The 127,358-nt window shown below is 41.0% G+C and overlaps 4 protein-coding genes across 6 annotated transcripts; 3 read left to right on the top strand and 1 right to left on the bottom strand.

Moving 5' to 3' along the window:
* The first annotated feature begins 6,604 nt into the window (after nt 1–6,604).
* LOC133534896 (NUAK family SNF1-like kinase 2) lies at nt 6,605–12,931 on the top strand. The gene is made up of 3 exons (XM_061874211.1): nt 6,605–6,694; nt 8,546–8,798; nt 10,037–12,931. Exons 1-3 carry the CDS (start codon nt 6,611–6,613, stop codon nt 11,041–11,043), a joined length of 1,344 nt encoding a protein of 447 aa, XP_061730195.1. The 5' UTR covers nt 6,605–6,610; the 3' UTR covers nt 11,044–12,931.
* A 25,194-nt stretch (nt 12,932–38,125) lies between these two features.
* bysl (bystin-like) lies at nt 38,126–64,232 on the bottom strand. The gene is made up of 7 exons (XM_061874210.1): nt 63,851–64,232; nt 58,310–58,463; nt 58,105–58,243; nt 55,512–55,645; nt 55,272–55,432; nt 45,939–46,041; nt 38,126–38,668 (listed from the first exon to the last, which is right to left on the bottom strand). The coding sequence occupies exons 1-7, from the start codon at nt 64,110–64,112 to the stop codon at nt 38,314–38,316; spliced, it is 1,308 nt and encodes a 435-aa protein (XP_061730194.1). The 5' UTR covers nt 64,113–64,232; the 3' UTR covers nt 38,126–38,313.
* A 10,226-nt stretch (nt 64,233–74,458) lies between these two features.
* On the top strand, nt 74,459–85,803 carry med20 (mediator complex subunit 20). 2 transcript variants are annotated; one of them, XM_061874209.1, is made up of 5 exons: nt 74,459–74,607; nt 74,866–75,011; nt 79,422–79,497; nt 85,120–85,373; nt 85,438–85,803. In XM_061874209.1, exons 2-5 carry the CDS (start codon nt 74,991–74,993, stop codon nt 85,657–85,659), a joined length of 573 nt encoding a protein of 190 aa, XP_061730193.1. In that variant the 5' UTR covers nt 74,459–74,607; nt 74,866–74,990; the 3' UTR covers nt 85,660–85,803. The 2 variants fall into 2 exon arrangements, with proteins under 2 accessions (XP_061730193.1, XP_061730192.1); XM_061874208.1 differs by lacking the exon at nt 79,422–79,497 and having other exon boundaries at nt 85,438–85,771.
* A 10,359-nt stretch (nt 85,804–96,162) lies between these two features.
* Nucleotides 96,163–122,179, top strand: usp49 (ubiquitin specific peptidase 49). Of its 2 annotated transcripts, XM_061874206.1 has the most exons (7): nt 96,163–96,383; nt 103,774–103,888; nt 111,837–113,287; nt 114,824–115,025; nt 116,477–116,585; nt 119,485–119,690; nt 119,751–122,179. In XM_061874206.1, exons 3-7 carry the CDS (start codon nt 111,902–111,904, stop codon nt 119,852–119,854), a joined length of 2,007 nt encoding a protein of 668 aa, XP_061730190.1. In that variant the 5' UTR covers nt 96,163–96,383; nt 103,774–103,888; nt 111,837–111,901; the 3' UTR covers nt 119,855–122,179. The 2 variants fall into 2 exon arrangements, with proteins under 2 accessions (XP_061730190.1, XP_061730191.1); XM_061874207.1 differs by lacking the exon at nt 103,774–103,888.
* The last annotated feature ends 5,179 nt before the right edge of the window (nt 122,180–127,358 follow it).

The raw sequence follows: 127,358 nt of genomic DNA, 5'->3' as shown, positions 1-127,358 counted from the left end.
AATTTCCCAACTGATATGGAAACGGGGTTTGTACAAACAAACACCTTTTATGTAATCGTATTAACATAATGAGTACGTTTACAGCAAGAAATGAGTACATTAGAAGCAGAAGAGAAACATTTTAGTTCACGTTAAGTTGGGCTTTGGATGAATAAAAACCTAAGATATACTGCTTGGTTTTTGTATACACCAATTTTCAATTAACCTTTTTTCAACAATTTTGTCCCGGTTTTCGCACAGCATCTCAGTTATCACACTGCGTGTAACACACTTATTATTCTGTGAGTAATTGAGTACCCTAACAAAGAATTATATGTGTTGGTGACTCGGTCTCTGTTTTTTTTAATCATCGAGTGTCACGGCAAAGTTGCAAGTGCTTACATAAAGAAGGTGGAAAAACACGACTGAATTCAAGAAAAAACTTGTTGCAAAGTAAAAAGGTTGCCTTATTTACCAACAAGCCTTCAATAAAGGTAAAAGTAATGCTAAATGTTCATTTAGTCCAGACCTGGGCATGCTGCGGCCCACGGGCCACATCCGGCATTTTGTGCGCCCGCATGAGGCCAATCATACATTAAAAAATAAATTTACAAAAGTATCTATGTCGAGTGTGCAATACAACGGTGCTGCTTTTGTTTTGAAAAGCATTATTTGTATTACTTCCATGTGGACGTATGCTCGTGAACGATTGTGAGTGAATGTAAACAGTGGCAATCACAAATTACAAAATAAAATAAAAAAAACATCTGTGTCATGCGTGCAATACATCTGTGCTGCTTTTATTTTTGAAAAGTGTTATTTACGGGCGTATGTCTGTGTGTAACCTATGAGTGAAGGTGCACAGCGACAAGTGATGCCCGGTTACCACCGAGATGCCAGCTCACGCTAATAAAAGAAAAGTTGATGACTAATGCCGTGTTTTCAACAACACATGGACTGCCAAGCATTTCTTTACAGAGATGAAAGGTAAAACCGTGTGCTTAAGTTGTGGTATACATGTTTCTGTGTTTAAAGAATATAATCTGAATCGCCACTAAACGACGAAGCAGGAGGAAAAATACCGGAATCTGTGTGATGAAGCGTGCGTAAGGGAGGCTGATGCGTTGAGGGTCAAACTGCAAACCCAACAAAGACTTTTTGCCACATTTCACACCCCCAGATATGCAGCCGTCGGGACAAGTTTCGTCGTTTCTCACAAAATCGCTGGAAAAAGTAAGGCATTTTCTGACGGAGAGTTTATTAAGGAGCGCTTATTGGACTCTGCCCAGAGAAGAGGGGCGCATTTGAGAACGTGTCACTCTCTCGACGCACTGTAACGAGGCGGGTTGAGACCATCGCTGGAAACTTGGAGCTTCAGCTGAAGAACAGAAAGGCCAACTTTGACTGTTTTTCGCTGGCTTTGGATGAGAGCTGCGATGTACGTGACAGAGCCCAGCTGCTTATCTTCTTACATGGGATAACTGCAGACTTTAAAAATACGGAGGAGCTGGCAGCCATGCAGTCAATTAAAGAGACAACCACATGTTGATCTTGTTCACATAGGTAAATGCGTGATTGGACATGATAGGACTGAAATGGGACAAGCTGGTAGGTGTGACAACAGATGGTTGTTCAAATCTGACGGGGGAAAATGTTGGACTTTTAAAGAGGATGCAGGATAAAGTGACAGAACTTGACATTTTAGCATCAGGAAGTGTTGTGTAAGACCGTGTTAAAAATAAAACCATCAAAAGCAGTCTGTTTTGCTGTATTCCCTCTACACCCCTGACTGTAGTCCAGCCCACTCGGAGAACACCATAATCAAGTTTGCCGATGACACAATGGTGGTGCATGGTTCCCATTACAGGGGGGGATGAGTCTGCATACAGAGATGAGGTCCTGAAACTATCAGCGTGGTGTTCAGTGAATAATCTGGCACTGAACACCACAAAAACCAAGGAACTCATCTTTGACTTCAGGAAAAACACTGCAGACCCCGCCCCCTCTATATCAACAGCGAGGAGGTGGAGAGAGTCAGCTCCTTCAAGTTCTTCGGCACCCTCATATCTGCTGACCTGTCCTGGACCCAAAATACAACTGTGGTCATCCGGAAGGCCAGCGGAGACTCCACTTCCTGAGGGTGCTGAGGAAGAACAGACTGGAGAGGCAGCTGATGGTGACCTTCTATCGCTCGGCTGTCGAGAGCCTGCTGACGTACTGCATAACAGTGTGGTACGCCAGCTGCACTGAAGCAGACAAACAGGCGATTCAGAGAGTCATAAAGTCTGCACAAAAAATCATCGGCTGCCCCCTGCCCTCCCTGAAGGATTTACACAACTCCAGTTGCCTCAAGATAGCAAAAACCATCACCAAAGACAGCACACACCCTGGCTTCCACCTGTTCCACCTGCTACCATCGGGCAGGCGCTACAGGTGCATCAGAGCCAGAACAAACAGGCTCAGAGACAGCTTTTTTACCAGAGCTGTCACTATGTTGAACTTTAACGTATAGTTTTTTCTTGAATTTTAATTTTCCTGAAGGAACTCTCCTGAAGGAATCAATAAAGTACTATCTATCTATCTATCTAATAATAATTCACCCCTGTACAATATCCTGCCCTAATACCCTACTGTGCAATACTAACCTTTGAGTGCAATACTTTCCGACACTGATTGTTATTTATTACTTCGGTACTCTTGCCTTGTTCTGTATATTGTACAGTATTTTGTACTTCTATAGTGTTTTGTATATTGTACAGGATTGCTTGTTATTTTTATTGGATAGTAGTCTGTTTATTTCAATTGTTAGTTTTTCCTTTATTACCTCTTGTGTTATTTATTTCACCCCATATTTTTTCCCACAACCGCACCTTAAGTGAGAGTCTTTAATCTTGTTATATGCAAATATAATGACAATAAAGTCTATTCTATTGTATTTTATTCTATTCTATTCTATTTTTGTATAAAGTTAAGTTAGGTTAAATTAAATTATTATTATTATTATTATTATTATTATTATTGTTATTATTTATCTTACGGTATATCAAAAATAATTTGAGCAAAATTGAATTGCAATATTGTCGGTGTGGCCCTCCAGCAGTGCTCGGGTTGCTCATGCAGCCCCCAAAAAAAATTAATTGTCCACCCCTGATTTAGTCATTTATTTTGTATTTTATGTCTTTTGTATACTTTTCTGCAGGTAAAATGTTCTATAAAAATATTTTTTATGTTAATATTGTGTGTCTGGAACAAAATAATTAGTTTAATTTCGTATGAAGAACATTTTTCATAAGATTACATTTTTGTTCGACCTTTTAGAACGGATCACCAACGAAAACCAAGGAACTACTGCATGACCTTTACAGGTGAACCTATTTTGAGCTTGTTTAAATATTTGAGAGCCAACTGTTCAATGTTTTAGGACTTGCTGTCGTCTAACGAGAAGCGGAACGGCAACATTTGTGTGTGTAATCCACTTATCATCCTATACATTTTCACATTAAGGCAGTGTTTTTCATGCTTTTTTGAGCCGAGGTGCATTTTTTTTTTTTTATTGAAAAAATCCCGAAGCACACCACCAGCAGAAATCATTAAAAAATCAAACTCAGTAGACAATAAAAAGTCGTTGTCGCAATTGTTGGATATGAATTCAAACCATAACCAAGTGTGCATCACGATAGCGCTTGTCTCAAAGTAGGTGTACTGTCACCACTTGTCACATCACACCTTGACTTAATTGGGGTCTTTTGGTGTTTTCCCGTGTGTAGTGTTTTAGTTCTTGTCTTGCGCTCCTATTTTGGTGCAGTTTCATGTCTTCCTATTCCCCACACCTGCTTTGTTTTCGAAATCACGAATATTTAAGTTGATGCTATATTTTTTGTGTGGACATTGTTGTCATGTCATGTATGGATGTACTTTGTGGACGCCGTCTCTGCTCCAAACGCTGTAAGTTTTTGCTGTCGTCCAGCATTCTGTTTTTGTTTACTTTGTAGCCAGTTCAGTTTTAGTTTTGTTCTGCATACCCATCCCTAAGCATTAATGCCTTTTCTTAGGGGCATTCACCTTTTGTTTATTTTTGGTTTAAGCATTACATACCTTGTTACCTGCATGCTGCCTCCCGCTGTCGTCTGCATAGTGTGATCACGACAAATAATCGTTGTCGTTCCTGACATCTACAAAGCAATTAACTACCTGCTGCCACCTGCTGATATGGTATGGTATAAGATGGCTACTCTGCCGAGCTCTAGACAGCACCGACACTCCAAACAACGGCACATAATTACCGAATTGCAAAAAATATGTTTAACCCAAATAAGTGAAACTGCATTATCTCCCACGGCACACCAGACTGTATCTCCAAGTGCCGCGGCACAGTGGTTGCAAAAACACTGCATTTAGGCATGCCTTTCTGGGACTCTTCCAGTCTCTACGAGGGGCGGCATGGCGTAGTGGGTAGAGCAGCCGTGCCAGAAACCTGAGGGTTGCAGGTTCGCTTCCCACCTATGGACATCAAAGTCGCTGCTGCTGTGTCCTTGGGCAGAACACTTCACCCTTGCCCCCGGTGCCGCTCACACTGAATGAATGATGAATGAATGATTGGCGGTGGTCGGAGGGGCCGTAGGCGCAAACTGGCAGCCACGCTTCCGTCAGTCTACCCCAGGGCAGCTGTGGCTACATATGTAGCTTACCACCACTAGGTGTGAATGAATGATGGGTTCCCTTCTCTGTGAGCGCTTTGAGTATCTAACAATAGAAAAGCGCGATATAAATCTAATCCATTATTATTATTATTATTATTCTACATACAGTACAGGACAAACATTTGGACACACCTTCTCACTCAATATGTTTTCTTTATTTTCATGACTATTTACATCAGACCTCGGCAAGTTAAGGCCGGGGGCCACATGCGGCCCGTTGAGCTTTTCAATCTGGCCCACCGGACATTCCCAAATAATTGTTTTACATGTTTAAAATGGAAAGTGTAGCTGCCATTGTGATGTTTTCTAATGACCGCAAGTCTTCAACTATACTAAGTCTTTCAATGGTTGGAATCTGCATCATATACTAGTTAACTATGGTCATCTAATTAATTACTATGGTCATCTAATTACTTACATGGTCATTATGATGTATCTCAGATAGTAGGTGGGGGTTTTTTCACTAAGTTTGTTGCATTTTGGTTGTGTTTCGGTTGATTGTACAATATGTTGTCAATATTCAGTGTTTTATCATTCATAGTTAATATTGTATAGTCCCTCATTCTTTACTTTCATGTACATTCTGGGTGTCCCATTCAGAAAAAAAATGTCAAATTTCATTCCGTTTTTTAAGGCGGTCTGTCATAACGTTTTTAGCTTCCAATCGTTATTGTGAGGTTTTGTATTAGTATTCCTAAAAATAGATATACTGGGCCCCAGACACACTTTTTTATCTAAATCTGGCCCCCCGAGTAAAATAATTGCCCAGGCCTGATTTACATTGTAGATTTTCACATTAAAACTATGAATGAACAAATGAGGAGTTATGAACTTTGACAAAAAAAAGGTGAAATAACTTAAAACATGTTTTGTATTCTAGTTTCTTCAAAATAGCTTTGCTCTGATTACTGCTTTGCGTACTCTTGGCATTCTCTCGATGAGCTTCGAGCACACCTTTGAAGTGAAAACCATTTCAGGTGACTACCTGAAACTACCTGAGCTCATCCAGAGAATGCCAAGAGTGTGCAAAAAAAGTAATCAGAGCAAAGGGTGGCTATTTTGAAGAAACTAGAATATAAAACATGTTTTCAGTTGTTTCACCTTTTTTTTGGTTAAGTACATAACTCCACGTGTGTTCATTCATAGTTTTGATGCCTTCAGTGATAATCTACAATGTAAATAGTCATGAAAATAAAGAAAGAGCATTGAATGAGAAGGTGTGTCCAAACTTTTGGCCTGCACTTAAGTATTTTGCAACCTGCTGATGACCACCGCGACACAATTTTGTGGCCACTTCCCTCTGAGAACATGGTGTTGGAGTCCTTACAATGCGGGGTAATGTCGGTCAATTTTTAGGCGTTGTTTTGGTTTCATGATGTGCGTGACAACAGCATGATTAGATGACTGTTTCAATCGCAATTCTAATTGACTGGGGATAATTATTGCGGTTGATCATTCACCTGTTGGGTATTCTTTTAGGTTACTATAGGGCATTTCAGGCAGTGTAGGTAAATAACAATTAAATGTACCAAAATATCTTAAAGGGGAACATTATTACCAGACCTATGTAAGCGTCAATATATACCTTGATGTTGCAGAAAAAAGACCATATATTTTTTTAACCGATTTCCGAACTCTAAAAGGCTGAATTTGGCGATTTAAACGCCTTTCAATTGTTCGCTGTCGGAGCGACGACCTTTCACCCGTGACGTTACAATGGGAAGCAATCCACCATTTTCTCAAACACATTACACACACCAAGTCAAATCAGCTCTGTTATTTTCCGTTTTTTGAAACTGTTTTCCGTACTTTGGAGACATTATGCCTCATCTGTGTGTTGTCGGAGGGTGTAACAACACGATCAGGGACGGATTCAAGTTGTTTTACGTGGAGTGTGCATCGATTAGCACGGCATGCTAATCGATGCTAACATGGCAGAAATGGCAAGAATGTGTGGATATCCTCCAACACTCAAAGCAGATGCATTTCCAACGATAGTCAACAAAATCACAAAGGTGAGTTTTGTTGATGTTATTGACTTATGTGCTAATCAGACATATTTGGTCACGACATGACTGCCAGCCAATCGATGTTAACATGCTATTTAGGCTAGCTGTATGTACATTTGTAGCTATATTTGCATCCAGCCTTTCCCTCCAAACACTTACCAATCGACGGATTTAAGTTGATCCAGTGGTCATAAGATGCAATCGTTGGTTAGAAGGCGATCGCGGAATAGCTTCAATAGCTAATCGCTCAATAACTTCAGTTTCTTCTTCAATTTCGTTTTCGCTATCTGCCTCCACACTCCAACCATCCGTTTCAATACATGCGTAATCTGTTGAATCGCTTAAGCCGCTGAAATACGAGTCTGAATCCGAGCTAATGTCGCTATATCTTGCTGTTCTATCCGCCATGTTCGTTTGTATTGGCGTCACTATGTGACGTTACAGGAAAATCGACGGTGGATTTACAGATAGCGAAAATCAGGCACTTTAAAGACTTTTTTTCGGGATATTCCATGATGGGTAAAATTTTGAAAAAATCTTCGAAAAACAAAATAAGCCACTGGGAACTCATTTTTATTGCTTTTAACTCTTCTGAAATTGTAATGATGTTCCCCTTTAAAAACAGAAACAGGATATAAAGAACAAAGATCTACACACTATAAATCCATTTTGCCGTGTGAGCAAAGAGACATTTAGCTCTGCTACGTCTTGTTCTCACTTGTTGATGCAACTTTTTTGTGGCTGGAATCCATCAATGAAACATGGTCAGGGGGCGTGACTAACCTCTGATCTGCAAACAGCAGTCTGGAAAGGAGGAGGAGGCCGGGTGAGATCTAGTGCTCTCGGAGCTGGTTGTAGCAGAGGAGGATGGAGTCCTGAGTCCTGACCCAGGTGGAATGTTCAACAGCGAGTCACACACATACACCACACTGATCAGTCATCAATATACAATATACAATACATTGGCCTGTGAGGATCCATTGCCCGGATCATGTTTTGGTTTTAGTTTAAGACTCTTATTTATGTTTCATCGCCCCTGGGGTTGTGTTTCTTGGTTGCCATGGGTGATGATTATTTTCACCTGCCTCTAATTAGTGTTTGGGACGCTCCCCAATTAGTGCCCGGGAGCAGGTGAGCGTCCCCAGCACTAATCAGAAGCAGGTGAAAATAATCATCACCCATGGCAACAAAGAAACACAAACCCAGGGGTGATGAAACAGAACTAAGAGAGTCTTAAACTAAAACAATCAATCAATCAAAGTTTATTGAAATAACCCTTAATCACAAGTGTTTCAAAAGGATGCACAGGCAACAACGACATTCTTGGCTCAGATCCCACATCAGGGCAAGAAAACAAAACATGATCCAGGCAACGGCTCATCAAAAGTTGAAGATACTAGCTTTTGTCAGGAAAAATCTACAGACACACTTTGTCAAATCCACCTTTGTTTGAATCTGTCTTACATCCAGGTGTGCACAAACTCTAGTCAATCTCAATGTAAAACGGTCTTCAGAAGCAGAAAGTTGGCAGTTTTGGATTGAAAAAAAGTGTGCATCTGTACCTCCAGTTTTATAATCATGAGAGAAATGATCAATGACTTATAGAAAATTAGTTGCTAAGTCCCACTAGTGGCCATGCTAAAGAACTGGTGCTTATCAGTCCCCTAAAGGTGTGAACCAAAACGTGTAATAATTCAGGTAAACACACTAATGTGATGGTGGGTATTTTGGAACTCAAAGGGAACTTTGTGAGGAATTTAGAGTTAATGTGACACCAAATATTTTTGTCCCAGAAATTGGGTCATATCCACAAACATTTACATTTCTCAATGAAATCCTAACACTTTTTTCTGACAGATTGCAGACTTTGGCCTGTCCAACCTTTACTACGGGGACGAGTATCTGCAGACGTTTTGTGGCAGCCCACTGTACGCGTCACCAGAGATTGTAAATGGACGCCCGTACCGTGGCCCGGAGGTGGACACGTGGTCCCTTGGAGTGCTGTTGTACACCATGGTCCACGGCACTATGCCCTTTGATGGAAACAGCCACAAGGCACTGGTCCAGCAGATCAGCACCGGAAACTACCGCAAACCAATCAAACCTTCTGGTGAGTGTTTAATTTATTTCGTGTGTTTTTATTTTGATGTTTTAGGAAATCGCAAAAAGCCGCTGCCTGACCAGGGCTCAGAAAATCGGCAGAGAATCCTCCCACACCAACCAAGCACTGTTTTCACTGCTGGATTTTAGAAATAGGTTCCGCAGCCTATGTAGCAGAACCTTCAGGTTCTGTAACAGCTTTGTCCCTCAGGCCATAAGATTCTTAAACGCATCATAATAATCCCCTCAATTCCCCCCCCAAAAAACGGATTAACTCGCTGGAATATAAAGACAATATAACATACATCCATAAACGTGGATGCATATGAAAAAGTGCGATTTACCGGTATTTATCTGGTGGAAGAGGGATTAGTGCGTCTGCCTCGCGATACGAAGGTCCTGAGTTCAATCCCGGGCTCTGGATTTTTCTGTGCGGAGTTTGCATGTTCTCCCTGTGACTGCGTGAGTTGCCTCCGGGTACTCCGGCCTCCTCCCACCTCCAAAGACATGCACCTGGGGATAAGTTGATTGGCAAAACTAAATTGGCCCTAGTGTGTGAATGTGAGTGTGAATGTTGTCTGTCTATCTGTGTTGGCCCTGTGATGAGGTGGCGACTTGACCAGGGTGTACCTCCCTTTCCGACCGAATGCAGCTGAGATGGGCTCCAGCGACCCTGAAAGGGACAAGCGGTAGTAAATGAATGAATGTATGAAAAGTAATCTATTTATATCCGTACCTTACTGCTTTTTTATCCTGCACGACAACGAGCTAATGCAACAAAATCTCATTCTAATCTGTACTGTAAAGTTCAAATTTGAATGACAATAAAAGGAAGTCTAAGTCCATCCATCCATCCATTTTCTACCGCTTGTCCCGTTCGGGGTAGCTGGAGCTTATCTTGGCTACAATCAGGCGGAAGGCGGTGTACACCCTGGACAAGTCATCACCTCATGGCAGGGCCAACACAGATAGACAGACAACATTCACACACTAGGGCCAATTTAGTGTTGCCAATCAACCTATCCCCAGGTGCATGTCTTTGGAAGTGGGAGGAAGCCGGAGTACCCGGAAAGAAACCACGCAGTCACGGGGAGAACATGCAAACTCCACACAGAAAGATCCCGAGCCTGGGATTGAACTCAGGACCTTCGTATTGTGAGGCAGATGCACTAACCACTGTTGCAACGTGCTGCCCAAGTCTCTAAGTCTTAGCATTTAAATGTGTTTACACCTCTTTCCCCCGACCAGATGCTTGTGGCCTCATTCGCTGGATGCTGATGGTAAACCCAGACCGCAGAGCTACCATGGAGGAGATAGCGGGACACTGGTGGCTGAACTGGGGCTACCAGAAGTCCCTCTTGGGTGAGACGAAAGTGGAGGAGACGACGTCCACAAAGTCGATGTCCCACCCGGCCGGGCTGGCCAGCGTTGCCAGTTGGCTGCGGCGTACGTCCAGACCTTTGCTGGAGAACGGCTCCAAGATGCGTTGCCTGCTCCTCCGCCCACACGGCAGCGGCGGCGACGTGGTGCGCCAACGCTCTCTGCGGAGGTCGCAGAAGGAGAACAACGTCTCCCAGCCTGCGCAAGAAGCATGCGCGGACACTCGGCCTTCCAAGGGTATTTTGAAAAGAAGAAATAGTATCAAACAAAAAGTCACGAGCGAGGCTCCCACGGTCGCGACACTGGAACATCAGAGTATTTTGGGTTTGTCCCCCACAGCCAGCGCAGCCTGTACTGCGACGCAACCTCGGAAAGGTATCCTAAAGAAGCCCACAGAGCAGGAGTCAGGATACTACTCCTCCTCTCCTGAGAATAGTGACTCCGGCTTTAAAGCGTGCCCCTCAGCGCCAACCCATCGGAAAGGCATCCTTAAACGGAACGGGAAGTACTCCTCAGGGGGTCTGCAGGAGTTTGGCTCCTTGGATCAGCTGGCGGTTTCTTTACCGCACCGGGGCTCCAGGATGAGGCCAGGTGAGGCCATCAGCAAGGACAGCATTCTGTCCTCCGAGTCTTTCGACCAGCTGGATCTTCCAGACCGCGTCGGACCTCCGGCACGCACGGAGAAAGCAGGCAGGCCCTTAATGAGAGCATGCGTGTCTGCCGACGACCTGCTGGGAATCCAAGAAGACCGTGTACTGGGAGAGCAGAGGCCGTGGAGCTGCTACGAGTCCGGAATAGCCGACAGCGCCTTCTCCATTACAGACTGCGATAATGTGACTGAAGCTTACAAGCAGGCTTTGAATATTAACAGCTGAGCTCCGCGGAACTAACTTCAAGTGTACTGTTGCAAAAAAGCAGCGCACTGGAGCCAACATCACAAATTGCACGACACCAAAAAAGGGGAAGCACAAAGGGATATTTGGTTTTAAAGTGAAATGCCTTTTCTCCATATACAGTACAGTCAAACCTGTTTGTGTTGACAACTAACTCTCGCCCCACCTGAAGTCAACATGACATGTGACAGCCAAAGGGGTCTTTTCTATGAGTCTGTTTATTTACACGTGTTGTAGTATCATTATCACTAAGCAGTGTTATATGATAAAAGCGACATGACTACTTTGCTAGACTCCATTAAAATATGCACAGGGTTCAGTGCAAAGTATGTGATTCAAAATAAAAGTGTGTCATTGATAATCTGGATGGTAAGGAAGAAGAAGCCAAACCAAAATATGCAAAAATGAAGAACGTTTATAACAACCACAAAAAAACTGCAGTAGGTTAAAAAAATCTTAGAGTATCGTCCTCCTGTCAACATCCAAAGTCACAAGTAAATGTGTAAGCAAAGACTATTGACTGTTTCGGTTAGGTCGACAACCGCTTATGACGACATGAGTCAGGGGTTATACTGTGTAGGCCAAAAAGTCACACCAAAACACATTCAATGTAAGTTGTGTCCTTTTACGTAGTGAGAGAAGAGAAGATAATTATATTTATATAGCGCTTTTTCTCTAGTGTCTCAAGGCGCTTTACATAGTGAAACCCAACATCTAAGTTCCATTTAAACCAGTGTGGGTGTCACTGGGAGCAGGTGGGTAAAGTGTCTTGCCCAAGGACACATCGGCAGTAACTAGGATGGCGGAAGCGGGGATCGAACCTGGAACCCTCAAGTTGCTGGCACGGCCGCTTCTATCAATTGAGCTATACCGCCCCACGTAACTAACCTGGGTCAGTTATTTCTCCCCCAGACAGTTTGATAAGCATTTATGGCTTTATGGCGTCTTTATCATTTGATGCCAACGTGAGGGTTGCTTGGCTCTCAGATTTTACTGCATTTTACGACACCCAGCTTCTCAGGATGCCAAAGAGCACTTTCTTTTATGGTATTAGGAATTCACAGGGCGTTTTGATCGTTTTTTATAATTCATGTTTTCCATTGAACTGGAATAGTTACGGTGACACACTGACTCATGACAAGAAGAACCTGCTGGACCTGTGGTAGCGCCCGAATTGTCACTGTTTGTTTTTGCCCTTTCTCCTGTCTTGAGCGTGGAAAAACGGCGGCATCCGTTTACCCTGAACGATGAGCTTTATTAACTGAATGTTAATGTGTAACCGTGGAAGTAAATATTGAAGATGGCGCAAAGGTGTTTTTGGGTTATTGGCTTTGGGCTTCAGTTTTATTTGAAAACACCTGACTGGATTGTATGTTATCCCATCAAAAATAGCTGAAGTGCATAACAGGTGTGCACCCATACTGACAGCATTATGCTATTAAACTGCTTGTTATATGATTATCCCTACAGGTTTTTTCAAATATATTTTTTTAATTTTTTGTTGTGTCTTACTTTACATGGAAATTCTTAACACAAGTATAGAGTAATGATAAAACCGATAAATATATTTGTCTGATTTAAGCCACTCCCTCCTGAATTTGAAATGTAGATTTTGTTTGTGTTTTTCCTAATTAACTGAAGCTCATCAGAAATGAAAATGCTGCAGAAAAATCTCACAATTTCAACAAGTTCTTGTCATTTAAGGAATGGAATAGGTTGTTTTTGCATTTCGATTTGAATCACCTTTTTGTACCAAATGTGGCAAACTTTTTTTTTCCAAATGTGCCAAATGCACTCTCTTGTATAATTATGTGATGGGTCATTCATGTAACTGGGATGAGGAAATCAATAAAAAACTAAATTAAAAATACTTACCCGCTGGTTCGCATTGTCAATTATTTACAAACCCTGTTTCCATATGAGTTGGGAAATTGTGTTAGATGTAAATATAAACGATTTGCAAATAATTTTCAACCCATATTTAGTTGAATATGCTACAAAGACAACATATTTGATGTTCAAATTGATAAACATTTTTTTTTGCAAATAATCATTAACTTTAGAATTTGATGCCAGCAACACGTAACAAAGAAGTTGGGAAATGTGGCAATAAATACTGATAAAGTTGAGATATACTCATCAAACACTTATTTGGAACATCCCACAGGTGTGCAGGCTAATTGGGAACAGGTGGGTGCCATGATAGGGTATAAAAACAGCTTCCATGAAATGCTAAGTAATTTACAACCAAGGATGGGGCGAGGGTCATCAATTTGTAAGCAAATTGTCGAACAGTTTTACAATATTTCTCAACGAGCTATTGCAAGGAATTTAGGGATTTTACCATCTACGGTTCGTAAAATCATGAAAAGGGTCAGAGAATCTGGAGAAATCACTGCACGTAAGCCATGATATTACGGACTTCTGACCCCTCAGGCGGTACTGCATCAAAAACCGACATCAGTGTGTAAAGGATAATACCAAATGGGCTCAGGAACACTTCATAAAACCAATGTCAGTAACTACAGTTGGTCGCTACATCTGTAAGTGCAAGTTTAAAACTGCTATGCAAAGCAAAACCCATTTATCAACAACACCAAGGAACGCTGCTGGCTTCACTGGGCCCGAGCTCATCTAAGATGGACTGATGCAAAGTGGAAAAGTGTTCTGTGGTCTGACGAGTCCACATTTCTAATTATACTTGGAAACTGTGGATGTAGTGTCCTCCGAAACAAAGAGGAAAATAACCATTCGGATTGTTATAGGCGCAAAGTTCAAAAGCCAGCATCTGTGATGGTATGGGGGTGTATTAGTGCCCAAGGCATGGGTAACTTACACATCTGTGAAGGCACCATTAATGCTGAAAGGTCCATACAGGTTTCGGAGCAACAAATGTTGTCATCCAAGCAACGTTATCATGGACGCCCCTGCTTATTTCAGCAAGACAATGCCAAGCCACGTGTTACAACAGCCTGCAATCCACACCTGTCTCCCATCGAAAATGTGTGGCTCATTATGAAGCGTAAAATCTGACAGCAAAGACCCCGGACTGTTGAACGACTAAAGCTCTACATAAAACAAGATTAAAAAAGAATTCCACTTTCAAAGCTTCAACAATTAGTTTCCTCAGTTCCCAAAACGTTTATTGAGTGTTTTCAAAAGAAAAGGTGATGTAACACAGTGGTGAACATGCCCTTTCCCAACTACTTTGGCACGTGTTGCAGCCAAGAAATTCTAAGTTGAATAATATTTGCAAAAAAAAAATTAAGTTTATGAGTTAGAACATCAAATATATTGTCTTTGTAGTGCATTCAATTGAATAAGGGTTGAAAATTATTTGCAAATCATTGTATTCCGTTTTTATTTACATCTAACACAATTTCCCAACTGATATGGAAACGGGGTTTGTACAAACAAACACCTTTTATGTAATCGTATTAACATAATGAGTACGTTTACAGCAAGAAATGAGTACATTAGAAGCAGAAGAGAAACATTTTAGTTCACGTTAAGTTGGGCTTTGGATGAATAAAAACCTAAGATATACTGCTTGGTTTTTGTATACACCAATTTTCAATTAACCTTTTTTCAACAATTTTGTCCCGGTTTTCGCACAGCATCTCAGTTATCACACTGCGTGTAACACACTTATTATTCTGTGAGTAATTGAGTACCCTAACAAAGAATTATATGTGTTGGTGACTCGGTCTCTGTTTTTTTTAATCATCGAGTGTCACGGCAAAGTTGCAAGTGCTTACATAAAGAAGGTGGAAAAACACGACTGAATTCAAGAAAAAACTTGTTGCAAAGTAAAAAGGTTGCCTTATTTACCAACAAGCCTTCAATAAAGGTAAAAGTAATGCTAAATGTTCATTTAGTCCAGACCTGGGCATGCTGCGGCCCACGGGCCACATCCGGCATTTTGTGCGCCCGCATGAGGCCAATCATACATTAAAAAATAAATTTACAAAAGTATCTATGTCGAGTGTGCAATACAACGGTGCTGCTTTTGTTTTGAAAAGCATTATTTGTATTACTTCCATGTGGACGTATGCTCGTGAACGATTGTGAGTGAATGTAAACAGTGGCAATCACAAATTACAAAATAAAATAAAAAAAACATCTGTGTCATGCGTGCAATACATCTGTGCTGCTTTTATTTTTGAAAAGTGTTATTTACGGGCGTATGTCTGTGTGTAACCTATGAGTGAAGGTGCACAGCGACAAGTGATGCCCGGTTACCACCGAGATGCCAGCTCACGCTAATAAAAGAAAAGTTGATGACTAATGCCGTGTTTTCAACAACACATGGACTGCCAAGCATTTCTTTACAGAGATGAAAGGTAAAACCGTGTGCTTAAGTTGTGGTATACATGTTTCTGTGTTTAAAGAATATAATCTGAATCGCCACTAAACGACGAAGCAGGAGGAAAAATACCGGAATCTGTGTGATGAAGCGTGCGTAAGGGAGGCTGATGCGTTGAGGGTCAAACTGCAAACCCAACAAAGACTTTTTGCCACATTTCACACCCCCAGATATGCAGCCGTCGGGACAAGTTTCGTCGTTTCTCACAAAATCGCTGGAAAAAGTAAGGCATTTTCTGACGGAGAGTTTATTAAGGAGCGCTTATTGGACTCTGCCCAGAGAAGAGGGGCGCATTTGAGAACGTGTCACTCTCTCGACGCACTGTAACGAGGCGGGTTGAGACCATCGCTGGAAACTTGGAGCTTCAGCTGAAGAACAGAAAGGCCAACTTTGACTGTTTTTCGCTGGCTTTGGATGAGAGCTGCGATGTACGTGACAGAGCCCAGCTGCTTATCTTCTTACATGGGATAACTGCAGACTTTAAAAATACGGAGGAGCTGGCAGCCATGCAGTCAATTAAAGAGACAACCACATGTTGATCTTGTTCACATAGGTAAATGCGTGATTGGACATGATAGGACTGAAATGGGACAAGCTGGTAGGTGTGACAACAGATGGTTGTTCAAATCTGACGGGGGAAAATGTTGGACTTTTAAAGAGGATGCAGGATAAAGTGACAGAACTTGACATTTTAGCATCAGGAAGTGTTGTGTAAGACCGTGTTAAAAATAAAACCATCAAAAGCAGTCTGTTTTGCTGTATTCCCTCTACACCCCTGACTGTAGTCCAGCCCACTCGGAGAACACCATAATCAAGTTTGCCGATGACACAATGGTGGTGCATGGTTCCCATTACAGGGGGGGATGAGTCTGCATACAGAGATGAGGTCCTGAAACTATCAGCGTGGTGTTCAGTGAATAATCTGGCACTGAACACCACAAAAACCAAGGAACTCATCTTTGACTTCAGGAAAAACACTGCAGACCCCGCCCCCTCTATATCAACAGCGAGGAGGTGGAGAGAGTCAGCTCCTTCAAGTTCTTCGGCACCCTCATATCTGCTGACCTGTCCTGGACCCAAAATACAACTGTGGTCATCCGGAAGGCCAGCGGAGACTCCACTTCCTGAGGGTGCTGAGGAAGAACAGACTGGAGAGGCAGCTGATGGTGACCTTCTATCGCTCGGCTGTCGAGAGCCTGCTGACGTACTGCATAACAGTGTGGTACGCCAGCTGCACTGAAGCAGACAAACAGGCGATTCAGAGAGTCATAAAGTCTGCACAAAAAATCATCGGCTGCCCCCTGCCCTCCCTGAAGGATTTACACAACTCCAGTTGCCTCAAGATAGCAAAAACCATCACCAAAGACAGCACACACCCTGGCTTCCACCTGTTCCACCTGCTACCATCGGGCAGGCGCTACAGGTGCATCAGAGCCAGAACAAACAGGCTCAGAGACAGCTTTTTTACCAGAGCTGTCACTATGTTGAACTTTAACGTATAGTTTTTTCTTGAATTTTAATTTTCCTGAAGGAACTCTCCTGAAGGAATCAATAAAGTACTATCTATCTATCTATCTAATAATAATTCACCCCTGTACAATATCCTGCCCTAATACCCTACTGTGCAATACTAACCTTTGAGTGCAATACTTTCCGACACTGATTGTTATTTATTACTTCGGTACTCTTGCCTTGTTCTGTATATTGTACAGTATTTTGTACTTCTATAGTGTTTTGTATATTGTACAGGATTGCTTGTTATTTTTATTGGATAGTAGTCTGTTTATTTCAATTGTTAGTTTTTCCTTTATTACCTCTTGTGTTATTTATTTCACCCCATATTTTTTCCCACAACCGCACCTTAAGTGAGAGTCTTTAATCTTGTTATATGCAAATATAATGACAATAAAGTCTATTCTATTGTATTTTATTCTATTCTATTCTATTTTTGTATAAAGTTAAGTTAGGTTAAATTAAATTATTATTATTATTATTATTATTATTATTATTGTTATTATTTATCTTACGGTATATCAAAAATAATTTGAGCAAAATTGAATTGCAATATTGTCGGTGTGGCCCTCCAGCAGTGCTCGGGTTGCTCATGCAGCCCCCAAAAAAAATTAATTGTCCACCCCTGATTTAGTCATTTATTTTGTATTTTATGTCTTTTGTATACTTTTCTGCAGGTAAAATGTTCTATAAAAATATTTTTTATGTTAATATTGTGTGTCTGGAACAAAATAATTAGTTTAATTTCGTATGAAGAACATTTTTCATAAGATTACATTTTTGTTCGACCTTTTAGAACGGATCACCAACGAAAACCAAGGAACTACTGCATGACCTTTACAGGTGAACCTATTTTGAGCTTGTTTAAATATTTGAGAGCCAACTGTTCAATGTTTTAGGACTTGCTGTCGTCTAACGAGAAGCGGAACGGCAACATTTGTGTGTGTAATCCACTTATCATCCTATACATTTTCACATTAAGGCAGTGTTTTTCATGCTTTTTTGAGCCGAGGTGCATTTTTTTTTTTTTATTGAAAAAATCCCGAAGCACACCACCAGCAGAAATCATTAAAAAATCAAACTCAGTAGACAATAAAAAGTCGTTGTCGCAATTGTTGGATATGAATTCAAACCATAACCAAGTGTGCATCACGATAGCGCTTGTCTCAAAGTAGGTGTACTGTCACCACTTGTCACATCACACCTTGACTTAATTGGGGTCTTTTGGTGTTTTCCCGTGTGTAGTGTTTTAGTTCTTGTCTTGCGCTCCTATTTTGGTGCAGTTTCATGTCTTCCTATTCCCCACACCTGCTTTGTTTTCGAAATCACGAATATTTAAGTTGATGCTATATTTTTTGTGTGGACATTGTTGTCATGTCATGTATGGATGTACTTTGTGGACGCCGTCTCTGCTCCAAACGCTGTAAGTTTTTGCTGTCGTCCAGCATTCTGTTTTTGTTTACTTTGTAGCCAGTTCAGTTTTAGTTTTGTTCTGCATACCCATCCCTAAGCATTAATGCCTTTTCTTAGGGGCATTCACCTTTTGTTTATTTTTGGTTTAAGCATTACATACCTTGTTACCTGCATGCTGCCTCCCGCTGTCGTCTGCATAGTGTGATCACGACAAATAATCGTTGTCGTTCCTGACATCTACAAAGCAATTAACTACCTGCTGCCACCTGCTGATATGGTATGGTATAAGATGGCTACTCTGCCGAGCTCTAGACAGCACCGACACTCCAAACAACGGCACATAATTACCGAATTGCAAAAAATATGTTTAACCCAAATAAGTGAAACTGCATTATCTCCCACGGCACACCAGACTGTATCTCCAAGTGCCGCGGCACAGTGGTTGCAAAAACACTGCATTTAGGCATGCCTTTCTGGGACTCTTCCAGTCTCTACGAGGGGCGGCATGGCGTAGTGGGTAGAGCAGCCGTGCCAGAAACCTGAGGGTTGCAGGTTCGCTTCCCACCTATGGACATCAAAGTCGCTGCTGCTGTGTCCTTGGGCAGAACACTTCACCCTTGCCCCCGGTGCCGCTCACACTGAATGAATGATGAATGAATGATTGGCGGTGGTCGGAGGGGCCGTAGGCGCAAACTGGCAGCCACGCTTCCGTCAGTCTACCCCAGGGCAGCTGTGGCTACATATGTAGCTTACCACCACTAGGTGTGAATGAATGATGGGTTCCCTTCTCTGTGAGCGCTTTGAGTATCTAACAATAGAAAAGCGCGATATAAATCTAATCCATTATTATTATTATTATTATTCTACATACAGTACAGGACAAACATTTGGACACACCTTCTCACTCAATATGTTTTCTTTATTTTCATGACTATTTACATCAGACCTCGGCAAGTTAAGGCCGGGGGCCACATGCGGCCCGTTGAGCTTTTCAATCTGGCCCACCGGACATTCCCAAATAATTGTTTTACATGTTTAAAATGGAAAGTGTAGCTGCCATTGTGATGTTTTCTAATGACCGCAAGTCTTCAACTATACTAAGTCTTTCAATGGTTGGAATCTGCATCATATACTAGTTAACTATGGTCATCTAATTAATTACTATGGTCATCTAATTACTTACATGGTCATTATGATGTATCTCAGATAGTAGGTGGGGGTTTTTTCACTAAGTTTGTTGCATTTTGGTTGTGTTTCGGTTGATTGTACAATATGTTGTCAATATTCAGTGTTTTATCATTCATAGTTAATATTGTATAGTCCCTCATTCTTTACTTTCATGTACATTCTGGGTGTCCCATTCAGAAAAAAAATGTCAAATTTCATTCCGTTTTTTAAGGCGGTCTGTCATAACGTTTTTAGCTTCCAATCGTTATTGTGAGGTTTTGTATTAGTATTCCTAAAAATAGATATACTGGGCCCCAGACACACTTTTTTATCTAAATCTGGCCCCCCGAGTAAAATAATTGCCCAGGCCTGATTTACATTGTAGATTTTCACATTAAAACTATGAATGAACAAATGAGGAGTTATGAACTTTGACAAAAAAAAGGTGAAATAACTTAAAACATGTTTTGTATTCTAGTTTCTTCAAAATAGCTTTGCTCTGATTACTGCTTTGCGTACTCTTGGCATTCTCTCGATGAGCTTCGAGCACACCTTTGAAGTGAAAACCATTTCAGGTGACTACCTGAAACTACCTGAGCTCATCCAGAGAATGCCAAGAGTGTGCAAAAAAAGTAATCAGAGCAAAGGGTGGCTATTTTGAAGAAACTAGAATATAAAACATGTTTTCAGTTGTTTCACCTTTTTTTTGGTTAAGTACATAACTCCACGTGTGTTCATTCATAGTTTTGATGCCTTCAGTGATAATCTACAATGTAAATAGTCATGAAAATAAAGAAAGAGCATTGAATGAGAAGGTGTGTCCAAACTTTTGGCCTGCACTTAAGTATTTTGCAACCTGCTGATGACCACCGCGACACAATTTTGTGGCCACTTCCCTCTGAGAACATGGTGTTGGAGTCCTTACAATGCGGGGTAATGTCGGTCAATTTTTAGGCGTTGTTTTGGTTTCATGATGTGCGTGACAACAGCATGATTAGATGACTGTTTCAATCGCAATTCTAATTGACTGGGGATAATTATTGCGGTTGATCATTCACCTGTTGGGTATTCTTTTAGGTTACTATAGGGCATTTCAGGCAGTGTAGGTAAATAACAATTAAATGTACCAAAATATCTTAAAGGGGAACATTATTACCAGACCTATGTAAGCGTCAATATATACCTTGATGTTGCAGAAAAAAGACCATATATTTTTTTAACCGATTTCCGAACTCTAAAAGGCTGAATTTGGCGATTTAAACGCCTTTCAATTGTTCGCTGTCGGAGCGACGACCTTTCACCCGTGACGTTACAATGGGAAGCAATCCACCATTTTCTCAAACACATTACACACACCAAGTCAAATCAGCTCTGTTATTTTCCGTTTTTTGAAACTGTTTTCCGTACTTTGGAGACATTATGCCTCATCTGTGTGTTGTCGGAGGGTGTAACAACACGATCAGGGACGGATTCAAGTTGTTTTACGTGGAGTGTGCATCGATTAGCACGGCATGCTAATCGATGCTAACATGGCAGAAATGGCAAGAATGTGTGGATATCCTCCAACACTCAAAGCAGATGCATTTCCAACGATAGTCAACAAAATCACAAAGGTGAGTTTTGTTGATGTTATTGACTTATGTGCTAATCAGACATATTTGGTCACGACATGACTGCCAGCCAATCGATGTTAACATGCTATTTAGGCTAGCTGTATGTACATTTGTAGCTATATTTGCATCCAGCCTTTCCCTCCAAACACTTACCAATCGACGGATTTAAGTTGATCCAGTGGTCATAAGATGCAATCGTTGGTTAGAAGGCGATCGCGGAATAGCTTCAATAGCTAATCGCTCAATAACTTCAGTTTCTTCTTCAATTTCGTTTTCGCTATCTGCCTCCACACTCCAACCATCCGTTTCAATACATGCGTAATCTGTTGAATCGCTTAAGCCGCTGAAATACGAGTCTGAATCCGAGCTAATGTCGCTATATCTTGCTGTTCTATCCGCCATGTTCGTTTGTATTGGCGTCACTATGTGACGTTACAGGAAAATCGACGGTGGATTTACAGATAGCGAAAATCAGGCACTTTAAAGACTTTTTTTCGGGATATTCCATGATGGGTAAAATTTTGAAAAAATCTTCGAAAAACAAAATAAGCCACTGGGAACTCATTTTTATTGCTTTTAACTCTTCTGAAATTGTAATGATGTTCCCCTTTAAAAACAGAAACAGGATATAAAGAACAAAGATCTACACACTATAAATCCATTTTGCCGTGTGAGCAAAGAGACATTTAGCTCTGCTACGTCTTGTTCTCACTTGTTGATGCAACTTTTTTGTGGCTGGAATCCATCAATGAAACATGGTCAGGGGGCGTGACTAACCTCTGATCTGCAAACAGCAGTCTGGAAAGGAGGAGGAGGCCGGGTGAGATCTAGTGCTCTCGGAGCTGGTTGTAGCAGAGGAGGATGGAGTCCTGAGTCCTGACCCAGGTGGAATGTTCAACAGCGAGTCACACACATACACCACACTGATCAGTCATCAATATACAATACATTGGCCTGTGAGAGATGAACATTCCAATAAAAAGGAGTGCATGTAGACAAGAGCCTCATCAGATCAAACTTGAAAAAGGATTCAGGCGAGTCCACCAAGTTGAGCGCTAACACAAGCACATGCATGAGTTGAAGGCAGGAACTGGCCTGGGAAACATCAAGTCTGGGAGGAAATAATGAGAAAACACAGGTAAGTACTGGTACTGACAGATATCCATCATATAAAGTACTGTACTGTCGTTGGCTACCATGCTTCAACTCAACTTTAATGATCATCTATTTTCTTGTGTTACGGCACCAAAACCTCTTAACAACGCTGTCTACAACTCGATCCAAAAAACACTTCACCACTGCACAAGTCTTGCAGTCTATTTGTACAAAACCCAAAACCAGTGAAGTTGGCACGTTGTGTAATTCGTAAATAAAAACAGAATACAATGATCCTTTTCAATTTATATTCAATTGAACAGACTGCAAAGACAAGATATTTAATGTTGAAACTGAGAAACATATTTTTTTTGCAAATAATCATTAACTTAAAATTTAATGGCAGCAACACATTGCAAAAAAGTTGGCACAGGGGAATTTTTTACCACTGTGTTACATGGCCTTTCCTTTTAACAACACTCAGTAAACGTTTGGGAACTGAGGAAACCAATTTTTGAAGCTTTTCAGGTGGAATTATTTCCCATTCTTGCTTGATGTACAGCTTAAGTTGTTCCACAATCCGGGGTCTCTGTTGTGGTATTTTAGGCTTCATATTGTGCCACACATTTTCAATGGGAGACAGGTCTGGAGTACAGGCAGGCCAGTCTAGTACCTGCACTCTTTTACTATGAAGCCAGGCTGTTGTAACATGTGGCTTGGCATTGTCTAGCTAAAATAAGCAGGGGCGTCCATGATAACGTTGCTTGGATGATAACATACGGTATGTTGTTCAAAACCCTGTATGTATCTTTCAGCATTAATGGTGCCTTCACAGATTGTGTAAGTTACCCATGCCTTGGGCATAATACACCCTCACACCATCACAGATGCTGGTTTTTTAACTTTGCACTTATAACAATCCGGATGGTTCATTTCCTCTTTGGTCCAGAGGACACAACGTCCACAGTTTCCAAAAACAATTTGAAATGTGGACTTGTCAGCCCACAGAACACTTTTACACTTTGCATCAGTCCATCTTAGATGAACTCGGGCCCAGCAAGCCGGCAGCGTTTCTGGGTGTTGTTGATAAATGGCTTGCGCTTTGCGTAGTAGAGTTTCAACTTATACTCACATATGTAATGACGAACTATAGCTACTGGCAGTGGTTTTCTGAAGTGTTTCTGAAGCCATGTGGTGATATCCTTTACACACTGATGTCGCTTTTTGATGCAGTACCACCTGAGGGATCCAAGGTCCGGAATATCATCTCTTACATACACTGATTTCTCCGGATTCCCTGAACCTTTTGATGATATTTCAGACCTTAGTCGGTGAAATCCTTAAGCTCCTTGCAATAGCTCGTTGAAAAATGTTGTTCTTAAACTGTTTGACGATTTGCTCAAGCATTTGTTCACAAAGTGGTGACCCTCGCCCCATCCTTGTTTGTGAATGACTGAGCATTTCATGGAAGCTGTTTTTATACCCAATCATGGCACCCACCTGTTCTCAATTAGCCTGTTCACCTGTGGGATGTTCTAAATAAATGTTTGATGAGCATTCCTCAACTTTATCAGTCATTTATGCCACTTGTGCCAGCTTTTGAACCATGTTGCAGGCATCAAATTCCAAATGAGCTAACATTTACCAAAAATAACAAAGTTTACCAGTTTGAACATGAAGTATCTTGTCTTTGCAGTCCATCCAATTGAATATAGGTTGAAAAGGATTTGCAAATAATTGTATTCTGTTTTTATTTACCATTTACATACACAGTGTGCCAACTTCACTGGTTTTGGGTTTTGTACTTCTGCTTCACAGACCTGTACTTTATTGTGCTGTTTTCTCCACACTGCCTTTAGGCCTGACTGTGAGCTGGTCAAGGACAACAATTCAATCACTGTTTGACCTCATACAGCCTGCACTAGTGGTTAGAGTATCCACCCTGAGATCGGTAGGTCGTGAGTTCAGACCCCGGCCGAGACATACTATAAAAATGGGACCCACTACCTCCCTGCTTGGCACTCAGCATAAAGGGTTGGAATTGGGGGTTAAATCACCAAAAATGATTCCTGGGCGCGGCCACCGCTGCTGCTCACTGCTCCTCCTCACCTCCCAGGGGGTGATCAAGGGTGATGGGTCAAATGCAGAGAATAATTTTGCCACACCTAGTGTGTGTGAAAATCATGGGTACTTTAACTTAACTTTAACTTGAGGTCATGATCATCTACAACAGGGGTGTCAAACTCAAATACAGAGTGGGCCAAAATTTAAAACTGAACAAGGTTCAACATATTAACCCTTTAGTAGAGACCCAAACACGTTTTGCATTGAATATTGAACAAGCAAGGCTTATATAACTTTATAGTGATGTGCAAAATCGAGTTTCAAATAATAATAATAATTACAAAATATCAATGGCATATCAAATACAATTTAAATAAACATTTAATGCCTCTTTTCTATTTGTAGCCTTCTCAGGTAAATATAAAAATAAACTTTTTCCACATGCTAGTAATACATTTGGAAATAAAATAACAACAATGAATGAATCAAACATTCAAGCCTTGAAGTAGCAAGAGAAACTGCATGAATAAAACGTTAATTATTGCTCAGTTTGCTACACTGATTTGCTTTAACACTGAATATGGAACAAGCAACGCTTATATAACTGAATAGTGCAAACTTAAGTTTCGCAAAACAAACGAAAAAACATCAATGGTATATTAAATAAAATTTTTGTAAAAAATGTAATGCCTCTTTTCTATTTGCAGCCTTCTGAGGTAAATATCAATATTAACTTTTTCCACAAGCTGATAAATTTGAAAATAAAATAATGAGGTGAGCGTGCTTGGCGGGGCGGGGTTTGGTGGTAGTGTGTGGTGCCAGTTGAAAGAGTTAGTGCTGCAAGGGGGTCTGAGTATTTGGTGTGTTGTGTTTATGTTGTGTTACGGTGCGGATGTTCTCCCGAAAGGGGTTTGTCATTCCAGTTTGGTGTGGGTTCACAGAGTGGCGCATATTTGTAACAGTGTTAAAGTTGTTTATACAGCCACCCTCAGCGTGACCTGTATGGCTATTGATCAAGTATGCCTTGCATTCAATTATGTGTGGGTATAGGCCGCATATATTATGTGACTTGGCCGGCATGCTGTTTGTATGAACGTGACGATAGGTTGAAGAAAACGCCAAAGGCAGTGCCTTTAAGGTACGCCCCAATATTGTTGCCCGGGTGGAAATCGGGAGAAATTCGGGAGAATGGCACTGAACTTCGGGAGTCTCCCAAGAAAATCGTTAGGGTTGGCAAGTATGAGTATTAGCGGTGAACGTGGTGTTACAACGGCACCGCCGCTGTATAATACCGGCGGGCCAGCTCTAATGTTAATTTGATATTGCCTCAAGGGCCAAATGAAATTACACGGCGGGCCATAGTTGGCCCGCGGGCCAGAGTTTGACACCCATGATCTACAACAAGAAATCTGAGGTGGTGAAAGATTTTGTCTATAATGGATCCAATATTGCCAGATCTTGCTCGTCGAATTCTGAAGTTGCATGTCGTCTGCCTTTGGTCGCTTCCAAAGAGTCTGGCAGAGTGCAAACTTAAGAACATCTACAAAGATGTGTATCTTTGACTCCTTGCTCCTGTATTCAGTCTGTAATATTTGCCACATTGATACATTCCTTGATTACGGACCTGGCTCCGGAACCTTGTTTGCATCTGGTAGTACCACCATGTTACCAATAATGAAGTTTTTGTAAAAGAAGGTTGTCCCACCCCATTTCCACTCTAATGAAAAGGGGAAAGCTGCAATTTTCCATCCACGGTGCCAGAAATTTTGACTAAGTCCTAGTCAAAGAAGCTGTAAAAAGCCACCGTCCAGTAGCTGCTGCCGTCCACAGCTGACCTGGATGTCCCGGATGACATCAACCTGGTCTCTGACAGGCTTCATCCCTCGTGCACAGGACCATCTGGCCTTCAGACAGCTGGCTGCCACGGTCACCCACTGACTTTTTTGTTGTTGTATTTCTTTCCGCTTAGCCAAGCCTGGGTCAAGCCAGACCTATTGATCGCCGGCCACCTCCTCAAATTCCACTGAGGGGACACTGAGAGGCTCCCAGGTCAGCTGCAAAATAAATTTCTCCAGCGTTCCCAAGGAGGCATCCAGACTCGATGCCCGTGCCATCTTAACTGGCTCTACTCAGAGCTCCTCCACAGAAGAACTTATTGTACCCGTGATCTTGGTCTTTCGGTCACTACCCAATGTTTGTGACTATCGGTGAGCCCTTTGTTCTTCAACTGTGGTTGTTTTTAAAGGGCTTTATAAATACATTTTGTATGGTACCGTAGAATAGCAACGAAACCAGTAAATCGAGTGCTTTGCCTTCCGGCTCAGTGTAACAAAGGCCAGCCATTAACCTCACTCCATAACATCTTAAAGTTTGCGTTAGACATTGAGTTGACAGCTTGAGACTTTAGCTCAGTTCCTAGTTCTCCCGACTCTCATTTTTGGTAGAATCCAGGTCCGAGCCTCAAGTGGAATAGAAGCAGGTGCAGGAGCAACCGGGTTACACTAGCTCTCTCTTTATTGGTAAATGGGTTGTACTCGTCACATTTAGTTGGTGTCGAACCCCAAGATGCAGAGACGGATGCAGGCATTGAAATAGGACAACATGATTTAATTAAAATAATAGAACAAGAACAAACAAAAGGGTACTAACACAAAGTGTGCACGAGGGGGATAACAAACTAAGAGAGCTAGCATGGGAGCTAGAAAACAAAAAAGGAACTTAGCATGGAAGCTAGCAAGAATCGAGCAGGAAACAGAAGTCGTACATGTAATATAAAAACAAACTTGGAAGCAGGGAACAAAAGGTAGTAAGCTAAAATCCGCAATCAAACAGCTTACCGCAACGCTGCATAGACAAGACAAGATACGACACGACAGGAGCGATAATACATGACAAGAGCGACATGCAATACGTGACATCGACAAGACAATAATCCAGCACTCGACTGGAGGAAAAAACAGGTTCAAATTGGAGCGGGCTGATTGACACCAGGTGTGGCCAGGTGCCTATCAGCCGCAGCTGAGGGGAAACAAAGTACTCAGGGAGACAAACAGGAAGCTGAACCAAAATAGGAGTGCTGGCAGGAACTAAGGACAGGAAATACTAAACACACAGAGGAAACACTATAACACAAACAAACTGTCAGTGGCAAGCCTGACAGTACTTGTATAGCCCTTTTCTACCTTTTTTAAGAAACTCAAAGCGCTTTGACACTATTTCCACATTCATCCATTCACACACACACATTCACACACTGCCATGCACAGCGTCCGAGCTAACCAGGACCCATCAGGAGCAAGGATGAAGTGTCTTGCTCAAGGACACAACGGACGTGACTAGGATGGTAGAAGGTGGGGATTGAACCAGGAACCCTCAGATTGCTGGCACGGCCACTCTCCCAACTTAGCCACACCGTCCCCAACGTTTTCTTTACTACAATGGTCAGGAACAGCATCTGCCGTCCCTTACTCGTTCGTGAACAGAATCCCAAGATATTTGAACTCTTCCACCAGGGATAAGAGCTCACTCCCAACACAAAGTGTGCAATCCACCCTTTTCCAGCTGAAAACCATTGCCTTCAATTTGAGGCGCCGAGTGTCATCCCAGAAGCTTCACATTCAAATGCAAACTGCCCCAGTAGATAATGAAAGTCACAGGCTGATAAATAGCGGAAAGGATATAAAAATGGCCTTTAATGGCCACATATTACGAAAATGTCACTTATGCTATCATCCTCATGGGGTATCAGACCTGTTTGAAGGAATCAATGTTCAGGGCTCTCCAGTCTTCTCTGTCGTCCGCTCTATGTATGAGTCGCTATCAGTTCTATATTACTGATATTTCCGATACAATGTCGTAGGCTGTTGATATATGTTGTTTGTTGTCGACCTGGAGCTTTCTTTCTGAACAATTTTCCTGTTAACATCAGTTATTCTAAGCTGTCTTTTCGAATGATATGTCCGTCGACTTTCAGCTGCCTATTTCATCCATCCATCCATCCATCTCCTTCCGCTTATCCGAGGTCGGGTCATGGGGGAAGCAGCCGAAGCAGGGAAGCCCAGACTTTCCTCAAGCCAGCCACTTCGTCCAGCTCTTTCCGGGGGATCCCGAGGCGTTCCCAGGCCAGCCGGGAGACATAGTCTTCCCAGCGTGTCCTGGGTCTTCCCCGTGGCCTCCTACCTAAACACCTCCCTAGGAAGGCATTTGGGTGGCATCCTGACCAGATGCCCTAACCACCTCATCTGGCTCCTCTCGATGTGGAGGAGCAGCGGCTTTACTTCGAGTTCCTCTCGGATGGCAGAGCTTCTCACCCTATCTCTAAAGGAGAGCCCCGCCACACGGCGGAGGAAACTCATTTCGGCCGCTTGTACCCGTGATCTTATTCTTTCGGTCATGACCCAAAGCTCATGACCATAGGTGAGGATGGGAACGTAGATCGACCGGTAAATTGAGAGCTTTGCCTTCCGGCTCAGCTCCTTCTTCAACGGAGCGGTACAACGTCCGCATTACTGAAGACGCCGCACTGATCCGCCTGTCGATCTCATGATCCACTCTTTCCCCACTCGTGAACAAGACTCCTAGGTACTTGAACTCCTCCACTTGGGGCAGGGTCTCCTCCCCAACCCAGAGATGGCACTCCACCCTTTTCCGTGCGAGAACATGGACTCGGACTTGGAGGTGCTGATTGTCATTCCGGTCGCTTCACACTAAGCTGCGAACCGATCCAGTGAGAGCTGAAGATCCCGGCCAGATGAAGCCATCAGGACCACATCATCTGGAAAAAGCAGAGAACTTATCCCGCGGCCACCAAACCGGATCCCCTCAACGCCTTGGCTGCGCCTAGAAATTCTGTCCATAAAAGTTATGAACAGAATCGGTGACAAAGGACAGCCTATTTCGAATCGTTGCAATTAGAGATCTCCTTGTTTTTGCCTTTGCCAATACCCCGTCATTACTTTTCTTTTCAGTCCATGATATGCAAAGTATTTTTCTGAAGAACCACAGTTCAGGTACCTCTAATTTTCTCAGTTGCTGATTGTTTAAAGTCCAGCATTCACAGCCGTAAAGTAGGACGTACATTTGAGGACCCTGAGTATGGTGTCAATTGCGATTTTTAAATATAAGACTAATTTTCTTGAAGCTGTTAACCAAATAGAAGCAAGGCAACAAAGTCTTCCAAATTCTCCACAGGTGGAAAATGCAGAAGTTGCATTTAAGAATGAAGAAGTCACATATGACTATGCATGAATATGACAACAGAAACAGGCTGAATCTGAATCTCTGTCCCTTCCTTTTAAAGAACAATAACTAGTTCCCTTTATAAAGGACTTGTCGAGTAAGAAGAGGAAGGTCAATATGCAGCCATTGTCGACACACCCTGATGGACAAAGAAAGAAATTTATAAGCTGTCATTTGCTAAAACTTGGCAATGTGACATATTATCTTCATAGCCTCTGGGAGAAGTGCAAAGACACTAAGTCTGCCATCCAATCCTTCCCAACACACCTTTGGTCAACGGGAAAAGGGGTCCGGAGTCGCCCAAACTTTTTGGTTGCTTTGATGTCTAAAAGCGACTTGTTGCCTGGGGCAGCATCACAGAGCTCCGTGAGAAGAGTGGGCTGAAAAAGGGGGAAGGCCGCAGCCATTCACTGCACACAATACAGAATTACACTAACTCAGCTCCCTGGCTCCCAAATGCTGACACATCCCAATCAAATTCAGCTGCTTTGTGTCTGCAGCTCCCCATGATCAAAGTTCCCCAATTTCAACAATTTAGGAATGACTTCAATTAAACACAGGGGAGGGAAGACTTACAGTATAACATTATACAATGAATTTGAATACAACAGTAGGTAATAGCGAGCATTGTTTGCTTGGTATTATACATTAAGAAATGCCCAAAATAAACATTTAAACTAACAATAGCTGTATTATAGGAAAATATATTAAAGTCCCTAATTGGTTCCAGACGATAATTCAAGTTGGAATATTTTGTTTATAAAATACATATTTCATAGTTCCAGTCTGTCAAAACTGTTAACAACCTTCTAAGTATGTTTTTAACATCATTAGATCCTTCTAGACTTGACATAACTGAGTCACCTTTACACTCATTTTGCCCGATATTGTAGACATAATAGAAAATAAGACATGTATTGTACTGTAACTGTGGAGAAACAAAGCTGACGAGCTGACAGCGGGCTGAGAGGAGCAGCGGTCCTGACAAAGATGGAGGCCAGGAGGCGGGGTATGCAGCAGAGAGGAGAGGCGTGACGCACTCGGAACGGCGCTGCTGCAGCAATCAGAGTCAGGTGCGTACACGACACACCTGTGCACGATCCCTGCATCTTGTGCTGCAGCATAAGAGGGGCGAGGGAGGATTGATCGTGGCAGAAAAAGGAGAGGAAAAACACGACGACAACGACCACGAGCACGACGAACGAGACCCAGAGCACGATGAGCCCCCGCAACAGACGCAACCACCGGGCACAGAAAGCTGTACCGCAACAGCAAGCAGGAAGAGCCTGCGCGCTGAAAAGTGGCGCGACAGAAAGGCAAGACTTGATGATTATTTAAACAATAAATCAGAGTCAAACCTGCTATGATATGTCTTGTAATGATCGGCACTGCAACCCACACACGGATGGAAGGAAGTCCGTTACAGTAACGTATAGGACAGAAATAAGACATACCGTAGAGTAATATCCAAAACCCAAAACCAGTGAAGTTGGCGCGTTGTGTAAATGGTAAATAAAAACAGAATACAATGATTTGCAAATCCTTTTCAACTTATATTCAATTGAATAGACTGCAAAGACAAGATATTTAATGTTCGAACTGAGAAACAATTTTTTTTTTGCAAATAATCATTAACTTAAAATTTAATGGCAGCAACACATTGCAAAAAAGTTGGCACATGGGAATTTTTTACCACTGTGTTACATGGCCTTTCCTTTTAACAACCCAATTGGGAAATGAGGAGACCAATTTTTTAGCTTTTCAGGTGGGAATTTTTGCTATTCTTCCATCATGTACAGCTTAAGTTGTTCAACAGTCCATGGTCTCCGTTGTGGTATTTTGGGCTTCATATTGCGCCACACATTTTCAACGGGAGACAGGTCTAGTCTACAGGAAGGTCAGTATAGTACCCGCAATCTTTTACTATGAAGCCACGCTTTTGTAACACGTGAATGTTCCAGTCCGTCAAAACTGTTGCTGAAAGAAGCAGGGGCGTCCATGAAAAAAATGATGCTTGTATGGCAACATATGTTGCTCCAAAACCTGTATTTACCTTTCAGCATTAATGGTGCCTTCACAGATGTGTAAGTTTTGGCACTAATACACCCTCATACCATAACAGATGCTGGCTTTTGAACGTTGCGCCTATAACAGTCCAGATGGTTCTTTTCCTCTTTGGTGTCCGGACCAAAGAGGAAAAGAACCATCTGTACCCACAGTTTCCACAAACAATTTTGAATGTTGACTCGTCAAACCACAAAACACTTTTTCACTTTGCATCAGTCCGTCTTAGCTCGGGCCCAGCGAAGCCGGCGGCGTTTTTTGGGTGTTGTTGATAAATGGCTATGGCTTTGCATAGCAAAATTTAACTTGCACTTACAGATGTAGCGACAAACTGGAGTTACATACAGTGGTTTTCTGAAGTGTTCCTGAGCCCATGTGGTGATATCCTTTACACACTGTCGCTTTTTGATGCAGTACCACCTGAGGGATCAAAGGTCCGTTATATCATTGCTTACATACAGTGATTTATCCAGATTCTTTGAAATTTTTGATGATTTTATGAACCGTAGATGGAAAAATCCCTAAATTCCTTGCAATAGCTCGTTGAGAAATGTTGTTCTTAAACTGTTTGACAATTTGCTTACAAAGTGGTGACCCTCACCCCATCCTTGTTTGTGAATTACTTAGCATTTCATGGAAGCTGCTTTTATACCCAATCATGGCACCCACCTGTTCCCAATTAGCCTGCACACCTGTGGGATGTTCCATATAAGTTTTTGATGAGCATTCCTCAACTTTATCAGTATTTATTGCCACCTTTCCCAACTTCTTTGTCACGTCAAATTCTAAAGTTAATGATTATTTGCAACAACAAAAAAATGTTTATCAGTTTGAACATCAAATATGTTGTCTTTGTCACATATTCAACTGAATACGGGTTGCAAATGATTTGCAAATCATTGTATTCCGTTTATATTTACATCTAACACAATTTCCCAACTCATATGGAAACGGGGTTTGTAGAAGTAGCAAAAAAATTGCCGACTTGAAGCACCTCTTGCTGAGGGCTTTTCAGTGTTATAGCTTCACCTTTATCTTTGGTTTTTAGGCCAAAATGCGTCCGTTCTCACTTTTCTGTCAACACAACGTGTCTGCTTGTAAGTACTCCGTGATTGTGTGCTGCCAAACATGCTCCTCTGCCCGTAAAACAAGCAATGTCATGATGTGCTGGCACTGGTACTTTTCAAACAGAGTATAGTACCGTTTTTGATTCGTTATTACCGCGATACTATACCAGTACCCATATACCGTACAACCCGAGTTTGGTTAATAAAAATGTGAGAAATTTGTGCACAAGCAGCAGTAACTTAGTACAATACTCGGTTCAACTTGTCCTGATAAGAACTCTTGCAGCATTGTCCTAAATGGCCAGCAGCTGTTTAATGCTGCTTTACTACCGATGAAAGCTACTCCAGCCTTCATTAAATATTTGTCTAATAATTATTCTGACTGGGAAAACAAACAGTGATGGAATTAGTGTATTTAGTTCAAACAACTACTTTCTTCTTATCAGCTCACAATTCCTATTGACGTTTGATGTAACTGGTTATGTAACCACCAATTGGCTGCCAGGGGCCACGTAGAAGCCGACGTGTCGGCGCACGTTGGGAAGGTGCTGGGATCCGAGAAAGGAGAGCACGTGAAGAATCGGCTCCAGGAAGTCCGAGGGCAGTCTCACCTGGACCCCGTGGACAACTCCCACCCAAACACACACACATACATCACGTTAGCATTAGCATTAGCATGTGTCTTTGTTTTGGTCCTTTCTCGCTGCGTATTGTCTTCTAAGAGTAACCTGGCAGGAGTGCTTCTGAATGTATTTATACACGCTCGGTGTGGCCTGTTGAGGCAAAGGATGTCATTTAAGAGATGTTTCAGAGATAAACGATCCTGTTTACTGAACCGAAGGAATGTTTGTGCCGCTCAAACATGTTTTTCTGCTGCTCTGTCCTACTAACCTTAGGATCCCTTAGTTTTCTAGATCAGTGTTTTTCAACCACTGTGCCGCGATATTGTCTGCTGTGCCGTGGGAAATTATGCAACTTCACCTAATTGGTCCCAAAAATATTTTTTGCAAATCAATAATTACAAACGCCGTTTCCGTATGAGTTGGGAAATTGTGATGCATGTAAATATAAACGGAATACAATGATTTACAAATCACTTTCAACCCATATTCAGTTGAATATGCTACAAAGACAACATATTTGATGTCAAAACTGATAAACTTTTTTTTTTTTTTGTGCAAATAATCATTAACTTCAGAATTTGATGCCAGCAACACGTGACAAAGAAGTTGGGAAAAGTGGCAATAAATACTGATTAAGTTGAGGTATGCTCATCAAACACTTATTTGGAACATCCCACAGGCTATTTGGGAACAGGTGGGTGCCATGATTGGGTATAAAAGCAGCTTCCATGAAATGCTAAGTAATTCACAAACAAGGATGGGGCGAGGGTCGCCAATTTGTAAGCAAATTGTCAAACAGTTTTAGAACAACATTTCTCAACGAGCTATTATGTAAGGAATTTAAGGATTTTACTATCTACGGTCCAAGGTTCAGAGAATCTGGAGAAATCCCTGCACGTAAGTGCGGATATTACGGACTTTTGATCCCTCAGGCGGTACTGCATCAAAAACCGACATCAGTGTGTAAAGGATATCACCACATGGGCTCAGGAACACTTCATAAAACCACTGTCAGCAACTACAGTTGGTTGCTACATCTGTAAGTGCAAGTTAAAACTCTACTATGCAAAGCCAAACCCATTTATCAACAGCACCCAGAAACGCCGCCCGCTTCGCTGGACCCGAGCTCATCTAAGATGGACTGATGCAAAGTGGAAAGGTGTTCTGTGGTCCGACGAGTCCACATTTCCAATTATATTTGGAAACTGTGGACGTGGTGTCCTCCGGAACAAAGAGGAAAATAACCATCCAGATTGTTATAGGCGCAAAGTTCAAAAGCCAGCATCTGTGATGGTATGGGGGTGTATTAGTGACCAAGGCATGGGTAACTTACACATCTGTGAAGGCACCATTAATGCTGAATGGTCCATACAGGTTTTGGAGCAACATATGTTGTCATCCAAGCAAGGTTATCATCGACGCCGCTGCTTATTTCAGCAAAACAATGCCAAGCTACGTGTTACAACAGCGTGGCTTCGTAGTAAAAGAGTGCGGGTACTTTCCTGGCCCGCCTGCAGTCCACACCTGTCTCCCATCGAAAATGTGTGGCGCATTATGAAGCGTAAAATACGACAGCGGAGACCCCGGACTGTTGAACGACTAAAGCTCTACATAAAACAAAAATGGGAAAGAATTCCACTTTCAAAGCTTCAACAATTAGTTTCCTCAGTTCCCAAACGTTTATTGAGTGTTGTTAAAAGAAAAGGTGATGTAACACAGTGGTGAACATGCCCTTTCCCAACTACTTTAGCACGTGTTGCAGCCATGAAATTCTAAGTTAATTATTATTTGCAACAAAAAATAAAGTTTGTCAGTTTGAATGTCATATATGTTGTCTTTGTAGTGCACTCAACTGAATATGGGTTGAAAAGGATTTGCAAAACATTGTATTCCGTTTATATTTACATCTAACACAATTTCCCAACTCATATGGAAACGGGGTTTGTAGAATAATGTGCCATGGTCTAGTGCCTGTGCTGTGTAATTCTCCATATTAGGTGGCAGCAGGTAGTTCTTTGCATCAACGATGGTTTGTGGTGATCCCAATATGCAGAGCAAGCGTTGCAGGTAAAATGTAACCAAAGACAAATCCCGCTAGGAAAAGGCACTGAATCATAGGGATTGCTCTGCAAAACAAAAGTCAAACTGAACTAGCTACAAAATAAACAAAAACAGAATGCTGGACAGCAAAAACTTACAACGTGTCGAGCAGAGACGGCGTCCACTAAGTACATCCGTACATGACTACGCCACATCAATATGGAATGCACTCCCAACAGATGTAAAATAATGTGCATACCTGTCCTCCTTCAAAACCTCACTAAAAGAACACCTCCAGTCAACTTCAACCCTTGACTAACACCTTATCTCTCCACATCCCACCTCCACGGATTGTAAATAATCAAATGTTTATACTTGTTCTTATGCTTTCTGAACTCACTATGTTCTCTGCTCGCTGTAAATATCTTCACAACTCAGACCTACACTGTTTCAATGTCTAGTTCTCAGATGATGCAATTGTTGATGACTGAAGTGCTGATATCAACCAAATACCTTACCCACAAACGCCCCAACCCCTCCCCACATTCCACCCCCCGGATTGTTAATAATGTAAATAATTCAATGTATATACTCTGATGATTAACTTGTGTGATGACTGTATTATGCTGATAGCATATATTTGTACCATGAATTAACGTGGACCCCGACTTAAACAATAACAACAAAAACAACAACAACAATAGAACAACACCAGCACATACAATATGTACAAATATGATGGTAAAAGTGATAGCAAAGAAGCAGTTAGTGAAATAAATAATAATACAGAAATGACAATGAGCATTTTTACACTACAACTGGAGCAATACAAATACCAATAGAAAAAGTGCTATTGATCATGAACAATACCAATAGTTTACCTCTATTATCAACAATACAGTTGTTCAAATACAACAATTCATATACATAATGATAACTACAGAAAAAAAGGAATACAGAAAGATGGAGGGGAAGAGAGAGAGGCAACCTATATTAATCTTGTAGATTGTTATAGTAACAATGGGTTAAGCTTTGTCAGTGTCAGTGTCAGTGCCATGTGTTACCCAGTATCCCTAGGGCAGGAGTCGGAAACCCGTGGCTCTGGAGCCGCATGAGGCTCTTTGGCCACTTTGATGTGGCTCAGCTGCATAATCGCCGACTCCCCGATTATTTCGGAAGGTTTCCGGATTTAGGTGCCTCTCCCGGAAATCACACGGGGCTAACATTCTCAGATTTTCACCCGGACTACAATATTGAGGGCGTGCCGTGATGGCTATACTTTTGACGTCCTCTACAACATGTCATCGCGCCCGCTTTTACACCGGGCTATCTGCGTGCCGGCCGGACGCATACATTTCGCTGTTTCTGTCATCAAACGAACGAGATTGCCATGCATACTTGGTCAACAGCCATAGAGGTTACACTGAAGGTTGTGATATAAACAACTTTAACGCTCTTACTAATATGCGCCACACTGTGAACCCACAACAAACAAGAATGACAAACATTTCGGGAGAACATCCGCATTGCAACAACATAAACAGAACATGACAAATACCCAGAATCCTATGTATCCCTAACTCTTCCTGGCTACATTATACACCCCTAGCACCCAACCCCGCCCACCTCAACCAACGCACAGAGGGGGGGGGGGGGGGGGGGGGGGGGGGGGTTGGTTGGGTCTTGAGGGGGTGTATAATGTAGCCAAGAAGTTAGGGATACATGGGATTCTGGGTATTTGCTCTGTTGAGTTTATGTTGTTACAGTGAGGATGTTCTCCCAAAATGTGTTTGTCATTCTTGTTTGGTGTGGGTTCACAGTGTGGTGCATATTAGCTAGAGTGGTATATAGATACACTATACCATCACAGATGCTGGCTTTTCAACTTTGCACCTAGAAAGTCCTGATGGTTCTTTTCCTCTTTGGTCCGGAGGACACGACGTTCACTATTTCCCAAAAACTATTTGAAATGTGGACTCGTAAGACCACAAAACACTTTTCCACTTGGCATCAGTCCATCTTAGCTGAGCTCGGGCCCAGCGAAGCCGGCGGCCTTTCTGGGTGTTGTTGATAAATGGCTATGGCTTTGTGTAGTAGTTTTAACTTGCATTTACAGATGTAGCGACAAACTGTAGTTACTGACAGTGGTTTTCTGAAGTGGTCCTGAGCCCATGCGGTGATATCCTTTACACACTGTCGCTTTTTGATGCAGTACCACCTGAGGGAACGAAGGTCCGTTATATCATCGCTTATGTGCAGGGATTTCTCCAGATTCTCTGAAACTTTTCATGGTATTATGGACCGTAGATGGTGAAATTCCTAAATTTTTTGCAATAGCCCGTTGAGAAATTTTCTTCTTAAACTGTTTGACAATTTGCTCACGCATATGTTCACAAAGTGATGACCATTTCCCAATCCTTGTTTGTGAATGACTGAGCATTTCAAGGAAGCTGCTTTTATACCCAATCATGGCACCCACCTCTTCCCAATTAGCCTGCACACCTGTGGGATGTTCCAAATAAGTGTTTGATGAGCATTCCTCAACTTTATTAGTATTTATTGCCACCTTTCCCAACTTCTTTGTCACATGTTGCTGGCATCAAATTCTAAAGTTAATTATTATTTAAAACAACAAAAATATGTTTATCAGTTTTAACATCAAATATGTCTTTGTGGCATATTCAACTGAATATGGGTTGAAAATGATTTCCAAATCATAGTATTCCGTTTATATTTACATCTAACACAATTTCCCAACTCATATGGAAACAGGGTTTGTAATAACCAATTCTCTTGTCCAACTTTTACAGATTCAATTAGCTTTTAATTCAAAATCCTGCATCAAAACACATTAATAACCAGATACACGCACAAGTCAGTATGAGCATACAGTCCAAGTCGTTATGAACCCCTGTTGAGATAACTGTGTGTTTACACAGTTAAGAGTTAACAGTCCGAGTTAAAGAATGACGCCAGAAAAAAAATAACACTTAGTCCATATCGACGCAAACAGGAAGCCCGATTTCAACATCCCGCGACTCTGAATTCTGCAGTTCTCTGCGGATCTCGGCGCAGAGCTCAGGGTGTGTTTGTATCTTAAGCAGCTCCAGCAGGGCCACCTTCTGTTCCGAGGCCAGGTCGGCCTTGTAGCGCTGCGCCAGCGTGAGTAGACTCTGATGCCAGAGCACAGGAAGCGTGCGCTTTTCGCTGCGGAAGGACAGGAAGTGAGCCACCAAGGCATCTAGGACACGGAAAGGCAGGGCGTATTTCTTGTCGAGCAACAGACGCAGGAAAATGCTGTTGGCGCCGTTGTAGTCCATCTCTGCCAACTTGAGCAGGGCAGCGCTGAAAGGAAGGAGACAGGAAAAAAAGGCATGTTGTGCAATTGTCTACCAAAGACACTCAACAACAAATTGTATTATCTTAATAAGTCGGTGTATTGCATTTTTTCTTTATTATTACTATAATATAAAATCAATTATTTTTCTCTAACGGAAGGGTCTCAAACATACGGCCTGCAGGATAGGTTTGCTAAGTATAAAAATGTACCTGAAATTTCTAAAAGAAAAAAACTGCTGTTCTAAATGTGTCCGCTGGATGTCGCAATTCTTTGTATCTTTGTAAATGCTACATATGTTCAAAATGAACCCCATGATGTTAGTGCATCAGTCGAGGAAAATGGGCAAACTACATAAATAACATACTGTAATTTGATTTTGATATTATTTTTTTATCTTGATAGATTGAAAATAAACACCTATGAGTTGACTGATGAACATTTTCACATAATTTATTCAGAAAAATATAAATAAAGACAAATAAAGATAGAATACTATTAATTGCAACATGCAAGTGTCAAAAACACCCTTACAATTAGTGCAATTTCAGAATGTGCTTGTTCTATTTTTAAACAAAGAAAACAATCTGAAGTCGTCTTTATTTTTAAGTTATCGTGCCAGTTTGTCCAACTTGGGAATAGATTTTTCTCCATCTGGCCCCCGATCTAAAATGAGTTTGAGACCCTTGCTCTAAAGTCACAGGGTCAAGTCTCCAGTGTTCTAGTAAAGTGGTACATGAAGAGCGTCAACACGCTTTCTCACCAAGGATGCCAAAAACATCCGACGCCAATAAGGCTTATTCGGGACTTCAAAGCAAAATAACATCCGACATGATGCTTGTTATATTATATTTTTTTTATCATATAATATGATAACAATATAATACAGTAATAGAATATATTACTACACATTATATACAGTATATATAATATGTAAATATTACATATACGTTATATTGATAATAGGGTACATTTTTAGTCTACTTTATACCTTTTGTTTTCACCCTCTTTTTGTGCCCTTGTGGGCATTATCCTTTCCATCCTTATTCTTTTTTTTTTAATTAAATCAACATAAAAATACACAAGATACACTTTCAATTAGTGCATCAAACCCCCCCAAAAAAGGAAAAAACCCTTCCTTCCCCATTCACACTCATCCACACCCACTCACACAAAATTCTAGTTCCCAGAATATATATAGCACAGTCTGCAAAGGACACAGTCCCTAAAACACGCATGATTGTATGTGCCGCCGGTCCACTAACATTATCATTAATTACTATTTTTATGTAATTATTTTATATTATTTTACTTTCTTTTTTATCCGAGAACATTTTATTCATTTTCTATATATCTTATTTTATTTTATTTATTAAATATAAAAAAAACGACCTTATCTTCACCAGACCAGGTTGTTAATTAAATTAGACTTGTCTAAAGGTTTTTAAAAACCATCCTTATTCTTTCCATTTTTTGTAACTGAGCTCCTGTGTGGAACAATTTCCCTTGTGGATCAATAAAGTGTGTCTGCTTTGTGCTGGGAGATAAGGCAGAAAACTGTTTTATAACAATTGATATCAATACTTATTGATATTCGCTCATGACCTATCGAAAATAAGGACCTATCACCTCAGCCATCAAGGCAGAAAGGAAAGGAAATGTCAACACAACTATGGAAAACAATCAACGTAAATAAAATTCTAAAACCACATTTAACACTTAACAATAAGCTCTTAAAATGAAGGTGCAAAAATAAGATACCCTATTTCTTTGAATAGCCACCGGGGCGCTAATTAATTTAAAACCTCTTCTCACTCCTGCGCCTATTCAAGGTATGTGGTAAAAGTAAGCAGGCGTTAATCATTTTAAAACCTCTTCTCACCCCTGCGCTTACCAATGGCATGCAGTAAAAAGTTGAATGTGATAAAAAAAAATAATAAAATATTAAACAATTCTTCAGCAGCCGCGGCTCAGTGGTTGGGGACCACTGCACTACAACATGTCATCGCGCCCATCTTTGCATCATGCTATCTGCGTGCTGGCCGGACGCATGCATTTCACTGCTTCTTATACGAGATTGCAATGCATACTTGGTCAACAGCCATACCGTTTACACTGATGGTTGTGATATAAACAACTTTAAAACTCTTACTAATATGCGCCACACTCTGTGAACCATCACCAAACAAGAATAACAAACACATTTCTGGAGAACATTGGCTCTGTAACATTATAAACGCAACATAAGAATTACCCAGAATTCCAATGCATCCATGACTCTTGGCTATATTATACACGCGCCCCCAACCCCGCCCACCTCAACCGACGCACGGAGGGGGCAAGATTTATGGATGCATTGCATTCTGGGTAAGTGTTATGTTGCGTTTATAATGTGTTACAGAGCCAATGTTCTCCAGAAATGTGTTTGTTATTCTTGTTTGGTTAGGGTTCACAGAGTGTGGCGCATATTAGTAAGAGTGTTAAAATTGTTTTATATCACAACCATCAGTGTGATCTGTATGGCTGTGGAACAAGACCCCTGGTTTACACATAGTAAAAGCAAAAAAACCTCCTCTGCCATTTTGATAATGACGGCAGGGGAAGCGTCACTTATGTCGTCATGAATTTGACCCGGCGGTAAAAGTAAGCATGCGCTAATAAATTTGGGGAGCGAGGTTTACCCGGCAGTAATTCAAGGCAGGCGCATATTGCATGCCCGGCGGCTATTCAAGGAAATAAGTTATATATAATAAATGCTTGATTAAATGGGCCTTTACGGCCCTAACTTTCCAATGTATTCCAAGCATAATATCCCACCCTCTTACAAATTCTACAACGTAATAACGTGCACAACGTGCGTATGGTAACACATGCATGCCCATTAGCTTTGTGTGTCGTAAGTTAATATTAACGATTTGGACAGTCAGTGTTAGCTATCATTGACTGTATAGAACATACATAACAATGCAAATTGTTCCTTGCTTCACTTGAACTACAGTGCGTAGGCGTGGACAAGACCGGGTGAGTGACAACCGTAAACACAAATCATTTTGTGTTGTTGACGGCGTGGCGAAGTTGGGAGAGTGGCCGTGCGCAACCAGAGGGTCCCTGGTTCAATCCCCACCTAGTACCAACCTCGTCACGGCCGTTGTGTCCTGAGCAAGACAAGACACTTCCCCTTTGCTCCTGATGGGTGCTGGTTAGCACCTTGCATGGCAGCTCCCTCCATCAGTGTGTGAATGTGTGTGTGAATGGGTAAATGTGGAAGTAGTGTCAAAGCGCTTTGAGTACCTTTAAGGTAGAAAAGCGCTATACTTGTACAACCCATTCATCATTTATTTTAGTAAGACTGGTAAAAATGAGTAAACGTTAGTATTTTTTCAAAGACAGTATAATACCTTTTTTAATGAATTAGTATCACAGTACTTTAGTACCGGTATAATGTACAGACCAATTTTAAAGTGAAATGTCTCCCCTGCTCTCGTCGACCACGGTCTGGTAGCCAACAAGCAGGAAAGATACAGTACTTGCAATTAGTTACCTCCCTGTTTAAAGAGTCACCTTTATTGTCAGATTTGAAGCCCAGATACCTCCATATTGCACTTCACCTCTTTATTAACCAGTAGAATTGTAGTTTTTTGCCATTTTTCCTCTCCAAGATGTTGTCACTTGTATGCACTTTGTGTGTGCGTTTTGACACACACTATATCATGCGCCTCGGCTCTGTAGTCACCGCCGCAAAGCGGCACTCAGATGTTAGTGCGGTACCGGTACTTTTCAAAGGTGGTATAGTATCAATTTCAATTGATTACTACCGCAATATTTTATTAGTACCGGTATACTGTACAACCCTAGTACCTATGTTCACATCATTGAGTGGTCTGCTGTTTCCTTGATTCCCTGCTCCTTGAAAGTTGATTGTAGATCATAAATCATTCCTCTCGCTGGTACAGAAAAACGGCTTAAGACATATTTCGACAAGTTGGTACACATTGACATCCAATTTAGACCCAGGAACAAAGTAGAGTGAAGTGAATTATATTTATATAGCGCTTTTTTCTAGTGACTCAAAGTGAAACCCAATATTTAAGGTACATTTAGGGATGTCCCGATACAACTTTTTCACTTCCGATACGATACCGATAGCCTTGAGTATTGGCCGATACCAATATCAATACGATACGATATAGGCACGAATCATACATGTATTTATTCCTTATTTTGTTGTGTGGAATGTTAGAAAAGGCTTGATAAAGTGATGTTACTGTTACTGATGTTGTAGTGTTAAAACAGAAAACAATAGTCAGCAAGAGTAGGTATAGGAAAAACTGACCCATTTATTATTAACCAATTGGTTACATAAATTTTAACCTTCAACATAAGAATATCACCTCAACAAATCCAATAAAAACAAAATGTTATATTTAAAGTGCAAAATAACCACTAATACAAACATAATTATACAATTGAATAGAATAAATTAAAAATAAATTAGAAGACCCTGAAAAATAATCTAAATAAATCAAATTTTAAAAAAAAAACCTTTTAAAGTGCAAACAATTCAGGTTCACTTCAGTTATTTTTTTACTGTCAGCATATGTTGGAAACAACTGTGGGCAGGGACAAAAACAACAAAAATAACACAATATTGTCCACCGTCCAACTGCTCTAAGTTAAGAGTTCACAGCTCCAGTTTCACTGACTGTCTGTGCCCAAAACAATGTAGTAATTACTCCTAGTCTTCACTGAAGAATAGTGTAAACACAATAAACATATCACTCTAATAACAAGAGCATAAAACAAATAATAATAAGTCAGTGCTGGGGTATATAATTTTGTCTACAATGCAGTGGCGGCGAGGAATAATTTAGCGAGGTTCGAGGTGCTCCATTAAGCGTTTAAACCCGACATTACTCACCACCGACAGGTGCTGGTCATCAAGCACAATAAACTGCACTGTCTTTTCTGTTACGGCTATTGCCTTTTTGCTGTCCCGTGGTAGTTTGTCACGTCTTGCAACGCTTTCGGCCAGCGTGGGTTGCTGAAGCGAGCCAGAGGTTTGTTGCTTCGCCTTGCTGCTCTCGCGAAAATCCTCATGATCTTTTTTGTGGTTTTTTTTCAAATGTGCGATGAGGTTGCTTGAATTGAACCCTCCTGGTTCTGTCCCTCCACGGGACACTTACGCCTGACAAATGTTGCATTTAGCGGTAATGTCTTTGTCCGAGTTTACGTTAAAATATTTCCACACAGCGGACATCACTACACTTTGCTGCAAGCACACGCGTTGTCGTTGTTGTGATCACGTGGGCTGTTCATGCTGGATCAGAGACGCTCTTCTTCCGCGGCCGGCACCAACGTTAATTAAGGGGCATTGCCGCCACCTACTGTGTTGGAGTGTGATCAAACCAGAGTCACCTATTATAGAAGTGCTGGAGCGGTAAATGGACAGCTTATATCGGAGCGCTTATATCGGAGTTTTTAGATTCAGTCCCATAAAATCCGATATTCACTTTTTTGGCTAATATCGGACTGATTTCCGATATCAATATCGGATTGGGACATCCCTAGTTACATTTAAACCAGTGTGGGTGGCAGTGGGAGCAGGTGGGTGAAGTGTCTTGCAACGGCAGTGACGAGGATGGCGGAATCGGGGATCGAACCTGGAACCCTCAAGTTGCTGGCACGGCCACTCTACCAACCGAGCTATACCGCCCCAAAAAGATGCTTTGTCACCCCCCCACCCAACAACCACCACCACCTTAATGGAGGTGTTTGGATGTTTTTAAAGGACTTAATAGGCACAATAGATCGGCTTCCATAAACTCAATTTTTTAGGCAGTTCTTTGATCTCATAAAAAAAAAACATCCGTCACAATTGATTGTGAACAATAAGCAAAGTTTTTAAAAAAGTGCAGCTTCCATTTAAAATGTTTTGACGTACTTTGCGGATTGTAAATACAATTGGATATACAGTGGGGCAAAAATGTATTTAGTCAGCCACCGATTGTGCAAGTTCTCCCACTTAAAATGATGACAGAGGTCTGTAATTTTCATCATAGGTACACTTCAACTGTGAGAGACAGAATGTGAAAAAAATAAATCCAGGAATTCTCATTGTAGGAATTTTAAATAATTTATTTGTAAATTATGGTGGAAAATAAGTATTTGGTCAACCATTCAAAGCTCTCACTGATGGAAGGAGGTTTTGGCTCAAAATCTCACGATACATGGCCCCATTCATTCTTTCCTTAACAAGGATCAATCGTCCTGTCCCCTTAGCAGAAAAACAGCCCCAAAGCATGATGTTTCCACCCCTATGCTTCACAGCAGGTTTGGTGTTCTTGGGATGGAACTCAGTATTCTTCTTCCTCCAAACACGACGAATTGAGTTTATACCAAAAAGTTCTATTTTGGTTTCATCTGACCACATAACATTCTACCAATCCTCTGCTGTATCATCCATGTATCCATTTTGGTATAAACTCAACTCGTCATGTTTGGAGGAAGAAGAATACTGAGTTGCATCCCAAGAACACCATACCTACTGTGAAGCATGGGGGTGGAAACATCAAGCTTTGGGGCTGTTTTTCTGCTAAGGGGACAGGTCGATTGATCCGTGTTAAGGAAAGAATGAATGGGGCCATGTATCATGAGATTTTGAGCCAAAACCTCCTTCCATCAGTGAGAGATTTTAATGGTTGACCAAATACTTATTTTCCACCATAATTTACTAATAAATTCTAAAAAAAATTCCTACAATGTGAACTACTGGATTTTTTTTTCAGATTCTGTATCTCACAGTTGAAGTGTACCTATGATGAAAATTACAAACCTCTGTCATCATTTTAAGTGGGAGAACTTGCACAATCGGTGGCTGACTAAATACTTTTTTGCCCCACTGTAGTTTAATGAATACAAAGAAACACAAATAAGCATATAAAGTCAACTTGTTTTTCCACCATACTCGTACTTAAAGGCCTTAGAATCCAATTTTTGGATTCAAGACTTTTTAAGAGCTTGTGGATAACCCGCAAACATAAGTTCTAATTAGACAGTTGACGCTCAGAGAAAAATTTGATTGACCAAAATGTGCGGGGAAGTTGCTGGTAGCGCAGGATTTGTGGCGGTTAATTAAATTTGTGTGAACTGGCACAATCGCGACCTCGCAAATTCCTGGAGGAACTGGTTTGTAGCTGAGCTGGCACAATAAAATGCTACATTCATAAACAAGACAATAACCTGTGCGTGTGTGCCTTTCTCAGGAGGCAGAATCATTACCTGGAGTGGAGCACAGGGATGGAACACTTTGTGAGGATGCTTCCGATGATGATGGCCTCTCTGAGGGTACACGTCCCAGATTCACACAGCGGTATCAGTATACCTGAGGGACAAGGAGGAAAAAAAACATTAAGTTGTGATGTAATATGTTATCATTTGATTACTTTGGGGACACATTTGGATAGTATACATGATTAACATGTTCTATGAATAAATCGTACTTGCATTTGGTTGTAGATTAGGTCTCATTGACATTACTTTTATGTAACAGTCATAATTCCTCAAGGCTGGGAATACCTATCATCGCATTTGCAAACTTTATAGATGGCAAGGCAAACAAACTTAACACACACGCACGCACACACACACACACACACACACACACACACACGCACGCACGCACGCACGCACGCACACACACACACAAGTAATACTTGCTCTTCAGGTGGTGAACATGTTACACAACTCTTGAATGTTAAATTGTCATTTTTAAAGCTGAACTCTTGTTTATTCTGTATTGAATAGAATAACACAAATGGCAAACTATATTGACTTGATGATGGGATGTAAATGACATATAGCAGTGGTTTTCCGAGTGGAAGGCGCCAAAAAGCCTAAGGAGGAAGCGCCACAGCTTGAGGTAAAAGAAAAATATGCTCAAAAAAACCTGCTGAGCCAAACAAATTCAGTTATATTCATACAAAGAAAAGTGGAGTTGAAGAAGACAAGATGGCGCCGGCATGGCCCGGCTGCAGTCTGTCTGCTCTGCTCAGATTAATGCTAACTATAGTTTTAATTGGTGCTTTATGCCAAGATATAGCTGGTCTAAGGCCATGTCCACATGAACACAGAGTTTCAGTTATGCATATTTGGGGTTAAAACGATCTCCATCCACACAAGTGTACCGTATTTTCCGGACTATAATGCGCACTTAAAATCATTTTTTCCCCTCAAAACTCAACAGTGTGCCTTATGTATAGAATAATTATGGTTTTGCTTACCGACCTCGAAACTATTTTATTTGGTACATGGTGAAATAAGTGTGACCAATAAATGGCAGTCACACATAAGATACGTGTAGACTGCAAAATGACTCAGGTAAACAACACCAACGTTTTATATGTTTGATTGAAAATATAGAACATTACACAGAGTGCTCAAAAATCTATCAAAATGTTTTAGTATGACTTTGGTAAGCTTTGACGCCGAATCGCTCGATGGATTCAACATGCTTCAACATACGAGCGTTAATATGATGTGTGTAAAAGGTAAGACATTCTCTGGCATTTAGTATTGCAATATAATGCAAATGCAACTTTTCTTACCTTCTGGTACCGGCTGATTTGTATTTGGTATCTGCATAAGTCCTGAAAAACTGCGCAAATCCGCTTTTGTAGTCCTGTCGATAAGCTTTTTCTTTTTCTCTATCTTCTTATGGGAAATTCATTCTCCGCTGTTGCCATTTCTAATATAAAGTGGTGTAAAGTTCTTACTTATATCTGTCAGTAAACTCGCCATGAAAGCGCTGAAACATACCAGTGTAGTGAGTTTACATTATTTACTCATGGAACTTTAGTTATTAGAGAGTTCCGGTCGGATGTTTTGTCACGGGACAAAATTCCGGTGTTGTTGTTTCCTGATGAGGAGATGCTGCTCCGTTATTGATTTAAGTAAAGTCTGAATGTCGTTAAAAAACAGTCAGCTTCATCTTTTGACACTTCTTCCACCCCCGTCCTTGCACGCTACACCGCTACAACAAAGATGACGGGGAGAAGACGTTGCTGAAGGTGAGCCACGTAATCAAGACTGCCCACAAAACGGCGCATCCTCAAGCGACTGTCATAAGATCTGTAAAACACAATCTATGCAACATTTTGACCAAAGAACCACCATTACATGTTATGTAGACCACAAGGAAGTGTTTTCTTTTTAGAAAAAAACTAATAATATGACTCCTTTAATGCGCCCTATAATCCGGTGCGCCTTTTATGTGAAAAACGACCGAATATATTCATATGCAGTGCTCCTTATAATCCGGTGCGCCCTATGGTCTGGATAATACAATAGTTTCAAAACTGTCTACACACAAACACATACACCATTTAATTGCTTGGTCACTTTCAACGCGCGTGCACGGTCGTGGCTGAGCTCCATCTACAAAAATGGAAGCAACACACTTAAGTGAACTTCATGATCTAGCGCTAAACAAGGACTAAAAACATGAGATAATGTTGCATCTTTTTTATGACGCAGAGCAAAAAGTTTTTTTTGTCAAAGTTGCCCCTTTAGGTGGAGGTTTGACAGCGATCGTAACCAAAACAGCTGGCGGGAGTGTTGCAAAGCACATTTTGATGTCTCTTTTTTATTAATTTTGAGTGAAAAGAGCAGCATGTTTACGTTCAAACATACAGTAAGTCCTTTTATAGTGTGTTTAAAGGCAACAAGGCAATATTGTTGACCTTTGAAAATGACAGGGCATAACCGTGACGTCATCACAAGTCTCCATTTGTGTCGTGTACACGCATATGCTAAGCAGAGCGTTTTGAAAAGCTAAACTTTGGCCAGTGTTTGCAAAAGTCTGCGTTTTTTAAGACAAAAGTATGTGTTTGCATTTGGACAAGAGGCCTAAACGCAGAAATAAGTATAGGTTTAGTAAGTATCCGTGTTTGTGTGGACATGACTTCAGTGTATATGACCGTCAGACACTATTTGATCTGAGCAAAACACAACAGTGTTTTTAAAGGGGAACATTATCACCAGACCTATGTAAGCGTGCAGAAAAAAGACCATATTTTTTTTTAACCGCTTTCCGAACTCTAAATGGGTGAATTTTGGCGAATCAAACACCTTTCTGTTTATCGCTCTGGAGGCGATGACGTCAGAATGTGATGTCGCCGAGGTAATACAGCCGCCATTTTCATTTTCAACACATTGTAAACATTGGGTCTCAGCTCTGTTATTGTCCGTTTTTTCGACTATTCGTCGGTGTGTTGTCGGAGGGTGTAACAACACTAACAGGGAGGGATTCAAGTTGCACCACTAGCCCGAAGATGCGAAAGTGTTTGCCGCCAGATCCCCATTGAATGTGCGGGAGTAACTACACATTTTACCGGCGATGACAGACATGGCACAGAGATGTATGGATAACCTGCAGATGCATTTGCAACGATAAAGTCAACGAAATCAAAAAGGTGGGTTATGTTGATGTTGACTTATGTGCTAATCAGACATATTTGGTTGCGGCGTGACTGCCAGCTAATCGATGCTAACATGCTACACTAATCGATGCTAACATGTTATTTACCGGCTATGCTAAAGCAGACATGGCACAGAGATGTATGGATAACCTGCAGATGCATTTGCAACTATATTACGTTTACTTCCACCCACATTTAATGCGAAAAAACACTTACCAATCGACGGATTTAAGTTGCTCCATTATCACAAAATGCGAAAGTCCTGATCGTTTGGTGCGCACATTTTACCGGCGATGTAACGCAGCTATTCGGCCATGCTATGGCTATGAATAGCGTCAATAGCTATTCGCTCAATTGCTTCAGTTTCTTCTTCAATACTTTCATCTCCAACCATCTGTTTCAATACATGCGTAATCTGTTGAATCGCTTAAGACGTTGAAATCCGAGTCTGAATCCGAGCTAATGTCACTATATCTTTCTGTGATATTCCCATTGTTTGTTTACACTGGCAGCACTGTATGACATCACAGAAAAATGGATAGTGGTTTCGAAGATAGCGAAAATAATGCACTTTAAAGCTTTATTTAGGGATATTCCGGGACCGGTAATATTTTGAAAAAAACTTCAAAAAATACAACAAGCCATTGGGAACTGATTTTTATTGTTTTTAACCCCTTTGAAATTCTGATAATTTTCCCCTTTAAATATCAATAATGGGGACCAAACGTCATAACACCCACCGCATCTGGCGCTTACCCACAGGTAAGCGCCAGAAAGCAGCCTAGGAAGCGCGGTAAACGTGAAAGATTTCGTGTGAAAGTCGAGGCATACTGCAGATCTACTTCTAGAGTTGGATTACAGTGGATTCAGCCCGTTGTGCCAGCACGACTGCACCCCGGCCTTGGTCACTTGCCGCTGGAGACGCCACAGTGTGGATTTTGGATGCCTGTGCCGCAGCTCCCCGCGGGATAACTAAGATCTGGCGCCCCGTCTAGGCCTACTGAATGCTAGATCGCTAGCGAACAAGACGTTTCTCCTGAATTAATTTTTTACCACATGTAAACTACATCATATGTTGCTCAAAGCCAGTGAGTTTACTGCCTTTTCAGAACTTTTACATCCTGACTGCGCATTTTTGAGAACACCACATATCTAGAGGTGGAGGGCGAACAACAGTGCACAAATCCAGCTTTATCTGCCGGAAGGTACCAACAGATTCTTTTTTTTCCTGCTTCGAGCGTCAGATCTTTATTATAAAACTCGATAATCCGATCTTGTGCGCACTGGTGTACCGCCCACCAAAATATGATAAAGACTTCATACAAGACTTCCCAGACTTTGTAACAAGTCTAGCTTTGAGCTACGATCAATTTTTTTAATGGCTGGGGATTTTAATATCCATGTTTGCTGTCAGTCACGACCCTTGGCCAAAGACTTTTTAAGCACAGTAGATTCTTTTAAATTTGATGCAGCTGGTGTCGAGCTCGACACATGAAAAAGGACAAACGATGGACCTTGTGTTATCTTTTGGCTGCAATGTTTCTGAAGAAGAAATTGTTGAAACACATTCCTTGGATCAATTTTCTATAACGTGCTTACAGAGCCACGTTACTCAGTACGTATTTGCACGCCACGTACGCAAAATGAACCCGCAAACTGCATCATTGTTTTCCGAATCAATCACCTTATCCGAGATCCTATCTCATTGTGATTTGCTTAAATCCACCCCAGATGAACTGCTCTCTTATTTTGCATGGAGGTCCTGGACACAGTGGCCCCATTCAAACAGACATGCACCAAACCAATGACGCAGGGGTGGCTGAACAAGACCTCCCACGAGCTCAGACGTACATGTCTCTACAAATATCAAGGGACAGTCTAGTAAAATATCAAAGGGCTGTCAAAGCAGCAAAAAGCACCTATTTTTCTCATCTTGTGTCTAAAAATAGCCACAAACCACAGGTGCTATTTAACACTTTGAATTCACTTTTTAATCCACAGAACTGTGGGGCCTTCTTCTACTTTCTGTGAACAATTTTTGATATTATTAAAGAGCAAATACTAATTATCAGATTGTGCCTTCCTGCTGCTGTAGTCTCAGTAGAAAAATGTCTTATTGACCTTGTGTGTTTTGAGCCAGTGTCCCTCCCTGACTAAACTAAATAGTTCAATAGATAAAACCTTCTGTATGTCCACTGGACATTATTCCATGTCGGCTTTTTAAAAATGTTTTAACTCTATTGGGCCTTTTATTTATTTTATCAGCACCTCCAAGTCCGAGTCCATGGTTCTCGCCCGGAAAAGGGTGGAATGCCATCTCCGGGTTGGGGAGGAGACACTGCCCCAAGTGGAAGAGTTCAAGTACCTAGGAGTCTTGTTCACGAGTGAGGGAAGAGTGGATCGTGAAGTGAAGTGAAGTGAATTGTATTTATATAGCGCTTTTCTCTAGTGACTCAAAGCGCTATACATAGTGAAACCCAATATCTGAGTTACATTTAAACGAGTGTGGGTGGCACTGGGAGCACGTGGGTAAAGTGTCTTGCCCAAGGACACAACGGCAGTGACTAGGATGGCGGAAGCGGGAATCGAACCTGCAACCCTCAAGTTGCTGGCACGGCCACTCTACCAACCGAGCTATACCGTGAGATCGACAGGCGGATCGGTGCGGCGTCTTCAGTAATGCGGACGTTGTATCGATCCGTTGTGGTGAAGAAGGAGCTGAGCCGGAAGGCAAAGCTCTCAATTTACCGGTCGATCTACGTTCCTATCCTCACCTATGGTCATGAGCTTTGGGTCATGACCGAAAGGATAAGATCACAGGTACAAGCGGCCGAAATTAGTTTTCCTCCACCGGTTTCCCTGCTTAGGTTGTTGCCCACGCGACCGGACCTCGGATAAGCGGAAGAAGATGGATGGATGGATGGGCCTTTTATTGCCCAAACTCCTTGAAACATGCCACTAATCAAAAAGAATAGCATTGACCCCAATATTTTATACAATTTTAGACCAATCTCAAAGTTGCCAATTCTTATCCAAAGTCCTAGAGAAGGTTGTTTATGATCGACTTCTTTTTTATCTTAACTCGAATGATATTGGGGAAAAGATTACAATATAGCACAGAAACTGCTCTTTAAGAGACTTTAATGACCTGCTTTTAGCTGTGTACTCAGGTCAATCTGCAGTTCTTGTGCTTTTAGATTTGACTGCTGCTTTTTATTCGATAGATCACAGCATTCTTTCAACTCGCCTTGAGTCTTGAGTGGGTGTTAAGAGTAAAGATCTAAAACGGTTTCAATAATTTTTGACCAGCAGGATTCGTTCTGTAAACTTAGGCCAATACTCCTTCTCTGAGTCTGCCCTTAAGTATGGTGTACCCCAAGATTCAATTTTGGCACCTATCCTATTTTCTTTATACATGCTTACCCTGGGTGCTGTTTTTAAAAAGCGATATGTCTCTTTTCACTGTTTTGCAGATGATATTAAAATATATGTAACTGTAAGCAATAACCACGTTGATATGGCTAGTCTGGAGAACTGTTTGCATGATATTCGGGAATTGGTGGAGGCCAATTTTCTATACTTTGCAAAAATAAAACAGAAATTGTCGTATTTGGTCAAACAAACCCACTGCAAGGACATGAGAGTGTTATTGGGGACGACGTGGCGCGGTTTTAAGAGTGGCTGTTCCAGCAACCTGAGGGTTCCTGGTTCAATCCCCACCTTCTTCCATCCTAGTAACGTCTGTTGTGTCCTTGAGCAAGACACTACACCTTTGCTTCTGATGGGTGCTTGTTAGTGCCTTGCATGGCAGCTCCCGCCATCAGTGTGTGAATGTGTGTGTGAATGGTTGAATGTGGATATAGTGTCAAAGCGCTTTGAGTTCCTTTTAAAAGGTAGAAAAGCGCTATACAAGTACAACCCATTTACCATTTATTGGTCGTCTGTCGTCATATTGCCACTCGTCAGCAAGAAGCCTTGGAGTTATTTTTGACAGCTCGCTTAAAGGGGAACATTATCACAAATTCAGAAGGGTTAAAACCAATAAAAATCAGTTCCCAGTGGCTTATTTTATTGTTTTTTTCTAAATTTTACCCGTCCCGGAATATCCCTAAAAAGCTTTAAAGTGCCTGATTTTCGCTATCTGTGAAGCCAACGTCCATTTTCCTGTGACGTCACGTAGCGATGCCAATACAAACAAATGGATAGCACAGCAAGATATAGCGACATTAGCTCGGATTCAGACTCGGATTTCAGCGGCTTAAGCGATTCAACAGATTACGCATGTATTGAAACGGATGATTGGAGTATGGAGGCAGATAGCGAAAACGAAATTGAAGAAGAAACTGAAGCTATTGAGCAAATAGCTATAGTTGTATTTGGCCATGTTTGCCTTAGCATCGCCGGTAAAATATGCAGACCAACGATCGGAAGTTTTGCATCTTATGACACTGGATCAAGTTAAATCCATTGATTGGTAAGTGTTTGTTTGGCATTAAATGTGGGTGGAGGGAAACGCTGGATATAAATACAGTTTCAAATGTACATACAGCTAGCCTAAATAGGATGTTAGCATTGATTAGCTGGCAGTAATGCCACGACCAAATATGTCTGATTAGCACATACGTCAATGTCAACAAAACTCACCTTTGTGTTTTATTTGACTTTATCGTTGGAAATGCATCTGCAGGTTATCCATACATCTCTGTGCCATGTCTGCCTTAGCACCGCCGGTAAAATGAGCAGACACTCTGGCACAGATTGTCGGCAGATTTCTTTGACTTTATCGTTGGAAATGCATCTGCTTTGAGTGTCGCAGGATATCCACACAATCTTGCCATCTCTGTAGTAGCATAGCTTTCGTCAGTAAAGTGTGCAGAACAAACGACTGACCATTTCGTCGGCTTTCCCTTAACCCTCGTATTTTGAACAAATTTTGTCCAATTTCTTGCCACTTTCGCATCTTTGGGCCAGTTGTGCAACTTGAATCCCTCCCTTTTAGTGTTGTTACACCCTCCGACAACACACCGACGAGGCATGATGGCTCCAAGGTTCCAGAAAATAGTTGAAAAAACGTCAAATAACAGAGCTGAGACGCGGTATTTGTAATGTGTTTGAGAAAATGAAAACGGCGGCTTTATTACCTAGGTGACGTCACGTTCTGACGTCATCGCTCCGAGAGCGATAAATAGAAAGGCGTTTAATTCCCAAAAATTCACCCATTTAGAGTTCAGAAATAGGTTAAAAAAATATATGTTCTTTTTTCTGCAACATCAAGGTATACATTGACGCTTACATAGGTCTGGTGATAATGTTCCCCTTTAAGCTCAACAGAGAAACCAGCTGTCATTAAATTTTGCTTATTCTTGCTATGACTCCTTACAAAAATAAAACAATAAATTCCACAGGGTTTGAAAGAGCTATCCATGCATTTGTGTTGTCAAGTTTGGATTACTGTAATTCTTTGTAAAACCAAACAACGTGAGCACATTAGTCTTGTACTGGCCTCCCTTCATTGGTTCCCAGATACTTTTAGAGTTAATTTTAAAATTGTATAAACATATTGTTTTCAAATGCTTACACCAAGTGGCCCCACCCTATCTTACTGAGCTGCAGCAGCCTTATTCGCTAAGCAGGACCCTGAGGTTGAGATAGAACCTTCTCGATGGCAGGGCCGAGACTGTGGAACAACCTTCCACGATCTATTAGATCCTCCCAGTCTCTGAGCCAATTTAAAACATATTTTTACTCCCTGGCATTCAAATCCAGTTAGGCAGGATATCTTGGTTGTTTTTGTTTCTTGTTTTATACATTTTTATTTGTTTATTACATTTTATTATTTTATGTGATGTATTTTGCACTTCTTGTAAGGTATATTTATTCATCTTTTTGTGCTACAATGTAAATGTGACGCCGTGTGCACTTTTTTTTTGTTTCAAATTGTTTCTTATGTCTGTCTGTACAGCACTTTGGCCAACTGGCGTTGTTTTCAAATGTGCTATATAAATAATTCAATTGAAACTGGACAATGGTCAATTACGTAAATTAGACAACGTAATTTGTTAAAAATATGTCTTCTACGGATTTCAATAGATTTGGCTAATTTTTAAATTAGTGAGCAATCGCTGTTTCGCCTCACCTTTAAACCACGCCCCTGGTTTGAACAAGGCCTTCTTCAGAGCACTGTAGAGGTGAAAGTTGAGCTTCTTGTACTCCGCAATGTCATCCCGAATTCTGGGCAGCAACACCAAGTTGTAAAACCTTTGCGCCATTCTCTCTTTCAGATTGGATGAAAAGATTCTACAAGAAAAGCCCAAAAAACTTTGTGATGTGCGTCGCATGGTTCTGATGAAACTCCTCACTGAGGTAGGGCACTGACCTTGTGGCTTGATACATGGCAGCTGCAGTCCAAGTCTCAGGCTCAGTCAAATAAAGGACCTGCTCCCAGTTTGAAAGCGATGGTATGATTTTGAAAGCCTTTGGCAACTTGCCGCTGCGATATCTGGACAGGACCTGAAGTCAAATGAACACGACTTTAAGTGTGGCTAACAGGGTTTGTACACATTTTCCATGGCCAAATTCAAACTCTTTTTAAGGACTTTCAAGATCAATTTTCCAATTTTTACAGTACCCTTCAAAATGCGAAAACCAGTGTGAATAAATTCATAGCCTTGTTGTTTGAGGTCACCTAACGCTGTCTGTAGGACAAATACGGAAAATCTGCTAAAACCTAAACCGAACATTGAACCAGCAGTTATCATTAATTGAATGGGGCATAAAAATTGAAACAGTGTTACTGTTGACTATTCCATGTCATTGCTGTTGCACATGTGTCTCAATTTGTGTTGTTTTTCAAATTTCTTGTTCGGTATAGCTCGGTTGATAGAGCGGCCGTGCCAGCAACTTGAGGGTTGCAGGTTCGATCACTGCTTCCGCCATCCTAGTCACTGCCGTTGTGTCCTTGGCACACTTTACCCACCTGCTCCCAGTGCCACCCACACTGGTTTAAATGTAATAATTAGATATTGGGTTTCGCTATGTAAAGCGCTTTGACTCACGAGAAAAAAAGCGCTATATAAATAAAATTCACTTCACTTCACTTTTCTTCCTTACATACTCAATGACATCAAACAGCACAAATTGATTCACACCGTATTTGTGCTTGTAAACTGCATAATGTGAAATAAATACATGCACCCTCACAATGTCAATTTCACTCATTTATTAACAAAATTCTTCCACATTAATATAAGGATAATAAATTCAAGGAAAATATTTTGTTTGTTTCATAACACCTCAGCCACCTTTCATTAAGCATATTTAGCCTTATAACTGTGGCTATGATAACAAATTAACAAAAAACAAAAAGGAAACTTTTTGCTTTCACTGAGGTAGCCAGACAAGTTAAGTAGACAACGAAAATAATACAGCAAGAAATGCATACAACTATGTTGTCTAAAAACTACGAAATCATTCGTATTAAATCAGCTCTAAGTTGTGAAAAAGGTTACAAATTATACATCAAATGACCTTCACAGTAAAAAAAAAAAGTCCAATAATGTAACCGTTTTAATGCAATAAACCAAAACGACAAAATGTAACTGGTTTGCTTTAACAGAGAGTTAAGTAGACAACCAAAATAATGGAGCAAATAATACATCGAACAATGTTGGATTTCCTTTTTGCATACTTCGCAGCAGGCTACACACGTGGATTTGGTCCACGTTTTATCCAAAGTTTGTCATTTTCCATCAAAAATTCATTAAAACGACAACCTCCCGGCATAATGGACTGATGCACAACTGTCCTCTTGGGGGCGACAAAGAGCCATATATAGGCTCTGGCATGACAACAACCTAATGTAAGGGCTCTTGGAAAGTCAACAGATAAAGCCTGTAGCTTTCAATTTAAAGGAAACGTGTGTTTAATTTTTTTCCATTTAATAATTAGCCTACTGAGTCAGACTGCCGAGAAATATTATGAACATTTCCAAGCATTTACAAGCACTTCACCCTAAATTCAAGCATTTTTCAAACCTTGAAAAGTAAAGATGTCAGATATTATCAGACTGCCGATATTATCAGCCGATAAATGTTTTAAAATGTGATATCGGAAATTATCAGTATCGGTTTCGAAAAGAAAAATGTATAACTTTTTAAAACGCCGCTGTACAGAGTGGTACACGGACGTAGGGAGAAGTTCAGAGTGCCAATAAACCATAAAGGCACTGCCTTTGCGTGCCGGCCCAATCACATATCTACGGCTTTTCACAAACACAAGTGAATGCAACGCATACTTGGTCAACAGCCATACAGGTCACACTGAGGGGTATAAACAACTTTAACACTGTTACACATATGCGCCACAATGTGAACCCACACCAAACAAGAATGACAAACACATTTCAGGAGAACATCCGAAACGTAACACAACATAATCAACAGAACAAATACCCAGAACCCCTTGCAGCACTAACTCTTCCGCGACGCTACAATATACCCCACCTGCTACACACTAACCCCCCCCTACCAACCTCAACCCCCTCATGCTCTCTCAGGGAGAACATATCCCAAATTCCAAGCTGCTGTTTTGAGGCATGTTAAAAAAAAATTAAGCACTTTGTGACTTCAATAATAAATATGGCAGTGCCATGTTGGCAATTTTTTCATAACTTGAGTTTATTTATTTTGAAAAACCTTGTTACATTGTTTAATGCATCCAGCGTGGCATCACGACAAAATTGGGCATAATAATGTGTTAATTACACGACTGTGTACATCAGTATTGGTTGATGTCGGAATCGGTAAATAAGAGTTGGACAATATCGGAATATCGGCAATAAGCCATTATCAGACATCTCTATTGAAAACACAACATTAACATACGAGCATTATCAAGGTTTTTAAGCACCCATAAGAACCCTGGGCTAAATTCTTGCAGCTATACATGTTGTGTTGTCCAGTGAAACTCACCTTACTGACACCTCTGTAGACTTCTACAATCCTGGGATCCAGTTGTTGGATGGGACAACCGGACACTTCAGACATCACTGTCCCAACTTCAGTCTGCTTCTCTGTAATCTTCTCCATAATAATGTCCGCTAGGGTCCGCCTGCAAAACCCAAATGTGGTCATTTATGTCCAAACTCTACTGAGATAAAGTCAATATTGTCCTTGCCTCATTGGCGGGTTCTTATTCATGAACATCTGAATAGCTTTCTCATCGTCGGGGTCGACCACAATTTCGGTGTCGCACTCAACCGTGTCACCATCACCAGCGGCTCCCATCGCAAGCCACTCCTCGTCCGAATCCGCATCCTGGGACTTGGAACCTAAACAAACCAAACAAAGTAATACAACAAGTCAAAAACATGCCATGCTGACTCGCCCCACAAAACATGTGTTCATGTAATCAAGACTAGTCCAAAGAAAAGTCAATAATAAATGATAATGAGTGTCTCGCCGGCCAAGGCAGGATTGCTAACTTACCTGGTGTGCAAAGCTACTGGGGACGGGTAGAACAAGAAAATTATACATTAAATCTCATGTTAGCATTTGGCAAGATCACATTTTTTAGGCAAACCCAGTGTAAATGTGTGTTTGACGATATATGTCCTGTGATTGACAGGCAACCAGTACAGAGTGGAAATGTAACGATTACCAGTATAATGATAAAGCGTTGTAATATTCCATACGGTTAGTACTTCCATCTCCAATCATAATTATCCTAAAACCGTCATTGAACACCACACATTGAAACACTTTGTGAATCTGCACATATCCCAGAGAAGCATCTAGCATGCTTATTGCTTAAATGCTAGCGTGAATAGAGGGCTTTGATTTTTTATGCTAAAATTATCCCACAATGCATTGCCATAACAAAAGGCTTGTGTCATCATTCACAATAGCGCTACACATAATATTTCCAAACTATTCTAATGGAAATAACACTGATACGATGGAGAAATACTGTGAGTCATTAGATAACATAGCACCGCTAAAGTTAAAAAAGACTCAAAAAAAGCGCACCCCGTGGTTTACAGAAGAAACTAGAGCTCAGAAATTATTATGTAGAAAGCTGGAATGCAATTGGCGCACGACTAAACTTGAGGTGCACCATCAAGCATGGAGTGATAGTTTAATAACTTATAAACGCATGCTTACCTTAGCTAAAGCTAAATATTACTCAAATCTCATCCACCGTAATAAAAACGATCCTAAATTTTTGTTTAGTACGGTAGCATCGCTAACCCAACAAGGGACCCCTTCCAGTAGCTCCACCCACTCAGCTGATGACTTTATGCAATTCTTTAGTAAGAAAATTGAAGTCATTAGAAAGGAGATTAAAGACAATGCGTCCCAGCTACAACAGGGTTCTATTAACACTGATACGATGGTATATACGGCGGATACTGCCCTCCAAAATAGTTTCTCTCGTTTTGAGGAAATAACATTAGAGGAATTGTTACAACGTGTAAATGGAATAAAACAAACAACATGTTTACTTGACCCTCTTCCTGGGAAACTGATCAAGGAGCTCTTTGTATTATTAGGTCCATCAGTGCTAAATATTATAAACTTATCACTTTCCTCGGGCACTGTTCCCCTAGCATTCAAAAAAGCGGTTAGTCATCCTCTTCTTAAAAGACCTAACCTCGATCCTGACCTCATGGTAAACTACCGACCGGTGTCTCACCTTCCCTTTATTTTAAAAATCCTCAAAAAAATTGTTGCGGAGCAGTTAAATGAACACTTAGCGTCTAACAATCTATGTGAAACCTTTCAATCCGGTTTCAGGGCAAATCACTCCACGGAGACAGCCCTCGCAAAAATGACTAATGATCTATTGCTAACGATGGATTCTGATGCGTCATCTATGTTGCTGCTCCTCGATCTTAGCGCTGCTTTCGATACTGTCGATCATAATATTTTATTAGAACGTATCAAAACACGAATTGGTATGTCAGACTTAGCCCTGTCTCGGTTTAACTCTTATCCTACTGATAGGATGCAGTGTGTCTCCCATGACAATGTGACCTCGGACTACGTTAAGGTAACGTGTGGAGTTCCCCAGGGTTCGGTCCTTGGCCCTGCACTCTTCAGCATCTACATGCTGCCGCTAGGTGACATCATACGCAAATACGGTGTTAGCTTTGTCTGTTATGCTGATGACACCCAACTCTACATGCCCCTAAAGCTGAACAACACGCCGGATTGTAGTCAGATGGAGGCGTGTCTTAATGAAATTAAACAATGGATGTCCGCTAACTTTTTGCAACTCAACGCCAAAAAAAACGGAAATGCTGATTATCGGTCCTGCTAGACACCGAACTCTATTTAATAATACAACTCTAACATTTGACAATCAAACAATTAAACAAGGCAACTCGGTAAAGAATCTGGGTATTATCTTTGACCCAACTCTCTCCTTTGAGGCACACATTAAAAGCGTTACTAAAACGGCCTTCTTTCATCTCCGTGATATCGCTAAAATTCGCTCCATTTTGTCCACTAAAGACGCTGAGATCATTATCCATGCGTTTGTTAAGTCTCGCCTCGACTACTGTAACGTATTATTTTCGGGTCTCCCCATGTTTAGCATTAAAAGATTACAGTTGGTACAAAATGCGGCTGCTAGACTTTTGACAAGAACAAGAAAGTTTGATCACATTACGCCTGTACTGGCTCACCTGCACTGGCTTCCTGTGCACTTAAGATGTGACTTTAAGGTTTTACTACTTACGTATAAAATACTACACGGTCTAGCTCCATCCTATCTTGCCGATTGTATTGTACCATATGTCCCGGCAAGAAATCTGCGTTCAAAGGACTCCGGCTTATTAGTGATTCCCAAAGCCCAAAAAAAGTCTGTGGGCGATAGAGCGTTTTCCGTTCGGGCTCCAGTACTCTGGAATGCCCTCCCGGTAACAGTTCGAGATGCCACCTCAGTAGAAGCATTTAAGTCTCACCTTAAAACTCATTTGTATACCCTAGCGTTTAAATAGACTCCCTTTTTAGACCAGTTGGTCTGCCGTTTCTTTTCTTTTTCTTCTATGTCCCACTCTCCCTTGTGGAGGGGGTCCGGTCCGATCCGGTGGCCATGTACTGCTCGCCTGTGTATCGGCTGGGGACATCTCTGCGCTGCTGATCCGCCTCCGCTTGGGATGGTTTCCTGCTGGCTCCGCTGTGAACGGGACTCTCGCTGCTGTGTTGGATCCGCTTTGGACTGGTCTCTCGCGACTGTGTTGGATCCATTATGGATTGAACTTTCACAGTATCATGTTGAACTTTCACAGTATCATGTTAGACCCGCTCGACATCCATTGCTTTTCTCCTCTCCAAGGTTCTCATAGTCGTCATTGTCACCGATGTCCCACTGGGTGTGAGTTTTCCTTGCCCTTATGTGGGCCTACCGAGGATGTCGTAGTGGTTTTTGCAGCCCTTTGAGACAGTAGTGATTTAGGGCTATATAAGTAAACATTGATTGATTGATTGATAAGAAGTCCCTTCGTCCTTTTAAGGATAAAACAGACATAACTGGATGTATGTCCAGGTCAGCTGTGATTCCACATAGCAAAAAACGTTGTCCATTTGTGGAAGGAGAGACAACGAGAATGCGAGCTACCGTGGATGGGATAAAAAAAAAAAAGGTAGCGTGTGCTTTGCATTACCTGGCTGTTGAGGGAAGACTATGGAAGACTGCGAATGCTTTAGGACTGGCAAATCAGACTGTATCAGTTATTGTCCGTCATGTATGTCGTGGTCCAGAGTATATAAAGTCACCAAAAACAAATGGACAATGAAGGTGAAGGCAGAAAAATGAAGAATGTCCTGACCACATATCTAGATCCCTAGTTTGATTGATGTTCTTTATCACATTGTGTACTTTCGTGTCCAATCAAGATTTGATAAATGTATGATGGCTCAGGTGTGAATCACTACAATAGGGCCCCACAGCACACTAAATTCCAGTTAATTGGAATACCACAACACTGAATATTGTTCAGATAAGTTACATTTAAGAACTTGCACACAAAGCAACAGTGGAGGTGACTATGATGTGCAGATTTTCCGCGCATGCGTATCAGATCTTGTTGCGTCGTCTGACAGAGGGGGTCTTTAAAGGCCTACTGAAACCCACTACTACCGACCACGCAGTCTGATAGTTTATATATCAATGTTGAAATATAAACATTGGAACACATGCCAATATGGCCTTTTTAGCTTACTAAATTGCAATTTTAAATTTCCCGCGAAGTGTCGTGTTGAAAACGGTATGATGACTCGTATGATGACGCGTGCGTTTGACGTCTCGGGTTGTAGCGGACATTATTTTCCAGCCCAATCCAAGCTATAAGTAGTCTGCTTTAATCGCATGATTAAACAGTATTTTGGACATCTGTGTTGCTGAATCTTTTGCAATTTGTTCAATTAATAATGGAGAAGTCAAAGCAGAAAGATGGAGGTGGGAAGCTTTAAGCCTTTAGCCACACAAACACAGTCGGTGTTTCCTTGTTTAAAATTCCCGGAGATGAAGCTTTACCATGGATCAGAGCAGTCAAGCGAACATGGATCCCGACCAAATGTCAACCGGCAGTTTTCAGGTGAGAAAATTGTGGTAATAAGTCAGCTCTTACCGGACACATCAGCAGAGCTTCCGTCTTGCTGCAGCTGCGTGACTTCCCTCAGAGACTCTGGCGTCAACACACCCGTGGCTATACCCCTCTGCTTTTCAGGTACTTTACAATCTCACTAAGACTAGTAACACAATAGGCAGATAAGGGATTTTCCAGAATTATCCTAGTAAATGTGTCTAACAACATCTAAATCGCTCTCACCGCCCCCCCGCCCCTTTTTTTTTTACTTTTTTTATTTTCTAGTCCTTCACTTTAAATTTCCTCATCCACGAATCTTTCATCCTCGCTCAAATTAATGGGGAAATTGTCGCTTTTTCGGTCCGAATAGCTCTAGCTGCTGCTGGCTATGGTTGTAAACAATGTGAGGATGTTAGGATCCCTACAGCCCGTGACGTCACACGCACATCGTCTGCTACTTCCGGTAAAGGCTATGCTTTTTTATTAGCGACCAAAAGTTGCGAACTTTATCTTCGATGTTCTCTACTAGGGACGGCGTGGCGCAGTGGGGAGAGTGGCCGTGCGCAACCCGAGCGTCCCTGGTTCAATTCCCACCTAGTACCAACCTCGTCACGTCTGTTGTGTCCTGAGCAAGACACTTCACCCTTGCTCCTGATGGGTGCTGGTTGGCGCCTTGCATGGCAGCTCCCTCCATCAGTGTGTGAATGGGTAAATGTGGTAGTGTCAAAGTGCTTTGAGTACCTTGAAGGTAGAAAAGCGCTATACAAGTACAACCCATTTATCATTTATTTACTAAATCCTTTCAGCAAAAATATGGCAATATCGCGAAATGATCAAGTATGACACATAGAATGGACCTGCTATCCCCGTTTAAATAAGAAAATCTCCTTTCAGTAGGCCTTAACGACGATTGTTGTGTGTGGACGGATAAGGTTAGGTGGGATTTACCCTGGATAACATTAGCCGGCTTAGTGTAAACAGAAAATGGAAATAGTATCAGTTGTTATTGAATAGCACAATATTTTTAATGGTATTAAAATAAAAGAGTAAAAAATGATAAACCAAAACCAATTAATCATGTTTTTTTCTTCTAACATACAGTTAAAAAGTAGTTTTTCTCTTACCGAGTACCGTGACGGGTGCTTTCTTCTTCTCAGGTGCGATGCCATATTCAGTCTGAAGTTCCTCCTGTTGAATCCTGGCTTGATGCAAGATCTTCCGCGACAGGCGCTCGTCCACGTACTTGTCTTCGTCCTCTCGCCGACCGTCCCGGCTCTTCACTCGGCCTTTGGCTCGTATGGTGTCCGCCTGTAGCATCTGGTCCACCAGCGTCTCTGTCTCTCCTCTCTTTTCGCCTCCACCTTTGGATTTTTTAAATTTCGGCATGGCTCTTTTTTGTTTAATCGGTACAAATAAAGGTAATATTCGTCTAAATACTGTAAACAGACATGAGCGTCACACGTGCAAGGGTCCTGCAGGGCGGAAATGACGTTACGCTGCGTCACATCCTAACATTTTCTTGTCGCTTAAAAATACATTATTTAAATATTACGTATATTCATTTCTTTTACCAAACACCTATTGATTTTTATTATGTCTTGATAATATTTTGTGATTGTATTTAATTTTTTTTAGACCAACTTTATTTCCACCGGAAACCAAAATGTACGGAAGTAGAATTGTCTCACATCAACTTATGTATATCAATATCAAAGTAATACATATGCATACATTAATAAATATACAATTACACATTTGATATAGAAATAAATACATCCATCCATCCATTTTCTACTGCTTATTCCCTTTGGGGTCGCTGGTGCCTATCTCAGCTACAATAGAGCAAAAGCCAGGGTACACCCAGGACAAGTCGCCATCTCATCACAGGGCCAACACAGATAGACAGACCACATTCACACACTAGGGCCAATTTAGTGTTGCCAATCAACCTATCCCCAGATATTTGTAAATATTTTTTTGAGATGTTAAAATATATACAAAATATATACAAATACATGTTTCTTCATACAAATTCCTGATTTATTTGTAAGTCACATTTTTATATTTATACATTTTATTTGTATATATTTTCAAATCTCAAAAAAAAATGTTTACAAATACACGTTTATTTATACAAATTATAAATTTGTATATCAAATTTGTTATATTTATATTTATTAATATATGCATATGTATTAATTTCATATTGGTACATATATATATAAGTTGATGTGAGACAATTCTACTTCCATTAAAATGTCATCTTAAGAAGAACTTTAGGAGAACCGGGAAAGGAGAACAGTGGTGGACTTCGGAAAATGGAGTAGTGAATGTCAGACTAATGGTAGTGTCGACACCATTAGTCTGCAAGTGTAAGCCACTTTGACACTATTGTTCTTTTTTATTATTTTTATAAATGTCTAATGATAATGTCACTGAGGGATTTTTAATCACTGCTGTGTTGGGATGTCGCATGGCTGCAGTTGTGTGACCTCAAGTATGCAAAAATCCAGGAGAGCAGAAAGCAGGTAAGATGATTTTAATTTCATCAAAGTAAAAGATATAAACAGAAAGCAGTCTTGCATGGAGATGTTCCCAACATAGGTTTAACTTCGAGCACTGAGGAGTGCTCGAGTGAAACATAAATAGACCTATGTTGATTGACCGCAGCTGAGGACCGCTGCCAATCAACGGCGAGTGTGACAAAAACAGTGCTCAGCGGAGTAAACAGGAAGTATGACAAAATAAGAGCACTGAACAGGAAACAAAGTACAAAACACGAAAAACTATCAGAAAGTAAGTGACAGATCGTTACAGGACCTCCCCCTCAAGGAACAGATACCAGATGTTCCCTGGAAAAGAAAAATGGAAAAAAATGTCCACAAAGTAAGGGAGGATGGAAGGAGGATTTGGTGGAAGGTCGCCAAACCTCGTGTCCCCGCAGCCAGCGAGGGAAAGTCAGGTGGCGACGGCGCGTAGAGCGCCGCTGGAACTGGCGGGGCGGGCGGCCACGGAACAGCCACATCATTGGCCGAAAAAGAGACGAGTGCATCCCGCGAGGAGGACGCCCAGGGCACGGCCACATCCGCGGCTGACGTGGAGGCGGGCGCGCTGAAGCAGGCCCGGAGACAGCAGACAAAGCGGCGGGGGCTGCAGCCAAAACAGATACCTCTGCAGGAGGCGGCTGAGGAGCCGATGTTGGTGCCGGCGTGGAAGCGGCAGACGTCATCAACGGCGTGGAAGCGGCAGACGTCATCGGCGGCGTGGAAGCGGCAGACGTCATCGGCGGCGTGGAAGCGGCAGACGTCATCGGCGGCGTGGAAGCGGCAGACGTCATCGGCGGCGTGGAAGCGGCAGACGTCATCGGCGGCGTGGAAGCGGCAGACGTCATCGGCGGCGTGGAAGCGGCAGACGTCATCGGCGGCGTGGAAGCGGCAGACGTCATCGGCGGCGTGGAAGCGGCAGACGTCATCGGCGGCGTGGAAGCGGCAGACGTCATCGGCGGCGTGGAAGCGGCAGACGTCATCGGCGGCGTGGAAGCGGCAGACGTCATCGGCGGCGTGGAAGCGGCAGACGTCATCGGCGGCGTGAAAGCGGCAGACGTCATCGGCGGCGTGAAAGCGGCAGACGTCATCGGCGGCGTGAAAGCGGCAGACGTCATCGGCGGCGTGAAAGCGGCAGACGTCATCGGCGGCGTGAAAGCGGCAGACGTCATCGGCGGCGTGAAAGCGGCAGACGTCATCGGCGGCGTGAAAGCGGCAGACGTCATCGGCGGCGTGAAAGCGGCAGACGTCATCGGCGGCGTGAAAGCGGCAGACGTCATCAACGGCGTGGAAGCAACAGACGTCATCGGCGGTGTTGAAGCGGCAGGCGTCATCGGAGGCGTGATTGTTGGAGATGTCATCGGCGGCGTGAAAGCGGCAGATGACGCCGGGCGAGGAGCAGCAAATGCTGGCCGAGGAATAGCGGATGCCGGCGGTGACGAAGCCCGGCGTGGTGCTGCTCTTGGCGGCGTTGGGGCTCGGCGTGGAGCCGGCGTTGGGGCTCGGCGTGGAGCCGGCGTTGGGGCTCGGCGTGGAGCCGGCGTTGGGGCTCGGCGTGGAGCCGGCGTTGGGGCTCGGCGTGGAGCCGGCGTTGGGGCTCGGCGTGGAGCCGGCGTTGGGGCTAGGCGAAAGCCCGCCAGGGACGTAGATGTCTCCGTGGAAGGAGACGCTGGCGGGGATGACAGCGGTGTGTGCCTGGCTGCACCGCAGTGTATAGTGGGCCCCCCTCCACTAGGTGGCTGCCAGACACCGTTCACACATGCGGGAAAACGTGCCTGCTCGTCGGAGTCCCCCGGTGCGAAAACCAGGGACGAGCGGGAGGGGACCAGGAGGAGGGACGAAGACACGTCCCGTGCCGAGTCCCAGCAGGAGGACAAAAGCGACCTCACTGTGGGCTCCACTGGAGCTCTCGGCGAACCAAAAAAGAGAGCGGGAGCTGGCAAAAAGAGCAGCCGGGGAGCAGCCGCTGGAAGCTGCGTAGGAGCAGGGAGAAGCAGCTCAGCAGACGACGGGAAGGATGGCGGCGGCGGACGTGCCGGTCGGAGAGCCGCAGTCGGCGACGGAGCCGCAGGAGCCGCGAGACGTGAAGGAGGAGGCGGGCGCGCCGGTCGGTGAGCCGTAGCCGGCAGCGTTGCCGAGAGGAAGGATGGCGGCGGAGGACGCGCCGGTCGGAGAGCCGTAGCCGGTAGCGTTGCCGCGGGAGCCGCGAGGCATGCAGGAAGTGGCGGACGTGCTGGTCGGAGAGCCGTAGCCAGCCGTTGAGCCGAGAGGAAAGATGGCGGCGGGGGACGCGCCGGTCGGAGAGCCGAAGCCGGTGGCGTTGCCGCGGGGAGAGGGTCCGCGTCTGTAGGCTGGGACCGCACAAACCTGGCCTTCAAGTCCTCCAGGAATTGTGCGGTCCAGAACGTCGGCTGAGGATTGCCGACAGGGATTCTCGCGAGGTCACAATTTTCTGGCTCGAAGTTACTGTTGGGATGTCGCATGGCTGCAGTTGTGTGACCTCAAGTATGCAAAAATCCAGGAGAGCAGAAAGCAGGTAAGATGATTTTAATTTCATCAAAGTAAAAGATATAAACAGAAAGCAGTCTTGCATGGAGATGTTCCCAACATAGGTTTAACTTCGAGCACTGAGGAGTGCTCGAGTGAAACATAAATAGACCTATGTTGATTGACCGCAGCTGAGGACCGCTGCCAATCAACGGCGAGTGTGACAAAAACAGTGCTCAGCGGAGTAAACAGGAAGTATGACAAAATAAGAGCACTGAACAGGAAACAAAGTACAAAACACGAAAAACTATCAGAAAGTAAGTGACAGATCGTTACATGCTGTGCTGAAATTACAACTTATATTGATACTGTTGTTGATAATATTCATTTTTGTTTCACTACTTTTGGTTTGTTCTGTGTCGTGTTTATCTCCTCTCAATTGCTCTGTTTATTGCAGTTCTGAGTGTTGCTGGTTCAGGTTTGGTTTTGGAATTGGATTGCATTGTTATGGTATGGCTGTGTAATGGTATGTTGGATTGATTAAAAAAAAAAAATAAAAAAAAAACATTTAAAAAAAATTAATTAATTAATTTAAAAAAAACAACGATTTAAAAAAAAAAGAGAATCGATTCTGAATCACACAACGTAAACGATTCGATTCGTATTCGAATCGATTTTTTCCCACACCCCTAATATACATCCATTCATTTTCTACCGCTTCTCCCTCTCGGGGTTGCGGGGTGGCTGGAGCCAATACCAGCTGTCCAGGGTGTACTCTGCCTTCTGCCCGAGTGCCGCTGGTATTAGCTCTAGCCACCCGAAAAGGGAAAAGCGGTAGGAAATGGATGGATGGATGGATGGATGGATGGATGGATGGATGGATATTAATAGAATTATTTTTGAAATTATGTATAATGGCATACAAGTTTAAATTGTAAATTATTAGTAAAAGATCATTTACATCCAAAGGATGGCGGTAATAAACTAATTCTGTTTGCAGCGGATGTGAAGCAAAAAAGAAGAAGAAGAAGAATTTCACCCATAGGAATTGGGTTTTAAAATATCTGCAGCTAAAGCCAAGTATGTTGTGTTAGGGTATAAAAAGTCAGCAATATCAAAATAAAATCTTAGGTTGTATGAAAAAATCAATTCAAAGGGTCAAAACTCTTAAATTTCTTGGTGTAGTGTCTGAAGAGAAAATTACTTGGAGGAAGCGTATAAAAAAAATTACGGCCAATTGTGAAAATTGCATTAACGTATTGAGGTGTCTTGTGGGAACAGATAGCGGTGCTAACAAGGAAACATTAATGAGTAAATATAAAGCAGCAATTAGATCCAATATAAACTACGGTTGAATTATATATGGGGTCATGCTGCCTGCTCCGTCCTCAAACAATAGAGGTACCATACAGACTAAAGCACTTTGGGTATACACATTGGCGTTCAGAACTACTCCTCATCAAGCACTTTTGGTAAAAACAGGTGAAACTTCTTTAGAAGTGACACAGAGCAAACTGGCGCTGAACTACTGGGATACATTGCAGAGCTGGGGGTCTTTAATCCACACTGAGAAGGTGATGGGAGAGCACTGGGAACTACAAGAGACTTGCAGTGGAGGTAGGAGGGAACATTTCATGCACTCAGGAAGGAACAGAGCAGTGGAGATAGGATTATGTGATTTGCAGTTGGGCCCCGTGGTGCATTGGTCACCTTTTCCTCCATAGATCCTCTCAGAGCCAGATGTGGATCTCTCAATACGAGAATTAGTGAAAAGAATTGATGCAGGTAATGAGTTCAATCCCGGGTTTGGGATATTTCTGTGGGGAGTCAACTGAGCAAGATCTAAAAGTGAGGAAGGCTCTTGCATGGAGGGCCCTGAACGCCATGACCAGTGTATGGAACTCCAACCTCCCCCGCCAAATCAAACTCAGCTTCTTCTACGCGACAGTTGAGTCTGTTCTCCCCTATGGCAGCAAATGCTGGACCCTGAAGCCAACCCTGGAGAAGTCTCTGGATGGTTGTTACACCAGGATGCTGCGTGCGGTGCATAACATCAACAAGAGTACGCACGTAACCAACAGAATCCTCTACAAGGGAATACCAAGGGTGAGGGAGAAGATTGCTGTATGGAGAATGAGACTAGCAGGACAGTGCCAAAGACATCAGGAGCTGCCAGCCAGAAAATTGGTGCTGTGGGAACCAACACATGGGCATCGGTCAAGAGGTCATACCACACTAACATACGTGGAAATACTCAAGAAGGATGCAGGAGCTCAGAGTACCAAGGAACTGGCCAAATGTATGGATAATCGGGATGACTGGAAGCAACGATGGAAGGCTCGTCTGAGGACGACCTAGAGAGAGTTTGCATGTTCTTCCCGTGACTACGTGGGTTCCCTACAGGTACTCCGTCTTCCTCCCACCTCCAAAGACATGCACTTGGGGATAGGTTGAATGGCAACACTAAATGGTCCTTAGTGTGTGAATGTGCGTGTGAATGTTGTCTGTCTATCTGTGTTGGCCCTGTGATCAGGCGGAGACTTGTCCAGGGTTTACACCGCCTTCCACCCGAATGCAACTGAGGTAGGCTCCTGCGACCCCAAACTAGACAAGCGGTGGAAAATGAATGAATGGATGGATGGATGGCCAGATTACATGCAGATATACAGGTTTTAAAACTATGACTAATGGAAAGGCAGCAATAGGGGTGAGCATCCTACAGTTGCAAATGCAAACCAGCTTGTAGTTATTTTATGGACACCTGGGTTGGTGGAGGAGGTTAAGCCACAAAGGGCAGTTATATGCTCCTATTCAGCAGCACTATTGATGACACTGAAGGGTGGGTAAGAGTGAGGCAATAAATGATTTAATCAGTGAAGCAATGATAAGACTGGGAAGAATGCAGAGATTGGGGTGCACTGTTGGGACGTGGGTGCCAGCACATACAGGGAAATTGGAAGGCCGACTACAGAACAAAAATGCACAAAACAGAATGAAATATGAATATAATTACACTATGGAAGGGTGGAGTGGGAAAGCTTAGTACAACAAGAAAAAGACAGAATGGTGTGGAGTGGGAACAGCGGAGTAAGGAAAGTTTTATTTTTCATTACAAAAAAAACACACACTTTTTTAAAATGGGAAGGAGGTACACTGTGGTGTATGCAAGACTGAAGATAAACAAATGCTTGGCAATGATTGCAAAGCACACTGATGGGAAATGCACATGTGGAGAGGAAAAAAGGATCACCCATATCCTCAAAGAATGCAATAAGTATAATGAAGAGAGCCATAACCCAAGCAAAACTGTCAGAAATTGGCAAGCAAGGACAATTGACTTAAAAGCATATCAAGCTGGGGACACCAAGTAGGGATTGATTGATTGATTGATTGATTGATTGGTTGATTGATTGATTGATTGATTGATTGATTGATTGATTGATTGATTGATTGATTGAGACATTTACTAGTAGATTGCACAGTACAGTACATATTCCGTACAATTGACAACTATATGGTAACACCCGAGTAAGTTTTTCAACTTATTTAAGTCGGGGTCCACGTAAATCAATTCATGGTAAAAGCTGTTCTGAAATTACCGCAAAAGACTAGACTATACTTAGTGTTTTTCAACCACAGTGCCGCGGCACGCTAGTGTACCCTGAGATATTGTTTGGTGTGCCGTGGGAAATTATGCAATTCCACCTAATTGGTCGGGAAAACATTTTTTACAAACCAATTATTATAACTTGTAAACAATGTGCCGTTGTTGGGTGTCTGTGCTGTCCGGAGATCAGCAGAGTAACCATGTAATACTCTTTCGTACCAGTAGGTGTCAGCATTGATTGATTGATTGATTTTTATTATTTATTACTATTTTATTAGTAGATTGCACAGTACAGTACATATTCCGTACAATTGACCACTGAACGGTAAAAACCGAATAAGTTTTTCAACTTGTTTAATTCGATGTCCACGTTAATCAATTAATAGTAAAAGCTAGCAGGTAACTCATACTTTGGAACAAGATAATTAATGATGGTTATGGTTTGAAGTCATATTGAACAATTGCGTGAGGTATTTGATGAGAACGACTTTATATTGTCAATACAAGCTATTGTGTTTCGTTTTTAACATTTTCTGCTGGTGTTGTCTGTCATGAATTGGTTACTCGGGTCTGTGTTGGCCCTGCGATGAGGTGGCGACTTGTCCAGGGTGTATACCGCCTTCCGCCCGATTGTAGCAGAGATAAGCACCAGCACCCCACGCGACTCCAAAGGGAATAAGCGGTAGAAAATGGATTGATGGATGTTTCGTTTTTAACATTTTCTGCTGGTGTTGTCTCTCATGAATTGGTTACTCGGGTCTGTGTTGTGTTGGCCCTGCGATGAGGTGGACACTTGTCCAGGGTGTACGCCGCCTTCCACCCGAATGCAGCTGAGATAGGCTCCAGCACCCCCCATGGCCCCAAAAGGGACAAGCGGTAGGAAATGGATGGATGAGTCCCAGGACAATACTAGAACCATTATAAGGGGAACTTAAAATGGTAAGGAGCGGTATAGCTGGGTTGGTAGAGTGGCCGTGCCAGCATCTTGAGGGTTCCAGGTTCGATTCCCGCTTCCACCATCCTAGTCACTGCTGCTGTGTCCTTGGGCAAGACACTTCACCCACCTACTCACACTGGTGTACATTTTTTTTTAGATATTGGGTTTCACAATGTAAAAGCGCTTTGAGTCACTGGAGAAAAGCGCTATATAAATATAACTCACTTCAACTTAAAGGCGTGGGACACAGGATATGATGGCACGTGTTGTGTGTTGGACACTTGGAAGTAGAAAAAGTAAGAGCGGTAAAAAAAGGCAGAAGAAGACAATAAGCTTTCTTTTGGTGTTTTATTAAGCTTAGATTGCCAATAGGTGAACTAATAAGTGACAAGTTTGGCACACAACAATGGCGACGAGGATGGGATAGCGTCCCCCTGGATTTTTTCAATGGAAAAAAAATGTGCCTTGGCTCAAAAACAGTCTGGTGTGCCGTGGGAGATTATCTAATTTCACCTAATTTGGTTAAAAATATTTTTTGCAAACCAGTAATTATAATCTGCTAATGATGTGTTGTTGTTGTTGTTTAGTGTCGGTGTTGTCTAGAGCTCGGCAGAGTAACCATGTAATCAGTAGTTGGCAGCCGGTAGCTAATTGCTTTGTAGTTGTCAGAAACAGCGGGAGGCAGTGTGCAGGTAAAAAGGTATCTAATGCCATCCCCCATCCATCCATTTTCTACCGCTTATTCCCTTTTGGGGAAAAGGGGTAGCGGGGGGGCGCTGGCGCCTACCTCAGCTACAATCGGCCGGAAGGCGGGGTGCACCCTGGACAAGTCGCCACCTCATCGCAGGGCCAACACAGATAGACAGACAAAATTCACACTCACATTCACACACTAGGGCCAATTTAGTGTTGCCAATCAACCTATCCCCAGGTGCATGTCTTTGGAAGTGGGAGGAACCTGGAGTACCCGGAGGGAACCCACACATTCACGGGCAGAACATTCAAACTCCACACAGAAAGATCCTGAGCCTGGGATTGAACCCAGGACTGCTTTGTATTGTGAGGCAGACGCACTAACCCCTCTCCCACCGTGAAGCCAGGTATCTAATGCTTCAACCAAACATAAACAAAAGGTGAGTGCCCCCTGAGAAAAGGCATTAGAACTTAGGGAAGGCTATGCAGAACGAAACTACAACTGAACTGGCTACAGTAAACAAAAACAGAATGCTGGACGACAGCAAAGACTTGCTGTGGAGCAACGACGGCGTCCACCATGTACATCCGAACATGACATGACAATCAACAATGTCCCCACAGAGAAGGTTGAAAACCACTGAAATATTCGTGATTGCTAAAACAAAGTAGATGCGGAAAATATCGCTCAAAGGAATAATGAAACTGCTACAGGAAAATACCACAAAAAAAAGAGAGAAAAAGTGCAACACTAAAACACTACACACAGGAAAACAGCAAAAAACTCCAAATAAGTCAGGGTGTGATGTGACAGGTGGTGACATGACAGCACACCTACTTTGAGACATGAGTTATAGTGATGCATGCTTGGTTATGATAAAGTCATATCCAAAAATTACGAAAACAACTGTGTACTGTCTTTTGATTGATTGATTGATACTTTTATTAGTAGATCGCACAGTTCAGTACATATTCCGTACAATTGACCACTAAATGGTGTCACCCAAGTAAGTTTTTCAACTTGTTTAAGTCGGGGTCCACGTTAATCAATTAATGGTACAAATATATACTAGCAGCATAATACAGTCATCACACAGGTTAATCATCATAGTATATACATTGAATTATTTACATTATTTACAATCCGGGGGGTGGGATGAGGAGCTTTGGTTGATATCAGTACATCAACAATTGCATCAACAGAGAAATGGAATTTGAAACAGTGTAGGTCTTACTTAGTAGGATATGCACAACCAGCAGAGAACATAGTGAGTTCAGATAGCATAAGAGCAAGTAAACACATTAGAAGTACATTTGATTATTTACACCAAATCAACTCGTTTTTTTAATGATTTCTGCTGGTAGTGTGCCTCCGGATTTTTTCAACGCAAAAAATGTGATTTGGCTCAAAAAATAAGGTTGAAAAACACTCCTGTAATGAAGGACCTGAAGTGATGAAGGGAGTTAAATACGGACCAGTAGATGGCAGCAATGCGCCTAAGATGCGTTCAGTCTGCTGGAAATAAAAAAGAAGAAGAAGAACGTCACCTGGAAGTGTTCAACCTATGACAACACGAGTGGCTGAAAGCAAATATCAATAATGGGAGTCACTTGGTGAGATTCTATACACATATATATACATATATATATATATATATATATATATATATATATATACATATTTTTTGTAATTCAATGTTCTCTTATTATTTCTCTTGTTTTAAAGCGCTCCTTCGCAATTTGCCACGAAGCATGAAATGACTTCGTTGCACAGCATCGCTTTGTTCTATTCACCAACGTTACTTATTGTCAGGTTTGAACTATCTGGCGGGTGGTTTTTAAAGGAACAAAATGTTCATTGTCTTCCTGCAGCGTGTGTCAAGTGCCAGTGGCAGACGGGAAGAGTGTGCAGCAGACCGTGGACATGGTGCACAAGAAGCTGGAGCAGTTGGGAGCTGTGAAGCAGGGCAGCTTCTGTGTAGATTGTGAGACCTACCATGCAACTGGAAGTGTCAGCGGTAATACTAAACATTGTGTTGTTGTTTTTTTGGATGTACTGTTGCGATTGTCAACAGCCCTCACATTTCAGCAGTGTTGGGTTAGTTACTGAAAATCAGTAACTACAAACCTAATTTCCATATGAGTTGGGAAATTGTGTTAGATGTAAATATAAACGGAATACAATGATTTCCAAATCCTTTTCAACTCATATCTAATTGAATGCACTACAAAGACAAGATATTTAATGTTCAAACTCATAAACTTTTTTTTTTTGCAAATAATTTCATGGCTGCAACACGTGCCAAAGTAGTTGGGAATGGGCATGTTCACCACTGTGTTACATCACATTTTCTTTTAACAACACTCAATAAACGTTTGGGAACTGAGGAAACTAATTGTTGAAGCTTTGAAAGAGGAATTCTTTCCCATTCTTGCTTGATGTACAGCTTAAGTCCTTCAACAGTCCGGGGTTTTGTTGTCGTATTTTACGCTTCATAATGCGCCACACATTTCGATGGGAGACAGGTCTGGACTGCAGGTAGGCTAGGAAGGTACCCGCACTCTATTACTATGAAGCCACGCCGTTGTAACACGTGGTCTGGCATTGTTTTGCTGAAATAGGCAGGGGCGTCCATGATAACATTGCTTGGATGACAACATATGTCTGCTCCAAAACCTGTATGGACCATTCAGCATTAATGGTGCCTTCACAGATGTGTAAGTTACCCATGCCTTGGGCCCTAATACACCTCCATACCATCATAGATGCTGGCTTTTGAACTTTGCGCTTATAACAATCCGGATGGTTATTTTCCTCTTTGTTCCGGAGGACACCACGTCCACAGTTTCCAAATATAATTTGAAATGTGGACTCGTCAGACCACAGAACACTTTTCCACTTTGCATCAGTCCATCTTAGATGAGCTCGGGCCCAGCGAAACCGGCGGCGTTCCTTGGTGTTGTTGATAAATGGCTTTTGCTTTGCATAGTAGAGTTTTAACGTGCACTTACAGATGTAGCGACCAACTGTAGTCACTGACAGTGGTTTTATGAAGGGTTCCTGAGCCCATGTGGTGATATCCTTTACACACTAATGTCGGTTTTTGATGCAGTACCGCCTGAGGGGTCAAAGGTCCGTAATATCATCGCTTACGTGCAGTGATTTCTCCAGATTCTCTGAACCTTTTGATGATTTTACGGACCGTAGATGGTAAAATCCCTAAATTCCTTGCAATAGCTCGTTGAGAAATGTTGTTCTTAAACTGTTCAACAATTTGCTTACAAAGTGGTGACCCTCACCCCATCCTTGTTTGTGAATTACTTAGCATTTCATGGAAGCTGCTTTTATACCCAATCATGGCACCCACCTGTTCCCAATTAGCCTGCACACCTGTGGGATGTTCCAAATAAGTGTTTGATGAGCATTCCAGAGAGTATGGGGTATCGGACTGTCTTATTGTGGGGGTCCGTTCCCTGTACAATCAATCAATCAATCAATGTTTATTTATATAGCCCCAAATCACAAATGTCTCAAAGGACTGCACAAATCATTACGACTACAACATCCTCGGAAGAACCCACAAAAGGGCAAGGAAAACTCACACCCAGTGGGCAGAGAGAATTCACATCCAGTGGGATGCCAGTGACAATGCTGACTATGAGAAACCTTGGAGAGGACCTCAGATGTGGGCAACCCCCCCTCTCTAGGGGACCGAAAGCAATGGATGTCGAGCGGGTCTAACATGATACTGTGAAAGTTCAATCCATAGTGGCTCCAACACAGCCGCGAGAGTTCAGTTCAAGCGGATCCAAGACAGCAGCGAGAGTCCCGTCCACAGGAAACCATCAGTGCCAGAGCTTGGTCCGCATTGCCGGCAGTAAGTCGAACACATTTCCAGTGAGGGTTGGACTCCGCCAAGGCTGTCCTTTGTCACCGATTCTGTTCATAACTTTTATGGACAGAATTTCTAGGCGCAGTCAAGGCGTTGAGGGGTTCCGGTTTGGTAACCGCAGGATTAGGTGTCTGCTTTTTGGAGATGATGTGGTCCTGATGGCTTCATCTGACCAGGATCTTCAGCTCTCGCTGGATCAGTTCGCAGCCGAGTGTGAAGCGACCGGAATGAGAATCAGCACCTCCAAGTCCGAGTCCATGGTTCTCGCCCGGAAAAGGGTGGAATGCCATCCCCGGGTTGGGGAGGAGACCCTGCCCCAAGTGGAGGAGTTCAAGTACCTAGGAGTCTTGTTCACGAGTGAGGGAAGAGTGGAATCATGAGATCAACAGGCGGATCGGTGCGGCGTCTTCAGTAATGCGGACGTTGTACCGATCCGTTGTGGTAAAGAAGGAGCTGAGCCGGAAGGCAAAGCTCTCAATTTACCGATCGATCTACGTTGCCATCTTCACCTATGGTCATGAGCTTTGGGTTATGACCGAAAGGATAAGATCACGGGTACAAGCGGCCGAAATGAGTTTCCTCCGCCGTGTGGCGGGGCTCTCGCTTAGAGATAGGGTGAGAAGCTCTGCCATCCGGGAGGAGCTCAAAGTAAAGCCGCTGCTCCTTCACATCGAGAGGAGCCAGATGAAGTGGTTCGGGCATCTGGTCAGGATGCCACCCGAATGCCTCCCTAGGGAGGTGTTTAGGGCACGTCCAACCGGTAGGAGGCTACGGGGAAGACCCAGGACACGTTGGGAAGACTATGTCTCCCGGCTGGCCTGGGAACGCCTCGGGATCTCCCGGGAAGAGCTAGACGAAGTGGCTGGGGAGAGGGAAGTCTGGGTTTCCCTGCTTAGGCTGTTGCCCCCGCGACCCGACCTCGTATAAGCGGAAGATGATGGATGGATGGATGGATGGATGAGCATTCCTTAACTTTATCAGTATCTATTACCACCTTTTCCAACTTCTTTGTCACGTGTTGCTGGCATCAAATTCTAAAGTTAATGATTATTTGCAAAAAAAAAATGTTTATCAGTTTTAACATCAAATATGTTGTTTTTATAGCATATTCAACTGAATATGGGTTGAAAATGATTTGGAAATCATTGTATTCCGTTTATATCTACATCTAACACAATTTCCCAACTCATATGGAAAGAGGGTTTGTAGTTACAGTTACTAGGGTTTGTAGTTACATTAACTAGTTACTTTTTTCAAAATTAACTCAGTTACTAACTCAGTTACTTTCACCAAAAAGTAATGCGCTACTGTGAAAAGTAACTATTTAGTTACTTTATATATATATATATATATATATATATATATATATACCACGGTATCGAGCACTATTCTCTGGATAATCCAATCAAGACATATATATATATATATATATATATGATTTTTCCCGATTCTCTGAACCTTTTGATGATTTTACGGATCGTAGATGGTAAAATCCCTAAATTCCTTGCAATAGTTCGTTGAGAAATGTTGTTCTAAAACTTCGTCAATTTGCTTACAAAGTGGTGACCCTCGCCCCATCCTTGTTTGTGAATTACTTAGCATTTCGTGGAAGCTGCTTTTATACCCAATCATGGCACCCAACTGTTCCCAATTAGCCTGCACACCTATGGGATGTTCCAAATAAGTGTTTGATGAGCATTTCTCAACTTTATCAGTATTTATTGCCACCTTTCCCAACTTCTTTGTCACCTGTTGCTGGCATTAAATTCTAAAGTTAATGATTATTTGCCCCAAAAAAAAGTTTATCAGTTTGAACATCAAATATTTTGTCTTTGTAGCACGTTCAACTGAATATGGGTTGAAAATGATTTGCAAATGATTGTATTCTGTTAATATTTACATCTAACACAATTTCCCAACTCATATGGAAACGGGGTTTGTAAAATCTTGATATTTTTACGCCATATCGCAATACACGATATATATCTCAATATTTTGCCTTAGCCTTGAATAACACTTGATGCATATAATCACAGCAGTATGATGATTCTGTGTCAACATTATAACATTGTTGTTCATACTGCATTAATATATGCTCATTATAAACTTTCATGCAGAGAAGGCAATCAAAACTAAGTCAATTTACCAAAACTGTATTTATTAAACAGTTATTAATCAATGGCACAAACATTCATTTAATTTCTAAAACTGAAAGTGCAAGATTGTCAGAGACATTTTAAAACAAGCTATTAGTGCACTTTTGTGCATGATGTCACTAAGATGACATATCAAAACACTAAATTAAAGTGCACTTTTTGTACAGAACACCACTACAATAGTTTTAAACAAATAAAGTGCACTTTTGTGCATGATGTCACACAAAATGTTTCGATAAGTGTCAAAAAAATTGTGCTGCATAATAGGAAATCAAATAGTGTATGTCCTGTGCAATGTGGTAGTTTACTGCTGACATTATCTCCTTTTGTTGTTGACTCTTTTTTTCATACGGTGTTGATCTGGAAATGTTTGCCTCAGAATTTTGATGGTGTGGGCGTGTGGCACCGACCAGAGATGTTTCCATGCGGAGTATTCACTCTTCATTCTCTAGCAGGTGACTTTTCAAATGATGCTACATATCAGCAGTAATGCTACTTTTGGTAGCAACACTTTTGCCCCACACTTGACAAATTAAATTTGTCTATTCGACGTATTCCCGCTTGAAGCCGAACCACCGCCAGACAATTGACCCCCTGCTGTTTTTCTTGGGAATTAATTTTTCCTTCGTTTGTTACCAAATTCGCACCTTCTATCTCTCGTATTACCACTCACATGGCTTCGCGAGCATCACAGCTAACGTTACCCAAGCTGCTACCTTTCTGCTCCGCGGAGGCGTAAACGTATGTGACGTATGTAAGAAGGTGAGCTTACTAGTAAGTCTGTGAGAAGGAGACACAAGAAGGAGTGGGAAGAGCCTGTAGTATAATGCCCGCAACTAAAAGCAACTGCGTGAGAACGTATACTCGAATATCACGATATTGTCATTTTCTGTATCGCACAGAGACAAACCCACGAAATACCGCGTGTATCGGTACATCGCCCAGCCCTAAAACAGCATAATAACAACATAGCTGTAAACCAAGGAAGGCACACACTACATACACAAAGCCTAGACAGGCGTTTTTTTCTCTCAAGGAATTCTGAATTAAAATTATGTCTGAAGCCCAGAACACTCTACACATTTCTTCAGTTTTAGTTTAGCGATAAGGAAAGATTGGCCTGGCCCACTAGGGTCCATCTTTATGCTTGTGAACTTTATAGTCTATACATTGAGAGTGATATGATAATCAAACACTCTAGAAGGCTAGAATTAAAGAGTATATAAGAGAATTGACAGAGTGTGTGTAACTTCAGCGCTCAATGATGAGCAGAGGCAGAGTTTGGAGTGTTTTCTTTAGCTCGCTTTCCATTTTTATGTATTCACTGTCCAGGTGCCATTTGATGCCAGGTGTCATGCTAATCAGCTGCCTGAAAGCCGGTGACTCCACTGTAGAAATAGCCTGCATGTCTTCTAGCACACACGCTGCAATGGCTCTATCAATGTTGTCCTGGCTAGCAGTGTCTCGTTAAAATCCAGCCGCTGTTGCTTAGGAGGTGAAGTGTGTCTCTCTTTACTCGCTTCTTCGAAGCATGTTGTTTTTGTAGCTGTTTCAGCAGATTTGAATTGCTGGTATAGGATCTTTGATCCAAGACACAACTAACATTGAACTAAAATCTTTTATTCTTTGTGGTCAACAAAAGAAAAGTAGTGAGAATATCTCCATGTTAAGAAACTTGGCTTCTAGCTTCACCATGATGTCTTGTTAGTAAACACAGGCACACCCCCTCCCACACACACACACACACACACACACATACACACACAGAGAGCGCACCTCTTCTCCGTCGCCTCTTCTGCAGCGTTCCAATAAAACACACTCAGATCTTCTCAGTTTCTAGCTAATACTACATAAAACATAACGTAAAATAATGCAGTAACGCATCATGTAGTAACGGTAACTGAGTTACTGAATATAAAAAATAACGCGTTAGATTACTATTTACCGCCGAAAGTAACGCCGTTACAGTGACGGGTTACTTTGTAACACGTTAGTCCCAACACGGCATTTCAGTAAGCAAGTTATGTTTTATTCAAGTAGTCAGTGTACAGCTTGTAGCATAGTAATGTATGTAATATTTGCTTACATTTTAACACAGCCGTTTTTATGGTAACACAAGTGACACCTCATAGTGAAAAATATGTTAAAATGTCATATGTACTTAGCATTGGTTTATGCATAAAAAACAATTATTCTTTATAAAATGGCTTTTGTGTTCATATATTTAGATTACTGGAAGGTCCATCCATCCATCCATCCATTTACTACCGCTTGTCCCACTCTGGGAACTCAGATTAATATAATTTCTTTAATTTCTTGTGGAAAAAAATGCTTTGGTAGGTAGGTAGGTAGGTGGGTGGGTCTTTATTGTTATTGCACAAGTACAATGAAACTTTGTTTTCAACACAAACCCGTTGAAGATTAGACAAACAGTGTACAGCAGGGGTGTCCAAAGTGCAGCCCGCAGCTAATCTTTTTCCGGCCCGCCACACATTCTGCAAAAATTGCAAAATGGATAGTATTGCAAAAATTAAAAAAAACATTAAAAAAAAGTGGAATGAGGTGAAATTTAATGAGAAAAAGTGGCAATGTTGACACAAAGCTGCCATGCAGGTAGTATTTTGTTCCTTGTCTTTATTTTCTTTTTATTCCATTGCTAAAAAAAAAAACGGACAAAAAAATCTGTTATAATGAATTATTACTTAAAAATTATCACTTTAAAATGTTTTATGTGGAAAAAATATTGCATATGTTGTGTGGTTGCCATATAAAAACATCAAAGTTTTGACCAAAAAGCATAAAATAAACAAAATAATAGTTCAAACTTAAAATTGACAGATATATCGGAAGTTGATCTTGAAATTTAAGTGTTAAAAGTAAAAAAAAAAAAATAATAAAAATGTATCACTTTATGAGTAGGGAACCTTTCGGATCTCAAATATAGTAAGTAGGATTTTATTTAACTTTTCACTGTGATTACTCAAAAATATTAAATAATTAAAATCAATGGTGTCCTGCATTATTGATCTTTGAGGGCTTTAACTGCTAAAAAAAGGAAGTCTCCTGAAGGAATCAATAAAGTACTATCTATATATCTCTAAATACTGCATATCTCACTTTTACTATAAAAAACAAAGTTGTCTTTGACAGAAAAGGCATAAAAGCTTATTTGTGTTACTTTATATCAACCTCAAGTTGATATAGAGATTTACTGTAAGCATTAACTAAAAAATTATAATAATAATTTGACTTATTTTTAACATTTTAATGACTGAGACACTCTATGCTCCCCTGGAGCCCTAAGGATAAAAAAAAAAAAATCCATATATTTTGTTATGGTTTGAAAATGAAAAATATCAAAATGGCCACAGCATGCTTAAATTTTTCCGTGTGCGGCCCTCTGTGGAAAAAGTTTGGACACCCCTGGTGTTCAGGGTTACAGAACAGGAACGCTGATGGGTCGCCACAAGGCGGCCCGTAAAAGATGGGAAAAAGGTAAACACTGGTACAAAAAATACTATCTAGGCTGGGCTTCTAAGGGGCCCCAGTGTGGAGTGGGGGGAAAAAAACTCAATAGCAAAGCACTTATACATATTACAACATATAAATCGAGACTCGCAACAGAGGGGAGCAGGTGGGGGCTACGGTGGTAGGCTGCTGCTCTTTAGATGCTGCCCATCACCACTAAGGGATTTGCGTCAATGGCGTTTGATGGGGTATGTGTGTGTGTGTAGCGTATATTTTTTGTGGATGCATGTGTGTGTGTGTGTGTGTAAGCCTGCAGCGTGTCTATGTTCCGCGGCCTTGGTGTTCTTGTCAGTCAGTCCAAAGTCAACAACAGGTGTGTGTCCCTGAGAAACAAGAAGGGAGTTTGTTGTGTCCTCAACTCACTCTTTCAGGAGAGTCTTGAAGCCAGGGAAACAATCCAAGTTAGAATGTGTTGTAAGCGAGTGAAAATAACATTTGCTTTTCACTCTAAATTGTCTGTGACTGGTCCTCAAATTCATCCTGCAGGGCAGACAGTCCGGTGTTATCCAAATCACAAGAGTGTCCACAGTTCTTCCCGCATACTCCAATCATTTGTGGCAGCTTTGGGGTACTTTGAAGAATGCCAGCAACTTTCAATTTGTCGTCAAACCAGGGCAAAGCTTACTCCAATCAGCAGATGTCCTGTTGTCATAATTCCGAATAGGTGGATATCTTCACGTCCTTGACTGGCACGTGTTGCTTCTCCCAAGAGTCCGTCGTGTGTCCAGCAACAACCGCTCCGCCGATACACGCAGGTTAACCCAAACCCAAGATCTTGTCAATTTCTTTGAGGCCAGTTAAATAGTTCTAATTTTTAGATTTGGAGAGCAGTGCAAAAAGAGGCAACAAGAAAGTTAAGACAAGACAAATAAGCAAGCAGGAGAGATGAGGGGAGAGGAAAAGGGAGCGTCCGCCCTCGATGAGTGCCAGTGAGTACAGTGGTTTCAGTATGATTTAATCTGTTTTGAAACCTTTTAGAAGAGATTACTTTGAAGACAGTGGTACATCAACTTAAGAATGTTTTGCGGTAAGAGCTGTCTCTTGACAAATGGTTATGCTTCAAGCAAAAAAATTGGCTACAAATCTTAACGCCATTCACTCGCTTACTCAGTAGCATTAACTTAGAACTTTGTTTTTCTAACCATGGGGGAGGCCAAGCGGTAGAAAATGGATGGATGGATGCATTGGAAGGAAGGAAGTCAGCGTTAGGACAGTGCTGAGAGAAAGTGGATGATATTCATTGAATTAAAAAAATCATCAATAACATGACAGAGTGTGTAGCAAGCGGACTTGGTGAAGTAGTTTGTGCAAGTATGCGCCATACTGTAGCAGAATAAGTCAAAAGTGCTGTTCAAGAATGATGAAATCATATAAAAATATGGACATTTATCTAAAAATATAGAGAAACTGCTAGTGGTGTGTTTGACAGAGCAGGAACTGGAAGGAGATACTGTAGAAGTCTGCTCTCGAGAGTAAATTATATATATAATTGTTGTCAGGCTTTGTCAAAAGATAGGACTCAGATGCAGAGTAGGGATTAATTCGGCAGGCTTTTATTTTGAAAGCTTACTTTCACCTCCAGAGTCAGGGCAATTCAATATAGGCTATAACTAAACTAATCAACAAAAAAGGTTCCAGAAAAAAGGAACAACCAAAAATCAATAAAAACAACAATAACAAACTATACTGGACACCGTATATTCTATGAAATTTATTATTAAACGCTTCAAAGGGAGAAAGAAACAATGGCTATGAAACTTCTACACTTTCTGTAATCCAATAAAAGGTTAACAAAAAATGTCACTCAAAAAAATTGAGGAAAAGTTATAACTGTAAGAAAAACTGAAAACTCACCACTTTGGCTGAAAAACTAAATAACACAAAATCACTCTGCTGATGAGGAGAAAAAGAAAACTCAAAATATCAACGAAGGAATTCAGGATCAAGGTATTTAAACACAAGACGAGGGAAGGCATGGACAGGATGCTAGAGAGGCACGAATGAACGAGACAATCTGGCACAGAACAAAGGGAGGAGTGGGCTTATAAGACACATGAGAGTAATGGGGAACAGGTGGAAACAATCAGGGGTCAGGGATGACATCAGACTGATGACACAAAAGGAAGGGCAAGTGACCTGAAACGAGAGGAGTTACTTTTCAAACTAAAACATACAATTCACAAGACAGAAGAAACCAAGACAAGACATCAATCACCGTGGTGTAACAATTATGACATGACTTAATAAAACTCCTGTAGTTGTTGTTTTTCTTTTTAAAATGCATGTTAGAAGTGTTGTGCTTTGGGAAGTTGAAGCACCAAATAAATTGATTTCAATTCATTTCAATGGATGACGTTGACCTGCGATACAAGTGTTTTGAGTTAGGAGCTCCGGTACAGAACCAATTGAGCTAATGAGTTGAGGTACTACTATTAGCACTATAATAATAATGTAATACAGTGCTTGCTGGAATGTGAGGGGTGGACTCACTTTTATGAGATACTGTTTCTAATGTATGCAGTAAGAGTCAGTGTTTGTGTTTCATCCAGGTCAGCCCTCCAAGCTCTTATACGTGATGCACAACTCTGAAACTCCTCTGAGCTGCCTGGCTCTGTTCGAGAACAGTCCCTGCCTTGTAGCCGACGGGAACTTTGACGTTCTCATGGTGAAGCTGAAGAGCCACTTCCAGAATGCAAAGGGCCACAAAGTGGAGTGTCGGGGATCCCGATTCCGCTACTGTGACTTCTTGATTAAAGTTGGTACCGTGACCATGAGCTCCAGTGCCAGAGGAATATCAGTAGAGGTATGGGGAGTATGAACATTCGGACCCCAGCTTGGTGTGACTGTATCCACTCTTATTTTTTCAGGTTGAGTATTGTCCCTGTGTGGTTCCCGGGGACTGCTGGAATCTTATGAAAGAGTTCATGCAGTCTTTTCTGGGCCCGAGCGTGCCAGAGCTGCCGTCTGTGTTTGCTACCAAGCCCGAAGGCATTTTCGCAGCATCTGACTGCGTTGACACCATGACTCAGTACCTGGAGTTGTTCAACAAACTTCGTAAGCTGCAAATTCAAAGCAGTAGTGTGCGGTGAATTGTTAACGAAAAGTCAAATCTTTTTTTTTTTTTATATTGCTATTCATTTAGTTTAAATAATTGTTTTGTTTTGTATAATGTGCTTTGGATTAAAAAAGAATACTTGTATAAATGTGTATTTATAACTTTCACACCTAAGGCTACTAAATCATGTATTTACATTACTCAGAAAACATATGTTTCAGCAATACGGTGTTAATTTTTTTTATTTATTATCATTTATATTTTGTCTTAATCCTACAACTAACTTCTAGTTATTGAGGTTTAGTATTTGGGAGCACCAAATATCCATCAATTTTCTACCGCTTGTCCCTCTCGGGGTCACGGGGAGTGCTGGAGCCTTTCCCAGCTGCACTTGGGCGAAAGGCAGGTACACGCATATATTATTTTAATGAAATTATTGACATAAACAGACACTAATTGTACAAATGTATTGTATTTGTATTGTAATTCATATAAAATGTTCCTTAGCTATTTCCTTACCTCATACACGTAAAGTATAAGCTACATGCATAACTAACTGTAAAGCGTTAGCAGAAGTAGCAAAAAAAAACAAAAACCTTACAGGACTGTACGCTTATATTTTTCACGAGTAGCACCGGTGCTACTAAATGAAAAAAATTGTAGCACAGAAAATGCTTTGGGAGCACAGAACATTTTTTTGTAGCAATATGAAATGTCTCAAATATTAAAATTTCATTATTAACACTCAAACAAGGTACACATGTGCCCTCATACATTGAAACACAATGCCATCATCATAAGGCCAATACAACTGTAATGCTCAAACAGAGAACATCCCTAAACTGTGCGAGCACTGTCGCTAACACGAGTGTAGGGCTGGGCCGTATGGATCAAAACTCATATACCGATATAGTTTGGCCCATAAACTAACCTATAAATTGAAATATTCGTTAATGGAACTAAATACTGTATGTCCACCATACCTGGATTTTAAATTTTCTGGGCTGATGGGGATCCCAAATACAAATAAACGGGTACTAACAAGTAAGAAAAGTAGGTTTTGCATATTGGGATCCCAACTTAAGATGTGTTTTGAGATAAGAAAAAAGAAAAAGCCTTGAAAATAATATAAGAAAAGTCAAATATAATCTATAATCTTCTTTAAAATATAACCCCAATTCTTGAGACTTTGCACTGACTCCCTGTTCATTTTAGAATTGATTTTAATACCTTGCTGTTTGCTTTCAAAGCTTTACATGGACTGGCACCACAGCATATCTCGGACCTCATCCAAATTTACACTCCTGCGCGTGCTCTGAGGTCCGAGAGCCAGCTCCAGCTCGTTGTGCCCAAGACCAGACATAAAACCAGGGGAGACAGGGCCTTGTCTGCAGTCTGCCCTAAGCTCTGGAACACTGCCCCTCCATGTTCGAACAGCTCCCACAGTGGAGTGTTTTAGGTCTCGTCTCAAGACCAACTTTTATTCTTTGGCTTTTAAGACTACACAAGGTGTGTGGTCCTGTCTATTTTAAAAATTTAGATTTCTATTTGTTGTTTAAATTCAGGGGTTTCAAACTCAATTTACTTAGGGGCCACTGGATGCAGAGTTTGGATGAGGCTGGGCCGCAAGAAAAGATTTGTTAAGAAAAAATGTTTGCATACTCCTCAGCATGTCTGGTTGTATAATGATGTTTCAAATTGTATCCCTTGTGCACTGCAACTTTCTCTGTCAAATAAGACACGTCAGGGCGCCCCTGTGCTCAACAAAAAAATATTGCATTGCCCACTTTTCCTGGAATTGTCTTTGCTCATCACAATCCTTTTTCTTCACTGCAGGCTTTGAAAAAGACATGTTTGGGGTTGTGAAATATATTTGTATTTAGCCGACGCACGGAGAATAATGTTATTTCCGCAATGTGTGTCGTTTCGCTTTTCCTCCCGACAGCAACAAAGCGGTCGGCGGGAAAGTACCGGGATAGCGAGCACAAAAAAAGTGACGGCTTTTCCACTAACGCAGAGGTAGGCAACCCAGAACGTTGAAAGAGCCATTTTGGACCCAAATGACACAACGCTGTCAAGCACCATTCATATAAAACCCGCAGGCCGCATTAACCTTAAACTTTCACATTAAGGTGGGGGCCACAAGATAACCAATTGGCCCGCAGGACGCGTGTCTGAGACCACTGTTTTAATTGGTTTTACCCTTTGAAATTGTTTTGATCACATTTTTTATTTTGGTTTTATATTCATTTATTTTTTGTTTTTCTTCAATCATTGGTGGAGCTAAGGATAATATTTGAATATTGTTTTTAACATTGTTGTGCAGCACTTTGGAAACATTTTTGTTGTTTAAATGTGCTATATAGATAAAGTGGACATCACGGTGGGACAGGGGTTAGTGCATGTGCCTCACAATACGAAGGTCCTGAGTAGTCCTGGGTTCAATCCCGGGCTCGGGATCTTTCTGTGTGGAGTTTGGATGTTCTCCCCGTGACTGCGTGGGTTCCCTCCGGGTACTCCGGCTTCCTCCCACTTCCAAAGACATGCACCTGGGGATAGGTTGATTGGCAACACTAAATTGGCCCTAGTGTGTGAATGTGAGTGTGAATGTTGTCTGTCTATCTGTGTTGGCCCTGCGATGAGGTGGCGACTTGTCCAAGGTGTACCCCGCCTTCCGCCCGAAAGCAGCTGAGAAAGGCTCCAGCGACCCCCTGCAACCCTGAACTGGACAAGTGGTAGAAAATGGATGGACTGAATTGGATTAAAAAACATTTAGCTATGCTCAATTATTTAGATGTCAAAACACAAAAGAACAAAATATGAAATAAAGAGTTCTGGTTTAAGAGGACATTTTGAAAGGTCAGCAGGAACATTAAAATAATCTACCTTTAAAAATTGTGTTTTTATGGGTAAACATTATTACAGGATCGTGAGATCGACAGGCGGATCGGTGCGGCGTCTTCACTAATGCGGATTTTGTACCGATCCGTTGTGGTGAAGAAGGAGCTGAGCCGGAAGGCAAAGCTCTCAATTTACCGGTCGATCTACGTTTCCGTCCTCACCTATGGTCATGAGCTTTGGATCATGACCGAAAGAATAAGATCACGGGTAAAAGCGGCCGAAATAAGTTTCCGCCGCCGCGTGGCGGGGCTCTCCCTTAGAGATAGGGTGAGAAGCTCTGTCATCCGGGAGGAACTCAAAGTAAAGCCGCTGATCCTCCACATTGAGAGGAGCCAGATGAGGTGGTTCGGGCATCTGGTCAGGATGCCTCCCTAGGGAGGTGTTTAGGGCACGTCCAACCGGTAGGAGGCCACGGGGAAGACCCGGGACACGTTGGGAAGACTATGTCTCCTGGCTGGCCTGGGAACGCCTCGGGATCCCCTGGGAAGAGCTAGACGGAGTGGCTGGGAAGAGGGAAGTCTGGGCTTCCCTGCTTAGGCTGCTGCCCCCGCGACCCGACCTCAGATAAGCGGAGGAAGATGGATGGATGGATTATTACAGGACATACACACAAAGATGTTAACCAGAAAAAACAGCCTGCCAACTGCTTCATGATGATGTGTTCAGAAAATTACTTTTTTAAAAGTCATTAATTATAGTTAGTCGTTACTTTACCCCAAAAAAAAATGGCTTTACTTACGGAATTACTCTTTAATGAATGTCATTAATTACTAGGGAAAGTAATTAAAAAATCAAATAACTGTCATAATGCATTTATGACAAGTTTGTGTATGCGTCTGTGCGTGTGCTCTTTAAAAGGCGGGGCCTGTTGCTTAGTGACGTCAGCGAGTTAGTAGCTCAGAGTTTGAGCTGTTTTGTTAGCTTAGCAGGCTAGCAGCAGCAGTTTGTAGATTCTGACGGCAGCTCTTTTGAATCTTTTACTGGTTTGTGTTACCTCTGCTTAAGTAATAGATACAGTTATTGCACAGATCCCCTCTGCCGCGGCACATGAGACACACACACACACACACACACACGATCAGTGACACCTCCGCATCAATCACTTCTCCATAACTGTTATGGTTTTATGTTTATGTCAAAAATGTTATACAGATTTCACAAAAATTGACTACGTTTGATCACATTTGGATGGATTTATTTCAGGATTAAAATGCCTATTAAAAGGTAAAATCTGTATTCGCACGTGTACGTGCAATTTTTTTTTTTTTTCCAATACTCCATCTATTTCCTACCGCTTGTCCCTTATGGGGTCGCGGGGGGGGCGGGGTAGTCTCATACAACATATTTTTTGCAAATGGGACTGAATTGCTCGCACTGTACAGCTCTGCCTTACATTATAAATGAGTTACACTTGTATAGCGCTTTTCTACCTTCAAGGTACTCAAAGCGCTTTGACACTATTTCCACATTCACCCATTCACACACACATTCACACACTGATGGCCATGCAAGGCCCTAACCACGAACCATTAGGAGCAAGAATGAAGTGTCTTGCTCAAGGACACAACAGACGTGACGAGGTTGGTAGAAGGTGGGGATTGAACCAGGAACCCTCAGGTTGCTAGCACGGCCACTCTCCCAACCGCGCCACGCCGTCCATTAGCAAAGGAAAACATTTTTGAGTAGTAAAAAGTTAGACAATCTTTCAGATCTTGTATCTACAGATTTAGTTTACATAAATCAAAAATTGGGTTTATAATAAAAATCAAATCTGCTAACCAAAAAGTCAACACCCGCGGGCCAAATCCGGCCCACGAATGAATAATGATCTATTGCCCCCGGGATGATATTTGATTAGTATTACAACGGGCCCGCAGGCTACAGCCGCCTGCTGCTGTTTTGCACGCACCAATACTCCCATCTGTGTTGGCGCTAGGAATTTTCAAAATGGGGTTACAGGGACTCCATCAAGTCATAAAAATGGGGTCCCACAGTAAGTGTTTGGGGTCCCATTTTTTTGTAACAGTTTTGAAAATAAATGATAAATGCCTGTCTTATCTTGTTATATCTCACATTCTATATTGTGTTTTGGAAAAAGGTTGTCATAAACATTACTTAATAATTAAAAAAAAAAAACGATAGAAAAGAAAACAATTTTTTATGCATATGTAAATGTATTCAGTCATAAACATTCATTCATTTCGTTCTTTACTTCATGGATGTAAACTGTACTGTTGCCAGTATTTTTTATTGTAATATTTTCAGAAAGTGTTTGTTCTATTTTAGCCAAAGTCAGACAAAGAAAACAGTCTGATGTTGTTTTATTTTTTTTGTTTTTAATGCCATGATTTTAATAGTCCGACCCATGTGTGCATATTTTCCTCCATGCGGCCCCTGAACTAAAAGGAGTTACATGAATGCTGCTATTTCTTTTTTTTGGGGGGGGAAATATATTTTATTGAATTTTACAGTTAAAATCACATTTGATAGTCATACTTTGCTCACACACACCCTTCATACAAGCACACGTGCACTCATACACACTAACATGCACACTTAAGGAGAGAGTTGCACTTGAACTTTAACAACTCATGGTTTACAGTACAAACATTATTAGAAAAAATACCCAGATATTGTATATATCTATCCATCCATTGCGCTCTGGCTCAGGATCAGCGGGCTATCCAGACCATAGCAAGATGGATGAATATTCCTCGGCATCCAGGGATCCTCAGGAAGTGATCACAAGATCACCTACCGAAGACCTCTCCACCGTTCACACTTAAAAAGAAGAAAAAAGTCACAGGGCTTGATCAGATGCAAAATTAATACAAAATAAAAAGTCCCCCAAAAAAGCAAGTAAACCGTGACAAAACCATCTCAAAAGTGACATAAAAAAGCAATAATATTGTGGTATTAATACAAAAATTAATAACAATAATAAAAAAGGAATAAGATATGGCAAATTTTTTTTCAATATCTATAAGTTATGATTCAACATATGTCATTAAAGGTTTCCAGGTTAGTTCCCATTTATTCACATTTGTAGAGATTATAAATCGTATTTTTTCAAGAGTCATTACATTCACACGTTCATTTAACCAGTTTTTGAAGTTGGGTGCGAATGGGGTTTTCCACTCATGTTGCTATTTCTTTAAGTCTAATATATATGTACCAGTTTAGGTTGGGTTCAATTCTAGAAATTAAAACAAATATTAATAAACATATAAAGTGCACACTATTTTAGGACTGCAGCTATCAATTATGCTATCCCTTAGTTCAGGGGTCACCAACCTTTTTGAAACCAAGAGCTACTTCTTGGGTACTGATTAATGCGAAGGGCTACCAGTTTGATACACACTTAAATGAATTGCCAGAAATAGCCAATTTTCTCAATTTACGTTTAATAAATAAATGTATGTATATAAAAAAATGGGTATTTCTGTCATTCCGTTGTACATTTTTTTCCCTTTTACGGAAGGTTTTTTGTAGACAATAAATGATGAAAAAAACACTTAATTGAACGGTTTAAAAGAGAAGAAAACACGAAAAAAATTGAAAATTAAATTTTGAAACATAGTTTATCTTCAATTTTGACTCTTTAAAATTCAAAATTCAACCGAAAAAAATTAAGAGTAAAACTAGCTAATTCAAATATTTTTGAAAAAATTAAAAAAAGAATTTATGGAACATCATTAGTAATTTTTCCTAACTAAAATTAATTTTAGAATTCTGATGACATGTTTTAAATAGTTTAAAATCCGCTTTGAAATAAAATTTAAATTTGATTCTGAAATAAAATTTAAATTTGATTCTACATATTTTCTAGATTTGCCGGAATATTTTTTTTAAATTTTAAATCATAATAAGTTTGAATAAATATTTCACAAATATTCTTTGTCGAAAAAACAGAAGCTAAAATGAAGAACTAAATTAAAATGTATTTATTATTCTTTACAATAAAAGAAAAAAATACTTAAACATTGATTTAAATCGTCAGGAAAGAAGAGGAAGGAATGTAAAAGATAAAAAGGTATGAGTTTAAAAATCCTAAAATAATTTTTTAAGGTTGTATTTTTTCTCTACAATTGTCTTTCTGAAAGTTATAAAAAGCAAAGTATAAAAGTAATGAATTTATTTAAACAAGTGAAGACCAAGTCTTTAAATTATTTTCTTGGATTTTCAAATTCTATTTAAGTTTTGGCTCTCTTAGAATTAAAAATGTCGAGCAAAGCGAGACCAGCTTGCTAGTAAATAAATACAATTAAAAAAATAGAGTGAGCTCACTGTAAGTGCTGCTATTTGAGCTATTTCTAAACCAGGCCAGCGGGTGACTCATCTGGTCCTTATGGGCTACCTGGTGCCCGCGGGCACCGCGTTGGTGACCCCTGCCTTAGTTTGTTCGATTAGTCGAGTAATCGGATGGAACATACTTATAGCCTCAATGCGTGTTTAATGAAAAATAGTTCAAATAAATATTTTTTTCCAATAAACGCACATCATCAACATTGAAATTGCACTTTTTGGATCCATCCATCCATTTCCTACCGCTTATTCCCTTTTGGGGTCACGGAGGGTGCTGGCGCCTATCTCAGCTACAGTCGGGCGGAAGGCAGGGTATACTCTGGACAAGTACATGTGTTTATAAAAATTAGGGAGCAAAAAAACACCACAATGTGGTTCACGTGCGTAAACTATGTACGCGTATTTAAAGCTCCATGCACTCCATGCTGCTCCATAATTTTTTTATTAGTTACACTCATTAAAAGATTCATAGAAGAAACACAATTTAATTGATTAACCATTGCAGACGTTGCAAACGTTTTCCACCGGAAGCAGTACAGTATGGTAAACAGAAACATGAAAGGACGGGGTGCCACACTGAGGTTGTCCATCCATCCATCCATTTCCTACCGCTTATTCCCTTTTGGGTCACGGGGGGTGCTGGTGCCTATCTCAGCTACAATCGGGCGGAAGGCGGTGTACACCCTGGACAAGTCGCCATGATGTTGTTTTAAACTTTTCTCAAAAGACTAAACAAAACTGTCAAGACTTGGACTGTGAGGTGGTTGTTTTCCCGAGATGCAAGTGAACTTGGACCGGAGATGGCGTGAAGGTAAAGACATATCTTTATTACACTAACAAACTACAAAAAAACAGGAACAAACAAAAGGCGAGCACAATGGCGGAGAACAAACTTGACTAATGAAAAACAAAAGACTAGCACAAAGGCAATTAACTATGAGCTATAAACAAAAACTTACTTGACATGGAACTGTGAACGAGACATGGATCATTGCAAAGTGTGTAGCAGGTGGTAGACATGGAAAGGAGGTGATAGACCGTGATGTTGCCAGGACGAAAAACAGAAACAGAATGGCTTAAATAGCAGTGACAACAGGTGCGAGACATGAGGACAGGTGAAAACTAATGAGTTGCTATGGTAACAAAACAAACAAGGAAGTGCAAAAACAGGAAACAATGGAGTCTTAAGCAAAACAGAACATAACTAAACAAAACATGATCACAAGACATGACAAAAACATTATACAGCAGCCAGTATAATTACTCTAGTTAATATATAAAATATTCAAAAACAAAGTTGTGTGTTACAGTTAATTATTAGTACCAACAAAATAACTTTTTTGTAAAAATGTTGGGGTGTATTACTGATTTTTTTTATTGTTTAATTCTTTATATGTATAATGAACCACGAGAAAGTACCGTATAACCCGGGGTTCAGCAACCCGTGCCTCTAGAGCCGCATGCAGCTCTAGTGGCTCCCTGGACCTCTTTTAGAGATGTGTAAAAAATGGAAAAAGATGAAGAAAGGGACAAACGGTAGAAAATAGATGGATGGATAGAAGGAAAAAAACTTTTTTTTGGTTTTAATATATTTTCTGCAGGAGAACAAACATGACACAAACACAAAAATAGTGTCAAAGCGCTTTGAGTACTTTGAAGGTAGAAAAGCGCTATACAAGTACGTATAACCCAGTGGTTCTCAAATGGGGGTACATGTACCCCTGGGGGTACTTGAAGGTATGCCAAGGGGTACGTGAGATTTAAAAAAAAATATTCTAAAAATAGCAAGAATTCATAAATCCTTTATAAATATATTTATTGAATAATACTTCAACAAAATATGAATGTAAGTTCATAAACTGTGAAAAGAAATGCAACAATGTTCAGTGTTGACAGATAGATTTTTTGTGGACATGTTCCATAAATATTGATGCTAAAGATTTATTTTTTTGTGAAGAAATGTTTAGAATTAAGTAGATGAATCCAGATGGATCTCTATTACAATCCCCAAAACTTCCATGTGTAGAAATCTTTATTTATAATTGAATCACTTGTTTATTTTTCAACAAGTTTTTAGTCATTTTTATATCTTTTTTTCCAAATAGTTCAAGAAAGACCACTACAAATGAGCAATATTTTGCACTGTTATACAATTTAATAAATCAGAAACGGATGACATAGTGCTGTATTTTACTTCTTTATCTCTTTTTTTTTTTTAACCAAAAATGCTTTGCTCTGATTAGGGGGTACTTGAATCAAAAACATGTTCACAGGGGGGTACATCACTGAAAAAAGGTTGAAAACCTCTGGTATAACCCATAACCCATACTGTAAAGTTCAAATATGAATGACCGTAAAAGGAAGTCTAAAAGTTATATTTTTGCAGCTCTAGACCAGTGGTTCTCAACCTTTTTTCAGTGATGTACCCCCTGTGAACATGTTTTTGATTCAAGTACCCCCTAATCAGAGCAAAGCATTTTTGGTTAAAAAAAAGAGAGATAAAGAAGTAAAATACAGCACTATGTCATCAGTTCCTGATTTATTAAATTGTATAACCAGTGCAAAATATTGCTCATTTGTAGTGGTCTTTTTTTAACTATTTGGAAAAAAGATATAAAAATAACTAAAAACTTGTTAAAAAATAAACAAGTGATTCAATTATAAATAAAGATTTCTACACATAGAAGTAATCATCAACTTAAAGTTACCTCTTTGGGGATTTCTAAAAGAGATCCATCTGGATTTATGAACTTAATTCTAAACATTTCTTCACAAAAAAAATTAATCTTTAACATCAATATTCATGGGATATGTCCACAAAAAAATCTAGCTGTCAACACTGAATATTGCATTGTTGCATTTCTTTTCACAGCTTTTGAATTTACATTAATATCGTTGTTGAAGTATTATTTAATAAATATATTTATAAAGGATTTTTGAATTGCTGCTATTTTTATAATATTTAAAAAAAAATCTCACGTACCCCTTGGCATACCTTCCAGTACCCCCATTTGAGAACCACTGCTCTAGACACATTTTTTTTTTTTTTATGTTTTTGTTCCAATATGGCTCTTTCAACATTTTGGGTTGCAGACCCCTGGTATGTGCCTCACTTTGGACACCTGAATTAATAAAAGCCCAATCATATCTAAAGAACATGAAATAGTCACTCAAATGGTATTTCTCATGCTAATTCGAGCCCATCTATTTGAATGGAGACCACGCAACAAAAAAGTCATTCAATGAACACCTACCGCGGTTGTGACACCGAGGTCAGCTCCTCCTCCTAGCCCAGCTTTGAGTTCTGATCCTCGGTTATTGTTCCATGTGGGCACGGTGGGTGGGTGGACGGACTGTGGGTCCATCCTGCTGCCTGTTGTTCCGCCACTCGGCCAATGGGAGGCCGGCTGTCGATCATCTTCGGTCCAATCAGAGCAGCGGATTCCGGGCTCCCATCGAGAGTTGGGTTGTTCAATCTGGGAGTGAGGAGGACAACAAGCAGTTCCCCCCCCCCCCCCTTCTCGTGTGCGGGATGGATGCGTTGCGGCGATGGTAACGTTATCTTCCTTTATCACCTTTGCGCTAGCAGACAAAGCCTCCATTAGCGAGCTTTGCATCGTGGATGTCAGCGGGGAGTTTGGACACGCTTTGCGGCGCCTTAGCTATTAAGCAGTAGTCAGACGGTCGGCGACCAACAACAACAGCAGCTAGGTCAACTTCAATTAAAAGCAGAACCCCAGCAATATCAACCGCGTCTTTATGTTAGCTACCCACCGGCGACTCTGCGGCCACCCGCGGCCGACGGGGTGCCCTCCTCGGCGGCGGCGGGGCCAAAGCAGATGGCGCGGCGCCGCTAGCCCTTCGCGGAGCCGCGGTTTGGTCTGGGCTAGCATGGAGAGACGCGAGCTAACTTGGTGACCGCGCTGTCTCAACAAAGTTCGCGGAGAGCAGCCCCCTTTCTGGCCCCTTTGTTCTGCCTCGACGCCGAACTGGAGACGGCGAGGTGGACCGACTCAGATGTGGCGTGGAAGCCGGACAACAAGTAGCGGACGAGCCGGGATTAAAAACTGCAGTCGACAGTGTCCTTAGAATAGACGCAATATTAGAGAAATATTAACAAGTACAAACGGCACACACCTTTCTATTCGCTATCATTGTTGTTTTAACACGTCAATGTATCAATGTTGAGCTTTATTTAAAACAGTTATTCACTGTAACTGTGTGATAACCCTAATAATGTAGGTAGGTAGTGTCGATGTATTCATTTAATAAGGAGCCAGAGGATTTTCAAAGAGGAAACGATGTATAAACTTTAAATCAGAGGTATTCATTCCCTCCATCCATTCATTTTTCTACCGCTTATTCCCTTTTTGTGGTCTCAGGAGGCGCTGGCGCCTATCTCAGCTACAATCGGACGGAAGGCGTTGTACACCCTGGACAAGTCGCCACCTTATCGCAGGGCCAACACAGATAGACAGACAACATTCACACTCACATTCACACACTACAGCCAATTCTAGATACAATTCTAATACAATGTGTCTGAGTGCTATCTGTCCTTGTAGTAGCATTAAACAGGGCGCCCTCCCTCTCGCGCTCCATCAATCCATTTTCTTCCACTTATCCGAGGTTGGGTCTCGGGGGCAGCAGCCTAAGCAAAACAGCTCAGACTTCCCTCTCCCCAGCCACTTCGTCCACCTCCTCCCGGGAGACATAGTCTTCCCAACGTGTCCTGGGTCTTCCCCGTGGCCTCCTACCGGTCAGACGTGCCCTAAACACTTCCCTAGGGAGGCGTTCGGTTGGCATCCTGACCAGATGCCCGAACCACCTCATCTGGCTCTTCTTGATGTGGAGAAACAGCTGCTTTACTTTGAGCTCCCTCCGGATGACCAAGCTTCTCACCCTATCTCTAAAGGGAGAGCCCCGACACCCCGCGGAGGAAACTCATTTCTGCCGCTTGTACTTTCGGTCATAACTCAAAGATAATGAGCATAGGTGAGGATGGGAACATAGATCGACCGGTAAATTGAAAGCTTTGCATTTCGGATCAGCTCCTTCTTCACCACAACGGATCGATACAGCGTCCGCATTACTGAAGAAGCCGCAGTGATTCGCCTGTCGATCTTACGATCCAATCTTCCCTCACTCTTGAACGAAACTCTGAGGTACTTAAACTCCTCCACATGGGCCAAGATCTCCTCCCTCTGTATGTATCAAAATGTTTGAATATGCAATGAGGTGTCTGCTTCCAGCCGTGGAATCTTCCTCTGCCTTCTCCTTCCTGGAATCCGACTTCATATCTGGGGTTGTCCTTCAGACCTCGGCAAAGAAGCCACGTCAATAGTAGCAAGAATGTGGATGATAAGAGTGAATGTGCGTGTGCTTGGACTTGGACCCAGTTCCAACTGGAACTTAGAAAATATGATTAGTTGCATGGCCTATTGTAAGCATATATATATATATATATATATATATAGACTAAACATTTCTTAATCACTTCATCCTTCTTTATCTTAATTATATCCCAACATAACATATTCCAGTAAGTAGGTAGGTCTTTATTGTCATTGCCCAAGTACAACAAAACTTTGTTTTCAGTGTACACCGCCTTCCGCCCGATTGTAGCTGAGATAAGCACCAGCGATTCCAAAGGAAATAAGCGGTAAAAATGGATGGATGGACCAACCCGTTCAAGATTAGACCAACAAACAGTGTACAAGGTCACAGAACAGGAACGCTGATGGGTTGCCACAAGGCGCCACCCTTAAAAGATGGGAAAAAGGTAAACGCTTAGGAAGGATGAGTACAAAAATACAATCTAGACTGGGCCCCTAAGGGGCCCAGTCTAGATTGCCCCTAAGGGGCCCAGTCTGGAGTGGGAAAAAAAACTCCATAGCAAATGTACATATTACAACATACATGTTGCAACAGAGGGGAGGGAGTGGGAGCCACGGTGGCAGAGTGCAGCTCTTAAGGCGCTGCCCAGCCGTCCATCACCCTTAAGGGATTCCTGTGAAGGGTGTTGGATAGGGGGACAGACCGTCCACTGATATCCAAATCACAAGAGTGTCCACAGTTCTTCCCGCATCCTCCAATCATTTATGGCAACTTTCGGGTACTTGGAAGACTGCCAGCAACTTCCAATTTGTCGATAAACCAGAGCAACACTTACTCCAATCAGCAAATGTCCTGTTGTCATATTTTCGAATAGGTGGATATCTACACATACCTCTTCTTCTTCCAACAGTCCGTCGCGTGTCCAGCAACAACCGCTCCGTTAGGACAAGCAGGTTCCCCCAAACCCGAGTTAAATGGTTCCAACGTTTAGATTTGGAGAGCAGTGCAAAAAGAGGCATCAAGAAAGACAAGACAAAGGAGCAAGCAGGAGAGATAAGGGAGAGGAAAGTGGAGCGTCCGCCCTCAATGAGTGCCAGTGAGAAACATACACATGGACTTTCATTGACATGAATGCCATTGATTGAAACTTTTATTAGTAGATTGCACTGTACAGTACATATTCCATACAATTGACCACTAAATGGTAACACCCGAATAAGTTTTTCAACTTGTTTAAGTCGGGGTCCATGTTAATCAAGCCATGGTAGTGTGCCATGCAAGTATTTTGATATGGCTTTGGATGGAAATAAGCATATACAATGTCTACATCTAACTGGACTAATTGACATGTAATCTTAAATTGAAATTTGAAATTCAATTGTTACAAAACACCAGCAGCAAAACTACTGTTGAAAGCGTTTTTTTTTTTGTGCAAATCTGAGGTGCATCAGGTGGTTTTATGTGGATTTGCACAATGTTTGTCGAAAAACTTTGTGTTGACAGATTTCTATCTAATTTTGCATACATGGTCGCAGATTGGTCAGGAATTTAATACATACATACATACATACATACATAGGTGCTTAATTTTGATGATACTTAACAAAGTTACAAGCAGGAGCATGTCATGTTTTCACATTTCAATAGTGGGCATTTTAAACTGTTATTTGGTACAAACAAAACCCACAGATAATGCTTATTACCCTTCACATGGACATTTATTGACACTTGTGTTACCTTTATTTGGAGGGTTAAGTTATGTCATATCTAGTAATAATTAACATTTGGAATGGCAATATTTGGTGGCAGAGGGGTTAGTGCGTCTGCCTCACAATACGAAGTTCCTGCAGTCCTGGGTTCAAATCCAGGCTCGGGATCTTTCTGTGTGGAGTTTGCATGTTCTCCCCGTGAATGCGTGGTTCCCTCCGGGTACTCCGGCTTCCTCCCACCTCCAAAGACATGCACCTGGGGATAGGTTGATTGGCAACACTAAATGGTCCCTAGTGTGTGAATGTGAGTGTGAATGTTGTCTGTCTATCTGTGTTGGCCCTGCAATGAGGTGGCGACTTGTCCAGGGTGTACCCTGCCTTCCGCCCGATTGTAGCTGAGATAGGCGCCAGCGCCCCCCGCCACCCCGAAAGGGAATAAGCGGTGGAAAATGGATGGATGGAATATTTGAGTGCAAGCTCAAGCCATGACTGAGAACTGTTGCTGAGATTTAGAGAAAAAAAATGGCCATCTGTTTGCCAAATCTTTGTCTAAATAATGTATTTATTGTGTCGTGTTGAAAACGGACAACAAGTAGCGGACGAGCCGGGATTAACAACTGCAGTTGACAGTGTCGTGAGAATAGACGCAATATTAGAGAAATATTAACAGTACAATCCAAATAAACCTTTCTATTTGCTATCATTGTTTTAACACATCAGTATATAACTGTTGAGCTTTATTTTAAACAGTTTTTTGCTGTAACTGCATGAAAACATTAATAATTTAACGTACACATGGACTTTCATTGACATGAATGCCAGTGTTTTGATATGGCTTTGCATGGAAATAAGCATATACAATGTCTACATTTGACTGGACTAGCTGACATTTGATCTTAAATTGAAATATGAAACGCAATTGTTACACAAAAAAAGCAGCAAAACTACTGTTAAAAGCGTTTTTTTTTTTGTGTGCAAACCTGAGGTGCATCAAGTGGTTTTATGTGGATTAGCACAATGTTTGTAGAAAAACTTTGTAGTATTATGTGTTGACAAATTTCTATCAAATTTGGCATACATTGGTCAGGAATTTAATACATACATAAATAGGTGCTTATTTTTGATGATACCTAACAAAGTTACAAGCAGGAACATTTCATGGTTTCACAATTCAATACTGGGTATTTTAAACTGTTATTAGGTACAAACAAAACCCACAGATAATGCTTATTACGTTCACGTGGACATTTATTGACACGTGTCATTTTTTTTGGGGAGGGCTAAGTTATGTCATATCTAGTAATCAATAACAGTTGGAATGGCAATATTTGAGTGCAAGCCTCAGGCCATGACTGAGAACTGTTACTGAGATTTCAAGAAAAAAAATGTCTGTCTGTTTGCCTATTCTTTGTTTAAATAATGTATTTATTGTGTCATGTGGAAAACGGACAAGTAGCGGACGAGCAGGGATTAACAACTGCAGTCGACAGTGTTGTGAGAATAGACGCAACATTAGAGAAATATTAACAAGTAAAGTCCACAGATATCTTTGTATTCGCTGTCATTGTTGTTTTAACACGTCAGTATATAACTGTTGAGCTTTATGTTAAACAGTTATTTGCTGTAACTGCATAATAACATTAATAATTTAACATACACAAGGACTTTCATTGACATGAATGCCAGTATTTAGATATGGCTTTGCATGGAAATAAGCATATAAAATGTCTACATTTGACTTGACTAGTTGACTTTTGATCTGATATTGAAATATGAAATGCAATTGTTACACAAAACAAGCAGCAAAACTTTAGTTCAAAGCTTTTTTTCGTGCAAACCTGAGGTGTATCACATGGTTTTATGTGGATTTGCACAATATTTTTAGAAAAAGTTAGCAGTCCTTGCTCTGGTGGATCTTATAATTAACGAACGTTTTCTGTAGCATTTTGTGTTGACGGATTTGTATCTAATTTTACTTATGTGGTCGCAGAATGGTCAGGAATTTAAAACTGAGTTGCTCATACATAAATAGGTGCTTAATTTTCATTATAACAAACTAAGTTACAAGCATGACCATCCATCTCATGGTTTCACAATTCGATGTTGGGTATTTTAAACTGTTTGGTATAAATAAAACCCACAGATAATGCTTATTACGTTTACACTTTTATTTTTTTTGGAGGGCTAAGTACTGTCCTATCTAGTAATCAATAACTGTTGGAATGGCAATATTTACGTGCAAGCTCCACCATGACTGGGAACAGTTGCTGAGATTTAGAGGAAAGAAAATGGCCTTCTGTTTGCCAATTCTTTTTGTAAATACTGTATTTATTATTTATTTTGTCAAGTTGGTAATGCATGGGCACCACAGTGGAACAGGGATTAGTGCATGTGTTTCACAATATGAAGGTCCTGGGTTTGATTCTCGGACTCAGGGTCTTTCTGTGTGGAGTTTGCATGTTCTCCCAGTGATTGTGTGGGTTCCCTCCGGGTACTACGGCTTCCTCCCACCTCCAAAGACATGCACCTGGGGATAGTTTGATTGGCAACACTAAAATTGGCCCTAGTGTGAGAATGTCTTTCTGTTGTTGGCCCTGCGATGAGGTGGTGACTTGTCCAGGGCGTACCGCGCCTTCCACCCGAATACAGCTGAGATAGGCTCCAGCACCCCCCGCTTCTCCGGTAGTAAATGGATAGTTGGATGGATGGATGGATGGATGGAAGTTTGTAATGCAAAGCAGGCATTTTTTTGCATAACACAAGTAGTCCCCATTAACAGTATTAAAAGCTCTTTTGGGCAACTTCAGATTCAGATTATTTTTTTAAACAGGTTCAAAATGATGCTTCACATTTTCACATTTTCTTTACAACCTTGGCATGCATATGAGATGCTTTCAATATATTATTGGCAGGCTGGCACAATATACATATTTTTGTACAGTTGTTACCTTATAAGAATATTTGCTTGGCAATAATAATAAATAACATAGACTAGATCAAAACATTTTCCTAAATTGTGTTACTAAATCCCAAAGTCTAAATGTATTGAAAAGAAGATAAAAGTAATCAATTTCTAAATTCGTGGTGACAATATGCCAGTGTTTTAAAGTTAGTTTGATGCTATTTGTTGAGAAATAAGCATATTTTCCTGAATATTTGATCTAATAATCTAAGCAAAACTATTTTTTTTAATTAGCTGTAATTGTTGCATCAAAACGACAATCATTAACAGACTGACCTGCAACGATGGTTTTATGTGGACTTTAACAACGTTCACAGTTTTCAGTCTCACTTAAAACAGTTTTAATCTTATCTAGTATTGGCAGCAAAATGATGTTTAAGATTTTGAAACAGAATTTTTCATAGTATGAGCACAAGTTAAATTCATATTTTTTTTTATTTTTTTTTTAACAAAGTTATGTTAAAGAACATCACATATTCACACAGTTCAACAGTCCCGGAAAGGAGCAGGAAGAAGCAGAGTTTATTTGAGCCTCTGTATTTGTGCAATTACTGATAATCAGTTCACTTCCTTCAGTTAATGTTTACTCTTGCAATGTATTTTTTGTATTTTCTAATGGGTTTGATACATTTCGATTGTAAAAGTTGCATTGCGGTACGCTCAACAGAAGAGTTCCCCGCTAATGTGAAGCGGAACCTCCAAGTTGCCACATCATCTAAGCCGCATGAGTTCTAAGTAGTTTGTACAAATCCTGCTCAAGGCGCATGGATTAAACTCCAGATTCCTGGTGAACACACAGATGCTCAAACACGAAGCGTAACATGGATTTGACAGCAGGGATAACTTGAATGCTACCCAGGACTTGAACTGGAAATTTGGTGCATTTGAATTATAACCATTGATTTTTCTTGTTATTTCTTGTTTTTTTTTTTAGAATGTTCCAGTAGATGTTGATGATAGTGGATATGGCTGAAAGCCCCAAGAGTTGCTGTTCTCGTCAAACTTAATGATGTTTTTCCAAAAATCTGATCAAGGCAACAATTTGTACAGTAAGCACATCTTTCCTTCTCTCTACTGTCATGATCCTTATTTTTTGAATACCGTATTTCCTTGAATTGCCGCCGGGGCGCGAATTAATTTAAAACCTCTCCTCACTCCGGCGTTACCAAAGGCATGAGGTAAAGGCAAGCATGCACTAATTATTTTAAAAACTTTTCTCATTCCGGCGCTTACCAAAGGCATGTGGTAAATTTAGGCCTGCGCTTAAAAATTTGAGTGTGATGTAAGGATACCATCGTGTAAAGCACATTTAATAAAAAAAACGTTATTATGGTCTTACCTTTACTTATAAATGAAGTCCATGCGCAGCTCCTTCTGATCAAAAGCATCGATAACTTATTTATAGAAGTCTTCCTTATCTTTCTTTAGTTTTAAAAGTCTCTATGTCTCGATGGAGATCTTCCTTTATTAGCTCCTGCTTCGATTGAAAGTCCAGTTTAGAAAACGGTTTTATTTTAGATATGTAATCCTCCATGTTAAAAGTGCAAGCGAGAGGAAAAAATAAACGATCGCTGCTCACTCTTGCTGCTTGTTGTCACTTCTTCTGCAGCCGAGTAGTCGCAAGAAGGATCACTAGCGCCCTCTACCACCAGGAGGCGGGAGCCAATTAATGACTCATATTTGACACACGCAGCTACGGTATATTAATAAAACATAGCTGCTTACTGTTCTTTTTAGCATATTCAATAGCTTGGACCTTAATCCTACTGAATAGCTCTTAATCTTCTTCCCTTTATGCGATTTAAAATTATTGAAATCAGCCTCCTCCATTTTGAAAATGATGACAGGTGACGTGTCACTTGTGACGTGACGAGTTTGACCTGGCGGAAATTCTAGGCATATGCTAATTATTTTGCGAAACGAGTTCGACCCGGCGGAAATTCTAGACATGCGCTAATAAAAAATAAAATTTGGCGAAACGAGTTTGACCCGGTGTTAATCCTGAGTCGGCGGTAATGCTAAGCATGTGCTAATTATTTTGGGAAATGAGTTTGACCCGGCAGTAATTTGTAGGCAGGTGCATACTATATACCTGGCGGCAATTCAAGGAAATAAGGTAATAGGATCCATTGCCTTTTCAAAGATAATAATGCTCAATGTTGAGAATTATTAGTACAGTGAAGTCGGTCCCTCTTTTGTTGACCTACCCATCAATTTCTGGTCCACCTTGTTCTTGTTACTAAAAGTGCCCTCTTACATCGACATACATCAGTGTTTTACATACGGTATGTGTAGCGGCCCGCCACAATTAAATTTGGACTGCCACAAATAGATTTGATGCTACCTGTTTTGCCCTCACTTAGAAACACATTATGATGGTACAAACCCAAAAACTAGTGTAGGTAGCGCAGTGAGACCCAACCTCCGAGCTGATGATTTTAGGTTGTCCTGAATAATTTGGGGGTAATCCTCCTTTTTCATTGTCCCATTTACTCTCTGTAAAGCACCAGTTCCATTGGCAGCAAAACAGGCCCAGAGCATAATACTACCACCACCCCATTAGTAGGAATGGATTAGTAGGAATGTTGTTCCTGGGACTAAAGTAATGAAACTCAAGACAGTTATGACATTATGTTCTTTGCAAGTGTATGTAAACCTTTGACCACGACTGTACATGTGTCACATGTTGGACTTTCAATGAAGGGAGACAGCAACTCCAAAGAAGAAAACATTTTCAGATTGATGCTTATTACATTAAGCACTGTAGAAAGATTATTTATGGAGGGCTAAATAATATCACATCTAATAAAAAATAACAATTGAAATGGCAATATTTGAGTGCCACCATTACTGAGAACTGTTGCTGTGATTAAGTAAATCATTCATAATCTGGCTTTCTGTTGCCCAAATCTGTGTCCAAATAATGTATATTGTTTATTTTGTCAAGTAATGCAAAGCAAACATTGTTACATGACACAAGTGGTCACCCTGAGCAATATTTAAAGCTCTTTTGGTAAATTGGCATGTACACAATTACATAACAAATAGTTTTTTTGTACTGTTGTTTATATTATAAAATATTTAAGTGGTAATAATAATAATACATACATATTATATAGTAGATGCGTACAGTATATGCAGCATGGCTCCCTGAGATCAAAACATTTGCACTCCATCTGTGTTGTAAAATATTAAAAGTAGAGGAAAAAAGAGAAATATTTATTTTCAAAATTCGTAACAGGATTTTATCAAACAAACTATTGTGCTGCAATCCACGTATTTTGGCCTTTAATCAAAGAAAATACTTTTCACTGTATGGCCATAGACAAAGTCAAAGACACACCTTCTGACATATCTATGCAGTGTTATCATTCAATTAAAAATTAACAAAATAAAGAATACTTCAATGGCCCACCACATAATAAGTGCATGTACAATTTATAAAGCTCCATATTGTCATATTTAGGCTCTCAGAAATATATTGTACAATATTGTTTATTCACAATAACAGGACAGTTTGTACATTGTGAGATATGTGTTGCCTTGATTGATTGATTGAAACTCTTATTAGTAGTTTGCACAGTACAGTACATATTCCGTACAATTGACCACTAAATGGTAACACCCGAATAAGTTTTTCAACTTGTTTAAGTCGGGGTCCACATTAATCAATTCATGTTAGCTATGTATTTTATAGTGCATGTGGGTATGTGCTTAATGTGGTATTCATTTTCTTGTTTTCATTGTTTGAAACAGTGTTTTTCAACCACTGTGCCGCGGCACACCAGTGTACCGTGAGATATTGTCTGGTGTGCCGTGGGAGAAGATTTCATTTCACCTCCATCCATCCTCCTACCGCTTGTCCCTTTTAGGTGTTGCCGGGGGTGCTGGAGCCTATGGCAGCTGCATTCAGGCAGAAGGCGGGGTACACCCTAGACTAGTCGTCCCCTAATTGGGTTGAAAATATTTTTAGCAAAGAAGTGATTGTAATCCGCAAATAATGTGCAGTTGTTTTTTGTATTTATTTTTTATTTATTTATAATTTTTTTATAAACCTTTATTGATAAATTGCAACATCTACAAACAGTTGACAAAAATAATAATCAAAATAAGTACAATAACAGTACAAAACAGTGCCAGGGAGTTGTAAACTCAAAGTAACTAAAATAGAATGAAAAACAGAAAAAAAAGAAGAAACATTTTTTTTTTATATATATCAATTGATGTTTATTTATATAGCCCTAAATCACTGGCTGCACAAGCCACAACGGCATCATCGGTTGAGATCCCACATCAGAGCAAGGAAAAACTCAATCCATTGGGTTGACAATGAGAAACCTTGGAAAAGGGCCACAGATGTGGGCGACAATGTCACAGTTGTCATTCACAACATTATTCCAGTGAGCAATTACATAAGAGAGACACACAATCATTTTGGAATAAGCTGCAGATTTTTCTGATCAAAGCAAAGTTTCTGTGTTGTTGTTGAGTGTCTGTACTGTCTAGAGCTCGGCAGAGTAACCGTGTAATTTTCCTCCATATCAGTAGGTGGCAGCAGGTAGCTAATTGCTTTGTGGATGTCGGGAACAATTATCATGATCACAATATGCAGACGACAGCGGGAGGCAGCGTGCAGGTAAAAAAGTATCTAATGCTTAAACCAAAAAATAGATAAAAGGCGAGTACCGCTAAGAAGAGGCATTAAAGCTTAGGGATGGCTACGCAAAACTAAACTAAAACTGAACTGGCTTCAAAGTTAACAAAAACAGAATGCTGGACGACAGCAAAGACTTACACTGTGTGGAGCAGCAGACGGCGTTTACAAAGTACATCTGTACATGACATGACAATCAACAACAAAATAGGAAACACTACACACAGGAAAACACCAAAAAAGTACAAATAAGTCAGGGTGTGATGTGACAGGTGGTGACAGTACACCTACTTTGATACAAGAGCTATATTGATGCATGTTTGGTTGGTTATGGTTTGAATTTATATCCAACAATTGCGAGAACTACTTTTTACTAGCAATATCGGCTGCTGAGTTTAATTTTTTTATGTTTTCTGCTAGTGGTGTGTGCCTCGGGATTTTTCCAATAAAAAAATGTGCCTTGGCTCAAAAAAGGTTGAAAAACACTGGTTTAAAAAACTCTGCGTCAGCTCTCCGCATGGTCGAAAGAGTACGTTGTGATACACAAGGTTTTTAGCATAAACATTTTCTAATAACACCAATGTTTGCACATTTTACATTTGCTGCTGATCCAATTTAATTGTGTGCAGCAACCTTTATAGATGAGGCCCATGGTCTGCCAGATAATAAGAGGATGTAGCAGTAGGGAACAGTGTTGCTGACTTAGCGACATTGCTGCTATATCTAGCGAGTGACCAGACCCTACGAGTCTTTTTTTTTTTTTCCAAAAAAGCGACAAATCTAGTGACTATACTTTTTGCAGAAACTAATAAATAAAGCTTGTATTGATTTTCTCAAACAAGCAGTGGGTGGTTCCACCATTTAAGAGCGCTCAAAGACAGCCCATCTTACTTGAGACGTAAACAAAAAAACACAGAAAGAAATGACAGAATTTGTATTTCTTAATATATTTATTTTCATGTTTTTTGCTCACTTCTTGTCACTCCCATAGTGTCTATAAAAATGACATGCACATGCTTTATAAAAAAAATGACATGCACATGCTTTATAAAAAAAAGATGACATGCACATGCTTTATTAGACTACCCACTGCCACAGATTGATTGCAGTCAGAATAAAACCATTTCCTATTCTCCTTATATGCTTGTAACCAAAGTCACAAATGTGCCAGCAATGGCTAGTTTTGGTTTCTTATTCGGTTATGTCGAAAACTGCTTACATTGACGTCAGTCAGCCAGTCCATAGGGCCGCAAACCTAAGCATGTTTCGCTGTGTAGTGTACCACAATCCTAAACATATTGTTAAGAGTACCTCTCACGGTGTCCATCAAACATGACCGTTATTATCATTGTAGGGCATGATTGTTTGAAGTTGTGGCTTTAATTTGATTGGTTTACAAAAATATCTTATCAGTCTTCTGGGAATTGGAACCATTTGCTTTGATTTCAGATGGGCTGTCAATCTTTCATGTTTGAGTTTGGCAAATTCATCTGTCCGGAACTGTAGATATGATGATGCTGTCATTTTGCTGAGGAAAAACGTTTTTAGATGAAATTGTCAAAATCATGCAAACTGAGATGCATAATTAGTATTTGCTTAATTACTTTTGGGTCATAGTCTGAAATTAGGACAATTAAAGATTGATGATGGTGGAGCACAAAGCGAGGATGAAAAGTGCTAGCGATCGGTTTTAGAAATCCAAAGCATGGTGGAACACTAGGTTGGACAATCATTCATCCAATTACAATCAAATTATAATTGTTTTTAGCACATTTATAACAACCCCAGTTGACTAAAGTAGAAAAAAACTTTTGAAAAATTCTGCAAATACTGTGTAGGTAAATAGAATGTATGAAATGCATATGAATAAAATACGGAATTAACAATAACAGTAACATATAAATAAAGAATAACCACGTTTCTAAAGTTGCACAAAACTTTGAAGAGACTGGGGATGGATACCTTTACCTGTACGCTTCTTGTGAATCGATACCGACATTGTTCACGAGGTAATTTATTTAATTACAAAATAAATGCAAAAATATTTAACATTTAACTGTGAACTGATGACTGTGCAGTCCAGCTGTTTTACCTTGTGTTCTTGCATTTCTGAGTCTCATTTGCAAGTATGCATTTATTTGAATTTGTCCTTGGTGAGTTGCTATAGTTAGGAAATAGTCTTTGCCATTAAGGTGAATGTTCCAGTCTTGTCTTTTGAGTCCTACATATTGTTTAGTACTATAAGTATTGTACCGAATACACACTAGCTGTTTAATTGTAACATTCATTTTAGTTGAAATTTTGGTGTAAAAAATTGGATAAGTGTTGAAATCATAATGCTAATCCTAATCAATAGCATGTACTGTATATGGCATTTGCTATGTAAATTCAATCAATCAATCAATGTTTACTTATATAGCCCTAAATCACTAGTGTCTCAAAGGGCTGCACAAACCCCAAAACAAATTAGTTTCAAGCTATCCATCCATCCATTTTCCACCGCTTGTCCCTCTCGGGGTCGAGCTATCGCATTTTAAAAAGTTGAACCGTACTTTTCAGGCATGTTTGCTTTGTTGTCATGGAAAAACGCAACAAGAGACTGTCCGCAAATAATATGATGCTTTGCCTGCCAATTGCTTGGGTCTGTGTTTTTGTTTGCAACGGGACGTGACGTCATGTTGCACAAACATTGAAATATGGTACCGTTTGATTTTACCTGCTTCGGTACCCAGTAGTACTGACGGAATTCGGTCGGTACCCATCCCGAGAGGAGACATCAGCAATTAGCGTATTGGGCATATACAGTGCCTCATCTCATGACAACTCATTTCATCTTCAAATGATTATTATGTGCTTTTTATTTGGCTTTTTTGGCAATATAAATAAACTTGTTTATTCAATTCAATACTTTGTCATAGAACAGCAACAAAATGCTAATGAAATACACAACATTGTAGTGATGTAATTAACGTGCATAAGTGTGTCACCATTGTCAAAAAAACACTTTTTTGTTGTTTTATTTAGTCGTTAGCTTCTTTTTACCCTTGTGTGACAAATAAAAAAAGAGACATGCACTTCTTTTACAAAAAATGCTTTCATTTCATCTGTCAATTCAGTTCTTTTTACACTTGTTTCACACTTAACATTGTTAAAAATGCATTGCCTGTAGTTGGGAGACGGGAGAATAAAAACAACTTTATTAGAAATGAAAACTAAGATAAGCAAGCAAGAAAAGAAAAAAAAAAAAGAAAAATAATAAAGAAATACTAAGGGAAGGGTCAGATTGGAAAGGCTAGTGTGAAGAGGTGAGCCTTTAGGGTGGTTTTGAAAGTAGGGAGGGAGGGGGCATCTCGGATGTGCCTGGGGAGAACGTTCCAGAGAGAGGGGGCAGCCACGGAGAAGGCCCTGTCGCCCCAGGTTTGGCGCCTGGTCTTGGGGACCTCCAAGAGGCCGGCATCACTAGACCTGAGGGAACGGGACGGGACATGTGGCTGCAGGAGGTCAGAGAGGTAGGGTGGAGCCAGGTTATGGAGTGCCTTGTAGGTGGTGAGGAGTATTTTAAAGGTGATTCTGTATTTGACAGGCAGCCAGTGGAGGTAATGAAGGCGGGTGTGATGTGCTCTCTGGAGCGGGTTCCGGTGAACAGGCGTGGCTATTAAAATGGATCATTTCAACATTGGCGGTAACTTATAAAAACTGACAAGGGCTGACCAAAAATTGCACCGAAAAGGAAATCATGTACTGCCGATTACAAGCTGGACGGAGTAAAATATGCAGCAAAAAACGAAAAGAGGAAGCGGCGCATACTTTTGGAGTTGGCAGAGTTATTTAGAAGCGACATCGAGGAAGAAGATTTAATCTGATTTATTGATTAGGAGTAACAGATTGTTTGGTAAACGTATAGCATGTTCTATATGTCATAGTTATTTGAATGACTCTGACCATAATATGTTACGTTAACATACCAACCACGTTATCAGTTGGTTATTTATGCGTCATATAAAGTACACTTATTCAGCCTGTTGTTCACTATTCTTTATTTATTTTAAATTGCCTTTCAAATGTCTATTCTTGGTGTTGAATTTTATCAAATAAATTTCCCCAAAAACGCGACTTATACTCCAGTGCGACGTATATATTTTATTTTCCTTCTTTATTATGCATTTTCGGCCGGTGCGACGTATACTCCGGAGCGATTTATAATCCGAAAAATACGGTACATCTATTTTTATGTGAAAAATGTTTTTTTAAATCCATGAAATTGGTGAACTGTTGGGCAATGTCAAATGTAAACCTGTTGGGTAGATACAGTATGTGTCTCATTGTGTTGTTGCCGCCCGCAGAATGACTTGCTGCCCAGCTAGAGGACGTGCGTCCCACCACTGAGGGCACATGTGCATGTGGAGAGATGGATCGCTGTAAGCATGTGGTGCGCCTTCGCCTGGGCCACAACCACTCCATCCTCAATCCGCAGAAATGGCACTGCGTGGACTGCAGCACCACCGATTCGGTGTGGGCCTGCCTCAAGTGCTCCTACGTTGCCTGTGGACGCTTCATGGAGGAGCACTCCCTCAAACACTTCCAGGAGTCCCACCACCCGCTGGCCATGGAGGTGCGCGAGCTGGACGTCTTCTGCTTTGCCTGCGGAGACTATGTACTCAACGACAACGCGGAGGGAGACCTCAAGCTCCTCCGGGGGGCACTCTCAACTGTCCGAAGCCCGGGCAGACGCTCGCTGCGCTCCTCGGCTTGGGGGGCGTGCACCCACCGCCTTGGGGAAAGCGCCCCGCAGCCTCCCATGCAGCTGGCCTTGCGCCACAGGAGAAAGAGTCTCCTGGCAAAGATGCTTCAGCGGTGGATGAGCAAATATCGGGAGCTGCAGAACGAACGCAAAGAGAAGCTGGAGGAGGTGAAAAGACAGAAAAAGGAGGTGAAAAGGAGACTAATGGAAGAGCTGGGCAGTGTCCCCCCTCGGAAGAGTGCAAGGCTTCTTACTAAGGCGCCGCGTTCGACCATCACTCTCATTCCTTGCAAGTTCCGTGACCCTCCGGAACGCCTGCCTCCCCCTCCTCTGAAGAAGCCTTCCCTCCTCGCCTTGTCAAGGAAGGCCCCTCCCAACGGCAGAGCTGCTAAACTGAGGCGGTACTACGCGGCTCACTCGACGACTCGCCGTCGACTCGCTCCAGGGGTCACCGGTCTGCGCAACCTGGGGAACACGTGCTATATGAACTCCATCTTGCAAGTGCTGAGTCACCTGCAGAAATTCAGGGAGTGTTTTCTCACTTTGGACCTGTGCGAGACCGAGGAGCTGCTAGCCAAGACTAACCACTCGCAGGGGTTGAAGCCTGCGGCGGGAAGTGTTGTCAGCAGCGGTAAGGCGGAGCTGACCTCAAGTCCGCTGGGAAATGTGACAATGGGCAACAAGGAGTGCGCTCCGCCGCCAACTCAGGCTGCCGAGTTGGTTCAGCCCAAAGAGCTTCGCTGCTCCACCCGCCAGCAGATGTCTCTGTGTCATGAGTTGCATACGCTTTTCAGGGTCATGTGGTCGGGCCGCTGGTCGTTGGTGTCCCCGTTCGCCATGCTGCACTCGGTGTGGAACCTCATCCCAGCATTCCGGGGATACGACCAGCAGGACGCACAGGAATTCCTGTGCGAGCTGCTGGATAAGGTGCAGCAAGAGCTGGACACGGAGGGCTCCAAGCGCAGGATAGTCATCCCCATCACCAAGAGGAAGCTCTCCAAACAAGTGCTGAAGGTTCTTAACACCATCTTTCATGGGCAGCTACTCAGCCAGGTCAGTGTTTTTCAGCACAAAGCCTCTTTAGATCTGGAATATTCAAAATTGATATGCTTGATTATTGTAACTGTTCCAAATAAAACCTTTTTCCTACAGTCGCTAGGTGCATGATCGACGAAAGCAAATAACACTCTAAATAATGCCAGGTCCAAAAACAATGTGGCTGTAGGCAACTTCCTGGTGTAATTTTTTTTAATCAACTCTACAAAAAGACAGTAGCTGCATTTGAAGTTAGCAAGTATGCAGTTTTATTTACTCTGTATACACTAAAAACTCATCAGCTGTATTAATGCAGACTAACCTCTATTACAGGCCTGGCCAAGTATTTTGACTGGGGGGGGTGCAAATCTAGAGAAAAAAATGTGTTTGGGGCCGGTATACCTATCTATCTATACATATTTTTATATATACACATATACTCTCATTATGACAGACTGCCTTAAAAAACGTAATGGATTTTTTGTTTTCAATATTAACGATGAACGATAAAACACTGAATATTGACATCATATGAACGCCACACCCCCTCTCGATCGACATATTTTACAATTAAGCGAAATGCAACAAACACAGCGAAATATGAACGCGAAGGGTAAAAAAAAAACCCAACTACAATCTGATATATCTGATACATCACTAAAATTTAGAACTTTGTTGTAAAAATCACCTTCCGTGTCTGTCCCTGACATTTGCATTTGAGGCTGGCCGCTCTGGAAACTCTCTGTGGAAATGCTCCCTACCCACACTGCTTGGTGCATCGTCTGAGCTGCTATGACTTAGATTACCACAGTAACTAATTAGGTTACCATAGTAACTAATTAGATTACCATAGTAACTAGTCAATCATCCAAAAACCCAGATTCTAACCATTCAAATACTTTGTGTAGTTCAAGATTTAAGGTAAATTGAAACCATCACTACACATCATAATGGCAGCTACGGTTTCCATCTAAAAGATCCAAAAAAATTATTTGGGAATGTGCGGCAGACCAGATTGAAAAGTTTAACGGGCCGTATGTGGCCCCCGGCCCTAATCTGCCCAGGTCTGCTCTATTACAATGTCAGTTCTACTTCAGGAGTCTGCAACTTTCGGTGCTCTGGCTCCCTTTGGATGTTTAACAGTTTTGTCTGTGTGAGACCATGAATGTGTACTGATTGGTGAATGGATGAGCGTGAAGGGCAGGGGGGCACTCATGGTAAGCTAACCATTAACCCAAAAAGAAATGTGTTTTTCATAAAAATGTGGATTTACTACTTAAAGATGTGTAAAGGCTGTGTTATGTTTTGTGGCTTTTTAGAATATTTGTATTCTGCGGAAGAGACAAAATGTCTCTTGATAACAAATGTTGTCGACTCCCGTTCTAGATTGTGTAATTGTAACTTATAAAGTGGCCAGTAGTTAGGCCTAACATGAGGAAAACTATCGTTTTAGATTATTAATTTTTATTTATATATTGACCGCTTTGTCCATACAGTCAAATGTTTTTACACAAGCGGAACCATGTCCTCTTTGTCTGTGTCTCTGTTGTACAGGTGACGTGTCTGTCCTGCAAGCACAAGTCCAACACAGTTGAGCCATTCTGGGACCTGTCTCTGGAGTTCCCCGAGCGCTACCACAGCGTAAACAAAGGCTCCACGGCCTACCAGCGTAGCTGCACCCTTACCGAAATGCTGTCTAAGTTTACTGAGACGGAAGCGCTCGAAGGCAGCATTTATGCCTGCAACCACTGCAACAGTGAGTAGAGACGTTTAGACTTAGGCTGTGGGGATGAGTGGGACTTTTTCTTTTGAACTTATTTTATATGTATGATGACTGCATATATAGACTTACTATGAACATGACAAAGGCAGAAAGAAAACAGTGTTTCCCATTCATTCATTTATTCGTAATGGGCCGCCACGTATAGATTGAGCTCTACCTGTCTACTGTATAATGAGACGGTCTGTGAAATTAGCTTGGTGTTTCAACGCTGTATACTCACACGTACCTGGTCCACCAGAGGATAAGAAAAAGAAGCAGGTGAGATCAGTGTTGCCACTTTAGTGAGGAATCGGAACCCTCTAGAACAGTGGTGTCAAACTAATTTTAGCTCAGGGGCCCCATGGAGGAAAATCTGCGCACATGCGGGTCGGACTATTAAAATCATGGCATTAAAACAAAAAAAATAAAGACAAGTTCAGATTGTTTTCTTTGTCTTACTTTGGCCAAAAAATAGAACACAAACAGTCTGAAAATATTAAAATAAAAATGTTGCAAAATCTACCGCCAGCAGTAAAGGAAATAAGACATTTTTATGCATTTACATATGCATAAAAATTGTTTATCTTTTATATATATTTTTTTAATGATTTAAAATTTATGACAACCTTTTTCCAAAACACAATATAGAATGTGAGATATAACAGGATAGTGCATACATTTATCATTTGTTTTCAAAACGGTTACGAAAAAGTGAGACCCAAAAAATTTACTGTGGGACCCCATTTTTATGACTTGATGGGGTCCCTGGAACCTCATTTTGAAAATTCCTAGCGCCAACACAGATGGAGTATTGGTGCGTGCAAAACAGCAGCAGGCAGCTGTGGCCTGCGGGCCTGTTCTAAAACTATTCAAATATCATCCCGGGGGCAATAGATCATTCATTTGCGGGCTGGATCTGGCCCGCGGGCCCTGACTTTGACACCCCTGATCTAGTTGGTCTTTTTCAAAAAAGCGACTGGTGAGAAAGCTAGTGAAGAGACTTTTGGAGAATTTACCATGAAAGCACAAGTTGCTCTTATTTTTTTTTGAGATGAGAATTAAACAGAAAAAGAAGAAGTGACAGAATAAAGTTAATTTGCCATTCTATTTTTGTATATGCTTATACTGTTTGTCTGCCCACGTCATTCCTGTCTCCTACAGTGTCTATCACCACCACATGCAAAAGTAGCATAGCCATTTATGCAATGTATAATATATTTTTTTCAAATGTAGGAAATACCAACGTCTCTCCAGTTAATGTTTACTAAGTTTCAATTCTTCTTATCCTTTTGTGGCTTAGATGAATTAATTTCTGATCTTTAATTAGAGCTTTTGCTCCAGCAACTAATGGCACAATAATGGTTTTTTTGCAACACCGCACATGAGTAAAGTTTAAAGTAATGTTACTTTGAAGGTTTCATTTACCATCTGTTGTTCTTTATCAGAAAGAAGACGGAAAACCTCCCACAAGCCTTTAGTTCTTTCAGAAGCCCATAAGCAGCTTCTGATCTACCGCTTACCTCAGGTTCTACGGCTGCACCTCAAGCGCTTCAGGCAAGTGCCTTTGTTTTTATCATCATCTGCTCTGTTAAATCCGCTCTTTGTTAGCTTCATGGAGCTCTAACACTTTTTGTTGTTGTCCACAAGAGCTTTTGTTTTCCCGAATGACCGTCACTTTAGTTAAATATAGAGATGAAACGTGCAGATTTTAATAGCCTTTAATGAAGATGCAGCGTATTTCAAATGTTAGCAATTTGGTATGCGGTCTATCCATTTTCTACCGATTCTCCCTCGGCGGAAAGCACGGTTGAACAAGGGTTACTTTGTGTGCCTCACAATACGAAGTTCCTGGGTTAGATCCTGGGCTCGGGATCTTCCTCTGTGGAGTTTGCACTAGTTTGCATGTTCTCCCCCGTAACAGCGTGGGTTCCCTCCATCCTAGCTACGTTCATGATTTTTTAAATAATTATACATCTTTATTACATCTTTTATTTTTTAAATGTAGATTTAACTGTAGTTTGTGCTTATGTGACGTAAGAAAGAGTTAAACAAAAGTGGATTTGACAAAGTCTACCTGTATATTTGTTCTGACAAAAAAAGCCTGTATTTTCAACGCTGGTAAAGGACTGCTTGTCCAGCGCCATCATTTCCATGATGTCTTTAGCTCTAGGGTCGTCTCTGACAAACTTTAGAGCAGGGGTCACCAACGCGGTGCCCGCGGGCACCAGGTAGCCTGTAAGGACCGGATGAGTTGCCCGCTGGCCTGTTCTAAAAATAGCTCAAATAGCAGCACTTACCAGTGAGCTGCCTCTATTTTTAAAATGTTTATTATTTGCTAGCAAGCTGGTCTCACTTTGCTTGACATTTTTAATTCTACGAGAGACAAAACTCAAATAGAATTTGACAATCCAAGAAAATATTTTAAAGACTTGGTCTTCACTTTTTTAAATGAATTCATACATTTTTTTACTTTGCTTTCTATAACTTTCAGAAAGACAATTTTAGAGAAAAAATACAACTTTAAAAAATATTTTAGGATTTTTAAACACTTACCTTTTAAATTCCTTCCTCTTCTCTCCTGACAATTTAAATCAATGTTCAAGTAAATTAATTTTTTTTTATTGTAAAGAATAATAAATACATTTTAATTTAATTCTTCATTTTAGCTTCTGTTTTTTCGACAAAGAATATTTGGGAAATATTTCTTCAAACTAATTTATGATTAAAATTCGAAAAAATTATTCTGGCAAATCTAGAAAATCTGTAGAATCAAATTTAAATCTTATTTCAAAGTATTTTGAATTTCTTTTAAAATATTTGTTCTGGAAAATCTAGAAGAAATAATGATTTGTCTTTGTTAGAAATATAGCTTGGTTCAATTTGTTATATTTTCTAACAAGGTGCAGATTGGATTTTAACCTATTTAAAACATTTCATCAACATTATAAAATTAATCTTAATTAGGAAAAATTACGAATGATGTTCCATAAATTTTCTTTTTAATATTTTCAAAAAGATTCAAATTAGCTACTTTTTCTCTTCTTTTTTTCGGTTGTATTTTGAATTTCAAAGAGTCGAAATTGAAGATAAACTGTTCCAAAAATTAATTTAAATTTTTTTTGTGTTTTCTCATCTTTTAAACCATTCAATTAAGTGTTTTTTTCATAATTTATTCTCTACATAAAACCTTCCATAAGAGGAAAAAAAATGTACGACGGAATGACAGACAGAAATACCCATTTTTTATATATATATATATATATATATATATATATATATATATATATATATATTTATTTATTAAAGGTCAATTGAATAAATTTGCTATTTCTAGCAATTTATTTGTGTATCAAACTGGTAGCCCTTCGCATTATCAGTACCCATGAAGTAGCGCTTGGTTTCAAAAAGGTTGGTGACCCCTGCTTTAGAGCAACTTCTTAAGCAGCAGGCGTCTTCTTAAACTTTCAAAACACTGTGGTGGCCATGCTGGTGTTTCAGGTGGCTGATAAGTTTTGATGTGTTGAAGCTCGATGAATGGATTTAAGTATTAGACCCGCAACACCATGGGCCAAGGCCGTTTAAGCAGCCTAGTTCTGCTGGCCATTGAGAGGACACTTGTCAAATCCTTGGAAAAGACGCATTTTTGGTACGACAGGGTCACAGATCACTTTCTTAAAAAGGAACGGATGGTAGACTTTACGTATACATCAACCAACACATTTTATGATGTAAGCCAAAATTGAGCTTCCCCTCCTTGAGAGACCAGAATCCGCCACTGGTCTGCACGTATCTGTTATATGTGACTGCCATCTGCTGGTCACATTTATAATTTCACTATCTGCTGGTCACATTTATAATTTCACCATGTTCCAAATGCACATATCTGCGCTGCTAACATGTCTCCGCTCGGGATGGTCTCCTGCTGGCCCCCAGCTGGCCCCACTATGGACTGGACTCTCACTATTATGTTAGATCCACTATGGACTGGAGTTTCACAATATTATGCTAGACCACACTCGACGTCCATTGCTCCGGTCTCCCTTGGGGCGGGGTCCCCCACATCTGCGGTCCTCTCCAAGGTTGTCAACCCACAGGGTTGAGTTTTTTCTTGCCCTGATGTGGGCTCTGAACCGAGGATGTCGTTGTGGCTTGCGCAGCCCTCTCAGACACCTGTGATTTAGGGCTATATAAATAAACATTGATTGAAATAAAATAGCTTCGAGGTCGGTTAACACAACCAAAATTATTCTGTACATTAGGCGCACCACGTTATAAGGCGCCCTGTGGAGTTTTGAGAAAATGAAAGGATTTTAAGTGCGCCTTATAGTCCGAAAAATACGGTAACTTTTTTAAGAAGCTTTGTTTGAAATTGTTTGGATTATTGTTGTAATTACTGTAATTTTTTCAAATGTCTGGACTCATAGAAACTAACGAGCTCTGTGCGGCGCTACAGGTGGTCGGGGCGAAACCATCGGGAGAAAATCGGCGTCCACGTGGCCTTCGACCAGGTTCTAAACATTAGACCCTACTGTTGCATGGGCTCGGGTCACTCGGTCCACAGGGGCGGCTACACCTACGACCTGTCGGCCGTGGTCATGCATCACGGGAAAGGCTTCGGCTCAGGGCACTACACCGCATACTGCTACAACACAGAAGGAGGTGAGCCCGTCAGCGCCCTCGACACCTGACAAATTCCAGACTAACTCCTGTCCTTCTCAGGTTTCTGGGTCCACTGCAACGACTCGGAGATGAAGGTTTGCAGCGTGGAGGAAGTGTGCAACACTCAGGCCTACATTCTCTTCTATACCCAGAGGTCCGCTTAGGCGCCTCTTGCTGTGACATGCACCTGGACCTGCTGAGCCTCGCCCAAGTAGACCATCTTCACACCTGGAGACGATAGCGAGTCGAGCGCTGGCCTCCGCCAAGGTTGACCAGTTGGAAGCAAGAGTGGAGCAGGATGAGTAAAACCCTCCCATTTCATCACGCTTTTTATCAATTGACCTCACAAGGTTCAACTTGGATGTACTTTAAAGTAGTCAGTGTACAGCTGTAGCTCTAACACACAGACCTTAATGTGTAGATATCTGGCAACACAAGTGAACATGTTCCAATATTGTGATAATTTAGTGTAACCATTATTTAACTCTGCTTAAATCCTATTGGATGCGGAGTGGATCAGAACATCAATCTGCAATCTTCTTCCACTCCTCCATGATAACATCACTGCTGGAACTGAATGTTGCACACATTTCTACTCCTTCACCTTCCTTCTTTCCTTCCTTCCTTCCTTCCTTCCTTCCTTCCTTCCTTCCTTCTTTATTTCCTCAGTGCTCAGTTATGTTAAGGAATAGAGATCTCCGATAATGTTGGACTGCCGATACTATCGCCTGATAAATGCTTTAAAATGTAATATCGGAAATTATCGGTATCTGTTTCAAAAAGTAAAATTTCTGACTTTTTAAAAACGCTGCTGTACGGAGTGGTACACGGACGTAGGGAGAAGTACAGAGCAGTTGCGTCTCCCAGTCATACTTACCAAGCCTCCCGATTTTCCCGGGAGACTCTCGAATTTCAGTGCCCCTCACGATAATTTCCCTGGGCAACCATTCTCTCAAAATTCTCCCGATTTCCACCCAAACAGCAATATTGGGGGCGTGCCGTCAAGGCACTGCATATGCGTGCCAGCCTAATACCTCTGATATCTATGGCTTTTCACACACACAAGTGAATGCAACACATACTTGGTCAACAGCCATACAGGTCACACTGAGGGTGGCTGTATAAACAACTTTAACACTGTTACAAATATGCGCCACACTGTGAACCCACACCAAACAAGAATGACAAACACGTTCCGGGAGAACATCCGCACCGTAACACAGCATAAACACAACAGAACAAATACCCAGAAACCCTTGCAGCACTAACTCTTCCGGGACGCTACAATATACACCCCCCGCTACCACCTAAACCTCCTCATGCTCTCTCAGGGAAAGCATGTCCCAAATTCCAAGCTGCTGTTTTGAGGCATGTTAAAAAAATAAAGCACTTTGTGACTTCAATATTAAATATGGCAGTGCCATGTTGGCATTTTCTTTCCATAACTTGAGTTTATTTATTTTGGAAAACATTGTTACATTGTTTAATGCATCCAGCGGGGCATCATAACAAAATTAGGAATAATAATGTTTTAAGTCCACGACTGTATATATCGGTATCGGTTGATATCGGAATCGGTAATTAAGAGTTGGACAATATCGGATATCAGCAAAAAAGCTGTTAGCGGACATCTCTATTAAGGAGACGGGCTTGTCCACTTCATTCCCTTCACTTTCTTCAACAAGACATTTGTCATCTTGGAGGTGTGTTTCAACTCTGTCCTGGTAAAAAAAGAGCAAGTTTTTCAGGTCCACAGTGGCAAACAGTTTTATGTTGGTATTCACGTTTCTCGGCAATGGACCACAGCTCCTCAAGGCCAGCAGCACTCATGCAGCCCCACACCATACTTTACTGTTGGTAAACAAAGATCTTGCTACTTGCTGGTGTTGCCAGCTATTTATACAATAATGTCTGTGTGTTGACTCATTTCCCAGTGGGTAGTAAAGCCAGACTGTGTTATCGTAGGACCAAATTTTGCGCGTAACAAACAAGTTCCTTTTCCCGCGTTTCATTCTGTGCAATGAAGTGTCCAATCAAAGAATTTTACGTGTTAATGACTCACACTGTGCGCTTTTTAAAAATGTAGTACCTAGTGCAAAATAAGCCATCAGGGTGCCAAAGAAAGTTGCAAGTGCCAGCACTTTGATAAAGAAGGTGAAAAACACCAATGAATTCAAGAAAAAATGTGTAGCAAAGGTACCTCTCATTTATCCATTTAACTTGTTGTTTTCTATATGTGAAACTGTAATTATTCTCTCTACAATGTTGTATTGTTTTCATATTTTTGGGTGTATCTTTGGATGTACTTTATTTCTTATAAGGAGAATTTGTTTTGTTTGGTTTGAAACCTTTGGAACGTATTGTTACATCAAATGGAGGTACCACGGTACTGCTAAACAAGCTGTACGCTGACTACTTTAAATTGTAATGACTCTACTAGGTTCTTGTATGATGGCTCCATGAATAAAGATAATGTGGGATGTGTCAAACCTTGGCGAGGGTAACTTACTGATGATCTCCAACGGATTAGTTTTTCTCCACAAAAAACATTTGGAAAGTGAAGCTACGGGTTTGTCCGCCTGGCACCTGCAGACTGTGTGCGCAGGTTCGATTCTGTCCTGCCTCCTGAACACTAAGTAGTGTGTTTGCATATTCTGCAGTGCAGGACTTCTTTTATTCCTCGCGATGACGTCATTTTGTGTGTTTTTGTAGCTTTAAGTGCTTCATTTTCAGCGTACTTGAAAGAAGTCAGCGGCGATAGAAGGGGCGTGATCTCCAAAATCCAAGCGAGCTTTTTATTTTATTTTAATTTTTTTATAATGCTCACGGTCAAATGTCACGTCTGGAAGCTTATTTTGGCCTCCAGGTCATCACGTCCTTCCCTGTTGGGAATGTGGGCTCATGTTTTTTTCGCGTTCTTTTCTCGTCTTTTCTTTGACTGAAGCTGCATTTTTGTGGAGCTCGTCTCACTAGTATGTTTCAGACAAGTTTGGGGTATATTAGATGGTGAACGCACGGTGGAATAGTGGTTGCCATGTCGGCCTCACAGTCAGGAGATCGAGGGTTCAAATTTTTGCATCAGTATGTTTGCATGTTGTCAGTGGACGTGTGTGGGTTTAGGAGAATGAAAGAGTCCCATTGGTGAGAAATCACACACAGGATTAGAACTACGAGTGTACCCATCCGATATCAGCAAAAAAATAAAACAATTTGGAGGATAATATCTTGCAGCTACACAATATCACACAAGCTAGAAAATACTTATTAAATGTCCTTAATTGAAAAATGTTTGACATTTGTCAATACAAATATAGCAGTGTGAATTTTGGGCAACACACGGTTTGATCCAATTCCAATTTTCAGATTGACAAATTTGGATTTAGAATTGATTCTCGATTTCACATGATAATTGTGATGTATTTGGTATAATAATTATGATAAAAACATTTTAAAACAGGTTGAAGGTTACAAAACCTCCTTTTGGTTGATAATGTATACGTGCAGCGAGTGAGCATGGGATGGCCTAAAAACATCCTTTTGAAAATTAACAAAAACATTAAAAAAAAATCATGAATCTATTTACAATTGGAATGAATAAAAATCGGGATTCGACTGTGAATCAATTTTTTGAGAGCACCCCAAATAAACAATTATAAAATAAATGTATTTGCATATTTTGTACACATACAAAGTAGTAATGAAAGCAGAAAAGTATTATTAAATGTGTCCGCATCATTCAATTTACTGTCATGAGATTATTTCCTTAAATTATGAATTAAGCTTAAAGACAGCATAAATCCATTCCAGACGGTAATGATAAATATTTATACCCACCAATAAAAATATATTCACATCCTGTATCTGTGATATTTATTCCAATTCTAAATAGGTTAATGATTTTCAAGAATTGATTTGGGGAAAAACATGTTTTGCAGAAGTATTTGCATCCTGTAACTTATTTTGAAAACTTTTATGATCATATATATATATATATATATATATATATATATATATATATATATATATATATATATATACCAAACAATATATTGCGAGAATTGGTTTGTATGAATCCTTGAATCGAGTCATCCCCCAAGAATCGAATGAAATGGTGAGTTATTGTGAGAGTCACATTCATACCTGCCATAACGGCTGCACGATTATGGCCAAGATATTAATCTAGATTACTTTGATCAATGTTTAAAGTCATTATCGTTAATCATAATAATTCATTATGTTAGGTAAAACGGTTTTTGAACATGACGCCATTATGAAATTTGTAATGATCTTGTGGAGTTGCCCTCCAGGAGGTTCTTCGGACCACCAATCAACAATATTAGAGCCTGGGTTTCAGGGTGTAATAGTGGTTTATTTTCAGGGTTTTCCATTATTTTGCTTTTCAGCACAAAGTCTGTCTCTCTGGGTTCTTGTTTGTGTCGCTCTCGCTCGCGCTCTTGCTCCAGCTCCAACAACTCTCTGCTCTCGGCTGCTGCCTTGTCGCTGATCTTGAAGCCGATCCTGGCCCACCCCGCTTTGCTGCAGGTCTGCAGGCCACGCCCCCCTCCACAGATCTGTTATCCATAAATTTAAAGAAAAGTATTTGTGGGGTTTTTTTCATTATTAATATCAACGTGTCTCATTAAATGATGCCTTATATCTATTTTCCATTTTTGATGCTGTTTTTTGGCGCCATTTAAAAAATGTAAAATAAGCTTCATGAGTGACCAGCGCGACATTAATTGGACACCGCCCTTTGACTGAATCATACATTTGTTCATTTGTAGTATGAAACATATATAATAAATTACAAAATGAAAAAATATAGTTATTTAGTGTCACAATTTGACTAATTTCAAAAAGTCCGTCAATAAGCATTTATATTTCCGCATACCCTGAATTCATACACATGCACAGATGCAGGGGGTGAATGAATTCCATTGGGCGCACGTCTCGCCAGAAATGTTGGTACCCGATGGAAAATACTTTTTAGACTCTTATTTAGCATGATGGTCAGTTAGTCCTGCTAGTGTGACTCCATGAAGACAAGCAGAGTAGGGTGTTGTGCAAACGTCCCAGGGCGTAAGAATGAGTTTAACATGAGGAGCACACATACTGTATTGGTAACCGAACAGATCCATAAAGAGTTTGAGCAGAAATATGTCATATAACAGAGCTGGGCAAATATTTTGAGAGAGAGAGAGAGAGAGAGAGAAATGTGTCTGGGTTAGTGGGGGCTGATGTGTAAGTGTGTATAAATTATACAGTATATACTGTGTGTGTATATACAGTGGGGCAAAAAAGTATTTAGTCAGCCACCGATTGTGCACTTAAAATGATGACAGAGGTCTGTAATTTTCATCATAGGTAAACTTCAACTGTGAGAGACAGAATGTGAAAAAAAAATCCAGGAATTCACATTGTAGGAATTTTAAAGAATTTATTTGTAAATTATGGTGGAAAATAAGTATTTGGTAACTTCAAACAAGGAAGATCTCTGGCCCTCACAGACCTGTAACTTCTTTAGGAAGCTCTTCTGTCCTTCACTCGTTACCTGTATTAATGGCACTTGTTTGAACTTGTTATCTGTATAAAAGACACCTGTCTACAGCCTCAAACAGTCATACTCCAAACTACACTATGGCCAAGACCAAAGAGCATTCAAACGACACGAGGAAAATAATTGTAGAACTGCACCAGACTGGGAAGAGTGAATCTACAATAGGCAAGCAGCTTGGTTTGAAAAAATCAACTGTGGAAACAATTAGCAGAAAGTGGAAGACATATAAGACCACGGATAATCTCCCTCGATCTGGGGCTCCACGCAAGATCTCACCCTGTGGGATCAAAATTATCATGAGAACGGTGAGCAAAAATCCCAGAACCACACGGGGGGACCTGGTGAATGACCTGCAGAGAGCTGGGACCAAAGTAACCATCAGTAACACACTACACCGACAGGGAATCAAATCCTGCAGTGACAGACGTGTCCCCCTGCTTAAGCCAGTGCATATCCAGGCCCGTCTGAAGTTTGCCAGAGAGCACATGGATGATACAGCAGAGGATTGGGAGAATGTCATGTGGTCAGATGAAACCAAGATAGATGTTTTTGGTATAAACTCAACTCGTCGTGTTTGGAGGAAGAAGAATACTGTGTTGCATCCCAAGAACACCAAACCTACTGTGAGGCATGGGGGTGGAAACATCATGCTTTGGGGCTGTTTTTCTGCTAAGGGGACAGGACGATTGATCCATGTTAAGGAAAGAATGAATGGGGCCATGTATCGTCAGATTTTGAGCCAAAAGCTCCTTCCATCAGTGAGAGCTTTGAATGGTTGACCAAATACTTATTTTCCACCATAATTTACAAATAAATTCTTTAAAATTCCTACAATGTGAATTCTTGGATTTTTTTTCACATTCTGTCTCTCACAGTTAAAGTGTACCTACAATGAAAATTACAGACCTCTGTCATCATTTTAAGTGGGATAACTTGCACAATCGGTGGCTGACTAAATACTTTTTTGCCCCACTGTATATATATTGATATATATATTAGGGGTGTGGGAAAAAATTGATTCGGAGACGAATCGCGATTCTCACGTGCGATTCGGAATCTATTCTCATTTTCTTAAAAATCGATTTTTATTTTTATTTTTAAATCAATCCAACAAAACAATGCACAGCAATACCATAAAAACACAATCCAATTCCAAAACCAAACCTGACCCAGCAACACTCAGAACTGCAATAAACAGAGCAATTGAGAGGAGACACAAAACAGATACAGAACAAACCAAAATTAGTGAAACCAAAATGAATATTATCAACAACAGTATCAATATTAGTTATAATTTCAGCATAGAAGTTATTAAAAATCACTCATTGACTTTATCATTAGACATTTATGAAAATTTAAAAAAAAGAACAATAGTGTCACAGTGGCTTACACTTGCATCGCATCTCATAAGCTTGACAACACACTGTGTCCAATGTTTTTACAAAGATAAAATAAGTCATATTTTTGGTTTGTTTAATAGTTAAAACAAATTTACATTATTGCAATCAGTTGATAAAACATTGTCCTTTATAATTATAGTATATATACAGAATCGTTTTGAATCGGAAAAATATCGTTTTTGAATCAAGAATCGCGTTGAATCGAAAAAATCGATATATAATCGAATCGCGACTCCAAGAATCGATACTGAATCGAATCGTGGGACAACCAAAGATTCGCAGCCATAATATATATATATATATATGTATATGTGTGTGTGTGTGTGTGTGTGTGTATATGTGTGTGTGTGTGTGTGTGTATATATATATATATATGTATATACAGAGGTGGGTAGAGTAGCCAGAAATTGTACTCAAGTAAGAGTACTGTTACTTTAGAGATTTATTACTCAAGTAAAAGTAAGGAGTAGTCACCCTAATATCTACTTGAGTAAAAGTAAAAAGTATGTTGTGAAAAAACTACTCAAGTACTGAGTAACTGATGAGTAACCTGTTCGTTTAATGATTACGGCAACAAATAATGCACAAAAACAAAAATATAGCAATGAACAAATTCAGAGCCAGGAATATCTCTTAAGCAACTAAAACAATATTATATATTAAATAATAAAACATTAGAATTTAAAAAAAATAAGGCAAATTGAGCCACAA

The sequence above is a fragment of the Nerophis ophidion genome, linkage group LG16, assembly GCF_033978795.1.
Source record: "Nerophis ophidion isolate RoL-2023_Sa linkage group LG16, RoL_Noph_v1.0, whole genome shotgun sequence".
In the NCBI taxonomy this organism is placed as follows: domain Eukaryota; kingdom Metazoa; phylum Chordata; class Actinopteri; order Syngnathiformes; family Syngnathidae; genus Nerophis; species Nerophis ophidion.
This window is presented reverse-complemented; position numbering and strand designations above follow the sequence as displayed.

Bases quoted from the DNA above. Each gene is read 5' to 3' on its own strand.
- bysl (XM_061874210.1), bottom strand. From the start codon at position 64,112: ATGCCGAAATTTAAAAAATCCAAAGGTGGAGGCGAAAAGAGAGGAGAG. The intron at 58,464-63,850 runs GTAAGAGAAAAA...TGGTTTGTTTAG, and splicing joins AGCACCCGTCACGGTACTCG to GTTCCAAGTCCCAGGATGCG. The intron at 46,042-55,271 runs GTGAGGCGAAAC...CTTGTCCCTCAG, and splicing joins ACCAGGGGCGTGGTTTAAAG to GTATACTGATACCGCTGTGT.
- LOC133534896 (XM_061874211.1), top strand. From the start codon at position 6,611: ATGGCAGAAATGGCAAGAATGTGTGGATATCCTCCAACACTCAAAGCA. The intron at 6,695-8,545 runs GTGAGTTTTGTT...TTTTTCTGACAG, and splicing joins TAGTCAACAAAATCACAAAG to ATTGCAGACTTTGGCCTGTC. The intron at 8,799-10,036 runs GTGAGTGTTTAA...TCCCCCGACCAG, and splicing joins CAAACCAATCAAACCTTCTG to ATGCTTGTGGCCTCATTCGC.
- usp49 (XM_061874207.1), top strand. From the start codon at position 111,902: ATGGATCGCTGTAAGCATGTGGTGCGCCTTCGCCTGGGCCACAACCAC. The intron at 113,288-114,823 runs GTCAGTGTTTTT...TCTGTTGTACAG, and splicing joins ATGGGCAGCTACTCAGCCAG to GTGACGTGTCTGTCCTGCAA. The intron at 115,026-116,476 runs GTGAGTAGAGAC...GTTCTTTATCAG, and splicing joins TGCCTGCAACCACTGCAACA to AAAGAAGACGGAAAACCTCC.
- med20 (XM_061874208.1), top strand. The intron at 75,012-85,119 runs GTAATACTAAAC...TGTTTCATCCAG, and splicing joins TGCAACTGGAAGTGTCAGCG to GTCAGCCCTCCAAGCTCTTA. The intron at 85,374-85,437 runs GTATGGGGAGTA...TTATTTTTTCAG, and splicing joins CCAGAGGAATATCAGTAGAG to GTTGAGTATTGTCCCTGTGT.